Here is a 144,179-nt window from a genome sequence, read left to right on the forward strand (position 1 = left end):
CATTTTTTATTCTATTAATTGTACATTTGTGCGCAAATTGAGGGCGCTATTTGCATACATTTTTTAATTTGAATTAAAGGTAAAGGTAAAGGAGACGATCCTGTATAAACAGTGATCGGAGTGCCCATAGGGGGATCGCTACACCTCCTCTACAGCGAGTCTGTTACCTTCCCAGCATTTACGAATGCCGGTACCCATTTAAACACCTAGGTGGAGAGGAGTAATAGAGATAAAGTGCCTTACTCAAGGTCACAATATGATGGCGGCGCCGGGGCTCGAACCCGCAACCTTCCGATTATAAGTCAGTGCCCGTTCCGCTAGGCCACCGTGCTCCCCTAATTTGAATTAGCCAAATAATATGAGTTGTACCTTACATTTCAAGATCAAAAAGTTGTTTGAAAATTCCCTTGTCATTTGCTGATGTTCCAATACAATTATAAAATGGCTATACCTTGTAAAGATGCAAACAAGATTTAAGAAAAATAGCGCCATCATTGTTCAACTTTTCTTAAAAATTACTCCGTTTTACATGCCATCAAACAACCGTGTAGAACGACCCAAAATGAATTATAAATCTTCATGTTTGCCATGAGAATGGGTCAAAAACTTCACAATAACGTTTTTACAAATTACAACAGTCAAATGTTCTTTTAAAAGTACTTTTATACTCCTGTCTGCACCTGAGACGATACGGATTTTGAAATGTTTGTAAAAGTTCGGCCTGTTCTAGTCATTTTTGTATGTTCTTTCAATTTAAAAGCTTCCAAATAAGCTATCCTGTATCGCTGGTTGGTCAAACTATAAATAATTGGATTCAGAGCAGAATTAATCAAGAAAAGAACTCTTCCCATCCAAACAACAATATCAACATCACTGCCAACGTAAATGGAGAAAACATCGATGGCATTAAGGAAAGCGTATGGTACGTTGCAGAGGAAAAATACCACGCCGTTAGCAATCAACATCCTGGCTACAGCATTCCGAGTCTGAGACGTCTTCTTGGCAATAGTGGAGCGTTTGCCGAGTTGGTAAATAATACGTGAATACATGATGCTACTAGCTGTTACAGCAAATACAAATTGGGTCAAGTCGGTGGCAGCAACAGCAGTCCAACACCAAGAACAAATATATTCACATTCTTGTATAACTGTTACAGACTCATTCGGTAACAGTACACAAACGTTGACTGTAGTTTGTGGTGTCACGAAGCCCGCAAAGATCAGCGCTATCAGCCACGCTCCCACAACCATGAAATACGTTCGAGTTTTACTGTTAACTAACAGATGCCAGATTGGGTGACATATTGCGAGGTACCTTTCAAATCCAACCAGTGTAACTGTCCAAGCGAGGCAGAATAGCAAACATATACAAGAAACTTTGCTACTGAGCAGCCATATTTGGAGGGAAATTTTACATCATATTCTGGCATGTATATATAACCACAAAAGTGTTGAAAGAAGGAAGCAGCAAGCAAGGAACAATCAGCAATAGCTAGATTGGTCAAGTAGATAGTGGTATTGGTTCTCAAATACTGCACACGATAAACCACGAATAGGAAGGTGGTGTTAGTTATTAGACCAATGCCAACAACAATTGGTAGCAATATACAACAAATGACCAAGAAGCCGAGGAATATTCAAAATACGAAGCATCGTAAGAGTTGTTGGCGTTGCAAGCTTCCATCGTCATTCTTTATTGTTTGCACTGTTGCTGCGTCTGAAAGCTTTGCTGCTTCAACCTACTCTGTGCTCAAGGGAAATCACGTGACCAATTAATCTACTTTAATAATGGTCTATGGTCAGTAGGCTAGAGTAGCAAAAAGAAATCATTGATCTACACATAATTATAATGCAGTGATTAATTTTTGATTTAAAGCCATATTATAACATTTGCGGAGGAGAACGCCCTCAAAAAAAAATTTTAATTCAGGTTATTGCACGATTGTAATGTACTTTAGTAAACAAAGATTCTCTGCAAAAATCAAGACTTTAGGTGCTATAGTTTTGTCAAAATCTGAGATTTTGAATAAACCGCCTGAATCAGCGTTTTATTATTACGATGGAAATATTAGTCGAACGCGTATTCGATGTCAACACACCCCTACGTACACCGGCGTGTGCGTGACACACACACACATGCCAGAGGATCGTACCATATTACACCCGCCAGAGTAACATGCATTGGCGCTAGTAGTAAATTCCAATTTTCTTTGCTTTACCTCACTTGTTCGGCTCAAAATTAAAAGGGAACATATCTGACAGTAAAAGCTACCATTTTATGGAAAATAAAATCTATTTTTAAAGAAATGTTATAATATGGCTTTAAGTTATAGCAATGAGGATTGTTGTACATACATTTTAAGTCGCCGGTAACCAGTATTTAAAAAGGTGATGTGACGGGATTCAATTGTATTCAATATCTAGGCTGACTGACAGATCGTTCTACGGTTTCACGATTTAAATAACTATCATCAGCCTGTCTCGAAAAAATTATGCAAGTGAAAAGCGCCGTCTTTGGCAATTAGGAAATACTGTTGTGACATGATGCTTACGTCAACTGCGCAGTCTTAGGTTGCAAATGCCGTTTGTTCTGTTCAATTTGCTTGTTTTAATCTCGAGATATATTTAGTTAACAACAAAGGAGTAAAATTACGAGTGTCTTCGTGAAATCAAAAGAATGCATCGATAACAAAACAATACAAAATTGTTTTTACTGTTTTATCACGATACATGTATAATCCCAGCAAACACAAAACGTTTTCGACATCATTCGCAAAAGGTTATAAAAGGTTGCCAGAGAACGTTTAAATGTCGGGTTATATAAAGGGTATATTAAGAGTATAAAACTTTTTAATAACCTTAAAAACATTTTTTGATAATCTACTATTCAGCAAACGAAAATGTTTTGCAGAAAACGTTTAAATGTCGGGTTATATAAAGGGTATACAAACGTTTTTATAACATTCCAAAAACATTCTTGAAAACTTGATACAAAACATTCTAAACAGAATGTTATTTTGGGAGTTGAAAAAATATTTTGCGAAAAATGTTTGGCCAAAATATTTTCAATAACGTTTTAAAAACGTTTTCATGACCTTTATATAACCCGACATTTAATTAAGGATACGATACATGATTTACCGACAAGTGACTCATTTCGGAATGCGATTATGAATTTTGAAGAAAAAAACGTTTTCACAGGCTTCGTTGGGATTCGAACCAGCGATTCGAACCTTCCTTTGATTACGGGTCTAGTGCTTTACCGCTCGGCCACATGTAATGATAAAAGATAAATCTCATAATGCCATCTTTAGCCTTTTGTTTACTAAAAAAGGACGCGTTTTGTAAAGATAGATTAGCCGTTTAATGCATAAATAGCACGAACGTTTGGGAAAGGTTTCAAACAAATAATAAAGACACTGATGTGATGATGAAATTGCGTAAGTCGGGAAATATCTGCGTCGCAATGTTTTGTTTTGGTTTTAGGAATTTGACCTTAAAATTTACGACTTCAAGACATTATCATTTGAAATCAACAAAAGATATTTCAACAAATATGGTCTCATTCTTTCTCTAGAATGTTTTGCACATGTATGTGAAATAGCTTCAACAATGGTTCGCTGCATAATGGTAAAAACAGTATCGACCTAAAAAAGGGGTCATATAAAGAAATTGGGTCTGGCGTGAATTGCACTACAGTTGTTATTCTTAGGGCTCTTTGACTTCTTCAGATAATTTTTTTAATGATAGAGTGAATCCCCTGGCCCTCTATACTTACGCACAAAAGATCGAGTCCCCTTAAATGTTATTAAAAGGTTTTGAAAAAAAAACATTTTAAGAACATTTCTGTGTTTGCTTGGTTCAAATATTTTTAACATAATGTTATTTAAGTATTGATACAATATTTGGCAAATATGTTTGCAAAAATAGTTTACAATAACATTTTTTGAAAACATTTAAAAATATTGTTGTAGTGTGTTTTCATACAAAACATTTTAAAACGTTAACATGACCTTTATATAACCCGACATTTTAATGCTATTAAAACGTTTTTGCCTAAACCAAAAGCCAAAATATAACTTAAATTAAACGTTTTTGAAACGTTTTTGTGTTTGCTGGGATGATTCACCTTTTCCACTTGAAACAGATTAAAAGATATATAAATATTTCACATTCTGCTGTAAAATTAAATACATGTTCATGTCAATGATTTTATCATGATAAATACATGTACTATTTTCTTTGTCAATCAAGACATGTTAAAAGACAAATAATATTTAACACTCTGTTGTAAAATTGAAATCATGTCAACGAAATATTGCATATCGTATAATATGTTTAAAATTTTACTGAGCAATTTGTTACATAATCATTTCTAGTGATGTGGTCGGCACCGTTTTTTATTGTCGACATGTCGATATAATTCGTATACCGACGTCGACAGTGTGTCGACATAAAAAAAATTCTAAAAAAAAAATATAAAAAAAATTTAGCTAGCAATGCATACTAATTCAATGTGTCCCTGACTGTTCAATAGAAGCAAAGGTAATCAAAATGTACAAGTTCATCCAACTTTGTAAAAAAAAATTGGCATTTTTTTTTTTAGTAGCAGTATTTCTCTGGTTTCCAACCTTGAATAACAAGTCAGTTTGGGCCTATAACTTGCTTTTCTGGCCAAAAATATTTTTTTAAAAAAAAAAATGCCAATTTTTTTTTACAAAGTTGGAAAAAGTTGTACATTTTAATTACTTTTTGTTTCTATTGAACAGCTAGCAATGCATACTAATTCAATGTGTCCCTGACTGTTCAATAGAAGCAAAGGTAATCAAAATGTACAAGTTCATCCAACTTTGTAAAAAAAAATTGGCATTTTTTTTTTTTTTTAGTAGCAGTATTTCTCTGGTTTCCAACCTTGAATAACAAGTCAGTTTGGGCCTATAACTTGCTTTTCTGGCCAAAAATATTTTTTGAAAACTAAAAAAAAAAAATAAGGCATGTCGACCACATCACTAATCATTTCCAATCCTACAAATGAATGTTCTTTTATTAACTGTACTGTACAGATATTTGGGAATAACATTCTGTTCAATTTTCTAAAAAAGTGGCACAAAAGGGTTTGTATACATTTGTGTTTAATGAAGCAGATCTCTGGATTGCCGAAACAAAAATGAATGAAACAAACGGTATTTGATAATAATAATGATGAAAATAATAATGAGAACAATTATAATTGTAATATTGATAATAATAATAATAATAATAATAATAATAATAATAATAATAATAATAATAATAATAATGATAGGAAGTAAATGGAATATCGTATGAAAGAGACGAGGATGCCAGTCTAGAACGCAAAGCGTGAGTTGGGTGTCACCCCATGGTTTACAAAAAATAGCATATAATATAAATATAATTACGAAAGAAAGAAAAAGTACAATATTGGAATAGATATATAATTTCAACAACTCCTCCTATACCTTTGTACAGGAGCCAACCGTTGTTAATCCGTGATGAATCCACACTTTTACTGTAGCGTATACGCGAACGCGAGCGAGACTATGCGTTACGCGAGAGCGCGTAAAATTCGTCATGCCTGGAACTTTGTGCGTATGCAAGCTTACAAGTTGAATTCAGTATTTTTCAGGTAGCGGCTAAACTTTGCCGATTTATTCTGTAGTTTTATTGCTGATATTAACAGAGAAATTATTATGTAGCAGTCAAGTTAACTCAATCGATCAATCTAATTATTTTGTAGCAGTCAGGTTAGCTCAATCGATAAGGCGTTCGACTATGGTGCGAGAGGTTGCGGGTTCGAACCCTGGTGGTGCCTAGTATGCTCTCGTGGAAAAATTGAGTTAGCTTGAAATTCCCCTGGACAAGGAACTCACTGCTAATTTGTCGCGTTGTAACCCGTACGAAACTCGGGGAGCTGATCCTGGTTGCGATGATTATTTGTGGTATGTCTAGGGTGTGCGCTCTTGAAGCAGCAAAGTCCCTGTATTGTTGTTTAATGGTTTATGGAATGATGTGGGCCATAGTGGTCAGTCGGCAACCTGTACAGTGTGTTGAGGCTTGTGGATCAACGTCTAGGCGTTGTGCCTGTGCGTAGCGCACTATAAATCACTGCGCTTTTTTTTTTTTTTTTTTTTATTATCGAAGTTTTTGTTTCAAGACTTAGTGGCAATGATTAACTGACATTTCCTCGTAAAATAATCGTGAATTATACGATCTTTAGCTAAAGCTGCCCTCGCGAAGTAAACCGCATCGTTGTCAAACGGTGATGAACAACGGTGAAACATGATTGAATCCCTAAATACATAATAGTCCAATAAATTCAAAGGAAAACAGATTTTGATCTGACACCAATGTATAATGAAAGACAAAGATAAAAACAGTTTATCGCGTCTGATGTCACTGTCAATTACGATCCTTGATTGGTTTACACAGGTTAATCAGCGCGTAAAAGGAAAACCGATCTATCTGATGCTGATCGGAGAAAAGGAATAGCAGCAAATGGCGAAAAATTACGTACTTTTACAAGGCAAAAAGCAGCTTTTCTAGGCATTGTGGACATGGTGCCTTCGGTTAAGAAAGTTTCCTACTATAAAGACCTAACTTTTGAGATGGTTTGCTTGTCGAAAGGTGCAAAATTACCAATAAGGCGCCCGGTTATAAATCCGCGTTCAGCAAGACATCATCACGACACTTGTAAACAAACCGTGCTCGAATTTGATTGACAGATGACGTCAGACGCGATAAATTGTTTTTATTTTTGTCTTTAATTATAGTGCAGGTTCTAATAATTTTCTTTTGGGTGATGAAAAGAGAATCTAAATTAGAATTATTTTTTATTCTAATAGAAACGGGTGCACTTTTCTGACAATACCATTAGAAACAATTTTTGTTATATGGGATGTGTGGGCCTTCCAGGTGAGATTGCTATCAATATTCCTAAGAACTTTAGTTGTATCAACCTTTTCAATGTTTTTGTTATCACTTTCAATTTTATAATCGAGAGTTTGCTTATTATTATGCTCATTTTAAGAGAGTTTTATCAAAATTTAAAGAACGTTTATTTAGTTTAAATCAATTAGATATTTTATTTAGTTCATTATTAATTAGTTTTCCTAGTTCCGTGGGATCTTTATGGGAAAAAAGAATAGTTTGTGTCGTCCGCAAAAATAATAAAAAGAGAGGAGGGAAAAAAAGGGGGGTCATTAATATAAAGGAGAAATAAAAGTGGCCCAAGAATTGATGCTTGTGGGACTCCACAGACGAGACGACATAATTGTTTTCTACCCAAAAGATAATTTTTGATCCAAGAGTTATCAAGGCCCCTGATACCGTAATCATTGAGTTCATCTAACAAGAAGGCGTCGTTTTAATAGGGTATCAAAATCCTTACTTAGGTCAAGGAATATGACAAGGCAGTCTTGTTTATCATCCAGATCGCTGGTAATTCTGCAGTAAAGATCGTTGATAGCCATGTAAGTGGACCTTTGTGGCATAAAACCATATTGATGAGGGCTTAAAATGTAATTTTTTGTTATAAAGTCTAGGAGCCGATTATACGTGATTTTTGAAATGCATGGCAGAATTGAAAATAGGCCTATAGTTTGATTATCCTTCGATTTAAAGATAGGATTTACTTTAGCAATTTTTAGTTGTGATGGAACAATACCCGTGAGTAAAGACCTATTGAATATGTGAGAGAGTGCCGGGGCAATTTCATTGATTATTGACTTAAGGAAGGGGTATGAACGTTTGGACAGTATTTATTGTGGGACATTAGAGCACATCAGACATATCGAATTGCATTCTGAATACGAAGAATGTCCTTCTGATATCAAATAATTTTGATTTTTTGAAATTCGCAATGTAATACACATTTTATGGCAAATCATTAAAAATTGATATTTTTGATATTTAACAGTACTCGAAGTAAAATTTATAAATCTGATGATTTATACTTAAAGTGTATGTAGGTGGGATGAAAAGCCGATGATCAATTGAAAATTTTGACCTTTCGTATTGAAGATATGGATTTTTTTCCCAAAACACCAAAACAAATTAGGTCTTTTGGGAAAAAAAATCCATATCTTCAATATAAAAGGTCAAAATTTTCAATTGATCGTCGGCTTTTACTCCTAGCTACATACACTTAAAGAATATATCATTAGATTTATAAAATTTACTTCGAGGACTGTTATATATCAAAAATTTGAAAAATATCAAATTTTGATAATTTGTCATAAAAAATTTGTATTATATCGTGAATTTCAAAAATGAAAATTATTTGATATCAGAAAGACATGCTTCGTATTCAGAATGCAATTCGATACGTCTGAGGTGCTCTCATGTCCCACAAAAAATACTGGCGAAACGCCATAAACGCTCATTCTAGATCCCTTACGGTAATGGCTGCATGTTGGCTAATACAAAAAATATACTTCAACATGATCATGATACTCAACATGTCATGAACATAAATATATAGAATAATGAAAGAACAATTAGGAAGTGCAGATGCCTATCAATATAACCCAATAACATGAATTAGTATCAACTGAGCATATCATCAGTAATGTAAGATACTGTCATATATAATTAAGTACAGTAAATATTAATAGGCTGAACAGCTTAAAGGTCCGTAACCCGATCGACAGCATCATCCCCCGATTTTTTTCATTGTTGATGAGGTTTTGGTATCACATAATACATACTATCTTTCTCAGTACTATCCTGAAATTTGACGCTCCAGGTCGATGTATTTCCGGAGAAATCATGAAACACAGCGGCTTTTACAGGCTACCGGTTTGTAAACAATGGAAATACTTTGGATTTCTGGGCCGGGAATTATGAACGAAATAGCTTGAAATATCAGTCTCCTCAACAGCTACCGTACTTTGGTTTCGCGTCATACACATTCTGTGAAAAAAGCGAACCACACTAACTGCTGAGGAGACGCGTCTAGACGGTGTGCCGTATTTAATTATAAAATTTCCACGATGGGGGCAGCGGGCCGATTAGCTCAGTCGGTTAGCGCGCGCTTCATGTTTCTACCCGAGAGGTACCCGGTTCAAAATCCGGTATCGGAATGGTTTTTTTTCCTCTCCATTTTTAACCCAAACTTTTTTATATTCATTTGAAATGTACATATTGCAAGGGGAAATATATTTTGTTTCCTTTTTTCTGAAACGGTACGAAAAAAACAAATATTTTTCGTTCAATACGGGCCGGGCATTGATTGTACAGCATGTCAGCATTAAATTCGTCATACGAACGGAAATGGTTGTTGTTGCTTGCCTACCCAGAATGCAATTCACGTATACCAAGGTATTGGATTGCAAATTTGGCTATTTATTCACATTTACGCTGAAAATGCTCTCGTTTTTTCACAAAGCAGCACAAAGGGGGCGATATTTGATATTATTATGTAATTTTAAAGACAATGAGTATAGGCCTACTTGCACTCTGGATCTAATAATTCACCTAAGTTGAGAAGGAGAAGCACAGGAACAGAGGGCAAAACATCGTACAAGTGGGGCAAATATCAAAGACAGTAGACACCACCTGTATGCAATTCATCAATCATGTGTACAAAACAAATCAAAATAAACTAATTATAATAATGAATTCATAATAGCTTACAACTTACTTCAGATTAAGTATATATGAGGGTGGGGGTGGAGATGTTTCCATGTTACAGGCATCCTGTGCCATGCCAACATGCTTTTATTGTACTTCAACAAACATAAAAGATGGGAATCATTTATACTATGGCAAATGGGTAATGGTGAAAGGTATGGCACCATAATAATACTGATAATGAAATATCAAAAATGAGAACAACATTATGAAAATTTACAAAGGATAATAATAATTTGTATCAACTGAGCATATCATCAGAAATGTAATATATATTTGTCCAATATAAGATATTGCATTACATACTTCTTATATATTTGTCCAATATACAAAATGTTGGGGTCCCCGTTTTTAGGGTCCCCGTTTAATCACGCAATAACATACACTATTTCATGGGAGTATATAAAACGGGGACCCCGAAAAAGGGGACCCAAAAAACGGGGACCCCGAAAACGGGGACCCCTTAAAATCACCCCATAAAGTTACTGTCAAATTTCTAGGGGTCCCCGTTTTTCAACTTTGGGGTCCCCGTTTTACAGATTGACCCAGGGTAATCTGTAAAACGAGGACCCCAAAAACGGGGACCCCCATATTTTAGGACTGATGAGTCTCCAAATGTCGCCAATATATTCCCCATGGATATACTAATATTACAAATATAATTTATGAAAGTAGTAAGCACTTCTTATATATTTGTCCAATATACAAAATGTTGGGGTCCCCGTTTTTAGAGTCCCCGTTTTACAGATTGACCTAGGGTCATCTGTAAAACGGGGACCCCAAAAACGGGGACCCCTTAAAATCAACCGATAAAGCTACTGACAAATTTCTAGGGGTCTCCGTTTTTGGGATCCCCGTTTTGCAGATTGACCCAGGGTAATCTGTAAAACGGGGACCCCTAAAACAGGGACCCCTATTTTTTCTCTTCATTTTAGGACTGATGGGTCTCCAAATCTCGTTAATATATTCACCATCCTCCGATTCACCATGGATACCGGTATCCCAGCAAACACAAAACGTTTTCGACATCATTCGCAAAAGGTTATAAAAGGTTGTCAGAAAACGTTTAAATGTCGGGTTATATAAAGGGTATATTAAGAGTATAAAACGTTTTCATAACCTTAAAAACATTTTTGATAATCTACTGCTCAGCAAACAAAAATGTTTTACAAAAAACGTTTAAATGTCGGGTTATATAAAGGGTATAAAAACGTTTTAATAACATTCCAAAAACATTCTTGAAAACTTGATACAAAACATTCTAAACAGAATGTTATTTTGGGTTTGAAAAAATATTTTGCGAAAAATGTTTGCCCAAAATATTTTCAATAACGTTTTAAAAGCGTTTTCATGACCTTTATATAACCCGACATTTAAATGTTATTAAAAGGTTTTAAAAAAAACATTTTAAGAACATTTCTGTGTTTGCTGGGTTCAAATATTTTAACATAATGTTATTTAAGTATTGACACAATATTTGGCAAAAATGTTTGCAAAAATAGTTTACAATAACATTTTTAAAAACATTTAAAAAATATTGTTTTAGTGTGTTTTCGTACAAAACGTTTTAAAACGTTATCATGACCTTTATATAACCCGACATTTTAATGTTATTAAAACGTTTTTACCTAAACCAAAAGCCAAAATATAACTTATTTAAAACGTTTTTAAAACGTTTTTGTGTTTGCTGGGATACTACTACTATACTACAAATGTGAGTTGGGGATCGGAAGACCATGACGCACCACACATCCAAATTTGTCAGTAACTTTATGGGGTGATTTTAAGGGGTCCCCGTTTTCGGGGTCCCCGTTTTCGGGGTCCCCGTTTTATTTACTCCCCTATTTCATTGTGGCTTTGAAATGCTCAAAACATGTTTACCAATGTGCAGCTCAATGTATATATGCTGTATGTAAATAACGATTTTCCAAGTTCGATTTATTTCAAAACCAATTCCACCGTCTCAGCGCTTGAACACTAATTAAAAATATCTTAGTGTATGCGCATTAATTAAAACTTCCACCTCATACGCAGTATCAATATTTCTCATCATGCTGTACTGATAGAGAAATAGCGAGATATGACTTTTGCTTCAGAGATTAATGGACAATTATTCTCTGCTGTAGGCACGCACGCATTGCCCATATCGATAGTTTCTGAAATTTCTTAGCAAGATGAAGACGTTTAGTATACGCATAAAGCTATGATTGGAATTAATATTTTTGGATAATATTTGTAACAATGGAACAACACCGGGACCTATATGTCTTATTTTGCTGCTTTCGTTTGCTTGGGTAAGTTTATTGTCATTATTATTATCATTATCATTTTATTGTCATTATATTTCTATTATTGTTTTATTATTGATTGTTGCTGTTATTGAATACAGTATAGTATTCAAGTTAAACAGATTTTGTTGCGTATGATTTTAGATTATTTATAACCAGATCAACAAAGTTGTGTAAATTGGGACCTGTAAAATTGTAGACTCTTTTTGAGGTCTCTTGTACATCATATGCAATTTTGACAATTGTATCTTATTATTGTTATGTAATACGCTACTTAAAAGGGCATCCACAACATCATCCCCTCTTTTCTCAACAAATGTTGAGATTTTTATACCATTGGAAACCTCTGGTTATATATTGTTTATGTGCAAAAAAATTCTTGCAGATTGATTCGTTCAGCAAAAATATTGTGAAATTTGAATTACGTTCTGGTACGAAATTAAAATACATTGTCTATATAGCAGTATAATGCACCATAGGATGATTTAAGCACTACCCAACATTCCACGGTGTTAACTTGCCGTTAGCATAGCTGTGTGAGTGAACATGACACCACTACTCGCCCACTGCATAGACGTGCTGCACGTGCATGGTTAATTTGAATTTGGACAGATATATTTACAATAAAAACACATTCAAAATGTTGGTCGATTTCACATTTTATGTTATCTACAGAAGGTGTGAATTATCCTTTGTGCATACATCACCTTTGTTCTGAAATCGACCAAGTAATAATGACACACCCACACAATTTTAGAACAGAATTCAATGGGATTTGAAAAGTAAAGTGGCAGTTGAAACTCTAGTGATAACAATTTTGCAGTGCATGAAGTGGGTTTTGACTCACCACTAATTGCAACAGATTTTTTTTCACTCCTATGAATGTCAGAGATGTACCCTGAACAGCATACAAAAAGTATACTAAAATATACTTGGTGGAAAGGTAGTTTTTGGCGGGAAAAGGTCATACAGGGGTCAAATTTCAAAATCGCTCCAATCATTTTAAAAACTATACCAAATTATTCCTCTAGTCATAAGGATTCATAAAAAAATATAGTTTGCCATACCTGTGACGTACGGTTCTTGAGTTATAATCGAAAAGGTCAAAGGTCAAATGTTGGGTTCAACCGAGGTCAAAAAACTAAAAATTGTCTGATTTTAACCAAAATGGTCTCAAATTGTTAGGCTTGCAAACATAATTCATTTAAAGAATATTTGCACTGTTTAGGTTGTTTAATTACATGCGTAACATCGAAAACTAGGTCGGGGTAAATAGAAGCATCCAAGATATGGAGTGTTTTTAAAGGACGAACACATTGAGACCATTTTTAAGGAGATCACAAATATGACAAACTATACTTTTTTCTGAATCCTTAAGACTAGAGGAATGCTTTGGTATAGTTTTTAAAAAGATTAAAGCAATTTTGAAATTTGACCCCTGTATGACCTTTTCCCGCCAAAAACTACCTTTCCACCAAGTATATTTTAGTATATTTTTGGTACGATGTTCAGTGGACATCTCTAAAATGTATAAAAGTGAAAAAAAATCTGTTGCAATTAGTGGTGAGTGACACCACTAATTTGTTTAGATTGACTGGACTGCAAAAACTCTCAAACGCAAAATCGTAATCAATTGAAATTTTGGGAATAAGTCTTTTTCGTGAATATCTATTGAAAAATGTCATAAAAAGAGTATGCTAGGATCACGAAATGTACTCTTTTAACCTTTTTTGATAGACCTGAAAAATTAACGGTTGAACTAGTTAAGGGGTCTGGAATGAGCGTTTTGAGCGTTTCGACAGTATTTTTTGTGGGACATGAGAGCACATTAGACATATCGAATTGCATTCTGAATACGAAGAATGTCTTTCTGATATCAAATAATTTTAATTTTTGAAATTCACGATATAATACAAATTTTATGACAAATTATTAAAATTTGATATTTTTCACATTTTGATATGTAACAGTCCTCGAAGTAAATTTTATAAATCTAATGATATATTCTTAAAGTGTATGTAGCTGGAAGGAAAAGCCGACGATCAATTGAAAATTTTGACCTTTCATATTGAAGATATGGATTTTTTCCCAAAAGACCTATTTTTTTTTTGTGTGTGTGTTTTGGGGAAAAAATCATATGTTCAATACGAAAGGTCAAAATTTTCAATTGATCATCGGCTTTTCATCCCACCTACATACACTTTAAGTATAAATCATTAGATTTATAAAGTTTACTTCGAGTACTGTTAAATATCAAAAATATCAGTTTTTAATCATTTGCCATAAAATGTGTATTACATTGTGAATTTCAAAAAATCAAAATTATTTGATATCAGAAGGACATTCTTCGTATTCAGAATGCAATTCGATATGTCTGATGTGCTCTAATTTCCCACAATAAATACCGTCCAAACGTTCATACCCCACCCCTTAATAGGCTTTAATATCTGACCACTCATCGATTCATCGGATCATAATTAATTCAAATTGTGTATGATGGTCATGGTAGTGCTGTTTTTAAATTAGTTAATTGTATACGAACTCTGTAACACTATGATGACAACAATACCACGTGCAACGCTAAAATTAATTAAAAACCTGGAAAACCACGAATATGTAGAGAGCTAGAGAAAAATGTTGTTCTTTGTGTTTTACACGCATTTTGGTAGCAAAAATGATTGCATTAAGTAGTCGTAGACGTGACTGTATTGACTGATAGTGTCTTTTAACTAATAAATTAATTCACACTTGATTTATTTTATAAAACTATTTAACATGGTTAAAATTTGCAGCATTTTTTTTTATTTAACATCGTGAGTAATCATTACTTTTTTTGTTATTTACAGATGACGACGTCTGTAGCACAGCCAAGTAAGTAGCCTAAACAAAATACTTGTTTTACTTAAAGGATTATTTCGTGATCCTGTTTTTATTCTGATTTTGCGTTTATGCATGATTACGTGTATTGTACTGCTATAGGTCATTGTTGCATTAGGCCTCGTATCCATAGGCTGTTCCCTTGTGGCGTGTGCCCTTGTCCGTGTTTACTTTTTCCCATGTGACCTGCCACACAGACAACGAACCGTAGCGGCCACTAAACAAAACAAAGGTTCGTTGTCTGTGTGACAGGTCACATGGGAAAAAGTAAACACGGAACAAGGGCACACGCCACAAGGGAACAGCCTATGGATACGAGGCCTTAAATAACGTTCTGGTATGCCCTAATGAAATTTTAAAAAATTTGACTATGTTTTTGCTAAACGAATTAATCTGCAAGAATTTTTGGTACATAAACTTTATGTATCCAGAAGTTTCTAGTGGTATAAAAATCTTTTTATTCGAGAAATGGGGAGGGGAGATGGGGCTGTGGATCACGAAATGCTCCTTTAATAGATCAAGCTGATCGAGTTGTAAAGCTTGACTTTTATTTATTTATTTATTTATTTTTGTTTTGTAATGTAATGTAAATTGAATTTTAAGAAGAATCTTGAGAATATTTTTCACATGAAAATTGTGATTACTTTACAAAAATTACCACCGATCAGAAACAGTTATTTTACCCTCATACATACATTATCTTTGAACCAAAGTCTGGTTCCAGATTCGCATTTGACATTCAATCTTGATATATTTATTGGTAAATTTTATTATTTGTATTATTAATATTATTAATGTCGTATATTATTATTACTATTATCACTTTTATTATTATTATTATTATTATTATTATTATTATTATTATTATTATTATTATTATTATTATTATTATTATATATGATTAACATGTATCCAGTTACAGTAAAAAATGTCAACGTACTGAATTTAAAGGAAAAATAAACGCGTCATTTAGATCCAAATTGCACTTTACTCTGAGCAGAAAGAAATTGATCATCCGCATTCTGCATTCCCTGTAGCAATATTCATTAAAATAATTAAGACTTTAATTAGACATTATCGGCAGTGGTTTGGTTACTTTCCCAATAGTCGTTCAATATTTGTTTCGTTTTCCAAAGAACCTGCGAGCTCCATTGTGTACTTTAAGACGTCATTCACATAGCGAGAGTCGGTAATTTAGAGTAATATTGCAATATATTACGTGTCTGGCACAACGCGTCGATACTTTTAATTATACCACGTCTTAATTATGTCCTTACAGCTAGTAATAATCGGTATAAATGTCGTGATAGGATCGATATATTCCTAACTAAAATCCATAATTGTAATGATTTTTACCTCCAAGCTACACTTTATATATTGGGCAAAACATCGAAGCCATGTGTTTTGTCTTACAAGTGGGAACCTATTTTTATTTTTATTTAGATATCAATAATACAGTCCGGCAATTTGAAAATAAGAAAGGGAAACCAATTAAGAGAAAGCTGTCTTGTTCAAAATCTAAAATTGTGTCAAATAAGCATACATCTGAAATTGAAGGTCTAGTATTTTTGCCACAACAAGTGTTTCAAATATAGGTCATTATTTGGTTTAGTTAAAAGCTGTAACAAAACAAAATACAATCACATTTTTCTTTCAGAGTAAAAACAAAAACAAAAGGGCGTGACGGCATAATATTTTATGTTTTTAAAGATATGACTTCATCTTCCACACAGGCCGTGTGAATTTTCGAATGGAGGCTACCTAGATAGCTGACTCTATTTGAAATTTAAAGGCATATCTTCATAGGGGGTGTATGGAATTCAACTGGAATAGCCCATATCAAGCGAGTTTGTACATAATTTCGTAAAATTCATTGATATAGTTATCGTGCTGCGCGCATCTAGGAAAACAAACGAAAAACGACACATTTATTTTTTTTATAAATTAATTAATTAATTAATTAATTAATTATTTTATTTATTTATTTATTTATTTATTTATTTATTTATTTATTTATTTATTTGTTTTTATTTAATTAATTAATTTATTTATTTATTAGTCAATTCATTAATTAATTAATTAATTATTATTATTTTTTTTTTTTTTGTTAGAGCTCATGATAAACATGCTCATATATATTTCTGAGTGAACGTAAAACACACCCACTGTTTTTCCATAAATAAGAATTGCGGGTGGGTATTAGATACAATAACACTATTTTCTATAACACAATTTGCAATGGGAAAAAATAGGTAATTTCAAGCTCGATTTGCACATACATGGAACTCTCACAGTGAAAAGATGTTTTATAATGGTAGAAATCATGTTATTTCTGTATGTTACTCTGAAATTAGCACATCTTTGGCTATACAGCTTGGTATTATTTCAGTGATTTTTAAGGTGGTACTACATCACTTGATAAATTTTTGACTATTTTTCATTTAATAACACACTGGTAACAAAAGTTATGTATATTATAGGGCAAGAAATCCAGTTACTACACTGGAATTTCAAGACTCAAGACAAGCTGTACGTTATTTATGATAAGAAAAGAGGTACAGCTAGAATGTACCTCATTTCTTAATATATATATAATGAACCACTTGTCTTGAATCACTAACATTTCAGTGAAGTAATTGGATTCCTTGCCCCTATAATATACATAACTTTTGTTACCAATGTGCAGTTATTTTTGAGAAAAATGCAAAATTAGTTACAAAATTTATCAGAGGGTGTAGTACCACCTTAAGCACCTTTTTTCAGATGCCATGCAAGAAAATAGTCCTCCTCTTTTTTCAAACACTACCTTGCTCTAATTAGATTAGTGGTATTTAAGATGTAATGATATCTGAATAGAAATAAACAAGTTTAAAAATACAGATCAGATCTGTAAGATTACGACAACATTCAAGAAAGTATTTGTGACGTGTCATGTCAAAAGGAGACACTTTTGGGCAGGTTATCAATTTTGAGGTTTTTACATATCTTAAATAGAGAGACAATGTGCTCTACAACGCCGTTTTCCCCAATGAAATCGGACATTCCTAAGCGAAGATATTGAGTTTGTAAGTTATGGTATTATAAAATTCAAAATTGAGATATCGTCCTTTAAAAATACTATTGACAATGTTGAGAGTATGAATTACCTTGAAAAATGTCTCAAAAAATACAAGATGCCAGTTATATTCCGGTCTGAAACTATCAGACAATATTTTTAACATTAATAACATCACAAATTCGCAATAAACCCAAATTGTGAAAAAAATCACCCGGGCAGATTTTTGGCTATTTCTCCATTTACGATCCTGCCCAAAAGTGTCTCCTTTTGACATGACACGTCACATTTATCTATTATACGCCAAGAACATAAACAAATTAAAGGCACAAAATTATCCACTTTCTAACTTTGTTCTCGTAGTAGAAAATTATTTATATGAAAGTTTTGTTTTCTTACGTTAAATTCATGAGCAATAGTAATATGGAAATAAATGTATTACTTATGTTACTTACTTATGTTACGTCTAAGGGATTTGACAAAGGGATTTCCCTTTCACGGACGCTTCGCCTCAGTATTAATTTTAAAGTAAATAAAGAGTTATTACAAACTTACTTCGTTTTCTCCTTGATGATAACTGTACTATAAACCAATACCAATCAAGTTTACGTGGTACAAGCATGAATACAAGTAACCATATGTTTTCTAAAAACTTAGATTACACTCTAAATTACAAGGATTTAAAAATGAATCCTTAGGATTGTAATTTGGGACAAATCAATTTCAGATTTAGAATTAATCTTATAGATTTTAATTTTAAATCTTAAAGATTTGATTTAAATTTCTAAGATTTAATTTTAAATCTAATATATGATAGGTCGGGTGTAAATTTCAAACGGAGTCACTAATTTTGGTAACCTCATTTGAAATTCACATTCCATGTGTGGAAGATTAAGGTCACGCCTGTGAGGGGGGGTGTGGATTTCAACGGGAAGAGCCAAATGAACACAAGAAAACTAGATGAAACGAATACTTGAAAATGTAAGAAATATTGCATGTATATAATCACTACTTGCTGCGTTCTTTAAAAAGAGTACTTTTCATTAGTTAATGTTGAAAAAATCAATTGTATTATGTCCCACATAATACACCATTTTAGATCGATCTACATGTAGTGTTTTTAATTAACTGCAAATTAATATATATTCGTGACGCACTTGAAAAGCCTTGTCATGAAATACATTGGAAGTATTGTGTATATGCACACCACTCTTCGCCATACATACATTCTCCCAGCCACATTTCCCTAACATAATATGAAATTTTTAAAAAAAAGGAAATTTATTTCGACAGAGGCGCCGGCGAGGCTCGAACCCACGCTGCACTGAGCCGCTATCATGTAGGCCTATACAGTATCGACATATCACCAGCGCCTTAGACCGCTCGGCCACAAGGTGTCATCGTGAAAATAAACATATAATCGCAACTTCATTATTTCAACATACCACGTGACAAGCAAAGACAGAAAACGTACCATATTTTGGAATTTTATTTGTTTAAAAACATTAATGTGCATTAATAGCGCTCAATTTGATAACTGCGTGTTCTATATACAGAAATCCGACAATAAATGAGCCTATACGTGCAGGCACAATAGTTTTTTCATACATTACATCGAGTTTGACTCGCACGTGGCTACTCGCCGTACATGTCGGTCAGTATGTGGCCTACCATTTTTCTTGTAGCTTCTTGTATACACGTCGATGGTTTCATCATTTATACAATAAATCCACATTAGACCCATAATTTTATTTCAGAAAATAAAAGATTAGATTACCATAAAAACGAAACAGTAATCTTTGGCGGGGTCTAATGTAATTTTTACATGGAACTTTCAACGTTTTTTCTCTCGCCATTCTCGCTCAATTAAAAAAATATTTTGGCGTATATAAAATTGAAATAAAATTCTCTGCCTCATAAACGACATCAAATGTGCCACAATTGGGTATCACGAATCGTTATATATGATGTGCAGTTAATATTCATATTTTCTTTTATACAGAGGAGGCTTCAGTTTTGACAGGAAAAATATTTTATTGAAAACCCTCTCACTCGGTTATTTCAAAAAGGTAACCACGCTTCCCTAGAATGTGCAATAAATTAGCATTAAAATTTTCTTATTTTAACAGCATTCTAGAAACTCTTGGCGTTTGGCGAATAGAGGAGTAGTGTATATGCATGCTCCTGGTGTCGAAAGTTTTCTCGAGGACTGTTATTTTAAAAATCAACAACAAATATCAGATTTTAATAATTTAATTTGCCACAAAATTTGTATGATATTGCGAATTTCAAAAAATCAAAATTATTTAATATCAGAAGAACATTCCTCGTATTTATAATGCAATTTTGGTGTGTCTGATGTGCTCTCAGACCCCACCAAAAATACTGTGCAAAGGTGGTGGACCGATCCCTTAAGGTTTTATTCATAAAGAGATAAATTATCCTACGTTAATAAATATTCTAAAGAAGCAAGGAGCCATCCTAACATGTATGACTTTAAAGGGTAGAAAATAAGGATTTCAAATCTAGAATATCTCAGAAAGATTAACTTCATTCGTCATCTTTATTATGCTTATTTTGTGAGAGCAGTAAACCCTTGAATTTTTTGCTTTATATTTGATGACTTTTGTAGTAAAGGGGTGTAACAAGTATTGGGCTTTAACTTTTAGTTGGACCTCCTCCGTATAGCTTTGTTATGCAAATTCTATTGTTTGTTTGATGGAATATAAAACATGTTATCTTTATATTGTATACCAATTATGTGATTCTCTATTTTCTTTTATCTTTAGCTCCTTCACCACTTGGATGTTATAAAATAGACAAAGGTAACCCAGTATTCCTACACTCTGCTGGTGACTACGACCCCGATGCCTTAACCATATATGCATGTTTATCAGCTTGTACCGCACTAAAGTCTAACTATGCCTCCTTAGAAGGAAGATCATGTCTTTGCTCTCAAAACAAATATGTTGATGCTGACCTTGAACCTGATGACACTAACTGCGCATCTCCTTGTACAGAGATAATACGGAAATTTGTGGCACCTCCGATTACAGGTGAGCAAACCTGACAATGTTTTACGTACATCGTACTGTTGCCTATACATTAATGTTTACAGTGCGATATTATTCACTTGTGAAGTCTGCGGTATGGGCTCTGACTCTGGTTCGAATCCTCGTGTTGTGCCCTTAGACAGTGTACTTCGGTTATATTTATAAATGCGCTTTTATAAATACGCACGTGGCCCATGGGCACGACATACCGAGACCAGCAAGCGTGATCAAATCCTCATGCATTGACCACTATACAGAAAAGGATAGGGAATCTGTAAATATCATCAAATTTAAGTACTAATTGAATTGCAAAATTATTACACATTTGGCAATTCCGAATTTGTAATATGTTATCAAAAACAACATTTTGAAAGTATTACGGAAAAAATATTCAACAACGGAAACCTTTACAATATAATCTCAAAGTTGAACAAAATAGACAATTTTGCTGCACAGCAGTCTCATGTTGTTCCGGCGTTGCATTCAAATGTATAGGAAGATCACTCGCTATGTAGAAGGTCACTTCGAGACTTACTGTCTATAAGCTGAAATGGCAGCGCGGAGGTGGTCACGTGCGTATTTATAAAAGCGTATTTATAAATATAACCGAAGGACACTGACAGACAATTAGTTCTCTCTAGCACCAGGTGTATAAATGGGTACCAGCATAGTGATGGGAAGGTACAACAGGCTCATTGGGTTATTCCATTTGAAGTCCACACCCCCTGTGGAAAATTTAGCTAAAGTCTTCCACAGAGGGAGTATGAGTTTCAAATTGAATAGACAATTGGGCAACTTCCATTTGAAATATTCACTCCAGTTGTGGAAGATAGGTAAAGCCATGATACAGAGGGTGTATAGGTATTCATCCTGACCAATTACATTTGAAAAACCTACTCCCCTTTGGAAGATATTTCCAAAAGCTTCCACAGGGAAGTGACGGTATGTGCCTATAGGCCCCATTTTTTTGAAGTCGAATATATCCGATAACCCCCTTTTTTTAAAAGTCATACCCGATGACCCCCCATTTTTTTGGGTGCAGCTATACCAATAGGCCCCTTTTTTAGAATCGCATCATCAGAATGCCACAAAAATTGACAAAATAATGCAGAAACTTTTCAATGCTTCTATTCTATTTCAGCAAATTTGTATTGTAAATTTGGGAAATCCGGAACAAGAAAAAGAATTTTGCTCCATTTTTTTTCAAAATTTTCTACCCGATAACCCGTTGAAATTTCATACCCAAATTAATGTTATATCCAATAACCCCCTTTTTATTTTATTTTTGTACCCAATAATACTTTTTTTTAAAACAACGTTTTGTACCGATAGGACCCTTCTTCACGACATCGGTAGGCACATACCAGTCACTTCTAAAGTTGATACCCGACAATTCTAAAATTGAGTGCCCCCCTCCCCCCAATAAGACATCCATAAAACTTGTCATTCATAATATTTGTCATTATATAGCATCGTCTACGAGGTATCAACTGTTCCTGCAGCAGTTCAGCTCGCCAACAATGAGACTTCTGTCTCCTACGTAGTTGGCGAAGCTAAGTCAGCCCCAGTTACTACAGAAGGGACCAGTCTTGCGTTTAAGTTCGATTACGGTGATGGTGGTCCTTCAATAGAACAGCAACCGTATACTTATGGCGTACCAGGAGATTATTTTGTGACCGTTATCGCTGAAAATTTGAATGGGGTGAGAAGGAATTTATTGTATATAATTGATGATTACATGATTAGAAATGTTGCCTGTCGAGTAGTCTGAGTAGTAAGGATTTAAATCATCCACCATCTGGCCGTGGGAAAAATGTAACATTGGTTTGGTTTTTTTCACTTCGTTGAAAGAACTATTTGGTTTTAAGTGGGGTTTTATACTTGGACATTGTCTTCCAGTAAGTGTGTGGAATTGACTCATGTGGTATCAAAAAGTCCATTGGTTTTGCTTATCATTAATTCTTGGTTTACAAAACTAACATGCCAGTGCAGCCATTACATTTTATAAAATGTAAAGAGACATTTAAAATATTCGAAATACAGTATTTATTTCAGTAATCGCTCACACCCTCATACCCTACATTATAAGCAAAAAATACCTTGTTTGTATTATGTATGTTATTGGCATTAATACACATACATGGACATAATTATTCATGCGTTGATTTTGAAAAAATGGCAATCGCAGTGAATATGGTGCTTTTTGGTGCGATCAAAACCAAAATTCTGACAAATCTATGATATACAGCCCAGTATGACGTGCTTTAGAAAGGTGGGATAATCTTTCATTAGCAACTTATATTACTTTGAAAAGCTTATTGTTATTTACAGATGGCGTTCGATGCAGCAGTTGTCCGTGCTGAGATGGCAGTGGATAGAGCTGAAATGGACTGTCCATTAGCTGTCGCATTTAACGTGCCTTTCATGTGCACACTTGCGATATACGAGGGCTCCGATATAGAAGCAGCGTTTGATATCAATGCAGGAGACGTGACTCGTTCAGTGTTTCTGGGATGTAAGTAAAATGTCCATCTAAGGCCAAAAAAAGGTTTGTTTTCTGTAGCAGGTCTAAAAAGTCAAATGCGAAATTCGGTTTTTTATCTTTATTTTTTTTAATCCATGCCTTGAAATGAAAAAAACAAAACATTTTTCCTGCAAATTGGAATGGGACTTTACGGTGGGTCTCGCCGACACCCACAAAAAGTCATATTTAAGAATGGTCCCCTTTCAACCTGTAGATTAAAAAAGTATTCAAAAAATGTGTGATGGTCTCTGCAGTAGTTTTTTTACTACGCTTGTTTGTGTAATGTGTAAATGTTTTCTCCAGTAGTGTTTTATATTATTTTTGCGATTTCCTGGGGGGGGGGTCTTGGTTTTTTTCCTTTGTAAGTGAAAAAAATTCTAATGCGCAAAATAAGCCGTCAAAAACGAAATGCGCGCTTCAGGAAACAAACATATTTTTAGTTTAAAAAGTGCAGTAAGGTAAAGGACTTTAAATATAATTTAAATGGGAAATGCGTGCAAATTGCATGGAGAATAATACAAAATATTTAGTAAGTTAGACATAGTCCCTATTGGACAGACAGCATATTGTGTGTTCTCATTCAAAGTGTATGGTGCCTCGTGGACAAAAATTTAAATTGGGTATTGTACTAATAAAGACACACAAAAAAGCGGTAGATGCGATTATCTTCATTTTTCACACAATGTGCATGTGACTATTGAGTCAGCATTTATAGCAATATAAAAGACTGTGAAAACTTCAGTTTTAACATAATATCGATTATTTGCCCTATTGCAATCTTTTTACTCACCCTGTATTTCAGTTGAAAATAAAACAGCTATTACATGGAAAATTTGGTTGAAGTGGGATAGAGAGATATTTTGAGAAACTCTAACTGTAAAATACAACTCTAACTGTAACTGTAACTCTATATAGGCCAGTTTGTAACTTTACTTCTTGAGGTCACATTGGGTTCAATGTGGTGTCATAATGTGCAGGATTAGATTTTAAAATTGTGATTATTTTTCCAAGTGTAAGGATACTTTAATGGCCAGTATATAACCGCACAAAAAACATTTTGTTATAGCATATTTAGTTGGATGCATGCAAAAGTAATAAAAATGTTCTGCCGTATTTTTTACGTAATAGATATTAATAAACTTCGGAGTGCGGGGTAGTCAGCATACCATGCAATACTACTGTACTCGTAGGTTAAAGGGCTTTATCTTCTTCCTATATACGTGCATCCCTCAAATTTGAGTATTGTCGACCGGGCTTAACGTGTACAGTTTAGCTATATGCATGATCCTGGAACCTAGGATTGATTGCAGATATCAGAACCGGGGATGGTCCCCCTTCTCTTTTCGAATAGCTCTGACACTTAACGTGCACAGGGTTTGACTCTTCCTGTACACGGAACCAGTAGCTTTACGTGACTTCCGAAACACGAGACGTCGCAAGTTTACACACTACCTATATCTGGAAGTGTTAAGCAGTGTATGGGGGGGGGGGTGAGGGGCAGAAGAAAATGTACAGTTTTATTCTCTAAAGTAACTGAACATAATTGTAGGATTTCCGACCTTATAGAAACATTTTGGGAGCGGAAGAAAATTCTCAACTTAGGCAAGCCCAAGGCTCGAACCCTCTACGATCGTATTATTCCGGCCGACAGCGCAACGCCTTAACCGCTCGGCCATCTCGCCCTCTAGATATTATCAGGGGATATAACGGAATCATTCCCATTATACATTGCACACAAACTCCATTCTCTACACTAACCCTGTTCTCTCGCCAAAACTGATTCGTTCTCATCGTGTACTCATACACATTGGTTTTTTTAAACACCAACAAGTATAACTGAATTAAAATCAAATTATTTGTTATATTTCCTTAGCACCCACCTTCTCAAGTCCAGGAACATGTGCCCAATCTGACGCCCACCTATCCCTCCAAACGGACCTCGCATCAGACGTTGCCTGGGCCATCCCAGCGGCAGAATTCCTGAACACCGGGAGAGTGATAGCGTTTGAAGTCTTCGTACCAGTTGTTGGTGACGGGCAACTAGATCTTTTAGTAAGTATTCTAATATTTCAAAGGATACGAAATTAAAGGTCGAATTGCATAATCTTGATATATATAGTAACATTCGATAATTTGCCTTACTAGAACACCCTGAAATCTAAAATGTAAAGGTGCAATTGAGAATTGCAAAACAAGTACCGTAAAACATCGTTAATAAGCTTTATGTACCTAAGTAGCTCGGACAAGGACGAAGTTTTTTTTTCCTCGGATGACCCTAGATCATCCACCCAGCTGAAGGCCAAAGGTTTTGGCCACAACGTCGGTGATTCCATCTAACCAAAGTGAGTTTTTCTGGTTGGCAAGATTCAATTTTATACAGTTTGAACATTTCGCAGATTAATGAAAGTATACAGAGTGTTAACGAATTTTAGGTTAGTTTGTTAACATAGAAATTTGTATCAAATTACCCCAAAAATTCGTTCTTCTAGCAACTCGTTAATAGGCACATTAACGATTTTTACGGTATAGGGGCCAATAATTAAGTCACTAGTAAACAAATCAGTCCTATTTGATCAACGTTTAGGTTGAAAAGGCCGGTAGTAAATTTCAAACTTTCAACTTGATACATGTTAACAACTGTCAAGATTTGGCCTCCAATTATTTCAGGCGTAGGCCTAAGTCAGTTTCTGGAAAGCTGGACGGAACAAAATAATCTGATATAACTAATTTTGCATCTGGGTCATATGTGGTGTGATCAAGCAACATCAGTCTGAAGTCGGTCATATTCATTTTTAGTGTTTTACATGATTGTATAAAGCATTTGCAAAGCTACATTTTGCAGAAATCCCCATTGAAATTTAAAATTTAGTTCCAAAGATATGAACAGTAAAAGTAAAAAATTAAAAAATTAAAAAACAATATGCAACAAAGGATATATCTGATAATTAATATATCATATTTCCAAGTGATTTTGCTTGATCACATCACATATATATTGCCCTTGGATGTATGACGAACTGATGAACTGTTCATTTCAAGACAGCGGATGAATTCCTTTAGAACTAATCCTGTTAAATGAATCAAAACCAATTAACGTACGTTTGCACGTGCGAGGCAGTCGAATTCGAAAATCATTATAAAATTATTGACAGGGTTGTAATGTTCTGGTTTTCGTCTCAGATTCTGGCTCCTACATGTACCGGCACGGACGAATGGTGTCCTACTACAAACACGTGCGGTTCGTGTAATTGGACACCCGACAATGGCAACCCTTTGTCATTCCGCACCTGCTCAGCGCCAGACCTCTACTGCATATATTATGGGGAATGTGTCACATCAGCAGTAGACCCGTGTCCAGCCGCACCATCACGTTTGGCCATGATTACCACTGATCCTCCAAGGGTGGACTACGGCGTTGTGGCGTCTGTAACGCGGACCGTGACGGCGGGGTATAATTGGCTAAAACTTGACGATTTAGCTACAGACGCGTTACCTGAAGTACAACCAGGTTATATTGTTGGCTTCAAAACAACACCGACGGGTGCTCAAGTTGGGTATGAATCATTTGCCGCAGGAGACAACCCTGTTGAATTTGAATATGCAGGTGTTGTTACCACAGAAGGCAATTTGTTGACTATAGCCCAGGGTGGCATGGGACAGATCAAGAAGCATCATGTCCGAGCTATAGCATCGCAGCCAGTGATGGATACATTTGAGCACGTATTTAGTATTTATGGTAATATTCGGATTGAAGCCAGCTTGACAAACTCATTGACATTGACTCCTGTTGTACCGTTTGCTACAGTAGGTGTTTTGAGTCCGATTACAGGTAAGATAAAAAAAAGTGCTCGCATTAAACACAACCTTAAAGTCAAGTGATAATATATGGATTCCGAAATTACCAAATATGGGTTCTTTATATGATTCGTCAATTTAAGCAACCCGCTAGATTCTAAGACGTATATGATGCGATCTTACACGTGTAAGATACCATCTTACACGTGTAAGGTTACACGTATAATCTGAAACGTTTTTTGATCCACTTGGCCATCCATACCAAATGCGGTACAGACATACAGACAGTTTTGGGTTATAATAATCTTATATGATCTACGTGGTAAATTTAAGTTATTTAGTTCGTAATTGAAGGTAACGTTTCGGCAACAACATATGGAAAGATAAACATTTTATCTATAGCCCTAACTCCCAAGACCGTTATAGTGTGTTAATACAACAGCCCACAGGGCCATCCAAAGTCGTTCCCTACCAAGGTGATTTGGTTTGCTCTGCCCCATACTTTAATAATTGCGTGACATTCTTCTGGGAGACCGTTCACGCAGTTATGGACCTAACGTTAAAAACTTCCCTGTAGAGGGATTTTCAGAGGCTCGGGGGGGGGGGGAATGACGTGACCTTTGGAGACCATAATTGCTGGATGTATCGAAATATAATTCATTTCTATTCTGTTCATTACATTTTGTAGAATATAATGTCAATTTCAATAGTTGTATAGAGTATAAAATCTTTTAAAATCTCTGCCAATCTTTGTTCTTCTCCAAACCCTTTACAGCCTCACCCCAGACCCGGTCTACGAAACCTCAATTCCCGCGCTGTTCAAGTTCCTTTCTGACGGCTTTCACTGTCCCAGAGATCATTTTATCCATTTGCCTCCTCCATCTGGAATTATCTCCCTATTGTCAATGCTTCTTCCCTCCAGGCCTTTAAATTGGTCATTCATTCCCACCTCTAACCAGTTCGCCGTAATTTATTTTTTGTTTTATTTTATATTATGATTATATCTTGATTATATGTTTTTTCTGGTAATGTTTTGATTTTAATGTAAGGACAATCCTTCCATTTATTGTGTTTTAAATATTAGACATGCCCGGCCTTGTGCTAAATTCAATCAATCAATCAATCAATCAATCAATCAATAAATAAATAAATAAATAAATAAATAAATAAATAAATAAATAAATAAATAAATAAATAAATAAATAAATAAATAAATAAATAAATAAATAAATAAATAAATAAATAAATAAATAAATAAATATACAAATACATTAAAATCGTAGCTCTTGATAATAAAGACATCTTTCTTAATGTAGGTCTGACGGTATCCGTGGATCCGATGGTGATTGCATTCGGTGATTCAGCTACTCTAAGCCTATCCGTAGCATCTGGTAGTCCAGTGAACTATATTATTGACTGGGGCGATGGAAATGAAGAGTCGGTATTACGCCAAGGTAAGGCAGTCAAGTAGTGTATTGGTGTTTCACGATGCTAGTTCGAGCCCCGGCGTAGTCCCTGTTTTGTTGAAATTCCGTCGAGTAAAGAACTAACAGCTTATTGTCTCGGTTATCCGAACGAGAACTTGGGGACCTGATCCTGGCTCCTGGTGACGGCGTATTGTGATGTGTACAGTGTGGGCCAAAAACAACTTTACCCAATTTCAGAGAGTGGTTGCTTGAATTATAGAAGAGCTATTCATGATAATGTTACATATTCTACATGTATATCTGTAACATATGTAACAGTGTGAATTGTGTACCCAAGGCTGAAATGGGTATGTAGGCCTAAATTGCCAACATTTGTGTGGTTAACCAATGGCTGAATCACTCTCTAGGTCTAAAAGACCATTATGAAACACTTACGTACTGTTGACACTCTCCCTTTCTTTTTACATTGAAAGTGCTGAAACATGAATGTATATAGTTCAGTTTTGGGTGATTCGCAGTAGGATCTGTGTTCGCAGCGAGCGATATTTAGTGTCTATGGCGAGTGGGAAATTGCTTGAAATTGAGTTTGGGCGAGCGGTGGCGAGCGAGAGTGATCGCTCGCCTAAAATGGCAAGGCCTGAAGAAAGTTGTGTCACATTGTTGAACCGTTGCTGAGTTTGATGTAGGCCTATATAAATATGTGAGCGACGCTAACGCTAGTACTGTACTGTACAGCCAAGTCAATTCAAAATAAGTTTATTGTACCTGGTTTTCAAGTATTTAAACTGGCGTATAGCATACAGTAAGCATTGACGCAAGGGATCAAAATATGTGAGCGAGTTTTCGTTTTAAACGAAGGATGATTCTGCGAAGGTAGCGAAGGTAAATTGACACATTGAGTCATATGCGCATGCGTCAACCTTGCAATTTCGTCGTCCTTCAGTTTCCAGGACACTACTTGGGGCGAATCTACGTTGTTGTGAAAACGACAACTTGTCGACGACGGTCGTGGTAATTCATTTGCACCGTCGCAGACGAAAACAAAATCTCACTGATGTACATGTACTCAAAGTCAACGACGTGATTTACTCCCTTTGTACACGTCAAGAAAACAGTTTGCATCAATAAATTTGCTACATTTATGTGTCATTGTTTTTCACGTAATAACAGTTGTTTATTTATTTTCTTGTTTCAGATTGCGTCGAATTTGTTGTATATACCGATTGATTTTTAACATGTAGTATTTTCATCTCCTTGTTTACTGTTTCGTTTTGTTAAGGGCTGGGGTATGAACGTTTGGATAGTATTTATTGTGGGACATTAGTGCACATCAAACATATCGAATTGCATTTTGAATACGAAGAATGTCCTTCTGATATCAAATAATTTTGATTTTTTGAAATTCGCAATGTAATACACATTTTATGGCAAATGATTAAAAATTGATATTTTTGATATTTAACAGTACTCGAAGTAAATTTTATAAATCTGATGATTTATACTTAAAGTGTAGGTGGGATGAAAAGCCGACGATCAATTGAAAATTTTGACCTTTCGTATTGAACATATGAATTTTTTCCCAAAACACCAAAACAAATTAGGTCTTTTGGGGAAAAAATCCACATCTTCAATATGAAAGGTCAAAATTTTCAATTGATCGTCGGCTTTTTCTCCCAGCTACATACACTTTAAGAATATATCATTAGATTTATCAAATTTACTTCGAGGACTATTATATATCAAAAATGTGAAAAATATAAAATTTTAATAATTTGTCATAAAATTTGTATTATATCGTGAATTTCAAAAAATGAAAATTATTTGATATCAGAAAGACATTCTTCGTATTCAGAATGCAATTCGATATGTCTGATGTGTTCTAATGTCCCACAAAATACTGTCGAAACGCTCAAAACGCTCATTCTAGATCCCTTAATGTTATTGTCAGTGTTATGTTGGACAATTGGTTTCATTTTACTGTCATCAGATTCATCAAACTTAAGTTTTTATGAGCATTGGTTCCTAAAAAATTAACAAGTATTATGTTGTTTGGCCAAATGAAACATAGCTTAATCCTAATCGTTTAGTTAGTTATAACTGGCAATAAAAACCCAATTTAAATATTTTTGCAACTTGAGGGAAAATGGTTAAAAAAACATGCAATTTTGCATATTTTCCTTACAATTTCAGTCACAGACTTGGAACAAGTCTAAACACTTAAATTTTTGAGTATAGGCTAAGAGTTAGATCGTAAATTTAATATCTGATTTTGACGTACTCAAATGTTGCATTTAGTTTTATGGGGGATGATACTTACTCTTTAACAGATATTTTTTTATAAAATAAATTGTGATTCGTTATTGTGTAATTTTGCCCTAGACCAACCCTAATGCTATAGGAGCCTATGGCATAAATATTATATACCGTTACTAAATTCATACTAATATAATCATAGAATAATACGTGGATCCTGGGTTTCCTACCGGAAGTCAGTTTCACCAAAATTCCTTCCCACAAGGTAATGGGCGTATTGCATAACAATTATAGATATATACAAGCTTATACAATACGCATATTGTATTTCATGGAGGATTTTCGGTTAAACTGAGAGACTCCCAGAACCCACGTATGCCAAGCTTACTTCTTCCCTTCTCCATTCCAGCCACATCGTTCGACGAAGCCGATACCATAACGCACCCATTTAGCACCCAGGAAGGCGATTTAACCATCAATGTCACCGCAACCAATCTGTTGGGTACTGTCAGTGAAGAGACAACTATTACGGTACTGAAACATATTAATAGAGCTGCCTTTAGCGTGACTAGTAATAGCCCGCAGGTGCATCCGTGTTTCCCATGCCTAACCCCAGGTAAGAATCCGGCAATTAAGAATCTAACGTCCATTACAGTATCAATCAATCAATCAGTTCCATTTATTTCCTAGCGCCAAATCAATCACAAAATGTTCAACAGCGCTCATTAGCTCAAAAAATACTTATGATAAGCATCCTGATGTTGGTGGCCCTTCAGGAGCTTCCTGGCCGTTTTTTGGCAATTTTGCTACATGGGATTTTTCTAACTTTTAAAACGATTGTTTTGCACCTGCCCTCTCCCCACCCAATGCCCCTATGACTCCACGCCACTGTTTCTTGGCTCAAGAAGTTAGGTACCACGTGCATGATGATCTAAACTCCCTTTGAGTAACTCGAATTTGTAGCATAATATGAGTGATGTCAACTGGAACTTGTCCATGACGTGCTCGTATATGCAAGTGCGAGAATTTTGTAATCAATGCGTTGTTTCATGGGAAGCCAGTAGAGTTAAATGTAAAATAAATAAATGAAGATATTTATATAGCGCTTTATGCCGTAAACAGCCTCAAAGCGCTTTACATTTATTCCGCCGTCATTAGAATATGTCGGAACCACGTTTGCAGCCTACAAGTGGCGCAGGGTCCATCAGTACAACGACTGTGACTACCCCTAACAGCTTCCCATTGCACCTGGGGGGGGTGAGGCAAGCGAGGCAAAGCGCCTTGCCCAAGGGCGCAACACGGTGGTGGGACGGGGAATCGAACCCACGCACGTCGAGCAAGCTCTCAGATTATGAGTCCAAGGCCGTAACCACTGAGCCACCGTGCCCTCATTTAGGCCTATGGGTTCTGAAGTGATGGTGTCAAACTTTCCTGAAGATCAGTCTTGCTGATGTGCGCTGGACATTTTGAAGAGTGGTCTGCAGTTTCTTGCTTATTCTATTCCCAGTAGTATATAGTAGTAGTAGTAGTAGTATTGGTTTCAAATATTCTTTGCTTGTAATATGTATCTTTGATGTGCTTTTATTTAGGAATAGTGGGAAACATTACGTTCACCGTCACAGTAACAGCTCCCGATTTCGGCACTGATCCATTGATCACCCTTAGTTCTGGTACCCATGACAATTCAACAGATATGCCACTTTATTCCCTTCAATCCGTTGGAGACTTTCACACCGTAGATCATTCTATTCGATTTCCTGGAGTATACGATGTCTACTATGAAATCTACAACCAGATCAGTAAAGAAAATTTCTATTTTGGTGAGGTAAGTAAAATGATCTATAATGCATACATAAAACTTATTTTACGGATGTGCACAGCAAATATTATCAGTATTTAACAAGGGAAAAACTGGATCAGACAAAGAGCACCACTTCCTAAGTAATGTATATGACCCCTTCCTGACAGATAATACACACTCTACGAAGGGTCAAAGCCGGAGTCGACTTCTTAAGTCACGTATACGATCCCCTCCTGAATGATAATACATCTCCAACAGTCAGGATACGTCCAACCGGAAGTGATGATCAATCGTCGTTATTCTGCAGATGCTTATCGTTCATGCAAAACACTAAATCTTGAGTAAAGTTCTGGTTTGTTCAAAAGAAATTTATTTGGTATAGTCAAAATTGTTCCTATTCTGCAGGTCTCCATACAGACCGTAATCCAGGGTTTTGCAATCAAGCCACGCTATCTTCCTGAACAAGCAGCTGCACACAGGAACGGACACGGACCAACCGAAAATCTGTTTCCAGTTCATAGACCCGTTTACTTTGTTTTCGAGGCGCAGAGTGGTAAGTAGGGGTGACATTTGCATGCTATTTATACTCAAAAGTTATCAATGAATTATGATGTTTCGGACTTTTAAGGCCATGCATGGTTTTGGATCACAATAGTTTTCCACATGTCAGAAGCATTTTAAATAAGTGCATATTGGTAGAATATCCTACCTACCATGTGGTTCAGAACTGTTTAGCGTTGAAGTTAATGTTTACAGCTATTGAGACTAATATGATTTATGGTTATTCTCAAAGAAGTGAAACATTGCGGCCCTGATTTGGTAAAACGATCTAACTTGAAATTTGGACATTTTGAGATAAATCCATATCTTGGGTAATGTGAGGGCGCTCTTTCCATTGGTGACATCCTCAAATCACCACCATGCCACCAACTAATGAGATTTTTATATTTTCTAAGACATCAGATCTGTTTAATAATTTATTTTATTCAAAAAGAAAAACGTCAAGTGTTCAAACTTAAAAGCTCTTTTTCTCGAAACAGCGATTTTAATTTCAAGTTAGATCATTTTACCAAATCAGGGCCGATTGATAGGAAAAACCCTCAATCATAGATGTGACTCGCTTGCTTTGTTATTTAACTTATTCAAATAAGCAAGGACCACTTAAAAATACTCTCAAGTTGATATTACTTACCTTGTCAAGTATATAAAGTATTTAATATGAAAATAGTGTCATGAAAGCAACATTTTAGCCCATCCAACAAAGATAATGTTTTGTTGGCTCAACCTAATACGGTTAAGTCAAAGAAACTCCTTTTTTTCTTTTATTAACATTACTATTATTTCTTGAAGTTGCAAAAGTTCTTCGAGGCAGTTGCTGCAAGTCAAACTAAATGAATTAACCCAATTTAACCTTAAATATTCCCATTTTGCCGAAACCAAGTGAATTATACTCACTACAATATTTCGTCCTTCACATCGGAGGACAGGTATTTCCAGTCTTTAAAAAAGAATCGTAGACGTGACTTAGGAAATATGTCCCCAGTGAGTAAAATTCAAATGATTTTGCAAGCAAAATAGAAACATTTATTTTAATCAATAAATCTAATGAATTTATTCAACCATCTTAACCTCTGTTTGTACGCGCAACGCAATTATTAGAGATGTGGTTGCATTTCTCAGCTGTCTTTACTCTAAATTTTGCAACGGTGAATGTAGTTGTGAAAATGGTTGAACCGTTTGCTGCACTCTCTTGATGCTACGTACTTTGAATAAACCTATGTACATGCAGTACTTGTAGTGATATAATTACCATTAAATGGCCATATGTGTCAAAATTTTGTCTTTTGGTAAAGCGTTCGTAATTGTATGCACACAACACAGGGGCACTCACAATAGGCAATTGACTCCTACTGGTAGCGCTGTGTTGTAGATATAGGAGCTGAACAATTAGAAGACAATTTCTTTGCTCTTTATACAAATTACACTATGTATTTTCGGGACAATTATGTGTTAGTGTACTAACACATTGTCCTGAAAGTATGTGTTTGTATTTTCGGGACAATTATGAGTTAGGTCAATATAAATAGCCAGGAAATAACTTTTAACAATAACGAGTCCTTTTTCCAAAAGACAATTGACACCTATGACTGTTTTATTGGATTTACATTGTCATATATACACTGTATGTACACAGGTTTATTCAAAGTACGTAGCATCAAGACAGTGCAACAAACAGTTCAAACATTTGTTCACAACTACATTATCCGTTGCAAAATTTAGAGTGTCCATGGACTTCACTTCTACCAGGAAGGAGCAACACACTGGTAACTAACTTAGCAAGCGAGTGTGCGAATGTTGTCTCATGGCGGAAAAATAATCTAGTTTACAAACACTAATTGCATAAGAAATAAAATCCGCACCCAAAATGATTCTACAGTTGATAATACTATTTTTACGAAATGTAATTGTTTGCATGGCAGGTTCTGGTATAACTATCACTGTCGATGACTATGGTGACGGCACCCCTGCTGGTGATACTGTATCGTGTGAGAGTATAGATGGATGTCAGCTTTCACATAAATACGCCTCGGTAAGGATTCTATTGTCGCCAAAATATCCAACCCAGTTTTATTGTCTAACTACATTTGAAGCTGATCATGCTTGTTGATTAAATGAATGATATTCAAGGTTTTCCCGAAGAATATTGCAGTAGAAATGTTAATTCAGCTAAATACTGCGTGTTTTGTTTGGTTAATGCAGTATTTTCATTTTATGGTTCAGTGAAGAGAATTCCTCAAATAAATGCACTTTACGCTGTCTAGTTATTTTAAATGTGGCAAATGATTTGCCACAATAGCAATGTCTTTTTAACCAGTGGAATTTGCGTAAAAGTTTGATCTTACCAGATCACAAATTTATTTGAGAAGTTTCGATATCGATAATTACAATATGCAAGATATGCGTCTCTTTTTCTTCAAAATAATCTTCAAAACAATGTTTTTATGCACTTTAGGCGGGCACTTACACGATAACAATGACTGCAACTAACGATGTTAGTGATGTTGGCAGTCCTACTTCCGCTTCGGTAACCATTACTATAGAAGACAACATCAAATGCATCACAGTGACCGATGTTAGTATTGGGGTAGCCGCAGGTGAAGAGAAACTGCTCGAAGTAGACATATCCTCAATAGGAACCGACTCATGTCTTGCAGTTGATTACGAAAACAGTGGAATTATTAACGAGTTCTATGGCCACCAACCGACATGTGCAGATCATCCAGACTATGATGCTGCATCCTGGATATCCGCAATTCCAGTCGGTACATTTTCTCTAAGTCACATATATACTGAGAACGGCAGTTACAAGTGTAAGATAACGGGTTTCAACAGAGTTTCCGAGACAATCGTTGAATTCCCGCTTGGAATCACCCCTCTAGATTGCACAGTACCCATTCTTACAATGAGTGACCATCACGCTAACGTTGATTATCCTAAGAAGCTCTTCAAATCTGACCCTGTACAGCTTGAAAGTTTTACACAGTTGATTTGTCCAGTTCTGGCCAACGGAAAACGGTGGAAGATTGAACCTATGGATTGCGATACCAAGGCTATTCTATCGTCGCATTACCTTGATACTCCAGGTAATCCTTATTACAATTCTGATGCCACAAACACCGCAATCCGGATTCCACCGCGTAGCTTATCGATTGGTTGCTATAAGTTTACCTTCGAAATGACAATTGATTCGGATAGTACGGACGGTGTTGTCCTGACGAACAGCATTTCACAGTATTGTGAAGTAGAATCTGCTCCATTAATAATACGGTTGGTTTGTGGTCAAACTACAGGGTCTGTGGTTGGCTATGGGGACACCATCAATATGTATCCACAAGACTGCTCTTCCGATCCGAATCTTCCAGTTGATGCAGACCATGTGAGTATTAATTGGCAACTATACTTTGATCAGCTCGTAATCGGCGGGCCTTATAACAACGCGGATTAATATCAAAATATTTTGTTTTAAGTACTTTTTGTGACATCCCGCTAGAAGCATCACGAATTATAAATTCAAGTTCTATACTTTGTCTACTTCTTCCTTTAGCACACAAAATAAAGAACAAACAGGTCAAGTAATAGCACTTTTAACGTTGGTCTACTTTTCGGCGTAGTGGTAAAAGCCTAACATTTCCCGCCTATTACGAGCTGATCAAACTATAGTGGTTCTTTTTATATGAGCTCTCTTTATTATAGATGTACTTCAAAACCTTAATATACGATTTCGGTCAATTTTTAAATATCATTAGTTACACTCTGTGGAAAGTTTTCTGGTCATGTTAAGGTTAGTCAGTGGTTTATTCATGTGCTTGATTCCAGAAGGGCGTTGTTAAGAACAGAAGCAGCCATGCAAAAAGAATAAACTCCATGCGTATACTTTATTATCATGATAAAATGAATCTTCCCAGCCCTCTATACTGTTCGCAAAAACAGTATGTAGGCCTATCCTTAAACCAGACAAATTAAAGCCATATTATAACATTTCCATAAGAAATAGAATTGTATTTTATTGGTATAAAATATTAGTTTTCACTGTCAGATTATTATGTCCTCTTTTAATTTGGGCCCAAACAGACGAGGCAATACAAAGAAAATCGCTATTTAATACCAGCGCATATGTCGCCAATGCGAGCTACCATTCGAACGTGAGTCGTGTCGGCTTTTTTGATATGTCACGACTGCCCGCACGCCATGTACGTACTGTGCTATGCACATGTACGCGTTCGACTAATATTTCCATCGTAATAATAAGACGACGGTTCCTGCGGTTTATTCAAGTTCTCAAATTTCAACAAAACTACAGCACCTAAAGTCTTGATTTTTGCAGGCTATGTTACTTTCCTAAAGTATATAACAATCGTGTAAAAAACAGAATTTTGAAAAACAAAATATTGGGGCGTCCTCATCGGCAAATGTTATAATATGGCTTTATGTAAAATGAAAGAAAACGCACTTGCTATCTGAGCCGCTTAACTGCGGTTTTCTATAGGAGATTTTTGCTCTGTTGTCCTAAAAACGCAATGAATTTGACTGAATCCAATTCGGTGTAAGTGTGTGTGAGACATGTGTAAACATTAAAAATATGCCAAAAAAATCAGGTTTGAAAAAAATGACTAAACTCATTTTAAAATATCATGCATTATGAATTTAATGTACTTGCCTGTTCTTGAGATAAGCCTATCAGCAAAATATTTAGAAAATCGAATTTAATTTAATTTAAAAAAATTAGAGCAGTTTTGAATTTTGACCCCTGTATAAACTGTGACCTTGGAAATCTTGAATGGTCCAGGGTGACAATTCAACCCCTCCCATCTCATTTTCTACCACCTATAGAATAATAATCAACGAAGAAAAACACTTAAACCAGTATAACCATGTACCCTGATAAAAACAATAGTCCCAATTTGCATCCAGATTATATGCAAAATTTCCTGCTCGTTTTACACTCATCTTAGTGTGCTTCAACTATATTTATAAATACTTATTTATAAATACTCACATGACCACCAACACGCTGCCATAACAGCTTGTAGACAGTAAGTCTCGAAGTGACCTTCTACACAGCGGGTTGTCTTTCTGTACATTTGAATGCAAAGGGGCGAGGCGGTAAAAAACACGAGACTACTGTGCAGCAAATTTGTCTATTTTGTTCAACTTTGTGATTACATTGTAAACGTTTCCGTTGATAAATATCTTTTCCGTCGGCAAATACTTTCAATATGTTGTTTTTGATAACATATTACAAATTCAAAATCCCCCGTGTGTAATAATTTTGCTATTCAGTTAATACTTTAATTTGATGATATTTATCTAAAGAGTTCCTATCCTTTTCTGTAAAGTAGTCAATAGCATGAGGATTTGGTCACGCTGGTCTTGGTATGTCGTGCCCATGGGTCACGTGTGTATTTATAAATACGTATTTGTAAATATATAAGCTTAATGTAGACCTATCTTAACCATTAAAGGTTTTTTATTACATTCTAAAAATCTTTTTTATTTTCAGGGATTTGCCGACGCAACGTTCGAATACTACTGCAAGCGATCCTATGAGACATTACGGATTGGCGATGACATGAATCTGGACCCCACGCCGATACCAATACCAGAGATAGAAGCAAACATCACGGAGGATATGGGAGGATGCTATTCCACAGGTAACACACTCTATAAATGGAAAGCGAGTGAAAATCCATTCCTTTAGAGTGACCTGAGGGACCACTCTGGGGTGGGTCGTTTCAACTACTACTACTACTACAACAACTACTACTACTACTACTACTACAACTACTACTACTACTACCACAACTACTACTACTAGTAGCCTATAACCTAAACCCTTACCGTAAAACCTAACCTTAACCCCTAAACCTAACCCTAAACCCTAACCCTAAACCCTAACAACCCTAAACCCAAACCATAACCCTAACCCTACTTTTTTTACTTTTTACCCCACAATTTCTCTCATTCTTCGAGCCCTGCCCTCTTTCGGGGGCTATAGGTTAAGCTTGTTGGATATCAATATTTCGCGGTTAGTGCTTCTTTGTAACCCTGTGGGGCAAACTAGTTTGATATCCATATTTCGCGGTTAGTGCTTCTTTGTTTAACGGAATAAATTAGCTGTCCATTGATATGCGACACGATATGAACATGTCACAAATAATTTGAAATAAAGATGTTTGAAAAAAGAACTTATGATACGTATTCAGTATTTATTCTCAAAACATGGTTCTCTATTTTCTTGTTGTTTGCTGAAACGCAGGTGCTGGTCGCTTAGACCACTCTGGTGGTTCATACCAGCTACGTACAATAGGAATGAAGGTCAACGTCACCTACGATATTATAGTTAAAGTCTATAAAGGCAATCAGGAAGGAACAGCCAGACAGAGGGTCACTATAAAAGAAGGAACCTATCCTCAACCGACAGTGACGTAAGATGATTTCACGATATTCTAATAAATTATAATAGAGAGGTTGTGCTAATTATTGAGCTATTACATTTGAAGACATGAGCGCAAGAAGACCGTAAGTCCACTTGGCCCCTCAACATGTATACACTAAAGTTACGTATAGTTTCTTAGGGTTTTATAATGTTTAATACATGTTCCAGGGTGAAAACATCATGAAAGGTTGTGGAAGATTTGTTTTGGCCCCTGAACATTTATTAAACATTATCAAACTATAAGAAACTATACGTAACTTTAGTGTATACATGTTCGGGGGCCAAGTGGACTTACGGTCTTCCTGCGCTCAGGACTTTATTTGAAATCCATGCATCCCCTGGAAGACATGATATTAAAAGAGCCTTTGAGAGATATCTTGAGAAAATCAAATAAGAACAGTTGGCTACATTTTGATGGACTGAATACTTAGAGAGCCTACCAAGCAGTAATTTTGCCGACAATATCAGTGACACTCGTATTCAATCCCTGTATAAAAAGTCACTTTACGGCAGTTTGATTGACACATTGCATTGAATTGCATATATGTTAAAACTGGAATTTGACCAAAATTTAGGGCGCAATTTGTGTAAAATCTCACAATGCCCACCCCCTTAATCATCCACACAGGGAATGCGAACATCAAATGGGGTTACCTGAATGTGTGAATCCGCTGTGTGAGAGATAAAAGTACTGCCTTCCATAGGGGTATATAGATTTTAAATAATAAAGCCCATATCATACTATCCCGGTGACGAGACACGTGAAAGTGACGTCACACGCAAATGAAACGGCAACTCTGAAAGCAGGTGTAGCAACGAGGAAACCTGACGTCTCTGAACATGAAAGTTAATGTTCGATACCGGGATGGATGAATGGCTGCATTGTTCTTGTAAAACAAAGGGATTGCATAGATTGGTGACGTCCATTTCATGCTCGCGTCTGCGCGGGAGATAACTAGCACAACCTCCTATATGTCTAAACCTTGGGACCCGGCCTTGGGAACTGTTTCCCTAGACGTAGTGATGGACGGACATACGTTTGGGCAAATCTCACAAACGTTTAACCCCATATTTTGAAAATTGCAAATTACACAAAATACAGCAACGTTTCTGAAAGACAACGGATTTTGTTCTCCCCGTACTATATTGCTATCATACAAAATCAAACACTTTTATACTGACAACATACATAATATGTGACACGTTTACAGCTACTTTAACAATCTGTATTTTCTTTTATCTTTATGTAAAAATCGTATATTTTGATTTTCGTTCGTTATACAAAAACATTTGGTAAGTCAAAAGTTTCTGATTACGGAAAAGCTCAATTGCAATAATTTACTGGTTTTACATTATACGTGTTATACAAAGATATGTATTTTCATTTATCTCTATTCATTTTCTTCGTCATTACATAACATCATGATTGAGTCACGTGTGTCATATATTTGTTTTTCGATCGATCAACAGAGTACCCGAGCTCCAACAATGCCTTACGTCTAACGCTACCCTAACCACTAATTTATTAATAGAAAATTTGTTCATTGATTGGTTAAAAGTGCTTTAAAATGTGATTGTTTATAGTTTGATCATCTCGTAATCGGCGGGCCGTAAAACAGTGAATTAATATTAATCAATTTTGTTTGCAGAATTGTCTTGTGGCATCTCGCCAGAAGCATCACGAATTATTAATTCAAGTCCTATACTTTATTTACTTTCTCTAACACGCACAATATACACCAGACAATTCAATTATGTGACCTTAACGTGGGTCTTATTTTCGGCGTAGTGGTAAAATCCTAACAGTTCCCGCCGATTACGAACTGATCAAACTATATAATACACTCTGCAAAAGTGCTATGATATATGCATAGCGAGATGCATAGTTTCTTATCCGGATTCATTTCGTCGCTGGGCGGGAAAACATATAGGTCCGTATGCACAAAAGAGTTAGACCGGGTCTAAAGTCAGACCTGGTCTAAGTGGAATTTAGTACCAGGAGAAAGGACATTTTCCTTTACATTTTCTTAATTATTTTTTATTATTTTTGAACTTGGCATTTAAATCTTTAAAATTTGCTAGCTACTCCTGGAAGGAAATAAGAGTAAAGAACCATTCCTGATGGAACTAAATTCCACTTAGACCAGGTCTAACTCTAGACCCGGTCTAACTCTTTTGTGCATATGGACCATAGGTTCGTGTGCACAAAACAAGTTAAACCCTGTCTAACTTTAGACTTGGTCTAACTATGGAGATTAGTCTTACGGAGAAGGAACTTTTTGGTATTCACATACCTTTCTCTATATATTATTGTACATCCTGATAAATGCCAAAACATACAGCTTAATATTAGATGGGTCCACTTTAGTTTTCCGACGTCAAAGAGTCAAAGAGAAAAAAGACCTACGAAGTCCATAGTTAGACCAGGTCTGAAATTAGACCAGTGATCGTACGGGCCATAATGTGTATTTGACCTTTGAAATCAAAACGTCCTACACAACAAGAACAAAAATGGCTAAAAGTATTGAGTAACTATGCAACAGCTTAACGAACGTTTAGCAAGACTATTTGGCTAAATTGCGACCAACTTAAGAACACTTTTGTAGTGAGCGTTTACTCAAAGTTAACTGTTGCATAGTTACTCAACGACGATTAAAAATTGTAAGGTAACGTTTGTGTAGTGTATGTGAAAATTGACCTAGTAGCCAAAACAAAACTTAACGTATGCCTTCCCGTGTGTGTGTTCAAAGCTATGCCATAGCCAAGTGTGGCCCAGGACTATTTATATTCCATTTTTATCCAATACATGAACAACGACTGTATGTATTTGAAACAAAGTAATATTTACTAACTTCAACCGGTCCTCTCGGTTAACTGGAGCGCTACTATTTTCGGTTTCCAGTCTGCAGTGTGCGGTCTCCAGTGCCCTTCGGACCAATAGAGTCCATCAGATTCAGATCCCGAATGAAGAGCAGTTATATACAGTTTGATCAGCTCATAATCGGCGGGCCATATAACATCGATGATTAATCTCAATATATTTTATTTGGAGAATTGTCTTGTGACATCTCACTAGAGGTATTACACATTATCATTTAATGTCCTTTGCTTTGTCTACTTTATTTAACACGCAAAATATAAACCAGGCAGGTCAACTTTATCACTCTTAACGTGGGTCTACTTTTCGGCGTAGTGATAAAAGCCTAATAATTCCCTCCGATTACGAGCTGATCAAAGTATATATATAATCCTTCATCAATATATTAATGTTAAACATGCAACATAACTTAAACCTGTATGTCCTTTATATAGACGTAGCGTTGGCCTACACGTAGTCATTGCTAGATGGGCCTTGCTTTGTTTTGTTTGAACACACATGAACGCGGCACACATACGGTTTACACGAGCGGCTCACAAAAATACTTTTAATCAGGATATCTGTTTTATCCAAATTGTGTGCTATACCCTACCTTAAATCATGATACACAATCATTACCCCTATGCTTTATGACAATAAGTGTTGTAACATTATGTTCAGGTTTTGGGAATGACATTTTGCACTGTTTAGTATTTTCAATTCATGATCATACTCATGGCAGTATTTCAATTTTGTGTGCTGTACCCTACCTTAATCATATCATTACTCCATATCCGTTATCACAATACGTGTTCTAATTTTATGTACAAGTTTTGGTAATGACATTTCGCACTGCTTGGGTTATCTGTGTGTTTTGAATCTTTGATATAATTCATGATCATTCAATTTTGTATGTTGTACCCTACGTTATACTTACGATACCTCAATTATCATTTTGTAATCATATTTTGTGTTCTAGTTTTATGTACAAGTTTTGGTGATGGAATTTCACACTGTTATCTGTGAACTTTTATATAATTGATTTAATGTTTTTGACTTATTATACACGAATTAAAATGACCTGTTCTTAAAACTTACGTTCATGCGGGCATGCAAACGTGCAACATATCAGTAGTCTCGGTCCTATATTGCACCATACGCTGGCGAAGTTACGTCATAATCGGATTAACTACCATAACAATAGATGAATACAATTTTTGAATAGATCGCTCTGCACTATACAGCAGGTTGAACTCATCACCTGTCTTAAATCATATAATAGATTGAATACAATGCCGCTCTTTTCAAAGAGACTATAATCTTACAGGTGCAAGTGATTAGCATTCCTTTGACATCTATGGTTCAATGCATCGGTACCGCATGAACGTTGTATAGCGGGGCGATATAGTTAAAATTATATTCATCTATTGCTATGGTGGTGGTTAATCCGATTAACTACGTCACTTCGCCAGCGTATACAGATACACCGCCTTTTGATCGCGGACGCTACTGTCTCCAGAAAGCTAAAGGGACTATTCCCAGCAAATATTTTAAACATGTTATATTTTGGGCTTTGGTTTAGATAACATTAAATGTCGGGTTATATAAAGGTCATGGAAACGGTTTAAAACGTTTTGTATGAAAACACAATACAACAATATTTTAAAATGTTTTAAAAATGTTATTGTAAAATATTTTTTGCAAACAATTATAATTATTATTAGATGGGGTTTTCTAACACAGTTAAGCGATGTTGTTCTATTTTGTTTTTGCAATGTCCAGTTGTACCAGCGGTACTCTGTTTGAGACGGCATACGGGGCCATCGTTTTTAATCCTACCGCAGACATGCGTCTGAAAGCTACCTGCACTGTTGGATGTGAAAGGGGCATGACGTACGACTGGATAATCATGGTGAACAACGGATACAGCAAATACCCACTCCCAGGATGGCAAGCAGACGCAACTGGTAAAATACTTAAAGCCATATTATAACATTTGCTGAGGAGGACGCCCTCACTGATTTTTTAAATTCACTTTTTACACGATTATATTGTACTTTATTAAACCAATATACCCTGCAAAATTCAAGACTCTAGGTGCTGTAGTTTTGTCAAAATCCGAGATTTTGAATAAAGCGCCGGAACCGGCGTCTTATTATTACGATGGAATTATTAGTCGAACGCATACACGATGTTCATAACACGCAGTACACACGGCGTGCAGGACGGTGATCTACACAACAAAGGGTCGTACCATAACATGACCGAAGGAGTGGTACGTATTGGCGACATACGCGCTGGTAGTAAATTCCAATTTACTTTGCTTTGCCGTAGTTGTTCGGCTCAAAAATAAAAGGGGATACATCTGACAGTAAAAACTAACATTTTATGTCAAAGAATTGCTAATCTATTTTGTATGATAATGTTATAATATTGCTTTAAATGTATAGAGTTTTGGAGATAAATCTAAAACTGGAACTTGCTTTTTGCAACTTTGCTTTCCAGCGGGTCAGTTTTCTGATGAAGTCCGGTAGTTCCTGACGCAGACAACTGAACCGCTGGACGCAACCAGCTTACAGGAAACATTCATATTGTCCCACTGCATTAATTTTATTCCTAAGTCTCGATGTTTTGAATGTTAAATAATAGGATGAAAACACCAGATATTTGCACACAATCCCAATGTAAGGTATGATCAACTGTACCACATGTGTACAAAAGCCAGACATACAAGGTCAGAAATCCCATTGGGTTGTGGGAATGTCTTTAAACATCCTCTGGGACGCAACGTAGCAAAGTTGCAAAAAGCAAGTTCCAGTATTAGATTTATTTCCAAAACTCTGTTAAAACTACTGGATGACTAAGAACATTCACTCACAGGTATAATTTTGTAGTGACAAACAAAACGTATTCAGTGTTGGAAACTTCGTGTGTTCACAAAGATAGAAATGATGTCTTTATGCGCATAAAATAACACTGTTCTATGCACGGAAGGATTCGCAAGTAGATTTGCAAGTACATGCATAACCGTTGACCCATGATTTCATCCGATTCCGAGGTTATAAATTTCTCAAACAAATTATTTTCCTATTTCGTTTGTCGAGAGGATTAATTTGAGACAAAACGCGATTGAATCGGTGCATTTTGAAAATTCGGCCTCTGTGTATGAGATATTTGACATTTGCATAATTTACTCTATAACTCCTGAAAAAGCACTCTAGTGCAATATGACAATATACTTTTTATTCCTAACATTGAGAGGAATCGTTTGAGGTATATTACGACATGATAGAACAATTTTACATTTTGGTCCCCTTTATTACCTTCGAATCATAGGGGGTATAGAAAAAATGGAACCAATTCTAGTTTTATCATTTGAGGTGTAAGGATGCCAAAAATCATTGGTTCCACTAATGTAGCAAGACAAAATGCAAACCCAAATATCTCCACAGAGCGCCCTGTACTAAAACCTTCCTACCCTTAACAACATTTAGGCCTAGATATATTTTTTGATTATTTGCGGTTTCTTTTGTATATCTGTTTGCTTAACAATCATTTAAGGACTCGACACTCCAAGCCTATGGATACCAAGATCAACATTTGGTATTGTCCCGAACGCGACATCCTATGAAGTCACCGTACTGATGACGAACGAAGCAGGTTACTCCGGCAAGAGTCACGTTTTTATGGAACCAAACGAGCCACCTAGAGGAGGTTCGTGCAGCATTCCAAGTGGTAAAACATCGATTATTGGTGGGCATTTCATGGATATTGAATGCCGAGACTGGGAGGATGACAATGGAATAGAAAGTTTCAAATATTATGGTAAGTTTGTACATACACTGTCGGTGGTCTCCGATTCCAGAAAATATAGCACTAATTTTTTGGGCATAGAAATAAATCCACGGTCGAGGCATCAAATACATCCTAAGATATATCAAAAGGCATATCTTAAACGACTATTGTAGAAATATTGATGTAAAAAAAGAGCGAGAGAAATAGAAAACTTCCAAAGATTTTGAGACCTGAACATATTCACCTAGAATTGTATAATCACGTGGACGACATCCCGTTTGTAGCCACATTTACGACAAATTTCCATAATTTGCCTTTGAAAAGAAATATACTTTGATATTGTATTATTTGGAAGTCTCTTTTCGTCATATTTTCGGAGAATGGTTTTGGAATATCAGCCGCACCCAAACCAAAATCAAGAATCGGAAACTAGAAATGAAAAACCAAAGTAAATTATCTTTATTTCTCTGTTTACACCAAGCACGTCTTCAAAATACCGTATATGATTTGTAGAATGAACTATTACAAAACATCAAAGTGTTATTTTTCAATAATATATTGATTAAGATAATAAAAATCGAGATTTTTTTTTTGGCTGCTTCGATCAACAATACATCGTGTACCCTTAATTAATCAAAGTTTCTCTATTATCTTAACTTTCAGTAACAAGGCCTGACTACTACATTCCATTAACATTACCTGTCTTGAGGAGGGATGGTGGTGTTGACTATTGTGAACCGCCTGCAGGGACTTTGAGCATCGATTATCGTATGGCCCTTTCGGTACAAATAAGAGACAAACTCGGCGCATTAACAACACACAAAATTAGCGATATAGAGGTAAGCCGTAGGCCATTCCATTAGGTTTCACTGCCTGAACAGAATAAATGTCTCAGCTCCTTTTTCAACCAAATTGACGGTAATAACTCTGTAGTGAGGGATCAACATTTGACCACAACTTGCCTCAGGCAAAACTTACTTCCTGGTAACTAGATACCACACAAGGTCATTTTTATGTAACTCATTGACCCATGTGTATCATATACTGCCTCTAGCTAAAATGACAACCTGGTGATCTGGTCAACTCATTGACACCTACCAATCTCAGGAGGGTATTCATTTTTTGATCGATTCTCTTCAGGTAGTGAAACCTAATGCCAGTTGAATTTCATTCGTCCCCTATAGAAGACATGGCCTTTATCTCCCACACAGGAGGTGTATATTTGAAATGGAGCCATCCATTCTGGTATAACCTCGTTTGAGTGTACATGTAATAAAGAGGAAAAGTTGTTTAAATATTCCATTTCCTTTGTACATTCACTATGGACCACGATGGCCTCATTCTAATGGCATAGTTCAATAACCTCAATTAAACAACCATAGTGCAAAATTTGAGCTCAAGCTACAGAGTATGAGTTTTTGTCCCCAAATTTCCAAAGGTTATTCAATGAATGTGCAAATGTATTGGGGTTAAAGAACTGTGCCCTGATGGGTGAGCATGTTGTGGATCATAGTGATTGATCTTGCTTTCATTTTGAGTTACCTACCTAAAAATAGAAAGATAATAAGAAATACATGCTATGAAAGAGAGGCAGAACTTTTTGAAAGACCTTCTTATTATAACAGATCATTTTTAATCTGGTTACCCCGGCGAGTCTCAAATTGAAATCATCAGTGAAAGGTATAACAGCGGAAAGGATTTTACAAAGGGCTCAACATCAATTAGTAGGGGAACGGATCAGACAGATCTATGCTACGCTAAATAACATCAAACAACAAATCGCGGACATAGATGAACAGTTGTTTACTGAGTTGCCTATGGAGACGTACTCGGAAGTCAAAGAGTGGGTCGCGCATGCGCACAAAACCGAATGGGACAAGTGCAGATCACGTCAACAAACCAAATTTGCTCGCTTGTCATCGAGTGATAAACAAACCAAAACACGGGATAAAAACCGCCCGATTGTTCCAGTTAACCAGCAGGAGCATAAGGAAGTAACAGATAGATGGGTGATTAATAAGTCAGACAAAGAACTTACAGAATCGGAGTTGTCAGTGCTTCAAAAGGGACTCAACTACGCGGTAAGTCCATCTAAAATCCCGGTAGTCGAATTCATCACCGGTGTTGAATCAGCGACCAAATTGATAGGGCACGATTCGGACGAGGCGTCACGTTTGAGACTCGATTGTGTGGACATTCTAGAACATGCGAAGGTCCCTGACAGTAATATTTCCAAAGAGGAAAGAGCAGCGCTTCGTGATCTGAAATCTGACAATAATATCATGATCCTCCCTGCCGACAAGGGGAGGGCTACTGTGGTAATGAACAAGACCTCGTACCAAGACAAAGCCAATGAACTTTTAGCTGATAAGAACACGTATGAACTCATTAAGAAAGACCCCACTGCCAGGTACAAAAACCTCTTGGTGGATCAACTCAAAGTCCTCAAAGACGAGGAGTGGATTGACTTTAAGTTGTACAGACAGCTGTACCCCACCACGGCTGTTGTACCCAAGTTCTATGGCCTTCCTAAGGTCCATAAACCTTCGTGCCCACTTAGACCGATAGTGGCGAGTCGCGGTTCTATTACGTATGACACTGCTAAATTTGTGGCCAACATCCTGTCCCCCCTTGTTGGTAAATCTGAAAGACATCTGCAGAACAGTGAGGACTTAGTCAACAAGATGTCTAAATTCACTCTCGGTCCCGAGGAATGCCTTGTGTCCTTTGATGTCACAGCCCTCTTCACGTGCGTTCCGGTGGATGAAAGTTTAGTGATTGTTAAGGACTTGTTAACAGCGGACACCACCTTAGAGTCCAGAACTGATCTTAGCCCGCAGCAAGTTACTGACCTTCTGAGCACCTGTCTTAAAACCACTTACTTCGTTTACAACGAGAAGTTTTATGTTCAACGCGAGGGTGCGGCGATGGGCTCCCCCGTGAGCCCGATCATTGCGAATCTCTTCATGGAGAACTTTGAAGAGAAGGCTCTTCAATCGTGTGCTAATCCCCCCAAATACTGGGGGCGCTATGTCGATGACATTATGGTGATTATGGACAAAGCTGAGGTAGATACGTTCACTCAACACCTGAACTCTGTGCACCCATCCATCAAATTCACGGTTGAACTTGAAAGCAACAATGCACTCGCGATGCTTGACACCCTCATCACTCGCGCTCCTGACGGTAAGCTGGTCTTCAGTGTCTACCGCAAAAGTACCCACACCGACCAGTACTTAAATTTCTCCAGTCACCAGCCATTGGAACACAAGCTAGGAGTGATTAGAACTCTGACTCACCGCGCTAAAACTTTGTCATCTGACAGCACTCTTCTTGAAAAAGAATTAGATCATGTCAAGAAATCACTGTCCATATGCGGATACACCAAATGGACCTGGACTGCGCCGAGTAGTAGGAAACGGGACCCCAAACCTCGTAGGAGTGACACCCCCACCAAAGGTCACGTCTCGTTATCCTACGTACAAGGTGTGACGGAAGCGATTAACAGAAAAATCAGGAGTGCTGGTGTAACTGTTCATGTCAAACCCTCGAACACCATCAGGAGCATGGTGGTGTCTCCCAAGGACAAAGTAAAGACACTGGACCGTACGGGGTCCATCTATCAAATTCAGTGTAAAGACTGTCCATCACAATTTATAGGTGAGACTGAAAGAGCTCTCGGAAAAAGGGTTTCCGAACATAAAAGAGAGCCCTCGCCGGTTGGAGGACATATGAAAGCTGCCAGACACTCCTTTGACCCTGGTGAGGTCAAGGTGTTGGACAGCGATTCCAGGTGGTTTCAGCGAGGGGTGAAGGAAGCAGTGTACATTGCAGCCTCCGAACCAGACCTCAATAAAGATCAGGGACGCCACCCCCTACCAGCCGCCTACAAGAGGCTACTCGGGTCAAGTGGTTTGGGTTCATTGCCCAGATCACGTGTCCCGAGTAGCGGTACGTCTTCCAGTACTACGCCAACTCAGTGCTGAAGAAGTGACCTCGGATGAGGCACGAAAATTCCACTCGTAAGTGAAATTTTACATTGCTTGTGTGAATCAGTTTTAAATTGTTCTACATTAGATCATTTTTAACTTTCAAGGTACGACCGAATGGAACATTAGATGTATCTGACCCAGCAGTTGTAGAGAAAATCCAGAGGGACATAGCACGTCTAAACGCAGAAGGAAACTCTCGAGACATCAACACAAAACTTCAAACTTTATGTGCTCAGTTGAATGATGTACGCGAGATTGCAGGTAAACTAACATAGTAAAACAGAGGCATAATTGACGGAAATTACATTATAAACATTATTTTTCACCAACTTCGCCGTCGCAAATAATAAAGGAGAAAATAGACCCCACACGGGAATGAGCCCAGGAGAAAGTAATTGTTCCTAATAAGGATAACCTGTGGACTTATTTTAATGTTCAAGTATCTTCATAGTTAAAGGCCCATTCAGTGATTTGCTCATCCGGACGATCGTAAAAATCATCAAATTTCAGATTTTGGAACCTTTGTCATTGTCATAGATGTCCTAACATAGTGCTAGTGGTTCAGCTGAAAGTCGTATTTAAGGTAGCACACAGAATCACTCAAGGTGGGAAATTCTAGACATTGTTTTGTATTGTATCTTTAAAAGTAATGATGATAAGTTTATAAAAGTATACATTTTCAGAAAGAAAATGATGCAAGGAATCCAACTAGCACGGCGGGATCTTGCAAACATTTTGCAAAAATTGCAGTGTTTGAGAAAAGCGCCTAATTTGATTTTCCATGTCAATTTTTTTCGGTCCACCGTAACAACTTACCCTAAATATCCAAACTGACGAAAATTGCATATTTGTGTTCCAAAGACACAAAACTAGATTCGGTTTTCTCAAATTTTTGAATTTTTTCTTCAATTTAAAAATATTGGTCAAAAAAGATCAAAATTTGCCTTTTTTTTCAATTTTGACCAAAATTTTGGAAATTTTAAGGTAAGAACCTAAGTCGGTAGTCGGTACTGTTTGGTTCTACCTCTTTGGTTCTCACCAATCAACATTACGATATTGTCTCCATAATATTTTCAATTTTTCGTTACAGACAGTGAATTAGAAACGTTGGTTAATGATACGGAGGCAGCGACCACAAAGGCACGTATTCCCGTCGTATTTTAATCACTATAATTAAGGACATGTTTATATGTATGTGCTTATGCGTTTGTCCATCAAAAGGCTCTTTCTAAACATAACGAAATATACACGAGAAGAAAGCTTAGATTAATAGAAGTATCCCAGCAAACACAAAAAATGTTCAAAACGTTTTTAATAACATCTCCTTAGTAAATAATAATATGGGGATTAGCCGTAACAACAGAATTGATTTGCAAACTTAATACATTTTACTAAAACTTTAAAATGCTATTTTCTTACAGGCTATAATGATGGAATGGGACAAGGAATTACGTGCTTATGTAAGTTGTAAAAAGTCAACTATAATATTACTTTTATTATTCATTCATTAACATATTAACCGGACAGTCCAGGTCAGTCGTATGTGGCTCAACGTAATACCTACCAATAAGGCCTCGTATCCATAGGCTGTTCCCTTGTGGCGTGTGCCCTTGTTCCGTGTTTACTTTTTCCCATGTGACCTGCCACACAGACAACGAACCTTTGTTTTGCTTAGTGGCCGTATCCATAGGTTGTCTGTGTGGCAGGTCACATGGGAAAAAGTAAACACGGAACAAGGGCACACGCCACAAGGGAACAGCCTATGGATACGAAGCCTTATACACAGTCTTTTTAATGCAGGCATCATTTTCGTTCTTCTTTTCAGAGAAAATAAGTACAGCAAAAAGCGCGGTTGTTTGTTATTGGTGATGGGTTGCTATTGGTTTTTTGGGGGGGAGGGGGACAATAGAATGGGTCCGGGAAGAAGTTGGGCAATACCTTCAAACCGACACACTAGGATTATGGTTAGTGTTTGTGATAACGGATAGGGTAAAAAGTTAGGTTGTCAATCAACTACACTATGTATTCGTGGTTACATGACAGAAAATATGAGCTTTCTTCTGAGAACATTTGCCTACTTCAAGAAAGCTCATATTTTCTCCTTATCCAAATTAACATTAACGCCCATCGTTTCGTTTAGACGGTGTGAACAACAACGTGGTGAATTGTGATAACCACAACCAGAAGTATAATGTACTATCCTATGGAGCATTGTTATTTTTGGTTGTCATATTAAAACCTTGCTTCTCATATCAAAGCCACAAATTTAAATTTGAAACCATATTGTTAGACACCATATGGTAGGCCTTAATTCGCTGTCAAAGTGACGAAATAATCGGATTAACTACCATAGCAATAGGATAAAACAATTTTTGAATGTATCGCGCAGCACTACAAGCAGGTTGTACTCATCACCTGTGTATGTCTGCAATCATAGATTGAATACAATACTGGTCTTTTCAAATATACTTATATTATCTTACAGGTGCGAGTGATCAGCTCGATATGGTTCGATGCAGAGGTACGGCGTGAACGTACCAGTGCAGCGCGGTATATTCAAAAGTTGTTTTACCCTATTGCTATATGGTAGTTAATCCGATTATTACATTACTTCGACTGCAAATAGGGCCTATACGATGGAAAAAATCGTACGATGCCCTTTAAATGTTTCTTAATTTATTACAGTTTATGTTACAAAATGCATACGAATATTTGTTTTGCTCAAATCACTGAATACCTCTTGCATACCTAACTATGTAATATTTTATATTTTATGGTTTTATTGGTATAGATAAGAAGACATCTCATCGATATGACGTGTCAATACTTAAAATTGAATACCATGCAGGACATCCAGATTGCTGCAAATTCACTGAGCGTTTGCACGATGAAAACGGATGAAATATCACAACAAACGCTGGTAAAATGTCTGTTTTGTTGATGCGTATTTGTTTGTTTCATTGTTTTTTTATTCATACCACCGTTATATTGAATCGACATCATAACACCAGGGCCGTGACACTCGTATTCAATCCCTGTATAAAAATTGAAGTCACTTCACGGCAGTTTGAGTGACGGTTGCTAGGGAGTTTGGTACCATCGGAATGTTGATTGACAGTTTTGGGTAGTTTGGTACCCTAAATTTGTCCAAGATGGCGCCCATCGACTGCCAATTATTCGGACCCTTTCCAGCAAAAATACAGCTTATTTAGCCAGTCTCGTCATGGGGTCATCGAAGAGAATATTTTCCTAGCATATTGAGCTAACTCCTCAGCTATTTGGTTTTTCACGATATGATAGTAATGGAAAGATTCGACCAAATGTTCGCCGTTTTTTCGCCATTTAATTTTTTTGAAACGATGACGTAAACATGCATCATCTCTTCCACAGGTGATACACTCCTACACGTACAGGGGTACTATGCCATCACATGCATGAAGGCGCATAGGCTGAATGACTGACTTGATTTGCGCAAACGAGTGGCTTATCCTATATTATATTAGTACTCTAGAATCCTTGATAACACTACAATTGCGAATAGCAGCTTACGCCCTAGTAGATCTGACCTTGAGCGGAAAGGCTGCATGGTGTTATTTTACGTTTTAAGCAATTCTTCTTGATATATTTAGTTCCCAGAGGTTTTCTTTCCTTGCCCTTAAGATGACCAGTTTTTATTATTGTTGAGGTAACTTGTTGCCGAAATTCTTTGTGCTCAGCATCCCAGCAAACACAAAAACGTTTTTAAAATTATATTTTGGCTTTTGGTTTAGGTAAAAACGTTTTAATAACATTAAAATGTCGGGTTATATAAAGGAAATGAAAACGTTTTAAAACGTTTTGCATGAAAACACAATACAACAATAATTCTAAAATGTTTTCAAAAATGTTATTACTCGAATGTAAGTTCATACGTGCTGGTAATAAACAATTTCCAAAAGTTTAAACTGACTTTCAGCACAAAAATTCACTAACCTTGAATTTTTGATGTGTGACACACATCTTCATCAGAAGTCCTAAGATGTTGTGATGGACAGCCATGGACTTGCCCATTTGTTGACCTTTGGCGACTTTTGGTCGAATGAGGGCGTCCATCACAACATCTTATGACTTCTTCTGATGAAGATATGTGTCACACATCGAAAATTCAAGGTTAGTGATTTTTTGTGCTGAAAGTCAGTTTAAACTTTTGGAAAAATGTTATTGTAAACTATTTTTGCAAACATTTTTTGCCAAATATTTTGTCAACACTTAAATAACATTATGTTAAAATATTTGTCCCCAGCAAACACAGAAACGTTCTTAAAATGTTTTCTTCAAAACGTTTTAATAACGTTTAAATGTCGGGTTATATAAAGGTCATAAAAACGTATTTAAAACGTTATTGCAAATATTTTGGGCAAACATTTTTCGCAAAATATTTTTTCAACCCAAAAATAACATTCTGTTTGGAATGTTTTGTATCAGGTTTTCAAAATGTGTTTGGAATGTTATTAAAACGTTTTTATACCCTTTATATAACCCGACATTTAAACGTTTTCTGTAAAACATTTTGTGTTTGCTGGGCAGTAGATTATCAAAAAATGTTTTTCAATGTTATGAAAACATTTTATACCCTTAATATACCCTTTATATAACCCGACATTTAAACTTTTTCTGACAAAATTTTATAACCTTTTGCGAATGATGTCGAAAACGTTTTGTGTTTGCTGGGATTAGCCCAGTTTTACATCTTCCTCATAATTCTAACGCTTAATCTGGTAGTCCGATATTATTATTAGTATCGCTTACTCACAGTAGTCTATTGTATATTTTTCCTTTTTCAGGATTGTACTGCACACTTGATTTCAACATTCATTGATAAGGTCTTTGAATACGGTGAAGATACAGACCAAGAAACCATAGTTGAAGTTCTAAGCACTGTCCTCGATGTCCTAGGAAAATCACAGGAGGTAAGAGTCAACCAATAAATAAACAAAGGCACAGAACATAATCATTGATTTACGTAGAACACGAAGTGGAAGTAAAACGCAAACCAAATATTGTAGTTTTCGTCATCACAAATAAAATGAGGTATATCAGTTTGACCTCTGACATATCGGGAGAATTGCTATAGTTCTTATTCATTCATTGTAATTATGTTATCATTAACAATACTTTAAAGGGAGTCTCCGGCAATCATAACATTATGCCTTGTATGTTAGAAAAAATACTTATCAAGCACGAATCACGTGGTTTTATTTTAAACAAACTCATATTGACCATAAAAACAGTCGGCTTTCAACACGCGATATTCAAAATTCCCGCGCCGAAATTGTCTAAGTGCAATGACGTAATGGTTATTTGTGCTCAATTGTCGTCAGCCTTCATTGTATTACTGGGACGTCATTGCACTCGACAATTTCGGCGCCCGGGAATTTTTAATATCGCGTGTTGAGAGATGAATGTTTTATTCGTTTTATGGTCAATATGAGTTTGTTTTAAATAAAACCACGTGATTCGTGTTTGATAATTATTTTTCTTACATATAAGGCATAATGTTGTGATTGCCAGAGACTTCCTTAAAATAATTAATTTATATAATATTCATATTATTTAAACAATTTTTATTCTATTAAAACATTTTTAATGATATTTTATACGCACAAGAAGGTGATAGGTCAGAGGGCAAAGTGTCCCAAAACTGCAAAAACTGTCCCATAATGCATTGCAAAGTGCCGATTTGGCTTACATGTCGCCTCAAATTTATGATGAATTTGGGTGTTTGTTTGTCTCTAGGGAACTTATCACTTAACCCAAAATCCACTCACAATGAATGATAAAATAGAAGCCGAAGGTGGTGATTACGACGACTTATTGAGAAATATTAATGACGCAAGAGGGGCTGCAGGTTCTAGTGAGTATTAGATTATTCTTTGTTGTTTTTCTTAAACACATATATTTATTTCTCTTGAAATGCTGACTACGATTACTTCACATTGCAGCCTTACAAGGCTGACTTATATCATAAACTATACAAAGTTTGAAAACACCAAATGACAAGAACAGAATATTGCAAAATTACATGTTAATAAGTCTTTCACAAACATTCAACAACTCTTCCTATACCTTTGTACAGGAGCCAACCGTTGTTAATCCGTGATGAGTCTACAGTTTTGTAGCGTATACGCGAACGCAAGGTTACGCGTACGCGTTACCCATGAGCGCGTAAAATTCGTCATGCCTGGAAATATGCGTAAACATGAACTCTCTTATGTTGGCGGTAGCAGCTAAATATTACCGCTTTATTCTTTTATTTTATTGCTGATATTAACAGAGAAATACCGCAATCTTTTTGTAAGGTTGAGTGGCAATGACAAACGGACATTCCGAATAAAAGAACCATTATGAATTAGACATCTTTAGCTTGTTTCGTTGTTGAAAGGGATTCAATCATGTCGGGACAGCTCGGGCAGCTGAAGCTGCCCTCGCGAAGTAAACCACTCAGACGACGCGGACGCATCGTTGTTAATCGGTGATGAACAACGGTGAAACATGATTGAATCCCTAATTTAATAAGACAAACATAGCTATAACACGCACAGAATTATGTTTGTTTCCTGCATGTGCGCCAAAAAATAAAAGATCATAAAGATGCATCTTTTTATCGTATTTTTTGTTTTTAGTTTTTGTCCCAAGGTTTATGGTCAAACTACATCAATCACAAATATGATTCGTCAAAGTAGTTGCGAAGTAGGTTACATTTGGAATTTGTAGAAAAGCTCGAGATTGAAGTTTTAAAAAATGTTATTGATTTCATCGTGTTTCTGTCGACTTTTTGTGATGAAATTCCATACGGAAGATATTTCAATTGTTTTACTTTTGTAATACGGTAAATGGATGAAAACATGTAATTTGGATCAAAGTTTCTTAAAGAGAAAACTGAAATGCGGTCCAGGTAAAAAACTGCAGAGGTACGAAAATTTAAATTACTATTGATACATTATTTAAGATGGTACTACACCCTTTGATAAATTTGTCATTATTTTTGCATTTTTCTCAAAAAATTAAAACACACTGGTAACAAAATGTATGTATAATATACTTTTATAGGGGCAAGGTATGCAGTTACTACACTGGAATTCCAGTGACTCAAGACAAGCGGTACGTTATTTATGGTAAGAAAAGAGGTACCGCTAGAATGTACCCCATTTCTTGCCATATATGAACCACTTGTCTTGAATCACTGAAATCTCAGTGAAGTAATTTAATTCCTTGCCCCTATAATATACATAACTTATGCTACCAGTGTGTAGTTATTTTTTGAGCAAAAATGCAAAATTAGTCACAAGATTTATCAGGGGGTGTAGTACCACCTTAAAGCCATATTATAACATTTTCAAACAAAATAGATTAGCTTTTCTTTGCCATAAAATGTTAGCTTTTACTGTCAGATATATCCCCTTTTATTTTTGAGCTGAACACTTACGGCAAAGCAAAGAAAATTGGAATTTACTACCCGCGCACATGTCGCCAATACGTACCACTCCTTCGGTCATGTTGTGGTACGACCCTTTGTTGTGTATATATCCATCCTGCACGCCGTGTACGTACTGTGTGTTATGAACATCGTGTATGCGTTCGACTAATAATTCCATCGTAATAATAAAGCGCCGAATCCGGCGTTTTATTCAAAATCTCGGATTTTGACAAAACTAAAGCACATAGAGTCTTGATTTTTGCAGGGTATATTGGTTTAATAAAGTACAATTTAATCGTGTAAAAAAAGGAATTTTAAAAGATTTTTCCCATTCAGAACCAACAACAACAACAAAAAGTTGAACCGAATTTTACTAATAAATGTCACTTTTAATCTATTTAACCAGAACAGAAAACAAGTTTTCTTCTTCCCGGTTTATGATGTGTTATAGAAATGGCCACCCGCATGATTCATCGATCATTAGCATTCATGAGTGATCACTGTTTATTACGTCTAAGCGTAAAGATTGGTTACGCATTCATGATATTCTAATTTCTATTGTATTGTATTGTAACATACACGCATCTATTCAATTCTCTGTCACTTCAATGAACATGGTGAATAGAAATGATGACCATAGAGGTCGCGTCCCTGAAGTCATGAATAGATTACGTAGGCCTATTTGGATTGTTCTTAGAACATTAACCCAGGTTTTCTACCCATGGCCCCTAGCTGAAATACAGCAAGATAACGGTAGATTGAAATGTAAACCTGTATTTTAGAAGTAGTTTTCTAGAGCTATTCTCCATGGCTAATTTCTAAAGATGGGCTAGAACCCAGTTATTCACTACTAATAAAAACTGATTAACGGCAAAATTTGACAAATTTGCTGAAAGCAAATATCTCACCGATTTATCCCCTGTTCTGATCGTTGAAGCCGAATACAGAAATTGTGTTAGCCATCGGTCGTTGCCATTATATTCAAGCATAAGAAGCCCCGGAATATCAGCACACACTCTTGATGATCGTCATACAGCGAATTGCACTCGTAACGCCTGACTACCTCAGTATACTTGTATTATCGAGTAATTTACACAAAGCTATTCAGACAACATCTTGATTTAATATCTGTTGCCGTCACAGTTTATTCCATGTGAAGAAAGCTGTATTGTATAAGCTTGCTGATTTAATACGGCCTCTTCGTTGTACAATAGACATGATACATAGAGAAAAAAAATTTTACGTCCGACCCGAATGCTTGACTGATATAGAATGAAAATCGGTACACATGTACCTAACGGCAACCCGGGCGAGGCCTTGCCCGCGAAACTATCACGTGACTTCCTTACGGAAGGCTATTTCCGCCACCGGGAAAATAGTGAAACGTGACTTCACTACGGAAGGCAATTTCAGTCGCGAGATAATTTTAGGTTTCATTCGACAGGCGAATTAAACTGTATTTTGACAAAACTAAAGCACATAGAGTCTTAATTTTTGCAGGGTATATTGGTTTAATAAAGTACAATTTAATCGTGTAAAAAAAGGAATTTTAAAAATTCAGTGAGGGCGTCTTCCACAGCAAATGTTATAATATGGCTTTAAGGCAATGATGCAGGATGACCGTTGAGCAGAGTGAGCAAATAACATGTTACGTATTATATTCTATTTTTCATTCTATTCATTCTAATTTATAGTTACAACTACATGGAAGACCACAACCGCTCTTATAGACGATGAACTTCGGGCCCAAAAAAATCTCAAGGTATTTATAACAAGCATTGTAACTTTGCATAAAGTTTAAGATAATCATTTACAATACATTATGTTTGAATCCTTTTGAATCGACACTTGCGATTTTAATACTTTTCAATAGATCCTGTTATATGTAACAAGCAGTTTATTAACCCGTCATTTTCACAAAATCTGCCTGTCCAAAATTTTTCGTTTCCTAAAAATAACGTTTTATAACCAATTTTGTGTTCGCTGCCCAGCAAACACAAAAACGTTTTTAAAACGTTTTAAATAAGTTATATTTTGGGTTAGGTAAAACATTTTAATAACATTAAAATGTCGGGTTATATAAAAGGTCATGAAATCGTTTTAAAACGTTTTGTATGAAAACACACTACAACAATATTTTAAAAATGTTTTCGAAATGTCATTGTAAACTATTTTTACAAACATTTTTGGCCAAATATTTTGTCAACACTTAAATAACATTATATTAAAATATTTGCACCCAGCAAACACAGAAATTATCTTAAAATGTTTTTTACAAAACGTTTGAATAACATTTAAATGTCGGGTTATATAAAGGTCGTGAAAACATTTTAAAAACGTTATTGTAAATATTTTGGGCAAACATTTTTTGCAAAATATTTTTCAACCACAAAATAACATTCTGTTTAGAATGATTTGTACCAAGTTTTCAAAAATGTTTTTGGAATGTTATTAAAACATTTTATACCATTTATATAACCCGACATTTAAATGTTTTCTGTAAAACATTATTTTGTGTTTGCTGTGCAGTACATTACCAACAAATGTTATTTAATGTTATGATAACGTTTTGTACAATTAATGTACCCTTTATACAACCCGACATTTAAACGTTTTCTGACAACCTTTTATAACCTTTTGCGAATGATGTCGAAAACGTTTTGTGTTTGCTGGGTGGGTACATACGACTGCATGGTCGATGTTTCACAAAGTTTTGTCCATACAAGATGGTCCACAGTAAGCCGAAATCACGTCTTTTTTTAGACTAGCCAAATAGCAGACAGCCAAGCTGAGCAGAGTAGAAGGGCACTACGATATATACTGAAGAACAAAATATCAGAGGAACCTATGACTGAATACAGGTAGGTATTATCTCCAGAATGCCCACAAATACTAAAGATAAATATTTAAATATGTGTTTCATTGAAATTCAAAGGAAAGAAATTTGATGTATATTTAGGTACCGTATGTACAAAATGTATATCTTCAATACCGAAGGTCAAAATTTTCAAATGATGGACGGCTTTTCCTCCCAGCTACATACACTTTACGTACATTGTACATATCATTAGATTTATAAAGTTTACTTCGAGGACTGTTAAATATCAAAAATATATAAAATCTAATTGTTTTTTAAATTTGTATTATATCGCGAATTTAAAAAATAAATCAAAATTTTATATCAAAAGTACCTTCTTCGTATTCAGAATGCATTTTGGTGTGCCTGATGCGCTCTCAGGTCCCACAAAAATACTGCATGCAAACGTTGCTATCTGATTTTAAGGGCAAACAAACATTTTTTTATTTGCCTTATTCTAGATCTGATACTATAACATGCCGTGTAGCCAGGAGTAAGCCTGCTGATGTGCTTAAGCTGATTAGGACTCAAGACGAAGATGGTGGCGCAATTTTACCGGAAGCTAATGTCTTATTTGCAAACTCTGGTTTGGATGAAGGAGAAGAAATTGACATAGAGGTGAGTTGGACAGTTTGGCAATAATGTTCTGGTTCCCGCGTTTATTGAATCTATACAAATACGTAAGTAGGCCTTCAGCAAGATCTAAATGTATACACCATAACATTTTTCATTTATTATTTTATACAGGCCTTTTTATGTTATTTTTGCTAAGTCTCGGTAGGAGTTGTATTATTTGAAGATTTTTGTTGCTGTTGAAAACTCTTGAAAATGTTAACAGCTTGAAAAAAAAAATACAATATAGATCAACTCGTAATCGGCGAGCATAACTTCGCGGATTAATATCAATATACAGACTTGACATTTAATATGGAATATTTTTCGCAAAGTTCCAAGACTGGTCTGGACGGAGTGTGCATAGACCGCACGGGCTAAATATTATTTGGGGTGTGTCGAGAGATGGTGTAATACAATTGTTTGATAGAAAATGTGCTTTCCACATGTTAACATTATAGTGCTCATAATGTAGCGAATGTGCCTAAAATGGCGGATTTAGGGAGGCTAAATTTGAGCTTTGTGGGGGACACACTTTCGGACTTTATGCAACGTGGTTCTGTTATTATCAAATTTATAGGGGTTTGAGGTGATATTTCTTAAACTGCGTCAGCAACTGGCATTCATCGCAGCTGAAATACACTTACAATGTACCAAGTTTTTGAACAGGGGAGGATCTTTAAAATAGGGATCTTAAAAGCTGTACATACTCAGAAAGTTTGAATGCCCCCTGGCGTCAAACGTTATAAACTTACGGTACAAAAACAACTGTGCGGATTCCTGGTTGTCCAATGATCTCACACTGCTTCTTTGTGTACAGTAAGTTTATAACATTTGGCCCCAGGGGATCATTCAAATTTTCTTAGTGCATATCACATTATAGAGCCATATTTTTTAAAGCTCCTCCCACTTTCAAAACTGGTGGATCACAGGTGCATGTCAGTTCTGACGAACACTTATTGGTATTTAGGTTCAATAAAATTGCTTCAAGCCTCAATATATTTAATAATATCAGAATGTTGCAGAAATTTTACCCCCACAAAATTCAAATTCAGTCTCCTTAAATCCGCCATTTTAGGCTAATTTACTACATTATGAGCGCCATAATGTAAACTAATGGAAAACACATTTTATGTAAAACAATTATTTTACACCATCTCCGGACACACCCCAATTAATAGTTAGCCCGTGCGGTTTATGCAGACCTCTACCAGACCAGTCTTGGAATTTAACGAAAAAGTATTCCATATTAAATATCAAGTCTGTATTTTATTTCGAGAACTGTTTACTGTTTTGTGACAACTCGCTAGAAGTATTACAAATTATCATTTAAGTTCTATACTATACTTTATGTAACACACACTATATAGACCAGACAGCCTGAGACAGGTCGATAATATCACTCTTAACGTGGCTCCTACTTTTCGGCGTAGTGGTAAAAGCCTAACAATTCCCGCACAGTGTCAACACCCTGTATTATAATTTTTTCATAGCTCCATACTCCGTTGGTGAAATCAATATTCTATTGTTGACATAGATAAAGAAAGTTTACATATGCATTGTGAAATACACGTGTGATCGAATATTCAATACAAGCACCTGGATTTTAGGTGAATGGGCTATTTGTGTTCCTTTATATAATTGTAATTCTCAAAATTAAATATTACACAATTTTAACTTACGATTTAAAAATCGTTACCCCAAAGATGCAGTAAAAATGTATCCAGAGCCAACAGCAATGGTCGCTAATTAGTGTATTGCATTTCAAGTTAGTCTATTGGAAACAAAACCTTGGGTTTACCTCAAAACAAATCGAATTTCCTTGTAATAGCAACACCATATGGGATACTAGAGCATGCGCAAATCGTATTAATTTGTAGAATAGAACTTGATGGTGTCTCACATGATAGTCGTACTATGCTTAGCCTGAGTCGCTCGGCCTTTCTCGAACAAAATCGCCATGCGTAGCTATTGAAAAACGAGAGGATACGCCGTACTATCACGGCAATTTTTGACACGAAGATATAGGGATGATGACGCTGTGTCCCGCCGATTACGAGAATTACGATTATAGGTCACGTGTTACAAACCTTAAATCTAAACAAATGAGATTGAATCAATGTGTAATTTGTTTGAAAAATAATTTAACCTTTTTTTTAACATGGAATACATTAGTTTTCCAACTAACTATTCAAATTATTGCAGGCCTCATCTACCCGAAAGAATTTTAGGAACTACGATGCATCTAGTAAAGCACTTAGCGATGACACCGAAATGCAGTCAGTAGAACTCTCTAGAGCCGACGGATCTGAGATCGAAGCTCAAAATCTGCAGAAACCTGTTGAGATTAAGATAGCCCGCAAGCAAGGCCAGATACCAGAATTCAAAGAGTTCGATCCTGTTAACAATACGGACAAATTCACCGGCATGTCGTGTCATAGTTTCGACACTAAGTACGATAGAATGGCAATTACTTTGGATTTTATTCCGTTTGCATATGATTGGAGCATACGGTACGAGATTTATTTTAAATATGGAGAGTTCGCAACTCAGAATAGCCATGATTTAAAGTATGACCTCAACAATGAGAGTACTTCGTATGGTACGTATACTTTTGGTCAGATTTTAATTTTGTTATTTTTACCAAATATTATCAAACATTATTACTGTCTGGACGGTTTTCTGAAGGGGGTACTACACCCCTGTGGTAAATTTGTGACTATTTCTTGCATTTTTCTCAAAACATAATAACACACTGGTAATAAAAGTTATGTATATTATTGGGGCAAGGAATCCAATTACTACACTGAAATTTCAGCGACTCAAGACAAGCGGTTCAGTATATATCACAGGAAACTTTCAGGAAATTCTAGTAAAGTAATTGGATTCCTTGCCCCAATAATATACATAACTTTTGTTACTACTGTGTTATTAGTTTTTGAGAAAAATGCAAAAATAGACACAAATTTATCGAGGGGTGTAGTACCCCCTTAAGCCAAAATAATGAGGTTAAATGAAATAAAACCCACTTACTGTCTTGGGCGCTTTACTGATCTATGGAAGATGTATTGTCTTAATTCAGATTTTAATTCATAATTGCTCTGTGCAAAATTGCATGTTGAATTTAGATGATTCCAATTAGGTGTGTGTCTCTACCCGATTGTTCCAGGTGCACTACAACGCTGAAAAAAATGCCAAAATGACTTAATCAAACACACTTAAAATTATCTACTCATTTTTGAATAGAAACTTATCAATACAAGAAACTATTCAAATAGATATTATTTTAATAAGATTGGCTTGTCATTTAAAACGGCGATCTTGTCAATTATTATAGAATATTATAGATTCTTGTCAACATTAAAAACGTATCAAATTTTAGTCAGTTTTCTTGTCAGAGGGGGATTTAACAGGATATTGTCAAAATGAAATGAATAATCTTGTCAAATAACGAATTTGAGATCTTGTCAATATGAATATGTCCTTGTTAAAATAAAACGGAAACTATTCATTTTGATAAGAATCTGGTCAAATTGATCATTTTAATGGGTCAAATTGATAATAAACCTAATCAAAATGAACAGTATGTCTCATCAAAACGAATAGCTACGGGATCAAAAATAAATGAGTATAGAGATTTTTTTTTAAATAACTACCTTACCATGGCCATAGTCATGGTGGTCGGCTTCAAGGTGGTTGGTGATTTAGAATTTTTTACAGAACGGAAAAAATATATACCACCTCTTCTACAAGTCAATCTCTTACACAAAATATGCACCACCTCTTCCACAAGTCAATCTCTTACACAAGACATACCAGCACATTTATGATTGCACATAGAGTATGTGACTGACTTCATTTGCGCAAACGTATGGCTTATCCTATAGTATAATTACTCTAGAATCCTTGGGACGAGGGTATAAAAAAGAAAATGAATTTTCATTCACAGATGCGACCAATGATATGTACAGCTTTTTTGTATCGGATGATTACGTTGCCAATAACACCGGAAAGTATTACTTGTGTGTTCGAGAAGTTACGAAATTCGAGGGTCTAGATTTCGATGTTTATAACGAGACCAATAACTTCACTGGCCCGTACACGATGAGAATCACTCTGTCTGGATGTCGGTATTGGAATAAGGCTCTTGGAGCGTGGACATCAGATGGATTGCAGGTAAAGTACATGCGCGAGTATTGGGGGGGCTTTTGGGGCGCCAGCCCCCCGGGGTAAAAAGCAAGGGGGCGGCCAAAATGAAGGGCGGTGGAAGAAGAAGGGGGCGGCAAAAACGAAGGGGCGGCAAAAAGAATTAGTAAATAAAAAAGGGCGTAAAAATTTGATAAAGCATAAAATTTTTGCTGCTTTTAGGGCGCTAGCGCTTGAAACCCTTTTGTCATGCACGTGATAAATTAAAACATATCAATTTGTAAGCCCTCTTTTAGCAAAGCCATAGTTCATTGAATTTACAACCGTATGGCAAAACAGGCGAAAATAGTAACACAAGATTTGCAATTTAAAAAGAGAATTGGCCATTGCTCATTCTAGTGACTCTAGTGTATGGACAATATAAGTGTGCTTTTTCAGTTAATAACATAAAATTTGAAAAATATTGTAAAGAACACTTGAGGTTTTGACTTTAAAAACCTACATTTGTGCTTGGATAGGTAGTTTTCAACAGATTTTCCACATTCGCCTTGCTATAACATTGAATTATGTTATCTGTTGACCTAGTGACGAAAAGTGTTTTTAGGGGGAAGTATTAGCTTTCGTTAGACATAAAAAAAATCAGATTTTATGAAGGGAACACTTGAGGTTTCGACAAAAACCAATAAAAGAGACCCATTTTTTAGCTAGAAGCTTCACAGCTCCTACATTGATATGCACTCAACCGTGTAGTGAAATCCTTAACTTGGAAGCTCTTGGGATGAAAATATGTGCTCAGGTGTATCGAGGTTGACATTGTGCGCATGATGGTTTATAAGAGAATCGTTTTTGTATAGAAACCTTCCCATATGTAGCGCCATTCACCCTAATGCATTTTGACATGCTTACGAATGAAATATGTCATTGGCATCAGGAACGAGAATTCTCATTTCAAACTTTTGCCTTTTTACCTAGTTTTGGTAGGTTTTTTCGAGGGGGGTGTTTGGGTTTTTGGGGGCGGTTCTTGGTGGGTTTTTTCTCCTGGTATTTTTTTCCTTCATCATTTTCCCGCTTTTTTCATTGGAAATTCATTCTCATGCCTGGGTAAGCATTTCATGAACTTATGAATGCATTTTTTAATGCTATGTCATTTTATTTTTAATATTATCTATTTAATGTTATGAGTTTCCTAATCATGTTATGAGCTGGACTGTTTAGAATATTTCTATTTAAAGTTAAAGTTTATTGATGCATTTGAGTTGGCGAATGGCGATGTTGATGATGTTATTATTGTTGTTAACTTTCGTTGTTATTTTTGATGACGTGGAGGTTCATGTTGCAGTGGTTGTTGATCATCAAGACATGCTCATTATGATCAAGACATGTTTATGTTAATCATGTTTATACTGGTATTGGTGGTGCTGATGATGATGTTAGTGGTACATGCTGATAGTGATGATGGTGTTTTGTTGCTGAGGCGGCTTCAAATCTGGGCCGCTGGTTGACCGTGGGTTGATGGCGGTTGAACCACTTTCAGTTGTTTAAACCGAGTGGAACCAGCGGGCAACTGACGGTTGAGTTTTGAAGCTGTCCTTCAATGCTTGTTCGTTGATGATGTTGCTAGTGTTTTATCATTTCTCGCATTTTCTGTGTTTGTTGAATGTGGTCAGTGATTACATAATGCTCATCAGCTAATACGCATTACATTTAATACCCACAGGTTGATCGCAGAACTGACTTTAAGTTCACTATCTGCCTTAGCACCCATTTGTCATCATTCGCTAGCTCATTTATTGTCCCTCCAACTCCTCTCGACTTCAATTACATCTTTGCTAACGCAGGATTTGCGCAGAATCTCACCATATACATCACTACAATAGTGATCTACGTTCTGTTCTTCTTCGTTATTATCTGGGGGAGGAGAAAAGACAAGAAAGACGTAGTTTTGGTAAGTGTTTCTATATATTATTTTTTAATCGACACGGTTTGTTATAAATCTGGCCCAACATCGAAATTGCCCTTAATTAAGGCATACTGTAAGATTTTTTTAACGATTGTATTTATGATTGTTTTTATCACTATTACGTAATAGCTTGGCGTGACTCCGTTACCGGATAATAACCCTAAAGACAAATATTACTATGAGATGGTCGTCTGTACAGGACAACGACGAGATGCTGGCACAGAATCCAAGGTAATTGCCTATGTGAAAGGTCAATGGCCGGGGTCAAAGGTCAAAGGCACAAAGATCCAGATGATATGTCTGTCTGCTAGGGATTATTGTTATTGTTCCCCATCGAGCAATCTTTCCCATTGTGTTTATTTGTTCTTGTGCAGGATGCGTAGCCACATTACATACAGTAACTAACTACTTTACATATTATTTATACACAAACTTGATTAAAAATAATTCTGTTAAATTTTTATGCTCAAATTATATTCTCAGTTTATTAAAATCATTTAAGAGCGGCAACGTCTCGTTTCTTTGTTTACACATTAATGTCCAAATCACCTGCTCTAAATTGAAAGCAAATGCTTGTAACCAAACACTCTATACAAACATGGAAAAACAGTGGGTTAGAATTTCAAACAGCCTAATCATGAAGCTCCCGTGGCCGAGTGGTTAAGGCACAGGTCTTGTAAACCTGAGGTCCTGGGTTCGAATTCCAGGCGGGATCACTTTTTCTACTTGTCTCCTTTATTATTTGCGACGGCGAACCTGGTGAAAAAGTTTGTTCATTAATCTATACAAAAATACATTTTTGACTCTTAGGTGAGCTTCATATTGTCTGGGGATCAAGACGAGACTGATGTGCGAACACTCGAAGATAACATGCGTCCAGTCTTGAAACGGTCTGCACAGGATAGGTTCCTCCTGGCCACCAGCAGGTAAGAATAACGTAATGAGCCGACCATTATTTGAATAACAATACGTGGCAGAATTGAGTATTGTCGTACCCATCAGTCCTATTATTGGCACTCTCCTGACGTTCATATAATTGAAGACAGAGATAAAGAAAAAACTAAATCGCGTCTGACGTCATCTGTCAATCAAACCCGGGCACGTTTTGTTCTCAAATGTCGTAATGATTACTTGCTGAACGCGGCGATATAACCGGGCGCATTATTGTTTATTTTGCACCTTCAAACATACAAACCATCTCAAAAATTAAGTCTTTGTAGTAGGGAACTTTCTTTCCCGAAGGCACCATGTCAACAATGCCTAGAAAAGTTGTTTTTTGCCTTGTAAAAGTATGTCGTATTTCGGCATTTTCTGCTATTCCTTTTGTCCAATCGGCACCAAATCAGTTTTCCTTTTACGCGTTATCAGAACGGTAAACTGCATATCCGTCTTTACACGCTTTTCAATGGGAAATGAACTTTCCTGCTTGGATGATGTCACGAGAGGTTAGCATTTATTCCGTATTGAAAAGCGTGTAAAGACGGATATGCAGTCGACCGGCCTCTTATTAACCAATCAAGGATCGTAGGGACAGTGACGTCAGACGCGATTTAGTCTTTTTATCTCTGTCTTTCATTATAGGATGGACATTGATATCACGCCCATCTTGCCATCGCTTTCGTTACGTATTACAACCACGTGATACTTTTCATGTGCTCGCTTTTGTTATTTATATAATACATGATATCGATGTTGACACCATCAACGGCAAGAAAGTGCTAATTACATGAATGGTCTAGATATCCATACGTTTAGATATTGAAAATTTGTAACCAACACAAATGCCAAATGCGTTAACAAATAAAACTGCAAACATTTTAGTATTTTGTTGTTATTTCTGACCTTTGCAAATAAAATTGGTGGTCCAATGCTGAGATGAAGATATGTTATATTAGGGGCACTATCTTTGCTATTTTGTGGGATGAGTTATTTTAATATTTTACGGTCTTATAGATCTTAGATGCTATGGAATGAGGTACAGAAAAACCTACTAATCCAATACAATGGTTCAATTTTGAGAGGTAGAGGTGATATGCTTAGGTACTGCCTGGTATATGATTTTTTATTAATACGACCTAAAAATTGACCTGAAACTGTATTTTAGGTGTCTGTATTAGGAATGAAGTACATGGAAACTTTCAGTTTTTTCTTTTTTTGTTTTTGTTTTTTTCAATAAGATTTCATTCTAGCCTAATTACGTTTCCAATCTTTAATTTTCAGACCGCTTGGTACCTTGAATTACATGCGTCTATGGCATGACAATTCTGGCGTCGGACCGAACCAGAGCTGGTACTTGCAGTACATAGCAATTAGAGATCTTCAGACGAGGGAGCGATTTTATTTCATCGTCAATAACTGGTTCTCATTGGTTGAAGGCGATGGCGAGGTACATAATTAGTGAATTTTAATACAGACTATAACCTAGACACAAAGTTTAAATTTTCCATTACGAAACCTTATTCTAGCTTGCCATTGACGACAACAGTATAAGCAGTGGCGGATTTAAGCTGTCAGCAAGTCAGCAGTTGCTGACAAGGCCCCCTGCTATTTTGGCCAAAGGGCCCCCCTGCTTTTTTTTTTTTTTTTTTTTCCTGTAATTTTTTCTGTAAATTTCAAAGGTGCGGTGGGTAGAATAGTAATGAAAAGGTTATAAGCCCATCATGCAAAAGGACATTCTATTCATGCCCGCATCTATGATTCTTAAAAAGTTTAATTTTGCCCGTTTCCCCCAGGAAGAGGTCAAAGGTCAAGGGCCCCTGGACCCAAAATTTAGTATTTGGGAATGCAATTTCTATAGAATCAGGACTACGAATTAGTACACTGATAATCCTAGAGCAATGTATACATTCTCAAAATACAAGTAGGTCATCAAGTATGGGCGCCACGATTGTTAGATATAAGGGTATCATTAAAGTTGACTCTAAAACTACAATATGAATTGTCAATTTTGGCCCAGATATGATAGGCCTATCCGAGATCAAGAGTTTGCGGGGCCCAAATGTCAATACAAAGGACCAGTCGTTTTTCAAAAACTATTCACGGTTACATGAGCTCCAAAGGTGAAATATCATAGGCCCACTTCGCCCTTTGTTTTAATATTTAGCCATGGGGCCAGGGCCAGATTTACCATTGGGTCAGGGCACATGGCCCCCAATTTGGGGCCCCAAAAATTGCCCTGTATATGTTCTTTTTTAGGCCCAAAACTCCATGTTTTAGACCAAATTATGGTAAAATTGCTAAAATTTGCACGCGCTTCGCGCGCACTGGCTCTGTACACAGCAACATTCAGCTTTATTTTGAACTTAAATTGTCAGAAATATATCATTTTTCGCGCGCGAACACCTTTTTGAGGGGGCATAAATTGTCTGAATTTTTTTCGCGCGCTTCGCGCGCAAATGTCTCAAATCAGAATAAATCATGCTCGTCTCCGCCACTGTCGATCTTATAGTAGTATGCCCCTTTATTTATAAATCAAAACTTGGCTTCTTGAGTGTATATGCCTTCCTCACGGTGAGATTGGGGGCCTCCGAATTTTGGCCTGGCCCAAGGCTCCCAAAACAGTAACTCCGCGCTGCATGGGGCAGGGTAGCGAGTCAGTCCCTCTCGCTCAGTCGACAGAAATGTTCTGACAAAATTTACGATTTACATTTTCCTTAATAGACCAAATGAACCCCATTTTGGCTCATTTATAGTATTAAAATGCCAAATTTCCGCGCGCTTCGCTCAGTGAAGCCATTCGGTGAGTAGATCTGCGAGACGTCCCCTTGGAATTTCCTTTTTTTCCATATCGAACTTGAACATGAATCTTAAAAATAAGATTTATAATTCCATCCTTTCTTTAGGCCTATGTAGGCCTAAATCATAAATATGAGTGCTAGGGCAGCTCCTCTGTTGCCTGAAAAAAAACACCAAAAACTCGTTATAGATGGATCAAAATACCGGGAAAAAAACCCTCGATTTGGGTATAGAATAGTGTAAAATTGCAAATTTTCGCAAAATTAACCAAATGATTGATCATTGATCCGAACTAATGATCACTGGTCAAATATTTTTCTTGCCCTCCTCCCGTCAAAAATTCAGGCAGACTCCTGATTTCAACTGTTACTATTGGGCCCCCAGGATATTTTGCTGACAGGGCCCTTTTCCTTAAATCCGCCTCTGTAAACCGGGTTCGTGGGCTAATTTAAACCTACAGCAACTAGTGTCAGACATTCTGAAGATTATTTCGTAAGTCGTTCTTTTCTTTCGGATGTCCCTGAAAGAACTGTATCGTCGGGAACTGATTTTGGGGTATTTTAACGCATTAACCAAACAACTAAATAAATAAATTTTTACAATTGACCCCTCTATTTTTGAAATAAAAGAATTTTACGAAACTACCTCATTTTCAATCCGTGCCACGGAGTCAAATATCTATCAATGACAATAGATGCCTCGTGCGCTGAAGATGCGCCATGATTAGCACTCCGAATAAAGATTGATATTTGAATCTGTCGAAAGGTTTTTAAATGCGGGGATTTCGTAAATTTCATATATTATAAGAACGGTGTGATCAATTGTCAAAATTCAAAAAATATGTTATAGCAGATTTATTCCACAACCACACCAGTTATTCAATTATATTAGGTCGTGGCGTTAAAATACCCAAACAATTAAGTTTTCGACGATACAGTTCTTTCAGGGACACCAAGTTAATTCGGTTTTTATGCTTATTTTTCAGGCTGATCGCTTAATTGCTGTTGCTGGCAAAGAACAAATGCAGAGTTTTGATCATGTATTCTACGGCCATACGCGAAAGAACCTCAACGACGGCCACATCTGGTTTTCCATCTTCGCTCGCCCTGCAGGAAGCCGTTTTACTCGTTGCCAGCGTGCCGCCTGTTGCATGATGCTGTTATGGCTGGAAATGCTTGTGAACATCATGTACTACAAGGTCGTCCCACCGGCCCCTGCATCCAATGCGCTAAGCATTGGGCCATTTAGCCTCTCTCCTGCTCAGGTAAGTTATCAAGGTCATCACGCCGATATCTTTTATCACCATGGTCAACAAGTTATCAAAAATAATAAACCCCTTACAAAACTAGGGGAGCGGTGGTTGTGCTCTATGTACATTGATTAGGGTACTGCGCCTGTATATAGCTGCGTCACTGAATTCAATAGAAATCAAAAGAAATTCTGGAGGAAATATTGAATTTTGAAGACCAAAGGAGCCATCCTAACAATAGCATGTTTGGTATGATTTTAATAGGTATGAAATAAGGAGTAAACCAGGCAAATACATGTCTGTCACTTTTTGCCAAAATATGTTTTTGCGAAACTCCCTCATTTTCAAACCTTTCCATGGATTCAAATATCAACCGATGATCTGTATTCGGAGTGCTAATCACTGCGCATCATCATTGCATGAGGCGTCTAATGTCATTGATAGATATTTGACTTCGCGGAACGGATTGAAAATGAGGTAGTTTCGTAAAATTCTTGTATTTCAAAAACAGAGTGGTCAATTGTAAAAATTCAAAAAGTATATGATACCTGATATATTCCTAAACCATACCAGTTATAGTTATGTTTAATTGTTTCCGACGATACAGTTCTTTCGGGGACACCCAGTATGTTGGTTAGGTTGCCTAACAGGTATGCTTTATCTCTTCACGCAGGTGAGCATTGGAGTGCAGTCTGCTATCATCGTGTTCCCGGTGTCGTTGCTTGTAGTGCAGCTATTCCGTAAAGCACGCCCAAGAAAGAAGCGGGTCTCAAGGATCGAGGCAGCAAAGAAGGAACAACCCAAGCAAATCAGACTTGGCAAGGACCGCAGTAGGGCGTATGTGAAGAAAAACGATGTGCGTCCGGTAATTAATGCATTATTTTCATGTTATTCTTGAACCAACAGCAGATTTTGATCAACAATTTTCTCAAAAGCAAAGACAAATGCTTTCTTACCATTAATACTACATTTTCTTAAATTCTTTTTGAATCTTCCGTAAAAGTAGTATAATAAAGATCCTTCAGAAGAATCGTGAGCAACTGTATAACTGTGGAACCTGTTTAGGAGTGCTTAAACTCACTTGTGTTTTTCCTCTTACATACAAGGTATCTGCCAGTGCCATTCAGATCGAAGAAAGATCGGACTATGCAGGTTCGAGTCCCCGTTCGGAATCCAGATTGATTACCGACCCCGAAGGTGATGAAAGACCAGTGGTAAATACAACATATGATCAACCTCGGCAGAAGAATAAGAAGAAAAAGGCCAGTAAGACATGCCCCTGGTGGACGACCATTATTGCGTGGATTGTAGTTATACTAGTCACTATGATGGCGACTACTTTCACTATCTTCTACGGAATTCAATTTGGGAATGAGACTACGTCGGAATGGTTGGCGTCATTCGTAGTCACGACGATTACTGGCATTCTCTTTACGCAACCAATCAAAGTAGGCTTTATTTTTATTTCTGAAAATATTTCTTCAGTCTAAATCATTTACCCATCTAAACATCTCAAAAAAAGTAACTAACCCCCTTAACTAATGGCCATTATTCAAAAACGGGCTATTGTATATATATTACAAATCTGTAAAATGCGTTGGAAGCAGCATTTATTTCTGCACATTTTGACACCTCATTTGACATGTTTGATACAATAGCCCAGAAAACAATAAAACACCGGTCAATTTAATGTGGTGATGTCCAGATTTGAAAGTTGCACTTACAGCAATACAAAAACACTCAGATATCATTACACAGATTTCCTTCCATTATACTGAATACAAATCAATAGAATTTACTACAACTTTTAAATCTTGGGTTACATTGATTTAAATGTACACTGTGACGTCAATATTTAGACAATTGCTACAAATGAGGTGTCAAAATGCGCAGAAATAAATTTTGCTTCCCATGCATTTTACAGATTTGTAATATAATTGCCCGTTTTTGAATAATGGTCATTATTTAAGGGGGTTAGTTACTTTTTTTTAGATGTTTAGATACGTTTTACTGTTATGAGTGTGATGATACTAATGTTTAATAAAGGCGGGTGTCATGAATCAAACAAAACTTTTGATAATATCAGCTGTAAATTCAGCATGTGAAAAGATACCTTAAACATATCATGCAGCCTAAATGGCACAATTTAAAGCCAACCAATGTGTTAGTATAATTTAAAAGCAACTACGTAATTTGAGGGGCAATAATTCATAACATTTAAGTTTTAGCCGCCATATTGTAACGAAGGTACGTGAAGGTTACCTGTTCGGGCCAACACATCTGTTCGGGCCAAAATTAAACGGAGACATACATGACAGTGAAAACTAATATAACATTTTGTGGAAAAGAAATATTATGCTCTTTGACTAACTAACCTAATACATTCAATCTTTCTTATGCCATTCTAATGTGCAAACAGTTAGTTGTAGAAAAAGAGCGGACGGATATGGGTAATTTTATCCCTGAGATTCCGGGCCTGAAAGTAGGCATACCACCAAAACAAAATGAAAATTGACCCACATCAATAAAAAATCTGACTGAGTAAATAAAAAATATCCCACAACGATGTTTACTTTAAAATAAAAAAGCAGAATACTTAGTATATTGCAACATATTTTTACAGTGTAGCTAACTAACCCTACTAAGTATGTGTAATAAACAAACTTTTAAATGAGTGTTCTCTCTGCTAATCTACAAAGCTACATCGATCTACCGCGGAGCTAATCGAGGTTTTATACTCCGCAGAGATGAGCAATTGATTTTTGACAACTGAATTGCCCTTTCCTGAATTGCCGGGGAATCGCTCAGTACTGGCGATTGGAGTATAACCCAGCATTACAGTCAATCCCGCGCAGTAAACTAATATGCATTTAATACATTCGATGAATAACACAATTAGATCATTCACTTTTGCCCATAAACTTTAATTACGCTGACAACGTCGTGAATGATTCCTTTATTTTTCAAAATGTAAAGAGATAAAAGAATATTGCACTATGTTGTCAAGGTGTGAAAGCTTAATACTAATTGTACTGTTAGGAGTTAGGTTTCGTATTACATTCGGTTCGGTAGTTATAATTACTAAGTCTGGTTATCACTCTGTGCTAGGTTATTGCAATGGCTATATTCATAGCACTCGTCATCAAGACACCAAATGCAGATGAAGATGATGACATGGAAGACGACGAAGAGGACTTTGAGCTTGGAAAGGATGAGGAATGGTTACATGGCATGTCAGGTAAACCGAGTTACTTCAATTTTAACCAAAGTAATGGCTCTCGACTGGAAATCGTGAGCGCGCTGGTATGTCAGGTGAACCGAGTTACTTGAGTTTTAAACAAAGTAATGGCTCTCGACTGGAAATCGTGAGCGCGATGGTACGTCAGGTGAACCGAGTTACTTGAGTTTAACCAAAGTAATGGCTCGCGACTGGAAATCGTAAGCGCAATACACCACCGGTTTTTAATTTTTAATTATTATTATCAATTTTATTACCATGAATAGGCCTTCACTAAAAAAGCACATAAGTATATAATTTTCAAATATTTTGGTTATCCATTTATATAATTATATTCTCTGTCACGTAATTGACCTTTTCGATAAATCCCATAAGCCTCTTCGAGTATACCCGAGATGTCGTCATTTGACGTCACGTCGACTTGCAATGCGCAGTAACGATGTTCACTAAACGATGTGCGCATCGGCCTGACGCATACTGTACTGACGTCAAATGACGACATCGCAGGTGTCTCGCAAAGGCTTATGGGATTTACCGAAAAGGTCAATTCTGTATTTGCGATCCTCGCATTGTCTTACGCCATGTATAGGGAGACCCATTTAGACCACATTCTTAATTTAATATCCAGCGAACACAAACACGTTTTTAAAACGTTTTAAACGGGTTATATTTTGGGCTTTGGTTTAGCATGTTTAGATAAAAATGTTTTAATAACATTAAATGTCGGGTTATATAAAGGTCAATAAAACGTTTTAAAACGTCTTGTATGAAAACACACTACGACAATATTTTAATGTTTTAAATATTTTTAAATGTTTTAAAATGTTATTGTAAAATATTCTTTGCAAACATTTTTTGCCAAATATTTTGTCAACATTTAATATTTGCAGTAGGTTATTAACAAATATTTTTGAATGTTATGAAAACATTTTATATCCTTTATATATCCTTTATATAACCCGACATTTAAACGTTTTCTGGCAACCTTTTCTAACCATTTGTGAATGATGTCCAAAACGTGTACGTTTGCTGGGTTATATCAGACATAACTCTTTATTGGTTCCTAAATGGGAGTATTACAAATAAGGTTTTTTCCATTTTTTTTTTAAATAGGACTTTCCACTGATTTTTCTATACACGCTTACATGTCGAGTGTACGGAAATTTCTGATACACTACCCTTACTTTAGTTGTCTTGATTTTGATGCAATTAAATTAACTCCACCGTTGCCTAGTTTAATACTTTACTCTTTCATATCCATCTATGTGATTCCACATCCTCCACAGATGCCCCAGTGAGACGCAAGATCGCATACATACCGCCAGACCCAGACCGCATTGCACGCATACGTGAAAAGCGTATTAAAGAACTTGCAATGTACGCCATCATTCGTGAGATCATCCTGTACATTATATTCTTGTGGATCTTAATGATGATTAGTTATGGCACCCAAGATCCATATGCAAATGTCATGAAGGAACAATACGCGAATACATTGGTTGGAGGAGATGGATCTCGCACTTTCGATAAGGTATGGTAATGCAGATATAGTTCGCTCAGAAACTATCCGAACACATCCGAAATCATAATTTAAACAAGTCTCATCCTGCACATTATGACACTGTATTTAACCCAATGCGACCTCTAGAAACAAAGTTGTCAGTGGTATAGATTTTTTGACAAATCAAAAAAATCCTTGAAGTATAGTGAATGCAGCACCTTTTGGCAACAAAATAAGTTTATGGTACAAATGCGAGAGAGCGCGAAACATTTTGGCATATTGAAGCTAAACTGGTGAAGTATGATGCAAAAGTGGACTAAAATCGCGCGAAGCACACAAAATTGGCACTTTTAAGGGCTGGGGTATGAGCGACCTTGAAGTTCCGGTATCTGGAGAGGGGAAGCAATGAGTTACCCCAAATCACAGCGGCAGGTAGTGACTGGGCCGCCGAGTGCTAATATATATTTATTTTGGAAGGTTCGTGTTTGTTTTAAATTTTGGGGCGTTTTTCCAAAATTTGATATTTTTGGTCATATTTAAAAAAAGCGACATGCCAAAGACAACTCTTTGGGCACATAGTTTGTTATTGTTATTGCAGTTCTTTTCCACATACCTACGTTAACATTCGATTGGGTGATTTACTAATATTATATATTTTATGACTGCAATTTGGCGTTTTCAATGCGTTTTACACGTATCATGAAATTAACGCAAATATCTAGTCACGCTGCTTTTAGAATTTTTACCTGATCGTCGGCTTTTGCAGGCAACAGAATGCAGATTGGCTCACGATAGATGTCGTATTCCTCTCTGTGGTTCACTCATTGATAAAATGAGTTTGCATTCCTTGTAACAACACACACATTGCCGTCTGGAAACCGGGTCTGGTACTGATTTTGGGACAGCCAATAGACTTCAGCGCCGTATCAAATCTCATAAAAACCACACGACTGACGACTACGTGTTTATGTTTCCCGCACGAAAGCTTGTGTCTACATCTATTACTATACTTCTTTGGAAACGTTGACCTTTGACCATTCTTTGTATAACGCCCTGATATGACCTTGATATGTTCGCTTGATTGGGTACGTTATAGCATCCATTTCATTGAGGTGTTAGGACTTGGTCAGTATATAATACTTGCAGGGATACAATAGTTTAACATGGTGTGTGAGCATGGTGAAAGACTCATTATTGATTAGGCGCGGACATATTACATGATGCAGTCATGTCTACAGTAGAATTCATCTCGACCTTTGCAGGACTTAACCCCATTAAAAGCTATTAAACCAAGATAACACTCATTGAAACAGCTCAACTGATTAAATCGGATCTTCTCTGGTTGTGCACAAGTGACTGTTTTCATGTGCGATATCGCAATAAAGCTGGTATTCATAGCTTCAGTTGGGTAACCGATTATAAAGGAAACGAAAGGAAACAATGTTATGTGTGGCTTTGTTCACGAAATCAGACAATGGCGTGCTTTTGTAAACCAGCATTCTTGAAAATGAGCAACATAATGATTTTTGACTTAACACGGTTTGGAAATAATTTCTTCATATTTTTGGTGTTATCTGTCGTTTACATGTCCTTCCTAAAACACAAAAGTACGACCCTCTCCAAACACCTAAATTAGCTAAAAATTTAGGACATGTTACAAAACTATATTGTCTAGAATTTTAGAAGAGTACTTTTAATATTGGCCGGTTATTTTTCACACAGCGACGATAACTAGGCAATGTACTATTACCTACAACATTAACTAAAACACCAAAGTACGAATATTTCCAAACATCTAAATTAGCTAAAAATTTAGGACATGTTAAAAACTATATTTTCTAGAACTTTAGAAGAGTACTTTTAATATTGGCCGGTTATTTTTCACACAGCGACGTTAACTAGTCATATCCCCATACTGTTAACGTAGGGCTATTTGTAAAGGTCACGCGTCAATGGGAAAGAGCACTGTGTATTGTGTATAGGAAAACGGACAGTAACTGCAGTATGAAAGGCACAGGTCCTTTGCGTGTATAGCAGAAAATTATAATAGAATGTGTGAATAGAATGTTTGGAATTTTGCAACTAAAATACTAACTGCATTCTGCATTATGTATTTATTTATTTATTTAGGCCTATGCCTATTTATTTATTTACTGACTTATTTATTTATTTTATTTATTTGGTATATTAGTTAGTAGGCCTAGTTAGTAATATTCCATGATAGGCCTACGTCGGTTTATTATTGATTGTTGATAACTTGACAACTTGATTGATTGATCGATTGATAGTCATTTCACATTATATTCCTAGTTTATAGGCCAATTTGAATAGCATCGTACATTAGATAAATAGACCTATCAGTATTGATTTATTCTATTCAGCAATATCAAGGATTACTATCAAACTTCTCATAGCTGATTGTCAGTTGGCTCAGTGGTAACGAAGTAGGTTTTACAACACCGAGGTCCCGGGTTCGATTCCCACCTCTGCCTATTTTTTGCAAGGCTGAGAAAAACATGAAATTTCTGGACTGCAAACTGATTTGGCGCGCGATCTGAGCTGGTCCTTTTCTGGTGGCTGTGTCTGTTACAGGCACACTCCCTCTGCATCCAAACCAGGTTCACGCTCATAACACCTCCCTTAAGGCTAAAATGGTCAAATATGAGGTTACTATAATACATACAGGTGTCAATATTGGGTGGATGAGTGTATATGGACCACTCCCCCCCTATAAAATTGTAAAAGTGACACTTTGGCCTATGCAAGGAAAACAGTTTCTAATATAGAGCCTGCGATGACTTTGCACAGCCGTTGAAGACAATAACAGTGATTAGATGATGACGACCTGTCAACCAGGCCGAAAATGGTGTACTACTGCAAGTCAACAACCAATCAAGACGCGCCTTTGTCCTGACGCGTATTAACGTCAGACGCAAACTAGTCATTTTAATTCGGTCTTAGATTGATTATAGTAAGGTATGAATTACTATATGTTCCATCGCAGTAGCGTAGCCAGGGGGGTCGGTTCATGTAAGGCCGTCGGTAAACTGAAGACGTTGAGTGCAAAAACAAATTGGGTTAACAATAGACTATTTTATACCCAGGGTGACAGAAAAAAGGGGAGAATTATTTAAAAAAATTGAATGAAATTGAATTTTACATAAAAATAGTGTGTTTTTATGTTAGTACCGCCTTTTTATTTTATTTTTTTTTTTTTTTTTTTGTTTTGTTTTGGGTTTTTTTGCTCTTCACTTTTTCAAACCATGCAAACAAAATTTGGGTCAAGATCACAACTTCCGACGGCAAAAAATATTTCCGTCGGTACATTTACAAGTTGTGCCCCTCGGTTCCAAAATCCTGGCTACGCCACTGTTCCATCGTTGGCACCTGGACTGCACTTAAAGCTAAACTACTCACATAAAGAAAGTCCGCACTTATGTAACCCATCCTACACCAAAACCTTATCTTGTTATGACGATTTGAATGATAAGGTCGTGTGTTACAATGCATTACTGGTGAATACTAGGGCACGATGCGATCGATATGACCTAGCGGTTGTTTCGGGCTATGTCAATGGTCGCGTTCTGCATTCACCTCTACAGGTCCGCGTGGTCCGTTTTTAATTTGCAACTTACAAATAAACACCTCAAATAAAGAAAGTCCGCAGTCATGTAACCCGTCCTACACCAAAACCTGATCTTGTTATGACAATGTGATTGAAAAGGTCGTGTGCAGAATCTTGTTAGCTGCAATTTGATACCAAATTTGCTACCGAAAACTCTAAATTCAGAGAGATTGATACCAGTATATGAAATTTGGTGCATTTTCAAAAGTTGCAAATTAAAAACGAATCACGCGGACTGTAAAGGTGAATGGCAGAGCGCGACCATTGACATAGCCCGAAACAACGGCTGGGTCATATCGATCGCATCGTGCCCTAGTATTCATCAGTAAAGCACTGTAGCAATCCATGCGTTTTAAATTAACAATTGAATAAAGCGCGCACTTGGGATAGTCGACAGGGGCCATCGTGGGCAAGCAAGCTTGACCATATTGCCACGCTAAGCAATTTCGACCGCGTGCTTCGTTTTGATTTGCAACTTTTGAAAATGCACCAAATGCCATAAACTGGTATCAATCTTTGTCACTTTTGAGTGTTTGGTAGCAAATTTGGTATCAAATTGGGGCTAACAAGATTCTGCACACGACCGTATCAATCTAATTGTCATAACAAGATCAGGTTCTGGTGTAGGACGGGTTACATGACTGCGGACTTTCTTTATTTGAGCAGTTTATCAGTGTTTGGTAGCAAATTTGGTATCAAATTGGAGCTAACAAGATTTTACACACGACCTTATCAATCAAATTGTCATAACAAGATCATGTTTTGGTGTAGGACGGACTTGAAATCCCCTGACTCTCTCCACTGACCAAATGGACAGATTTGGGAGTTGTTTTTGCTGTTATCTGTCATTTACATATCAGGGAGGTACGACCATTTGCAGATGCCCCACCTACTCAGTTTTTAGCCTACATGTAATGTATACATTTTTCTTGATTGACAGCAAGTACAAAAAATATCCGTCAAGTGGTTTAGTTTTAATGCCATTCGGAAGAGAGCGGTCCACAAAATGAGTGATAGTCACTAAAAGTTGCATTCGATTTACACAGGGAATTTTGCAGGCATATTTCCAAACATCTAAATTAGCTAAAAATTTAGGAATTATAAAAAAACACCTATATTTTCTAGAATTTCAGAGAGTACAAAAAATATTGGCCGGTTAGTTTTCACATAGGCAATGCCCTATACCTCTAACATACACTGTTTGTCACGGTTGTTTGATGTATATAGAATTGGCTTCATTATTAAGAAAATGCAAACTATAGATGGCGCTATTTATCATAAATCATATTTCGTAATTTGCAAGGGGTAGGTAATCAATACTGCCATTTAAACAGGTGGAATAGGTGAAACAAGCAACAAAGAAATTTGGTAAACATATTTCATCAAAAAATTAATGGAATTATTATTATTAAAACCCTGAAAGAGTAATTTCCAGTATCTAAATAGCGCCACCAATCTTGTCATAAATAGATACATTTTATATCCGAAAAAGCTTTAAAAATGCTGTGAAAGTGAATAATGTTGTAAATAAGGGGAAATTAAAGTTGAAAATGACTCAAAAGCATCTGTATACATTAATATTGACCGCTTTAAGCTGTTTAAGCCTAAAAATTGGGTTGTGCATGATGTTTTGTCTAAAAAACTAATAAATGATCACATCAAACAACCGTGTTGTAGAGATCACACGTCAATGGTGAGAGCACTCTGTATTGTGTATAGGAAAATGGACAGTAACTGCAGTATGTAGTTTAGTTGTCACTATTTTGATATTGTTTCTATCTTACCGATCTATTACAGATTGTAACAATTGAACAGTATTGGGCATGGGTACACACTGGATTGGTACCGAGCCTTTATGCCGGCAAATGGTATAATGGTGATGACCCGGAATATATGGACAACTTCTTCGGAGATCGAAATTCGTTTATTGTTGGTTATCCTGTGATGCGACAAGTTCGAGTGCGCCCAGGTATGTGACCATAGCATGCCCCTTAGAGTTGGTTCAAACCTTCACGTAGGCTAGACCCCACGTGCACCACGAAACTGCTGTTTCAGGAATTTTGAATTTCCGATTTTGTATACGAGTTTGTTGTTGATGGGATCATTATTTTATTATCTAACAAATTATATTCGAATGAATGTTAATGAAAACATGGTATAATGTTCAATTTTAGACATGGACAATAACAACAGCTATCACACTAATATACATATATTTTTCTGCTTTTGTGGTAATTTTTGTGATAAAGGATTTTTGAAACTTTCATTGCCATTTTTGAAGTCTTTTGTTTGCTTTTTATTTGTTTTATATGTTCTCCTGTTCTAATACCATTATACAAGTGTCTCCCCTTGTAAAAATGCAAACAAGATTTAAGACAAATAGCGCCATCATTGTTCAACTTTACTTAGTAATGACTACAGTTTTACATGCCATCCAACATCCGTGCATGATGAATTCGTCCTACTCATTCCCATCTATATTACTACTATCTTCTGCTAGATCTTTGCAATATCCATGAACAATTCGAACGAGCAGACTACATCAGTGAATGCAACGTTGGTTACTCAATGTCTGACGAAGACGAAGGATCTTATGAAGCGGGTTGGATTCCCACCAACCTCACTGACGGTCTCCGTAAAGAGTACACCTACACTACGTGGGACGTACTCGATGGCTATCCGTTTTTCGGCAGGCATGCTGTTTACATAGGCGGGGGATATGTGTCAGAATTGAATAATCCGGATACGATTGCAGATCAAATGCAACAGCTTGAAAAAGAAGCATGGATAGACAGGTATATAATTGGGCTATTCCAGTTGATACATAATCCATCTGTGGAAAACATGACCTTAATCTTCCATGCAGGGAGTGTGAATTTAAAATGGGGTTGCCTAAATGGGTGACTCCATTTGAAATCTGTGTCGGAGATTAAGGTCATATCTTCCATCACAACTATAATAGCCCAAAGCAGGGGTACGCTTTACTCATTGTGGTAATGTAGGCATAGGAAGCACTGGAATATAATTGATCTTACCGTACCGTATTGTTACGAAATAAACAGAAGCAGTCCATTTGTTCGAAGGGTCGTTAGTCCAAAAATGGATAAAGTGAGGATTAAGAAATTTTAGGTTAGATTAGATTACAGTTAGGGTTAACATTACGGAAAGGCTTATGCTATAGGGTCAGAGTTAGGATTAGACGAGTCAGAGTTAGGATAGGGCTAGGGTTAGAGTTTGCTTTAGAGTTTGGATTAGGGCTTAGGTACCACATCAAATTTGGTCCTATAGCACTATCTGTGCCCGACGAGGTACCAATGACTCTCTCTGTCATACCCTGGTAATGTAATAAATAGTATCGAGTATGGTGACATCCCGCTATCTCTAAGGTCCGCTATCTCTAAGGTTCGCTATCTCTAAGGTTCGCTATCACTAACGTGTAAAGTCTATGGAGATCAGAATCCCGCTATCTCTAATAGTGAAAAGGGTTCGCTATACCTAAAAAAAGGTCCGCTACTTCTAAGGTTCGATATCACTAATTTAGAATAAGGTTCGCTAGTTCTAAGGTTCGATATCACTAATTATAAATAAGGTTCGCTATCACTAATTTAAAATAAGGTTCGCTATCACTAATTTTGAATAAGGTCCGCTATCACTAATTTATTGAAGGTTCGCTATCTCTAAGGTTCGTTATCACTAATTCCAATAAGAGTCCGCTATACCTAAGGTTCGCTATCACTAATTTTGTTTCAGGTTCGCTATCCCTAATTAATTAAGGTTCGCTATCTCTAAGGTTCGTTATCACTAATTTCGATTAAGGTTCGCTATACCTAAGGTTCGTTATCACTAATCTTAAATAAGGTCCACTATCTCTAATTTTAAATAAGGTCCGCTATCTCTAATTTCAAATAAGGTCCGCTATCTCTAATTTTAAATAAGGACCGCTATAGCGAACCTTATTTGAAATTAGAGATAGCGAACCTTATTTAAAATTAGAGATAGCGAACCTTATTTAAAATTAGAGATAGCGAACCTTATTTGAAATTAGTGATAGCGAACCTTAGAGGTAGCGAACCTTAGAGATGGCGAACCTTAGAGATAGCGGACCTTATTTAAAATTAGAGATAGCGAACCTTAGGGATACCGGGGTTGTTAAAATTAGAGATAGCGGACCTTATTTTAAATTAGTGATAGCGAACCTTAGAGATAGAGAACCTTCAATAAATTAGTGATAGCGGACCTTATTTAAAATTAGAGATAGCGAACCTTATTTAAAATTAGTGATATCGAACCTTAGAAATACGGAACCTTTTTCAAAATTAGTGATATCGAACCTTAGGTATAGCGAACCTTTTTCGTAATTAGTGATAACGAACCTTAGAGATAGCGAACCTTAGAGATAGCGAACCTTAGAGATAGCGAACCGTAAACTCGAGTATAACAATTAACATTTGCACAGTGTTATTGTTTTCCATTTTCATTTTAGAAAAATAAAAGCACTTTGTAAATGTTCAGGGTACGATAGAAAGAACCATCGGTATCTATCGGGACACCGATAGTACTATAGGACCAAATTAGATGTTGTGCCTCAGGTTGTAGGTTAAGGATTAGGGTTTATAATACTTTTATTGGGACTAATGACCCTTCTATCGACCTGTAACCCTTCCTAGTACTAGCATTGTGACCCCACCACACCCACCCCACCCCATACACGCACACCCACAAAGAGAAGTATTCCCTCAAAATAAGTACGAAAATCAAGTAGACATCTGCATATGCTGCCATGTATACTCCAGTCAGTCTATCTAAGCTAAAACCACTAATTGCTCACTTAGAGAATAAAAGATAGGAGTTACAGTGCAAAATGTGCATAAAGGTTGTATTCATATGTACCTCAAGTTGGTGTTACATGTTTCTCATTTTGCTAGTGCCAGTCAAACACATTTTAAACCAGTAATTAATCCTATTGTTGAAGAGGATAATAAGCTTCTACTTATGTATAAAATTCGTAAATAGCTCTAGTCTTTGTTTGCTTTGGCTAAATCTTGTTCAAGTGGTGGGTAAACCAACAATTAACAATGAGTGGACATTCCTTAACCTCGTTGACTTGGGGATGATCTGAAATAACCTCCAATTACGACCATTACCCCCCCCCCCCCCCTGTTGCGTGTCAGACAAGGGGCCGTATGTACAAGATAGTAAGATAAATGAATAATATTACACGAGATACCATCCCTGGTATATAGTTAAATGTTGACAGTCATATGGGAATCTTAAACTAGACTAGGGGCACTTTTGTTGCAATGAGTTATTAGGCATAGCCTTTTTTCGGTGTGGTGAGAAATAATCTTAAGCAATAAGGTACGACACGTGTAACGTAACGCAAATAATCCAGCATTGCATTTTAATTTTTTCCACATATATTTCTTCGTGCAGATACACCAGAGCTGTCTTCGTCGAGTTTTCTACGTACAACGCTCAAGTCAACTTGTTTGCAGTAGTAAACCTCGTTGTTGAGTTCCTACCATCAGGAGGCGGGTTCCCTTATCCAAGGGTAGATATCGTACGATTACTGACTTACTATGAAGGTTTTGCCCTGGTCCAAATCTGCTGTGAAGCCGGGTTCTTGATCTTCATAGTCTTCTTCATCGTTAAAGAAATCAAAGCCATACTAAAACAAAAGCGCGAATATCCCAAAGTCTTCTGGAATCTTGCCGAATGGGTTATCATAGCCTTTTCGATAGGCTTAATTATTGTTTATTTCTACCGATTTTACACCACCAAAACCTTAATTAGCGCTTTCAAGAAGAATGGCGGAAGAGGTTATGTGAAGCTTCAGTACGTGGCTTACTGGAATGAGTTGCTCGGATGCATGATTGGCTGGGTTGTCTTCATGTCAACATTAAAATTCATCAAGCTTCTGCGATTCAACAAACGTATCGGAGTCCTGTCCGGTACAATTCGTCATGCAGCCAATGATCTCATCTGGTTCGGTATGTTCTTCGCTATCGTATTCTTAGCATACTCGGTTGCGTTCTACCTAATCTTGGGAACACAAGTCTTCAACTACTCTGACTTTACGTACACCATGGAGTCTCTCATCACTGCAATCTTAGGCAAGTTTGCTTTCTATGAACTAGTTGAAGCTGATAGGATTCTCGGACCGCTGTTATTCTTCGCCTTCATGTGTACAATTACATTCATCCTGATTAACATGTTCCTGACCATCATAACTGAAGCATTCCAGATTGTCAAACATGATGTATCACAACAATCGAATGATTACGAGATGGTTGACTTCATGATGACTCGCTTCAAAGCTTTTATTGGTATACAACAAGCAGCAGCCACATTGAATCCTAAGGACCATGAGGAACAGGCCAGGAAGAATGCCGCTAAGGATGACATGGAGATATTCACAGATAAGGTAGACCAGCTTCTTAATCACATTGCCAAAGTGTATTTCGACCAGGATAATTTCGATAATATCATCAAGAGCATGGGGCAGGGAAAACAGCCTGCCAAGCCCAAAAATATCACACCAATTACAGCCTAGTATCAGAATAATGTCAAATAACATTGGTGTAACCTAACATATCAACAATTGACTTAAATCAAAACGTATAAATAATTGACAGCGTCTTATAACGTTTGACAGCGCCTTTTAACGTTCGACAGCGTCTTGTAACGTTCGCCAGTGTCTTGTAACGTTCGACAGTGTCTTGTAACGTTCGACAGCGTCTTGTAACGTTCGTCAGCGTCTTGTAACGTTCTACAGCGTCTTTGACAATGTTTTATTAATAACTATTAACAATCTTGGTAATGCGTGCAGCACGTTCGATTATTAAAGTTAACTACGTTCGTATAGTACAATAGTATTGCAATTGAAAACTTGAACCGAAGCTCCGGATACGTTTTAATGTCAGTTGAAAATTACTCATCGATGATGCTGATAGAATGCCGAGTATCTCTAGTAGAAATCAATGATTTTGTTTCGAATTCGACCAATGACAAACTTGGTTTAATAATATTATTATTAGTAGTAAGTGCTTCGATACATTCAACACCATTGGCGAGTGTTGATATACGGTATAACAATATTTTTCAGATCAAATATCATTTTAGCATAAGGCAAAATATAGTATGTCTTAGACTTGTCGTACCTGTTCATTTTAATAAATTTGACAATTTATTTTTCCCAATTTTTTCATTTTGTTGGAAGAATTGTGTGATTAACACTTTAAATTAGTGAAGATATTTCAATATCTCAATCATAAAGTTTGAGTAGGGGAGGGGGAACCAGATTCCACATTGGATTTCAAAAATCTTCACAAGTTCTGAGACATTTTTTTTTTGGCCTAATTCCGTTTGTCATTTTTGCAGTTGTTTCGTACAACTTAAGGAAACGTAGTTCAAATAGAACAATAAGTTTGATTGAAACTCTATGTTAGACTATGAAACAAAAAAATGCTACAAATGTAAAGCAAATTGTCCCGTAGTTTCACATTGCAGAGCTATTGTTTGATTATACCTTGCAAAATTAATATGCATAATCCCAGCAAACACAAAACGTTTTTGTTTTTGGTAAAACAATAAGTTTGATTGAAACTCTATACTAGACTATGAAAAAAAATGCTACAACTCCAGCCCAAATGTAAAACAAAAAAATTTGTCCCGTAGTTTCACATTGCAGAGCTATTGTTTGATTACCTTGCAAAATGAATATGCATAATCCCAGCAAACACAAAACGTTTTTGTTTTTGGTAAAAATAAAGGTTATGAAAACGTGTTTAAATCGTTTTGTATAAAAACATACTATAACAACATTTTTAACATGTTGAAAAAAAATGTTATTGTAAAATATATTTTGGCAAATATTCGGTCAACACATTAAGATAGAATATTTTGCAGTAGGTTTTCAAAAAGTGTTTTTGAATGTTATGAAAACGTTTTATACCTTTTATATAACCCAGCATTTAAACGTTTTCAGGCAACCCTTTTGCGAATAATGTCGAAAACGTTTTTTGTTTGCTGGGAGGGGCGTAAATGATCAAGTGCCAAAGCCTCCATGGATATATTATCGTTACTTAAAAAACAGCTAAGAAATAATTTTTACGACTCGTATGGTAATAAATCCTATCATATTTTATACTACAGAGTAATATTGATTAAATATAAATATATATTTATCCTTAAAACAAATTCTAATTTTAATTCCAAAGTTAGTCACCTGAAAAATTATACTTGTTATATATTTATCCTTATATTATTTTCTGGAAGAATGAATTTCACATTTTTTGAAAAAAAGTATCCTTTTGAAAAGGAGATAAGACAAACTGACACGATATTTTTGCCGGGAACCAGTCGAAGTAAATATCAGAAAATTATGTTCTTGCAAACGAAGTAATGAATTTGTAAGAAAATACTCCACCGTTACTATTTGACTTATAATATAGGTTAATAATAATTATTTTGTTAATACTCTAAATTGGACAAATGGGAACAAATAAATTCACGCAGTAGTAGCAATAACTCGTGTTTATATGTGCTTTATTGTAGTTAAGAGCCTAACTTCAAAACGTTTAACGTGTAATGTCTCCCACAGAGTCTATCATGTGTCATATTTCCGTTTCATACTATAAAATTGTATCTTGCCAAGATAATTGTAAAAAGTTGACCTGACAGTTTCGACCATCTTGGGCAATGGCCATCTCATACAATACATCTCATCTTGTCAAAACTAATTACATTTTTCTGACCTGATAGTTTCGGTCATCTTGGGCGATGGCCTCACCAACAGAGGGCGCACTAGCACCTAGAAGTGGAGAAGGCATGTAATTCGGGAGCCCGCCGTATCAGAGAAGCAATCTGGATAAGGAAGAGAGCACCGAACACCAACAGAGACAATGGGGCAAATTGCATTAGTCACGTATACGATCCACTTCTGGGCGCTGGTGCACCCTCTGTTGGTATGGCCATCGCCCAAGATGATCGAAACTATCAGGTCAGAAAAATGTAATTAGTTTTGACAAGATGAGATGTATTGTATGAGTTTCTGGTCGTTACTCAAACACGGATACGGCACGGACACGGACCAAACGCCACGGACACAGACACAGACCACACGTCACGGACACGGACACAGACCTTTTATTTTCCGACACTCTCATGGATCATCTGATAGGCCGCCATCTTTGATGCATGGAAATATTTTTGTTATAGCGCCATCGCTTGACTTTGTTTTTTGCTCTATGATAGCGCCGCCACACGTAACCATCATTGATGCATATCATTATTTTTGTTATAGCGCCATCGCTTAACTTTGTTTTTGACAAAATGGATATCACGGCAAAGGTAAGAGTGTTACGGGACGAAATTTCCCACTCATTTTGGATTTTGCTTGCGATCTATTAGAATCAGGGAAAGAGTCCAGCACAATACCGTTTAGGCCCGTGGCAGGGGATATTTATCTATATAAACCGGGAAGTGAAATACAAAAAGATGATTGGAGAGCAGACGGGTACAGCTGGGTAAATGCATGGATTCGAAGCCAACCAAAAAGAAACCCGAAGATAAAAAACAAGGCATTTTTATACAAGGGAAGGAAGGGAGGATGGTGTGGAAATTACCAATAAAGGTTTTCTTAGGGAAGCATACTGGAAGCTGAAAGGAAAGGATAATCTCTATGAATCCATTACTGGGGGACGAGTCCGATACAGACCAAACTTAAAATACGGCCAATGCCGTCAGCCTCTAGAAGAACTTCCGTTTCATTTTAAATTGGTTTCGTACGTTCATCACTATCGACATCCTTTGGCTGCGGAGCAGGCGACCACGCGATTTCTCCATGCACAGCAATCTTTGGCAAGTGTTGCGATCTGATGTGATTGAATGAATTATCACCCATACACACATTCAATAGGCCTATATTTTATATAAGAGGTACGTGGACGTCACATACCTCTTTTACCATGAGTTGGTATGTAGTGAGCATTATCTTCCAGCAGGCTCCTACGGAAGACGAAGGATGTGCCCCAGGATAAACAACCAGGCTGGATTTTGTCAAGTGCCCAGTAGATCCACATTCTTAGAAAGATCGTGGTTGTTTTCGAATATTCATAGACTTTAAGCACAGGTCCTGGAAAAAGCATTATGATTCCATCAACAGAAAGATTATGTTCTTAGTGCTGGCGACATGAAATAACAGAAGCATGGTCAACGCCATAAGCGCGCTATAAAGCAACTCGAAAAGTGCGGTAATGGTAGATGGCAACATATCCGATCCTTTCGATGTCTTCACCGGAGTTCTGCAGGGTGATGTTCTGGCTCCATTCCTTTTTATAATGCTTGTAGACTTTCTACTAAAGAAGGCCCCTTCCAATCTTAACTAGGATCTACATGGTCTCGGATTCCATTTAGTAGGATCTGGATGTAAACTTTGGCTGTAATAAACAGGAGAGATATTCCCCGGTAGTTGGTCATGAGACCTAATGTCTCCCTTCTTGGGTCGAGGACAGTGACATATAGTGTCCATTGGCTGGGCGGTGTTAGAGTGCTATTATACACTTCGGTGCAAAAGCCATTGCATCGCCGCCATTACGGAGTGCTTCAGATGTAATTGCGCAGTCACGACCTGAAATTTGGTGTATGGCTGTCAGTGTCTCTCAACGAGTGTTACTTTTTTTAGCAAAGATTGTGAATAAGGATGTTAAGGGCTCACTAAGGGGCAAACATAAAGTACAGGTAACTGGAGAAGGGAAGCCACGAAGCCGCTAAGTGCGAACGTGTATTATTTTATTTTGTTATTATATATTGAGAGGAAATTGCGCTACTTTGACCACACTGTAAGAAAGGATGGCGGAGTTGAGAAGCAGGGAGCCGTGGAAGGCCATCGTGGAAGGGAACGTCTATCAACATCTTTAACAAACGATGTGAAGAATATTTCATCACACGGAGTGAATGGTGCAACACGTTTGGCTTTTGATAGAAGTAGATGGTTTGTGCTCTTGTGAACATCACAGCAGCGCAATCCTGCGCCATCTGTCTCAGAGAGAGGATTTATTTATTTCCCTCAAGTTATACCGAATTTAATGGAAAAATAGAGCATTTCAAAAGTGACAAATGTGGGTATTTCCTCCTTCACGGTGATTTTAACGGGCTCATTATAGCGTGACAGATGAACACTCACTCAACGGGCTCATTATAGCGTGACAGATGAACACTCATTCGCCATGTTCATTATTGACCGTGTGCATAATTAGCGTGTTTCGAGAGGAAAGTCAATATAAATTTTATCAATTTTGAAATACTTTCTTATTTATGCAAATTGGAAGAAACTAAAATGGCATCGTCTGGAATGAGGTATCAAAATTCGCTGCAGAAGTGATGTGATAATCGGATTAACTACATAGCAATAGTGTAAAACAATTTTTGAATATATCTCCCTGCACTACAAGCAGGTTGTACTCATCTTCTGTGTATGTTATGTCTACAATCATAGATTGAATACAATACCGCTCTTTTTAAAGATACTAATCTTACAGGTGCGAGTAATCAGCATGATATGAATATTCTATAGAATTACGATCCAGGTCTTTATCCCTGCTCTTTTACATCTATGTTTCAATGCAGAGGTACCGCGTAAACATACTAGTGCAGCGCGATATATTCAAAAATTGTTTTAACCAATTGCTATGATAGTTAATCCGATTATTACATCACTTCTACGGCGAATACCCAGAACGATACTTTTTGTGCGCTTATATATTTTGTGACTGCATTTTGGCGGTTTTAAGCTCACCGTGTAATTAACGCTGATATCTGGACATGCTTTTAAATCTATGTCTGATGGTCGGCTATTGCAAACAACAGAATGCAGATTGGATCGGCATAAATATCATATTCCTATGGGTAGGTCTTTTTAAGATATAATTACTTTAAAATGAGTGTAACAACATCAAACTTTACGAGGGTGGGTCAGTATGTAATAAGAGTTGACTTGTGACGTCATATGTGGATTGTTTTTTTCAAACAACACATATAAAAATTAGATCACGCACATAATTACGTAACATCATTAGTATAAAGTCAATAGACTACGGACACTGCCAAATCACGCAAAAAGGCGGGCCTTTTAAATTACAGCAAAGGCACGTATTTAAAATGTCCGAGAACTGCACAAGTACAAGGTGAATATGACTAGTTTTAAGGTCCGTTCATACTCACCACCGCATTTGCGATGCGTTGCTTTGCGATGCCGATATATCGATTACTTTTTGCCGCAACTCGTCGCATTTCCAAGTTAAAATGTATTTAACTTCATTGCGATATCGCAATGCAGTATTTGCAGTACGATGCAGTGCGGCAACGCACCGCATCGCAACGCATCGCAAATGCGGTGGTAGTATGAACGGACCTTTAGGCAGGAAAAACCCTCAATAAAATATGAGCCTTGTCATTAAACTTGGGAGGAAATGGGACGTCTGGGAACTTCAACAACTTTAGGGCTTAAAAGTTAAATACAAAAGAAAACAACTGACACCAATTCATATTTTCACTATGGAATAACTTTTATATTTTATTAAGCCACCACTGATTCAGTTGGATACACTTGTATTATCTACCGTTACAATTATTTGGCTCTTCCAGTTGAAATACATACACCCATTGGAGTGCAAATTTCAAATGGAGTCACTCCATTTAAACTCTATATCCCCTGTGTGAGAGATTGTCTTCCATAAGGTGTATGGATTTCAAGTAACTGGAATAGCTCATTAAATTACAGTACTTTTATTAAGCTTGGGCACACTGACAGAATTCTTTGCACTGACTGACATAATAAATTGAAAGAGCGAAAAACAAGGACTTATCGCATATAGGCTGTCTCCTTTCCTCATTTTTATTTATAATAATTAAAAACATTCACAAACGATATTTTTAAGTGAAATCAAGACAAGTTTTTGTCTTTCCTTGAGACACTGTAGGCTTAAGAAAACAGTACGGTAACATTTTACTATGCAACATTTCCTGCTCGCTAAGCTCGCATTAGACCAAATTTCAAATTGCTTGACACGTGCAAGGGGGGTGCGAGGATATTTTGGCATGACGAGTGAGGGCAAGAAATTTCTGGCATGCCGAGAGGAGGGGCAAGCAAGTGGCAGGCCATTTTTATATTTGCCCACCCGGGGGGATTGATAATTATTGCACAACCCCTTACTCGGCATGCACGGTTGATTCTATGCGGGTCACCGTGCGCAGGCAGCGCAGTGATGATGTTAGTATCGATGTGCGCAAAGGATTCTGGGAATAATCAAACAAAAAGTTGAATTGAACAAGAAACCTCTCCCATCTATAATCTGTGACAGAATTAAAAAGACTAGTTTGCGTGTGACATCACCTGTCAATCAAACTCAGAACGATTTGTTTACGAGTTGTCGAGATGATTTAATCATCTGAAGGCTGCGGTAAAAAAAAAAGCGTGCCTTATGGTTAACTTTGCATCTTCAAACAAATAAACCGTCTCAAATCAAATGTTAGGTTTCATCAACAGGAACATTTCTTCACTTTCGCTATTTTCTTCGATTTCTTTTCTCCGATGAAGCACCAGATAAATCAAGCTTCCTTTTACGCGCTACTAAATTTGTGGATTTTAATTGACAGTGATGTCAGACGCAAATAATCTTTTTAATTCTGTTTTAGATTATATCTCTAATAGCCTTATAGGGACAACTTCTACACATAATTTACCCTTTTTGACAAAACCGTTCCATTTCGTGATCATGATCTTAAAGTTTTTAATTAACCCTTAGGGTACATCGTAGCAAAAATTATTACACGCAATTCAGATATGAGAATTTTCCGAAGAAAAAAGTCAAGATTATATCCGCCATCTTGGTATATTACGCATGAATTGCAAATAATGTACCTCCGGCATTTATCGGCAAGGGCCCAAAATTGAACGCTATTTTTTTGTCTTTAAACTTGTGCACCATCTTAGCACAACACGTTAGACCCGGGCGTTAGACGCAGAATGTGAAAGCAAAGGTCAGCGGGCGCATAACGAAATATCCGAAGGTATACTATTTTCACTCCATGATACGCAAAATTAATGCTTTGGTTTTACCTCGATGGAATTGTCAGACTTTCAGCTGATATCAGATCGTGTCCTCCTTACATGTGTAAAATAGAGGACAGGACAGTAATATTCATATATTTAGCCATTTTATTAACATTTTAATCATTATGTATTCTCATCTCTGAATCAATGTTATACATCATGTGATTGTAAGTCGAGTCTACCTTTTCGTTTTACCAGTTTTAAAGTAATAATTGACCTTACACATTAGTTTTTGCATATCAATGTGAGTTTTAAATCATTGGTAGAATTTAAAATGAGCAAAAGTAACTATTAATTCCATCAATGCTAATGTTAAAGCAATGAAATGTTTTATCCAAAGTAAAAAACTATCTACGTTATACTGTGTACGTATATCTAATTATGCGTTAAAAAACACCTGGAGCTTTAGACAATGGAACCAAATTAGTTCGATCTTTCGAATCATCGATGCTTGGTCGGTCCTTATTATCTTGCGAAATTAATTAATTAATTAACTATTGTTAATTGTGATAAAATATGAATCTTTGCATGTAATGGTATTGACCAATACAAATCTACCATTTAATTCTGATTAATTAGTTGGTAGTTTATTGATAACAAGCATCGAAGCAGCATCGACGGTCGATCGATCCAACGATCGAACAAATTTGGTTCTGGTGGCTTTATATATAGCTGTCTACAAGTTGTGCAAGTAGTCACCGGCAATCCAGGATGCGTCGTAACCTTTGATCTTCTTGAGAAGTTCATTGGCATAGTACAGCCCAGTCTGCATGGGGTTCATCTCAAAGCGGTGTTGATATGGAGTTTGTTCCTTGTCGTGGAGGACAAAGAAAATGTTCCCATTATTTAGCCCGTACTGAAAAAAAGAATTTAATAAACAAAAATAATTAAAAGCGTCTTTGTGGTATGACATTAGCGGGGGCACCTTTGTTTCCAATGGACATTTTATTGTGAAATGTCATTGTACAAGGAATACATAAAAAAAAAATTCCACATTCCCCCGAATGAAAAGTATTTAATTATCTTTGTAATCACTCCAAAAGCATTTTGTGTGAATTTGACATCTAGAGACTATTAAATTTTTACAAGCCTTTTTATTTTACATGTAAAGCCTATGGGGGTGACGATCAGAAATGGGCGGCAATATTAAAAAACCCTAATTTTGGGCCATTTTAGACACTAAAATGCCCATAAAAAAGAATAGCCTCTAGTCCGGATGTAAAATTCACACACAATGCTACCTGAGTGAGTACAAACATAATTAAATACATTTCATTCGGGGGCTATAGCAAAAACAAAAAATGTCCTATACCTTAATGGTTATAAAACAAAGGTGGGGGGGGGGGTATTTCGCAAAAAAAATTAAGAGAACATTGCCTTATTTTGATAGATTAGATACTCAAAGACCAGTAAGTAATTGTATCTAATTTACATATATACTAATAATGCTAATCAGCATCCGAAATAGTTAAGCTTAATTCCGCGACTTTCATGCACAAATTCATATACATTGAGTACATGCTAAAACCTGGACTCTGACCAAAATGGAGGGCGCAATATTTGTGAAATCTCATAATGCCCATTAAAATGCTCGCAGCTGCTGAAGCTGTTACTTCAGAGGTGTAATTTATTTTGCACACACCTTGAATTCCAGTTTTGGTTTTTGAGCTTTTTAAAATTTGAATACAGAGCTGTCACGGCATATCAGCCCAGGTGCACGAGAACAAGAAGAATTATTATGATAAATAATGATAAATACATGTGGTAAGACAAAGAGCATTTAAAAAAGGAGAGCGAAAGAGAAAACGAAGAGGCCTCAAAAGGATACGCAACCACACGATGCGGAAATGGATGCGTAGGAAGGAAGGGAAGGATGAAGAAATTATGAGAAGTGTAACACCAAACAAAGGAGAAAAAAGAGACAACGAGAAGGCGAAGCACACAAAAAGCAAAGCGATGAAAATGTGAGGACTTACAGGAAAGAGGGATGTATACATATAAACATCTCACAAAAAGGAACTACCCCCCCCCCTTAAATAACGACCATTATTCAAAAACGGGCGATTACAAATCTGTAAAATGCGTTGGAAGCGGAATTTATTTCACATTGCACATTTTGACACCTCATTTGTAGCAATATTGACGTCACAACGTACATTTAAATCAATGTAACCCAAGATTTAAAAGTTGCAGTAAATTGTATTGATTTTGTATTCAGTATAATGAAAGGAAATCTGTGTAATGATATCTGAGTGGTTTTTTTATTGTATGTAAGTGCAAATTTCAAATCTGGACCTCACTACATTAAATTGACCGGTGTTGTATTGTTTTCTGGGCTATCGTATCAAATGAGGTGTCAAAATGCGCAGAAATTTTACAGATTTGTAATACAATAGCCCCTTTTTGAATAATGGCCATGGTTACTTTTTTTGAGATGTTTATTATACATGTACATAGAAGTATACATTATAGAAAAGAAACACGCACAAGAATAACATCATGCAGTAAAGATTATTTACAGTCATATTAATTTTACATTCATAATATGCCGTAAAATTTATTAATAAGCATACGCCTATTAACAAGTTGCTCGGACAAAAACTAATTTTAGGGTAGTTTTTTTTAATTTACCAGTATCTGTAACACAGATATTTGTAAATTACAGATATTTGTAAATTAAAAGAAAAAATGCAAAAGTTGAACAAACTACCCTAAAAATTCGTTCTTGTCCGGGCAACACGTTAATATGCACATGCTTATTAACGAATAATAACGGTATAAGTCTGTGTCAAAATTCTTACTTGAAGTTTATTGGTGAGCGTGAGAGGTTTGGGAATATCCCAATCGGATTGGACGAAGACAACTACGATGCCGCTTCCATCTATCTTGTAGTGACACTCTTTGTAAGTTTGAGATCGGTCACCACCAATTCCTAACACAGATCCCTGTTTCCAGTGGACAGTCTTGGTAGCAACTACGCTATCAAACTCAACTTTTTTCCCTAAAAAGGTGCTGGATATGCTAGCCATGTTTCTTGATGTGAGTTCTGAATAACATAATTTATGAAAGAAAACAAAGCATACGTTATCACGTGGGCTATTCCTGTTGAAATCCATACACCCCTATGGAAGACATGGCCTTAATCTTCCACAGAGGGGGTGTAGATTTCGGTACAGCTTTTACTCAATCAGTTGACCCATTTGAAATTCCCTGTGTGGAAGATAAAGGTCATGTCTTTCATAGGGGGTGCATGGATTTAACTGTAATAGGGCATTACTATCATTGATTTATGATGATATTATAGTAGGTAGTTCTGATGCAATTAATGTTGGCCTATAGCTAAAAGATATTTGAAACAATCAAAGTCGAGCATGTCGGGCGAAGTATTATATTTCCTGATGCTTGCAAAAGTTTTGGATCTTGAAAGAGGGGGACAAAACAGTTTTGTGTCTATCGAAAGGGGGTTCACGCTTGCGCTCATATTGGTATACTAAGCTTTCCAATTATTTTAAGCATCTTTCCAAAGAAGGGAAGAGGCTTACGCAATGCACAACATAGAAACATTCAAACATTACAAACTAGCGCACGAGATCAATTTAATGCATCGTAATTCTTAACCATATACATGGGAAAGAGAATCGCACACTAGCACAATTAAATATGAAATTACCGATGGTATGCACAGGCAGATAAACCAGAGAAAAAAACTCTGGATATACCTGCCTGTGCAGAGACTTGAACCCCAGACCTTTCACTTGCTCGGCGAACGCTCTAACCACTGACACAGGCTGTCCCTGATAAACAGGGCTCAAGTCTGGTACTTATGGATAGTAAGGGAAAACAGTACAAACAACACACAACATACCAAAGTACGAGATCATTAATGATTGACAACAGTGAAAGTTAGAAGCCGTAACTGAGAAATAATAGATTTCAGTTAGCGCCAGAAAGACATAACTCGGTACTAATGAATATCTTAAATTCCACTATTCTTAATAAATAACATTTGTTATAATGAATAGGATACAACTTTCGGTTATAAGACCAAATTTGAATTAAATCAGACACTTATATTGTGAGTTGTCAATAGATTTAGTTCGCAAAAATATTAAAAACTTTTTTCTCTTTTGGCATTTCTTGAGTAAAGGCTTTCTGACTCTCAACCCTCGATGTACATGTAAAGCTAAGTACATACACTGTAAGTACTTGTATTGTTGGTTGCAGAAATTGCAGAGATCAGAAATGTTCAACCTTACGAAATTCAAATTCACATTACTGATATCTTTGTCACGTTGGCATATATCTCTACACATACAAACATCATTATTATAATGATAAACGCTGTCCTATGCGAAATTCATTTTAAAAAGGGACAGCATTTTGTGGATACATGTACCAAGTATAAATTAGTTGCCTTTACCTGGCAAAAAAGACAACAAAATCAATTGCAGAACAAGGGCCATAGTGGGGGTCAAAAAGTTTTGAGAAATTGAGAAAGATGATTCCCCCCCTACACACACACCCCCACATACAAAAAATATTAATGAACGCTCCCTTTTATATTAGGAAATAATCAAGCGAACAATAACAACCTTAATAGGTGAATTCTTATTAGACGAAAGGCAACAATAATTTATGCATATGGTAGATTAAAGTTTGAAATCCAACAGTATCATATTATAGGATAAAGACGCAAGTTACATTTGGCAAAGAGCAATTACCAGTATGACTATTATATACATGCATGTGGAAATTACTGTTAATAGTCATTAAAATAATGTAATAATAAAGAATGTCAAGCTCATACTCACCTGAAATTAAAGTAGATTGAGGATGTTTTCCTGTTTGTCCAGAACTGGTGAAGTTAAGAACACTTGTGTAAAGCAAATGATTGCTTGCTGCTCGTTTACACAGCACCTATATAGGGTAGGTAGCCCTGTCCCGATTTCGCTAAAGCTGTTGATTGGTTGATCACAATAGCGTCCAAGAACCATTCTTACTCTTGATTGGTTGCATTTGGATCTCCCGTGAACAGGTGGACACATCAGTAGCATACTAGTAATAGGAAATTGTCATGATCAGATGCCGATTTCACTCTAAAGCTGTTGATTGGTTGAGCACCGTCACGGTAGCGCCCCGGAACTCATACTTACGGTTGAATAGTTGCATTTGCACGTCAGCAGCCTACTAGTAATAAGAAACTTTCCATGACGCGATCTAGATTCAGGAATTTCATTTTCATTTAGCAGGAAATGCCAACTTTTGCTTTTGTAGTTCACCAACCTTGTGGTTAAGAGGCTAGGAAATAATTCCTAATATCTCATACCCTCGTTTGTATGCCTTTATCTAATCCTGCCCCACATGACCATGATGACAAGGATTAATAGCCCATTTAATCTTGCAGTGACTCTGTTTAGTGTAGGAAATTTTTAGCCTTTAAAAAAAAAACATGTTTGCAATTGGCTTATAGCCATCACTTGCTGACAATACACATATCTGATTGGTTAATAAAAGCTAGGCAGGTCATAATGGTCAGTACAATTTGTTTACTTAGTGATAAAGCCTATCATCAGTCGAAAACTATGCAGCAAGCTACAATAGGCGATTTACTTCAGAATAAATAACTACATTGCACAAAATTAATTCCATTCTCTATAGTTAACTGAATGTTATATAAACATGTATAATATATTTTCTGTAACAAATTAATAATTGGTGTTCATAAAAGCAGGGATCATGATGCAGTCATGTCTACAGTAGAATTCACCACGACCTTTGCAGGACTTAAAAAGCTATTAAACCAAGATAACACTCATTGAAAACAGCTCAACTAATTAAATCAGATCTTTTCTGGTTAAATCCACACAACACATGTTTCTGTTTTACCTGTGCAATGAGCAATGAGCAATGAGCTGGTATTATAGTTTCAGTTGGGTGAACGATTATAAAGCGAACGCAAGGTAACAATACTTTGGTGGCTTTTGTTGACGAAATGAGACAATAGTGTGCTTATTGTTAACCACCGTTTTGAAAATGAGAAGCATAATGGTTTGCAGACTTAACACGGTTTGGAAATAATTTCTTCATATTTTTGGTGTTATCTGTCGTTTACATATCCTTCCTAAAACACAAAAGTGCGAATATTTCCAAACACCTAAATTAGCTAAAAATTTAGGACATGTTACAAAACTATATTTTCTAGAATTTCAGAGAATACTTTAAATATTGGCCGGCTATTTTTCACACAGTGACGTTAACTAGGCAATTGCCTATACTTCTAACATACACTACTTGTAGAGGGCACGCGTCAATTGTGAGAGCTCTGTGTATAGAGGCCCTGCATGAAATTATCGATTGGCTCCAAACAAAGGATTTGAGCCGGTGTCCTTCACCGTAGTTATGGCGGAGTGCAGTCCATTCAATCAAATGTTGTCATCAACCTATTTGATCGTAGTGCAGGGTTATGTGTGTGAGACGAACTGTCACGGTAGATTGCAATCATGCTTTTGTTGAATGCATTTGAGTAGTCCGCCGTATTTACGGGATGATACGTCACATGCAAGGCCTCTATTGTGTATAGGAAAGCGGACAGTAACTGCAGTATGTATGAGACAAACATCCCTGACAAAAGCTAACGAGACCACAATGGACGTGTAATTTGTTTACTTTAGTGATAAAGCATCTAGCATCTGTATAAAAAATATATTCAACAAATTTGAGATATAGCCAACATGCAATATAGTGGACATTTTGATACAAACCGCGAAATATGGATATCCAACGAACTTAAACTATAAGGTGACTATTGCTTTTTTGCCCCAGTATCAACAAAACACATCAAGGCCGCAGGGTTAGGGTGAGGGCAAAGAATGGAACAGTAACCTTAATGCAACATTGACTAAATTTAACCATTTTAAAAAACCCTTTTACTAATTTAAACATATGTTAATAATAAGAATGAGGATGGGGTGTCTTCTTCTTCTACTACTTCTTCTTCTTACCTTGCCTTGACTAAGTGAACACCATAGGATAAGTTAGGGGAAAAAGTTCACTTTGGTGACCACTCTCTGGCTAGTAAGGTTTGACGATTGATTCAACTTCTATGGACCATTTAGAAAAAAATAGCCACCATGTCCCTCGCGAAAATCCGGCATTTTTCGCTAGAGGCCAAAATCCAAAATGGCCGCCGCCACCATTTTGAAAATCTAAGTTTTGAACCAGAGCACTTATAATCATGCACAAAGACACTTTTTCGGATATGTCGAGTACAAGGATTCCGATTCTGACATTAGTTTGACATTACGGCATCATTTTCACCCAGAAATCCAAGATGGTGGCCGGCACCATCTTGAAAAATTTAGTTTTGAACAAGAGGACCTAAAATCGTGTACAAAGACACTTTTGTGGATAAGTCGACCACAAGGATTTCAAATTTGACATTACTTTGACATTACGAACTCATATTTACCCAGAAATCCAAGATGGTGGCCGCCGGCGCCATCTTGAAAAAAAAAAGTTTTGAACCAGATTACCTAAAATCGTGTACAAAGACACTTTTTCCGGTAAGTCGACCTCAAGAAATCCGAATCTGACATTAATTTGACGTTACAAAATAATTTTTGCCCAGATATCCAAGATGGCCCCAATTTGGTAGAGCGTAAATGTGATTTTTGAATGAGAGTAGAAGCATAAGTGTGTCATTTCCGCCTTATCTGGGGTTCATGTCTCTTATATGGGGTTTAAACTGCCTTATCTTGGGTTTACATCCCTTATCTAGGGATAAGGCGCCTTATCTGTGGTTTAGACGGCCTTATCCTTTGTTTACGTTCCTTACCTGTGGCTAAGATGCCTTAACCTTAGCATATCGCAGTCTAAACCCAGATAAGGCATATAAACGGTATGTAATGCGCCGTAACCCCAGATAAGCGACGTAGACCCCAGATAAAGCAGTCTAAACCCCAAATAAGGCGCCTTAACCCTAAATAAGGAACATAAACCCCAGAAAAGGCATCTAAACCCCACATAAGGTGCCTTAACTCTAGAAAGGGTTGTTAACCCCAGATAAGGGTCGTAACCCTCAGATAAGGCATCTAAACCCAAGATAAGGCGCCTTAACCCCAGATAAGAGACGTAAACTCAGATATGGCAGTCTAAACCCCAGATAAGGCGCCGTCTGGGGTTTACTTCTCTTATCTTAGGTTTATGTTCCTTATTTAGGGTTAAGGCGCCTTATTTGGGGTTGGGACTGGTTTATCTGAGGTGTAGGCCTACGTCCCTTATCTGGGGTTACGGCGCCTTATCGGGGGTTTAGACTGCCATATCTGAGTTTACGTCTCTTATCTGGGGTTAAGGCGCCTTATCTTGGGTTTAGATGTCTTATCTGAGGTTTACGACCCTTATCTGGGGGTTAACGACCCTTATGTATAGTTAAGGCACCTTATGTGGGGTTTAGATGCCTTATCTTAGGGTTATGTTCCTCAATTAGGGTTAAAGCGCCTTATTTGGGGTTTGGACTGCTTTGTCGGCGGTCTACGTCCCTTATCTGGGGTTACGGCGCATTATCTGGGGTTTAGATGCCTTATCTGGGTTTAGACTGCGATATGCTAAGGTTAAGGCATCTTAGCCACAGGTAAGGAACGTAAACCCAGGATAAGGCCGTCTAAACCACAGGTAAGGCGCCTTATCCCTAGATAAGGGATGTAAACCCAAGATAAGGCAGTTTAAACCCCATATAAGGGACATGAACCCCAGATAAGGCGGAAATGACACACTTATGCTTCTGCTCTCATTCAAAAATCACATTTACGCTCTACCAAATGGGGGCTATCTTGGATTTCTGGGCAAAAATTATTTTGTAACGTCAAATTAATGTCAGATTCGGATTTCTTGAGGTCGACTTACCGGAAAAAGTGTCTTTGTACACGATTTTAGGTAATCTGGTTCAAAACTTTTTTTTTTTTTCAAGATATGCGGCGGCCACCATCTTGGATTTCTGGGTAAATATGAGTTCGTAATGTCAAAGTAATGTCAAATTTGAAATCCTTGTGGTCGACTTATCCAAAAAAGTGTCTTTGTACACGATTTTAGGTCCTCTTGTTCAAAACTAAATTTTTCAAGATGGTGCCGGCCACCATCTTGGATTTCTGGGTGAAAATGATGCCGTAATGTCAAACTAATGTCAGAATTGGAATCCTTGTACTCAACATATCCGAAAAAGTGTCTTTGTGCATGATTATAGGTGCTCTGGTTCAAAACTTAGATTTTCAAAATGGTGGCGGCGGCCATTTTGGATTTTGGCCTCTAGTGAAAAATGCCGGGATTTTCGCGAGGGACATGGTGGCTATTTTTTTTCTAAATGGTCCATAGAAGTTGAATCAATCGTCAAACCTTACTAGCCAGAGAGTGGTCACCAAAGTGAACTTTTTCCCCTAACTAGATAGTTTTTAAAGCGATTTATAAAGGTGCTTATCTTCTTACTAAGCTAAATATTTTCATAACTTTTGCACTACATTCAATTATAAACAGATTCAATACTGTCGCACATAATTTTGAGGGTAGAAAATAAAAATGAAATTAGAATGAACATATTTACGTAAGTGGTACGTGAAAAAGTATTTTTATCTGGAGACAATGAAACACGTCATTGTGATATCAGGTTTGACGAGATCCCTATACTTAAATATGAATACAATACAGGACAATTACGGAGCCTCATGGGTGACATGTAACAAATATTTTTTTGAAAATTATCCGAGATAACCTGATTATCCCGGGATAATCAGGTTATCTCAGGATAATTATCCGAGATAATCATGTTATCCGGGATAATCAGATTATCCGGGATAATTATCCCGAGATAATCATGTTAACCCGGGATAGTCAGGTTATCCGGGATAATTATCCGAGATAATCATGTTATCCCGGATAATCAGGTTATCTCGGATAATTATCCCGAGATAATCAGGTTATCCCGGGATAATCAGGTTATCCGGGATAATTATCGAGATAATCAGGTTATCCGGGATAATCAGGTTATCTCGGGATAATTATCCGAGATAATCGTGTTATCGGGATAATCAGATTATCCCGGGATAATTATCATGAGATAATCATGTTAACCCGGGATAGTCAGGTTATCCCGGGATAATTATCCCGAGATAATCATGTTATCCCGGGATAATCAGGTTATCTCGGGATAATTATCCCGAGATAATCAGGTTATCCCGGGATAATCAGGTTATCCCGGGATAATTATCCCGAGATAATCAGGTTATCCCGGGATAATCAGAATCCCGGGATAATTATCCCGAGATAATCATGTTATCCCGGGATAATCAGATTATCCCGGGATAATTATCCCGAGATAATCATGTTATCCCGGGATAACATGTTTATCTCGGGATAATTGTACATGCACAATCTCTTTAACACAGCAATGTTGCTCACGCAAATAGCGTCTGTTTTCTAATAGACGTCCATATCATAGGATGTACGGCGATGGAGTGTACATCTGGGTAGGTGACGGACTGTGCCACTGGCGCACAGTCAGGGCGCACACCACCAATTCAGCGTCCCATTGAAACAAACGGGAAAACACGCCTTTTCTTTGCGCGATTTTAGACCTTTTCGGCAACAAATTGACTATAAAAGTACTACCAATCGATTGCAAATCAATGAAAATTTAATATTTGTGTCAATCGCGGATAGTCTTGTGATTAATTATCGAGATATGGGCGTTAAAACAGCACCATGACCATTTTCGATCTCTTCTATACCCTGAAAACCCGTTTCTGGACATTTTCTGGCTATCTTCTGTAGATAGGAAATCAATATAGCTATCTTCGGTGGAAAGCAGATATAGCTATTTTCAGTAGATAGCAGATTAATATAGTTATTTTCAGTAGATAGCATTTTGATATCTCCAGTAGATTACAGATGAATATAACTATCTTCAGTAGATAGCAGATAAATAGCTATCTTCAGTAGATAGCAGATCAATGTAACTATCTTCAGTAGATAGCAGATCAATATAGCTATCTTCTGTAGATAGCAGATGAATATAACTATCTTCAGTAGATAGAAAATCAATATAACTATCGTCAGTAGATAGCAAATTAATATAGTTATCTTCAGTAGATAGCAGGTTAATATATAGCTATCTTCAGTAGATAGCAGATCAATATAGATATCTCCAGTATACTGTAGATGAATATAGCTATCTTCAGTAGGTAGCAGAACAATATAGCTTTTTTCAGTAGTAACCGATTAATATAGCTATCTTCTGTAGATAGCAGATCAATATAGCTATCATCAGTAGATAGCAGATCAATATAGCTATCTTCTGTAATTAGCAGATCAATATAGCTATCTTCAGTAGGTAGCAAAACAATATAGCTATTTTCAGTAGTAACCGATTAATATAGCTATCTTCTGTAGATAGCAGATCAATATAGCTATCATCAGTAGATATCAGATCAATATAGCTATTGTCAGTAGATAGCAGATCAATATAATTATCGTAGGCAGATCGATATATCTATCTTTTGTAGCAGATCAAATAGCTATTTTCAATAGATAGCAGATCAATATCGCTATCTTCAGTAGAACGCAGGTTAATATATAGCAATCTTCAGTAGATAGCAGATCAATATAGCTACTTTCTGTAGATAGCAGATCAATATAGCTATCTTCAGTAGATAGCAGATCAATATAGCAATCTTCAGTAGATAGCAGATCAATATAGTAATCTTCAGTAGATAGCAGATCAATATAGCTATATTCTGTAGATAGCAGATCAATGTAGCTATTTTCAGTAGATAGCCGATTAATATAGATATCTTCTGTAGATAGCATATCAATATAGCTATCATCAGTAGATAGCAGATCAATATAATTATCGTCAGTAGATAGCAGATCGATATAGCTATCTTTTGTAGATAGCAGATCAATATAGCTATTTTCAATAGATAGCAGATCAATATCGCTATCTTCAGTAGAAAGCAGATCAATATAGCTATCTTCTCTAGATAGCAGATCAATAAAGCTATCTTCAGAAGATAGCAGATCAATATAGCTATCATCTTAGATAGCAGATTATTATAGCTATCTTCAGTAGATAGCAGATTAATATAGCTATATTCAGTAGATAGCCGATTAATATAGCTATCTTCTGTAGATAGCAGATCAATATAGCAATCTTCAGTAGATAGCAGATCAATATAGCTATCTTCTCTAGATAGCAGATCAATAAAGCTATCTTCAGAAGATAGCAGATCAATATAGCTATCATCTTAGATAACAGATTATTATAGCTATCTTCAGTAGATAGCAGATTAATATAGCTATATTCAGTAGATAGCCGATTAATATAGCTATCTTCTGTAGATAGCAGATCAATATAGTTATCTTCAATAGATAGCAGATCAATATAGCTATCTTCAGTAGATAGCAGATCAATGTAGCTATCTCCAGTAGATTGCAGATGCATATAACTATCATCAGTAGATAGCATATCAATATAGCTATCTCCAGTAGATAGCAGATCAATATAGCTATCTTCTGTAGATAGCAGATCAATAAAGCTATCTCAGAAGATAGCAGATCAATATAGCTATCATCTTAGATAGCAGATTAATATAGCTATATTCAGCAGATAGCCGATTAATATAGCTATCTTCTATAATAGCAGATCAATATAGTTATCTTCAATAGATAGCAGATCAATATAGCTATCTTCTGTAGATAGCAAATGAATATAACAATCTTCAGTACATAGCAGATCAATATAGCTGTTGTCAGTAGATAGCAGATCAATATAACTATCGTCAGTAGATTGCAGGTGAATATAACTATCTTCAGTAGATAGCAGATCGATAAAGTAATCATCTGAAGATATCTACTGAAGACTGCTATATCGATCTGCTATCTATCGACAATGGTTATATTGATCTATCTACTGACAACAGCTAATATTTCCCTTCTATCTACTGAAGATAGCTATATTGATCTACTATCTACTGAAGATTGCTATATATTAACCTGCTTTCTACTGAAGATAGCGATATTAATCTGCAATCTTTGAAAATAGCTATATTGATCTGCTATCTACTGGAGAAAGCTATATTGTTCTGTTATCTACAAAAGATAGCTATATTAATCGGCTATCTACTGAAAATAGATATATTGATCTACTATCTACTGAGGATTGCTATATTGATCTGCTATCTACAGAAGATAGCTATATATTGACCTGCTTTCTACTGAAGATAGTGATTATAATCTGATATATATTTTCATCTACAATCTATTAGAGATAGCTATATTGATCTGCTATCTACTGAAGATAACTATATTAATCTGCTATCTACTGACGATAGTTATATCGATCTGCTATCTACTTATCTTAGATAGCAGATTATTATAGCTATCTTCAGTAGATAGCAGATTAATATAGCTATATTCAGTAGATAGCCGATTAATATAGCTATCTTCTGTAGATAGCAGATCAATATAGCAATCTTCAGTAGATAGCAGATCAATATAGCTATCTTCTCTAGATAGCAGATCAATAAAGCTATCTTCAGAAGATAGCAGATCAATATAGCTATCATCTTAGATAACAGATTATTATAGCTATCTTCAGTAGATAGCAGATTAATATAGCTATATTCAGTAGATAGCCGATTAATATAGCTATCTTCTGTAGATAGCAGATCAATATAGTTATCTTCAATAGATAGCAGATCAATATAGCTATCTTCAGTAGATAGCAGATCAATGTAGCTATCTCCAGTAGATTGCAGATGCATATAACTATCATCAGTAGATAGCAGATCAATATAGCTATCTTCTGTAATTAGCAGATCAATATAGCTATCTTCAGTAGGTAGCAGAACAATATAGCTATTTTCAGTAGTAACCGATTAATATAGCTATCTTCTGTAGATAGCAGATCAATATAGCAATCTTCAGTAGATAGCAGATCAATATAGCAATCTTCAGTAGATAGCAGATCAATATAGCTATATTCTGTAGATAGCAGATCAATATAGCTATCTTCAGTAGATAGCAGATCAATATAGCTATTTTCAGTAGATAGCCGATTAATATAGATATCTTCTGTAGATAGCATATCAATATAGCTATCTCCAGTAGATAGCAGATCAATATAGCTATCTTCTGTAGATAGCAGATCAATAAAGCTATCTCAGAAGATAGCAGATCAATATAGCTATCATCTTAGATAGCAGATTAATATAGCTATATTCAGCAGATAGCCGATTAATATAGCTATCTTCTATAATAGCAGATCAATATAGTTATCTTCAATAGATAGCAGATCAATATAGCTATCTTCTGTAGATAGCAAATGAATATAACAATCTTCAGTACATAGCAGATCAATATAGCTGTTGTCAGTAGATAGCAGATCAATATAACTATCGTCAGTAGATTGCAGGTGAATATAACTATCTTCAGTAGATAGCAGATCGATAAAGTAATCATCTGAAGATATCTACTGAAGACTGCTATATCGATCTGCTATCTATCGACAATGGTTATATTGATCTATCTACTGACAACAGCTAATATTTCCCTTCTATCTACTGAAGATAGCTATATTGATCTACTATCTACTGAAGATTGCTATATATTAACCTGCTTTCTACTGAAGATAGCGATATTAATCTGCAATCTTTGAAAATAGCTATATTGATCTGCTATCTACTGGAGAAAGCTATATTGTTCTGTTATCTACAAAAGATAGCTATATTAATCGGCTATCTACTGAAAATAGATATATTGATCTACTATCTACTGAGGATTGCTATATTGATCTGCTATCTACAGAAGATAGCTATATATTGACCTGCTTTCTACTGAAGATAGTGATTATAATCTGATATATATTTTCATCTACAATCTATTAGAGATAGCTATATTGATCTGCTATCTACTGAAGATAACTATATTAATCTGCTATCTACTGACGATAGTTATATCGATCTGCTATCTACTGAAGATAGATATATTCATATGCAGTCAATTGGAGATAGCTGTATTGATCTGTTCTCTACTGAAGATAGCTATTGATCTGCTATCTACTGAAGATAGTTATATTCATCTGTAATCTACTGGAGATAGCTATATTGATCTGTTATCTACTAGAGATAGCTATATATTAAAATGCTATCTACTAACTATATTAATCTGCTATCTACTGAATATAGCTATATCTGCTTTACACTGAAGATAGCTATATTGATCTGCTATCTACCGACGATAGTTATATCGATCTGCTATCTACTGACAACATCTATATTGATCTGCTATCTACGGAAGATAGCTATATTGATCTGCTATCTAATGAAAATATCTATATTGATATGCTATCTACAGAAGATAGCTATATTGATCTCCTATCTACAGAGGATAGCTATATCGATCTGCTATATACTGGAGATAGCTATATTGATCTGCTATCTACAGAAGATAGCTGTATTGATCTGCTATCCACTGAAGATAGCTATATTGATCTGCTATGATCTACTGACGATAGTTAGGCTCCTATATTGATCTGCTATCTACAGAGGATAGCTGTATTGATCTGCTATCTACTGAATATAGCTATATATTAACCTGATATCTGCTGAAAATAGCGATATTAATCTGCTATCTACTAAAAATAGCTATAGTGATCTGCTATCTACTGGAGATAGTTATATTGATCTGCTAACTATCGACAGTAGATATCAGATCAATATAGCTATCGTCAGTTGATATCAGATTAATATAGCTATCTTCAGTAGATAGCAGATCAATATATACTTATCTTCAGTAGTTAGCAGATCAGTATAACTATATCCAGTAGATAGGAGATGAATATAGCTATCTTCAGTAGATAGCAGATTAATGTAGCTATATTCCGTAGATAGCATATTTTCAGATTAATATAGCTTTCTTCAGTAGAAAGCAGATATAACTATTTTCAGTAGATATCATATTAATATAGCTATCTTCAGTTGATAGCAGGTTAATATATAGCTATTTTTAGTAGATAGCAGATTAATATCGCTATTTTCAACAGATAGCAGGTTAATATATAGCGATCTTCTGTAGATAAAATATCTACTGGAGATAGCTTCATTGATCTGCTATCCACTGAAGATAGCTATATTGATCTGCTATCTACTGACGATAGTTAAGCTCCTATATTGATCTGCTATCTACAGAGGATAGCTGTATTGATCTACTATCTACTGGAGATAGCTATATTGATCTGCTATCTACTGAAGATAGCTACCGTATATATTAACCTGCTATCTGCTGAAAGTAGCGATATTAATCTGCTATCTACTAAAAATAGCTATAGTGATCTGCTATCTACTGGAGATAGTTATATTGATCTGCTAACTATCGACAGTAAATAGCAGATCAATAAAGCTATCTTCAGTTGATATCGGATTAATATAGCTATCTTCAGTAGATAGCAGATCAATATATACATATCTTCAGTAGTAAGCAGATCAATATAACTATATCCAGTAGATAGCAGATCCATATAGCTATCTTCAGTCGATAGCAGAGCAATATATAGATAGCATATTTTTAGATTAATATAGCTTTCTTCAGTAGAAAGCAGATATAGCTATTTTCAGTATATATATCAGATTAATATAGCTATCTTCAGTTGATAGCAGGTTAATATATAGCTATCTTCAGTAGATAGCAGATCACTATAGCTATTTTTAGTAGATAGCAGATTAATATCACTATTTTTAGCAGATAGCAGTTTAATATATAGCTATTCAGTAGATAGCAGATCAATATAGCTATATCCAGTAGATAACAGATCAATACAGCTATCCTCTGTAGATAGCAGATCAATATAGGGGCCTAACTATCGTCAATAGATAGCAGATCAATATAGCTATCTTTAGTGGATAGCAGATCAATATAGCTATCTCCAGTAGATATGTTATCTACTGAAGATAGCTATATATTAAGCTGCTATCTGCTGAAAATAGATATAGTGATCTGCTATCTACTGAAGATAGCTTTTTTCATCTGCAATCTACTGGTGATAGCTATATTGATCTGATATCTACTGAAGATACTAATATTCATCTGCAACCTACTGGAGATAGCTACATTGATCTGCTATCTAGGCCTACTGAAGATAGCTATATATTAACCTGCTATCAACTGAAGATAGCTATATTAATCTGATATCTACTGAAAATAGCTATATCTGCTTTCTACTGAAGAAATCTATATTAATCTGAAGATATGTTATCTACGGATCATAGCTAGGCCTATATTGCTCTGCTGTCTACTTTTAAGATAGCTATATTGATCTGCTATCTACTGGAGATCGCTATATTGATCTGCTATCTACTGAAGATAGCTGTAGGTATATTAACCTGGTATCTAGGTCTACTGAAAATAGCTATAGGCCTATTAATCTGCTATCTACTGAAAATAGCTATATTAATCTGCTATCTACTGGAGATAGCTAGGCCCTATATTGATCTGCTATCTACAGAAGATACCGTAGCTAGGCCTAGATGTCGATCTGCTATCTATATAGGCCTACTGACGATATAGTTAGACCCTATTGATCTGCTATCTCTATTGAAGATAGCTAGGCCTATGCCTATATTGATCTGCTATCTACAGGACGATAGCTATAGCCTATATTAAACTGCTTTCTACTGAAGATATTGATATTAATCTGCTACCGGGTATTAGGCCTAATGGGGAAGGGTTTTGTCCCTTAAGCTGAAATAACGAGATAATCCCACTGGCTATTTTGGCCATTTAAATTGCTCTGGTTGGCCTACAACAAGACCTACAAACACAATAAATGTGGCTGATTCCATTTATGTATTACAAATATGCCAAAAATAACCCAATTTTATATTTAAGCCTATAGGCTAGGCCTAAGATCATAGGGCCTACACTATGGCTGTGATCAAACTTGTGAATAAGCGTGCTTGTTCAAATGGTGTTCGAATCAATGCAGGGAATTCAGAACCATAATTTAGACAAGTTTTAAAGTCTTGGTATAAAAATGTGGTGAAACGTCATGCAAAAGTGTAAAAAGCAAAAGTCAGAAGTGTAACGGCACTCCAGCCGGCAGCCTGCGGGGGCAACTACCGGGCCGGTCCCCGTACGAAGCCAATGCATCATGTGTATGCTCGCTCGACTACTCTCGCGTTAAACTCGGGTGCTGAGGTCTGAAATGACCCTGCAGTCCATTATGCTTCGTAACTTTACATTTAATTGTCCAGTCCTGCGTTTCAAGTTATGGTTGAAATAAAAACCCTTATTAAAGCTTATTTTTAATTTCCAGGTTTCAAAATCAAAAATGGAGACCATAATCGACCAGTTTGGTGGGCAATTTCGCGCGAAATTTGGAGCAAAATTTTGTAATATTTTTCGGCGTGATTCGTGTGAGGAAAACTGTCGATTTTATCTTTATTTGAGCCAATCAAGCCAAATCATTCGGCACATATATAATTTAGTTTTCACTTTTCATGAATATGTTATTGGTTTTATCCGACTGTACTTCTGATGAAAATAAAAGGCTGTATTTTGTGACTATTGTCATTCAATTTCGGCAATGTTTACGTCCGAAATGTCATTTCCTGGATGGTTGCGCACCATAGTCCTGGCCCTAGCTAGAACCCGGCCTACACCGGATAGGGTAGAGATTTTGACACTTGATTTGGGTTATTGGACCTTTGAGGTTAAAGAATCACGGAGGTGCTTTTGCGAAAGCGGCTGCGAATTCGAGAAATCCAAGCTGGCCGCCGGCGGCCATTTTGAAAATTTTAAATTTTAGTTTTCACTCAATATTCATGTGTAATACATCATTCTATAGGTTTTTGCATACAAGGAATCAATTTCTGACATTATTTTTATGATTGAAGGTCAGTATAACATGTTTACATTCAAAATGGCCGCCGAATGGTTGCCAAAAGATGGGGTTTTCATTAAAATGTATTTAGAATTCAATATTTTAACTTATTTGATGTTAAAAATAACCATGGGTTGCTGATATTATGGTCAGTTGTCTATGTCATTTCTATCATCTCCTGGATAGGTTTAAAAATCCAAATGGCTGCCAAAATGGCCGCCAAAATCGTCTTTTTTCATTAAAATGTGTTACAGGAGTATTATGAAGTACCAGATTTACAATGAAATGGTGCCAAACATTGTGTTCTTTTGTATTCAAAGTATCTCTTTGGTAAAGGGGTAACAATATGACATCAGCATCAATTAATATGATCTCATGGGCATGTAAACATTCAAAATGGCCGCCAAAATGGCTGCAAAAACATGATTTTTTCATTAAAATGATATTTAAAACAGCATTTTAATAGATGTTGAGTTAAATATTTTCATTGAACGCTGATATAATGTTAAAGGAGTATTTCTATCCAAATTTCTTCCTGCTCATGTGTTTTACATTCATGAAAGAAACCTAAACCCAAATTTTCATGCAAATCGGACATTCAGTTGGCGAATTATGGGCTATAACATATATTTCAATGGTCCATAGGATTGTGTGTGATACTTTCGTTGTCGACAGAATGAAATTCAAAATCTAACATTTCGGCCCGTTTCTCTAGATATAAATTATAAATTTGCAAGATTCCTTTTGCACATGATCATTATGCACCTAGTAAGGGAGACCGGGGCAGGTTGGCCCCCTTTTTCCCCACTTATCTGGAGAGCTCAGTTTGTGGGTTAGGAGGCTCTCAATTTGATACTTGAGAGCTGTTTACTCTAGGTAAATGCTAACAAATTTATATGGCTCTGTGACTTATACAAAAGTTATAGTAGTTGTAGGAGAGAGCGAAAAGAAAATTAACCAGGCCGGGGCAGGTTGGCCCACCAAACGGGGCAGGCTGGCCTCTATGCACAACCGTGTGTTATTGCCATATTTCTTTCCAATAAAACATTCTAAAGTTACAACTGCGGTAAGATATCACCTATCATAGTTCCAAGATAATCAAAAATAAAATTCATTTTGCGCCATCATGGGTCATTCTTGAGGAAATAGCTAAAATCAAGGAAATAACGTTAACCAATCATCTTATAAAACCCATAACGAAAAACTGAAAGGCTGTGGATAACAATTGTAATTGACTTTTTTGTTCATTATTAACTATTCTGAGTGATGAATTACTTTTTATGTACAAATTCCCAATTATAAAGAAATATGATATTGAAATATTGCTATTTCCAGTCAAAAAGTGCTCAAATAGGACAACAATATAGATTTTTTTGTACTATACTCCGCCTTTGAACAATTTTATCCATGGAACTGACTAGTGTTGGTGTGTAAATTGTATTTTGCTTCATTTGACACAAAATGGGTGAAAATGGAGAAAGTATGCATAACTCTTGCCCATAAACACAATGGGGGCAACCTGCCCCAGCACAAGTGGGCCAACCTGCCCCATAGTCTATTTTTTGTTTTCCATCAAATTCCGCAAAACAGAAACAGGATGGAAAGCTTTCAACTATATGGCATTTTAAGCAAGACCCATACCTTCCAGCAACTTACAATTTACATAATGTATTATGTGCAACAATAGTGCTTTCTTTCCTTTCTTTTTTCTCCAAAATGACCATGCAAGTAGTTTTTAAATTGATAATATTATGTCTCAACAACATGTAATTTATCTGATTTTTTAAGGAAATGGTGCCACATGAGTGCTTTCTTCGAGATCCAAAAATATCTTTGTGGCAGAAGGGTAACGTAAAATATGTCATTCAAAATTATCCCATGGGTAAGTTCAAAGAAATAAAAGTGACTCCCAAAATGGCCACCAAAATATTATTTTTTCATCAAAATCTGTTACAGCGACACTAGGTATCTGGTTTTCAAGGGGATGGTGCCATAAAAGGAGAGTATTTTCCCACATAATCATTATAGCATAGCAGTAATAGGAAAACAGCATGGACTTATGGGTAATTGGGCATGTTTAAAATTCAACTTGGCCACCAAAATAATATTTTGATGTTGGTGTAACAGTCATTTAAAAGAGTATATTATATTCTTTTAAATGACTGTTACACCAACTTTCAAGATACCAGTTTTTACAGGAGATGTCATTTTTGCAGCTTCATGGCATATGGTTAACATTCTGTCGTAAAATGATTCTGCCGGCATGCTCATACCAACGGGACCCCTTATATACTAGGTGCATAATGATCATGTGCAAGAGGAATCTTGCAAATATATTCCCTTTCCAGAGAAACCGGCCAACATGTTCGATTTTGAATTTTATTCTGTCGCCAACGAAAGTATAACACACAATCCTATGGACCATTGAAATATACGGTATGTTATAGTCCATAATTCGCCAACGGAATGTCCGATTTGCATGAAATTTGGGATTTAAGATTCTTTTATGAATGTAAAAACACATGAGCAGGAAGAAATTGGGATAGAAATATCCCTTTAACATTATATCAGCGTTCCATGGAAATATTTAACACAACATCTATTAAAATGCTGTTTTAAATACCATTTTAATGAAAAAATCATGTTTTGCAGCCATTTTGGCGGCCATTTTGAATGTTTACATGCCCATATGAGATAATATTAATTGATGCCGATGTCATATTGTTACCCCTTTACCAGAGGGATACTTTGAATACAAAAAAGAACACAATGTTTGGCACCATTTCATTGTAAATCTGGTACTTTATAATACTCCTGTAACACATTTTAATGAAAAAAGACTATTTTGGCGGCCATTTTGGCAGCCATTTTGATTTTTAAACATATCCAGGAGATGATAGAAATGACATAGACAACTGACCATAATATCAGCAACCCATGGTTATTTTTAACATCAAATAAGTTAAAATATTGAATTCTAAATACATTTTAATGAAAACCCCATCTTTTGGCAACCATTCGGCGGCCATTTTGAATGTAAACATGTTATACTGACCTTCAATCATAAAAATAATGTCAGAAATTGATTCCTTGTATGCAAAAACCTATAGAATGATGTATTACACATGAATATTGAGTGAAAACTAAAATTTAAAATGTTCAAAATGACGCCGGCGGCCATCTTGAACTCTCGAATTCGCAGCCGCTTTCGCAAAAGCACCTCCGTGATTCTTTAACCTCAAAGGTCCAATAACCCAAATCAAGTGTCAAAATCTCTACCCTATCCGGTGTAGGCCGGGTTCTAGCTAGGGCCTGGACTACCACGTAGCCAGTGGCAATAGAAGTTCATGTATACAATTGTACACAATATGTACGACGGGGTTATACAGTCTCCTACCCAGATGTACACTCCATCGCCGTACATCCTGTACGGACGTCTAGTACATAATTGACGCTATTTGCGTAACATTGCTGTGTTAAAGAGACTGTGACATGTACAATTATCCCGAGATAAACATGTTATCCCGGGATAATTGTACATGTTAAAGAGATTGCACATGTACAATTATCCCGAGATAAACATGTTATCCCGGGATAGTCAGGTTATCTCGGGATAATTATCCCGGGATAATCTGATTATCCGGGATAACCTGATTATCTCGGGATAATTATCCGCGATAATCATGTTATATTATCTCGGGATAATTATCCCGGGATAACCTGATTATCCCGGGATAACCTGATTATCTCGGGATAATTATCCCGGGATAACCTGATTATCCCGGGATAACATGATTATCTCGGGATAATTATCCCAAGATAACCTGACTATCCCGGGATAACCTGATTATCTCGGGATAATTATCCCGAGATAACCTGACTATCCCGGGATAACATGATTATCTCGGGATAATTATCCCGGGATAACCTGATTATCCCGGGATAACATGATTATCTCGGGATAATTATCCCGAGATAACCTGACTATCCCGGGATAACATGATTATCTCGGGATAATTATCTCGGGATAACCTGATTATCCCGGGATAACATGATTATCTCGGGATAATTATCCATGATTATCTCGGGATAACATGATTATCTCGGGATAATTATCCCGAGATAACCTGATTATCCCGGGATAATATGATTATCTCGGGATAATTATCCGAGATAACCTGATTATCCGGGATAACATGATTATCTGGATAATTATCCGAGATAACCTGATTATCTCGGGATAATTTTCAAAAAAAATATTTGTTACATGTCACCCATGATGCTCCGTAGACAATAGATAGGATACGAATTATTGAAAAGAACCTTTTGCACAAACCAGTGCTCAAAATAAATGTTTGGAAATGCGGTTTTTTTTAAATACAAAATGAAAGTTCAGAAACGGGACCATTAAAAGTGTTCAACTTTGGGGCTTCTTTACGTTTGTAACTTTTTTAATTAGATTAGATATACAGGAAAATCTAAATATTCCTGGGATATTACTTTTTTTCTAATATTCTGTTAGGCTTTCGATATCTTTAGATAGAAATTATCTTAATTTAATTCCTTCAATTTCACTTGAATGCGCACCAACTAAAATTCCTGAAGAATCTCAAAAAGGAAAAATTACTTTTCAATGCTACCTACGGTTTTGAAGTTAGGTGGCTTAAAGGTCGGAGGTTGATTTGTAGGCTCCAAAATTAAAGTTGCTCCGTTTTTCTTTAAGATTGGAACAAATTAAGGGATTCAGAAAAAGAATAGTTTGCACAATGTACAATGTAAGATTATAAAGCTAGATAAAAACCAGACATCGGGGTGGATGAGAGACGCATTCCAAGAAAACTCTACTTCTGGAATCCCACCCATGGAAAGAGAAACTTGGACGCCCTAGGACAACTTGGAAGAATGTTATTCACAGTCAGGCAGCAGGTGCAGAAATGCATGCAATTTTGGAATATTCTTAATTTCATGATAGTTGACCTTGGGACTGAGTGGACCTTCAAATCCTTGAAAGTACTTATTAAAAAGACGTTTATTTAATCAATAATTGACAGTTGAACTATGATAATCCAACAAAACCTGGAACAAGTCGCCGAGCATGTTTTTAAGTTATAGGCCTGTAAAGATGACATTCCCATAAAAAAATCAAATTTTGGAATATTCTTAATTTCATGATAGTTGACCTTGGGACTGAGTGGACTTTCAAATCCTTGAAAGTACTTATTAAAAAGATGTTTATTTAATCAATAATTGCCAGTTGAACTATGATAATCCCTATTCAATCCTGTGTAAATCAGGGAACTAATTAGCCCATTCGCCACTTGCACGGTTCCGCCATTATGCACTATATGCGGGGAGAGCCTCGAACTGGCAGCATCCATGAAAGGAAGAATTACGTAACCTTACACAGAATGTTATGACTGGTTCAATTCCCATTCATGTATGCTGCCAGTTCGAGGCTCTCCCCGCACATAGTGCATAATGGCGGAACCGTGCAAGTGGCGAATTACTCAGATTAGCAGTTCAGAAAAATATCAACCCAGTTAAAAATGAATTCGTCTATTTCGGAATATTTTCACGTTTTTTACCCTGGTTGCTAAGGAAAAAGCGTGATTCACGTCTTTTTTCCCAGATATTTCACGCTGTGATTCAGAAAATAACACTGGTCATTGTATTTCGATGACGGAAAGTTTGTGAAACTTGCTGTGAATCACTGAAGTAAATCCGACAATAAAAGAACGTGAACTGATATAATTCACGTCTGGAAACACACCCCATTCAAGAACAATAAGGTAGCAGAACACTCAATCGAGTAGGAATCGCACCGTGATAAAATCGTGAATCACGGTGTGAATCATGGGCCAATCAAAAACGTCAATCAAATATAAAAGAATCAAATCACCGCTTGCTTGCATTTGCAAAGTTTTTAAAACAAAATGTTGTTTGCTGTCATCTTATGCTTTATTTCAATGCTGGTATTGCAGTAACTTTAAAATGTCTGATTGTATTTGATTGGTTTTGTATGTTCAGTATACCTAATTGCAAGAGGCTCGGTGTTTTCTTTTTGAAAGTACATAAACATCTCAAAAAAAGTAACTAACCCCCCTTAAATAATGGCCATTATTCAAAAACGGGGGATTGTATTACAAATCTGTAAAATGCGTTGGAAGCAGAATTTATTTCTGCACATTTTGACACCTCATTTGCAGCAATTGACTAAATATTGACGTCACAGCGTAGATTTAAATCAATGTAACCCAAGATTTGAAAGTTGCAGTAAATTGTATTGATTTTGTATTCAGTGTAATGGAAGGAAATCTGTGTAATGATATCTGAGTGTTTTTGTATTGTAAAATTTGTATGTAAGTGCAACTTTCAAATCTGAACCTCAGTACATTAAATTGACCGGTGATTTATTGTTTTCTGGGCTATCATATCAAATGAGGTGTCAAAATGCGCAGAAATAAATTCTGCTTCCAACGCATTTTACAGATTTGTAATACAAAAGCCCCTTTTGAATAATGATCATTATTTAAGGGGGGTTTGTTTTTTTTTTTTTAGATGTTTATTTTAGGCTATAGAGAAACTAACACCATCATAACCAGCGACATGTGGAACATCGGATCTCAGCAACATGTACTTTATAGAATCTACAGGGCTAGCTACTAAATTGTGTAAGGAATCGTGGCTTTCTTACAGTAATGAATATTGAACTTATGACTTTTGGTTAAATTAAATCAGACGCGTCATCATTTGACAGAGATAAGAAGCACAGTGTTAGTGTTGGTAGGGCCTAACATGGTTCTGCGCTTGACATTTGGAATTATCATGTAGGCCTAATATGATCATGGAGACACGATGTAAAAAAGAAATCGTTATTTAAGCCATGCAGGTGTGCTATGGAAGTTTAAAAGTTTACTTCAAATTTTGAAGCCATATCCTCCTAACCACCACAAGTGTTGTGAATCACGGTGTGATCAGCGTAATTTGCGAAATAGAAAATCAATCATAAGGAACCGTTCATAAACACTTTTTAGGGGGACCCTGATGCAAAAAGGGGCCCTGAAAATTGTTGACCCTCCTAAGGGGAGGGAAAATTGAGTTTATATGCTTTTCTATGGGGTTGACCCATAAGTTTCATGTCAAAAAGGGGGCCCCTGAAATTTTTGATGTCTGTAAAGGGGACCCTTGCATCAGGCCCCTAACAAGTGTTTGTGAACGGTCCCTAACTGGTCTCTTAACTATAGCGTAGCCTGATTGACTGACACGTGAATTCCGGCAACTGATAATAGATCACTTAAGATCAGGGAAACACGGTGTGATTTGTGACTAAAATCACGGTATAGGCCTAATCATTACTGAAAAACACTAATACTACATGCAAATACCTATTGTTCATCCATCCACAAAATCAGATGAGAGAGTGAAATATTTTCAGTCAAAAGAGATCAGTTTTGAATCAATTCCGTGTTTACCATGGTCAAGTAAAGGAAGCAATTACGTTGGAGAGGGGCATTAATACAGAACCTGCTCTGGGGAGCGAAACATTGAAGGGTGTTGGTGTAGGAGGTGGTATCCTCCTCCCGTGCAATGGAAGCTTGTGAAATGCATACATCATGAATTATAAAATTATGAATTTTACCTTAAAATAGAAACAAATAAAATGGCTAAAATCTGAAAGAGAAAAATCTGACAAAAAATTAAAGAAAACATCGGACAGGCAGGAGCTCGCCATTTTCGACCCAAAATTCACCCCGATCATGGGCTAAAATAGTGTAAAATACAAAATTTATGCGCGCTACGTGCTTACAGTGTCTCAATAAAGCCCTTTTCTACGGTGTCCCATCGATGCCAAAAAAAAAAAATCCAAAATCCAAAAAAAACAATTTAAAAAAAAAAAAATATATTAAAAAAAAAACGGAAGACTACCCATACATTGAAACATATGTTAAACTTTCATCGATTTGCAATCGACTGGTTATCCTTAAATTTCTCAGAAAGCGCCGAAAAGGCCTCAAATTTACACAAAAAAAAAAAAAAAAAAAAAAAAAAAAAAAAAATTCAAAAAAAAAAAATTCAAAAAAAAAAAAACAATTTAAAAAAAAAAATATATTAAAAAAAAAAAAACGGAAGACTACCCATACATTGAAACATATGTTAAACTTTCATCGATTTGCAATCGACTGGTTATCCTTAAATTTCTCAGAAAGCGCCGAAAAGGCCTCAAAACGAGCAAATAAAACTGGTGTTTTTACACGTATTTCAATGGGGAAATTATTTAGTGGTGTGCGCCCTTCGAAGGGCCTAGGAGTAAAACCGTGCTTTTCAGAGATTCAGCCAAAATTGAAATGGCTTTTGATTAAATTGCAGTTTTTTCGATTTAAATAGATAGTTTATATGTTAGTGAATATTTAGGGAGTTAGATTCTTTTAGTTAGATTCTTTTACATTGTTTTACCTTGCAACAAAAATAAACATAGCGAGACTCATTTATTTGGTAAAATGATCTATCTTGAGATAGGTTGTTTTGCCGTATTATCATTATGTGTTCTGGCGCTCTCTAGAGGGTCTAAGCTAATGCGGTAAAATGATCTAACTTTTAGATAGGTCATTTTACCATATTAAATAGACGGAAAGTGACAAAAAAGTGTCAAGATAGGTTCTGCTATCTTCAAAATGGAGCATGGTGGTGATTTGAGGATGTCACCAATGGAAAGAGCACCCTCACATTATCCAAGATATGGATTTATCTCAAAATGTCCAAATTTCAAGTTAGATCGTTTTACCAAATCAGGGCCGCGTGTGTTTCTATGTGACGCTGAATTGGTTGTGTGCGCCCTGACGGGCGCACACCACCAAATCACTCCGCGAGCGATGTAATGTGGATGAGTTCCGGTAACATCGAAATCTTTTTAGAGGTACTTTGGGTCTTTCTGTGGACTTGTAAGGAAAAGGAGAAGCATGTTATAGCTTAAATAAAACATTGAGACCTATACATGAACTTGGATCGCCCCAAAAGGTGCAAAACACAATTTTTGAATAAAGTAGGCCCGCGGATTGAAAAATGGCCAGAAACGGGTTTTCAGGGTATAGAAGGGGTCGAAAATGGTCATGGTGCTGTTTAAGCGCCCATATCTCGAAAATTAATCACAAGACTACCCGTACATTGAAACATATATTAAATTTTCATCGATTTGCAATCGATTGGTAGTACTTTTAAAGTCAATTTGTTGCCGAAAAGGCCTAAAATCGCGCACGGAAAAGGTGTGTTTTCACGTGTGTTTCAATGGGACGCTGTATTGGTGGTGTGCGCCCTGACTGTGCGTAGCGGGGCACACCACTAAATCAATGCGCCATTTGTGTAACCCTAATGAGTTCCGGTAAAAAACAGAAACTTTTTGAGGTATTTTGGGCTGGTCTGTAGACTTATTAATCAGAAAGAGTGGCGAATTATAGCTTAAATAAAAGTGTAAAGCCTATACATAAATTTGAGTCGCCAAAAAGTCGCATTTTATAATTATTGAGAAAATAGGTCCGCGAATTAAAAAATGGCAGAATCGGGTTTGCAGTCTTGAGAGCATGTCAAAAACAGTGAGGGCGCTGTTCGCGGCCTCCTAGCGGGAAAACGAGATGGAAGAACCCCCATACATAGAAACATATGTTAAACTTTCATCGATTTGCAATCGACTGGTCATCATAAAATATTTTAAAACGAGCCCAAAAGGCCTCAAAATGAGCAAAGAAAACCGGTGTTTTTACACGTGTTTCAATGGGAAGATTATTTAGTGGTGTGCGCCCTTCGAAGGGCCTAGGCGTAAAATCGTGCTCTTGAGAGATTCAGCCAAAATTGAAGTTGGCTTTCGATTAAATTGCGGTTTTTGGTTTATATAGATAGTTTTTATGTTAGTGAATATATTTAATGCGTTTTAGATGCAAGTCGCGCTAAGTTTATTCTCTCAGAGGCCTTCAAAGTTAAAGAAACTGTCAAAAATTGTGAGAAAACTAATATTTCTCAGATTTGAAGCAAAATTGTCTTAAGGTGACAAATCGGCACAAGTCTTTAAACCTCTCAAATCTTAATTATTTTATAGGGGGTGATTGTTGTAAAATCATTAATATATAGACCTTTGCTATTATGAAACCTAATTTCTTTTCATTTTAAAGCGGTTTTTAGCAGATAAACGGTCTAAAACTATATGTTGAGAATTGGTATTTAATACAAATCTAGGAAATAAGCACAAATGGTCAAAATGTTGAAAATGTGCAAATTTTGGCATGCACCATGTATCTTTGATAGGACATTTCTCTTGATGTGGATGTCACAGAGCACTCAAATCTTGAGTGTTTTACTCAAAACATTTTATATTTCAAGAAAAATATTAAAAAAATCGATTTTATGAACATCATTTATTCCTTGAAGGGGGCACACCACTAAATCAATGCGCCATTTGTGTAACCCTAATGAGTTCCGGTAAAAAACAGAAACTTTTTGAGGTATTTTGGGCTGGTCTGTAGACTTATTAATCAGAAAGAGTGGCGAATTATAGCTTAAATAAAAGTGTAAAGCCTATACATAAATTTGAGTCGCCAAAAAAGTCGCATTTTTATAATTATTGAGAAAATAGGTCCGAAAAAAAAAAAATGGCAGAATCGGGTTTGCAGTCTTGAGAGCATGTCAAAAACAGTGAGGGCGCTGTTCGCGGCCTCCTAGCGGGAAAACGAGATGGAAGAACCCCCATACATAGAAACATATGTTAAACTTTCATCGATTTGCAATCGACTGGTCATCATAAAATATTTTAAAACGAGCCCAAAAGGCCTCAAAATGAGCAAAGAAAACCGGTGTTTTTACACGTGTTTCAATGGGAAGATTATTTAGTGGTGTGCGCCCTAGCCAGTGGCACAGTCCGTCGTATAAACAGTCTCCTACCCAGATGTACACTTCATCGCCGTACATCCTATGATATGGACGTCTATTACAAAATTGACGCTATTTGCGTGAGCAACATTGCTGTGTTAAAGAGATTGTGCATGTACAATTATCCCGAGATAAACATGTTATCCCGGGATAACATAATTATCTCGGGATAATTATCCCGGGATAATCTGATTATCCCGGGATAACATGATTATCTCGGGATAATTATCCCGGGATAACCTGATTATCCCGAGATAACATGATTATCTCGGGATAATTATCCCGGGATAATCTGACTATCCCTGGATAACATGATTATCTCGGGATAATTATCCCGGGATAAACTGATTATCCCGGGATAACCTGATTATCTCGGGATAATTATCCCGAGATAACCTGATTATCCCGGGATAACCTGATTATCTCGGGATAATTATCCGAGATCCCGGGATAACCTGATTATCTCCCGGGATAACCTGATTATCCCGGGATAACCTGATTATCTCGGGATAATTATCCCGGGATAACCTGATTATCCCGGGATAACCTGATTATCTCGGGATAATTATCCCGAGATAACCTGATTATCTCGGGATAATTTTTAAAAAAAATATTTGTTACATGTCACCCATGAGGCTCCGTAAATTCTTGACCGTTTGCAAGTGCATTACCATCTCGGTATATTCCTTGATCTCCCGTATGAATTTGGCGACATTTGGATCGAAACTGGCACTACTATGCTTCCGTAGAATTTGTTATTTTTTTTTTTTGAAAATTTAATTTTTTTTTTTGAAAATATTTTTTTTTTCTTGAATTAATTTTTTTTTGAAAATTTGTTTTTTTGTCTTTTGAAATTTCTTCTTTTTTTTTTTTTTTTTTTTTTTTTTTTTTTTTTTTTTTTTTTTTTTTTTTTTTTATTTTTTTTTTTTTTTTTTTTGATTTTTTTTTTTTTGGCATCGATGGGACACCGTACTTTTCACTCCGATCATGGACAAAAATGGTGTAAGATGTACAAGTTTGAGCGCTACGCGCACATAGTCCCAATGTAGGCTTTTTTTGAAGCCTGAAGACTTAACATGCACAGTCTTTCTAACTGAATAACACCGGCATTAAGGGGGTACTACACCCCTGCCCAATTTGGTGCCTATTTTTGCATTTTTCTGAAAAATTATAGAGCATTGGTGACAAGTAAGATATATATATTATAGGGCAAGGACTACAACTGCTACACTGGAAATTTTATTTCATCACAGACAACAGTTGTGGAGTTACAGTCAAAAATGAGGGAAAACCAATATTTGATCAATAAATCAATAACTACTTGCCTTGAGTTGCTGAATTTTCAGTGCAGTAGTTGTAGTCCTTGCCCTGTAATATACATATCTTACTTGTCACCAATGCGCTATAATTTTGAGAAAACGCAAAAATAAGCAAAAAATTGGCTAGGGGTGTAGTACCCCCTTAAGGATAACACCCCCCGTTAATACCTGGTCAAAATGATACAACCGGGAGATTTTCTATCGTGGCTTGCAAAATCATTCGAGTCCATCCACGGGTACATTCGCGAGTTAATTTTGACAAAACTGGCAGTCGGAATTGAAACATGGTGCAATCAAAACCAAAATTCTGACAAAACTATGATATATGGTTTACGGTGATGAGCGTTAGAAAGTTAGAAGGAAAAATCCTTCAGTAGCGAACCATACTTTGAAAAGCTAAAATGTTAATCCAAAAACAAGCTCGCGCAGGCCAAGTTGAAGCCGAGAAAATCGAAAATTGTGCTAAGTGACTGAATTTCACGCCTAAGTTTAACACTAGGATTTGAAAGAATATATATATAGTATCAAGCATTATAGTTTTTCATGACATTTACTGAAAAAAAATTTTGCTTTTTATTTAGCCGAGAAAATTAATTTTACAATGAGAAGGAGCAACTCAAAATAATCTCATTTCAATACCAAATTCAATCGTTTGTATTGCCTCCTTAAGGGAAGGTATGAACGTTTGGACAGTATTTATTGTGGGACATTAGAGCACATCAGACATATCGAATTGCATTCTGAATACAAAGAATGTCCTTCTGATATCAAATAATTTTGATTTTTGAAATTCGCAATGTAATACACATTTTATGGCAAATGATTAAAATTGATATTTTTGATATTTAACAGTACTGAAGTAAACTTTATAAATCTGATGATTTATACTTAAAGTGTATGTAGGTGAGATGAAAGGAGGCCGACGATCAATTGAAAATGTTGACCTTTCGTATTGAAGATATGGATTTTTTTCCCAAAGCATAAAAAAAATTGGGAAAAAATCTTCAATATGAATGGTCACAATTTTCAATTGATCGTCGGCTTTTCCTCCCAGCTACATACACTTTAAGAATATATCATTATATTTATAAAATTTACTTCGAGGACTGTAATATATCAAAAATGTGAAAAATATCAAATTTTAATAATTTGTCATATATAAAATTTATATTATATTGTGAATTTCAAAAATGAAAATTATTTGATATCAGAAAGACATTCTTCGTATTCAGAATGCAATTCGATATGTCTGATGTTCTCTCATGTCCGACAAAAAATACTGTCGAAACGCTCAAAACGCAGATCCCTTAAATGACTGAGTGAGCCTTGTATAGTTTATGTATAGGCCTATTTAGAATACGTAAATAATAATAAACAAAAACAAACCGCGATTAATATAGCTATAATTAGTATGTCAAAAGTGAATGTGCAATGTGGTGTTATCAGTGAAAAATTGTGTTTATATAGATATGTGTTGAATGTGTACATTTTCCCCAAAAGACCTAGTTTTTAGTGTTTTGGAGGGGAAATCTATAATCTTCAATACGAAACCTCAACATTTTCATATAATGGACGGCTTTTCATCTCAGCTACATACACTTTAAGTACATATCATTAGATTTATACAATTTACTTCGAGGACTCTTAAATTTCAAAATATTAATTTTTAACAATTTGCCATAAAATGTGTATTATATCGTAAATTTAAAAAAAAATCAAAATTATTTGATATCAGAACGCCACTCTTCGTATTCAAAACGCATTCGATATGTCTGATGTGCTCTCTGGTCTCGCAAAAATATATGAAAGCGTCGCTATCCGATCCCTTAACATTGCTCTAAAATCTGAGGCCCGGCGCGCTGCACACTTTTTAATGGTCATAGAATATTCGATGCAACATGTCTTCGTTATTCAATCTGGTATGTTTAACTTCACGCGAATGGTTGTTGACGTAAAATCGATAATTTACTTAAGTACTTCCACCAGATATATTCTACCGGATATACCTCACATATAACTGAATTTTTCATCAACAAGGCCTATTCTGCGTCGAATATTTGGAATCTGCATGGCACCGTATCATGCTTATTCTGAAAAATTTAGTTTTCAGCCGTGCTTGATCGAGCGGAATAATGACATGGTGTTATGGATCCCATTGTATTAATAAGAGGGATAAAGAAACCTGGGAATTTGGTGATGATAAGCTGCCTCAGTATATTTGTTGATTTATATCTGGGATTTATGTCTTATCTAAAAAATGGCAGAACATGTTAATTTTTCATAATTTTGAAAATGTCCATAAACTACATATTGATGAGCTACGACACACCATGGACACATATGGGCGGCCATGAGGGCCAAAAGGGTCTCAAAACCACACCATGGTTTCAAAAGTACAATAAGGTCTCAAAAACACAGAAAGCTCTCAGAAACAAACACACAGTAATGTCTCAATAGCACAATACGGTCTCAAAAACAGAGAAAGGTCTCAGAAACAAACACACAACAATGTCTCAATAGTATAATAAGGTCTCAGGAAAGGTCTCAAATACAGAGAAAGGTCTCAAAAACAGAGAAAGGTCTCAAATACAGAGAAAGGTCTCAAATACAGAGAAAGGTCTCAAAAACAGAGAAAGGTCTCAAATACAGAGATAATATCCATGATATAGTCATCAAAAACCAAAAAAAAAAAAAAAAAAGAAAGAAAAACGCATTTACATCATGTCAAACAGATATACAGAAAAGTTGAACCACATCACTACGAAAAAATACCATACGATTAAATGCATGATAAAGCTCAACATGTACATGTACAAATGCACACTCGTAGATATGTACAACTCCAAATATACATATCAATGATGATATGACCTATGCGACTTTCTTGACCCATTTAACTCTGATATTAGAACTGATATTAGAACAAACTAGATATGCTTTTTACCAGAAGTCCATAAAACACCTCCATTATATACTAATTATTAGTCATAATGGACCTACATCCAAAATCTCCACATGTTATATGACTATTTCTTTAAACTTCAAAACAATCTATAGGCCTATGTGAATGATACTTCTGACATGACATTAAATAATAGTTGTCACAGCTATATACTGAAATATTATTCAATCTGAAGCAATAGGTATAGCATGCAAAGCCTATGAAAACTCCAGCTTAATAACATTTGTTAACAAACCACCAACTGAACAATTTAGAAATCTTTTAAGTCTTGTTCTTGAATACAAAACCTTTTTTTCAAAAAAAAATGGGATGGTCATGGGATCCACTCTCAGTGCAACTTTATCCAATCTTACATTATATACCAACTTAAACATTCTCAACTACAGGAGATACTATACTAAAGAACAGAAGAAGAACTGAAGACAGACATTGACTACCTTTCCGTTCACAAACACTTGTTAGGGGACCTATAATATTTTAAGGGGCCCCTTTTGGCCATGAAAAATGTATGTCAACCCCATAGAAAATATAGTGTAAACTCATGTTCTGCGAGAACATATTTTGGTGATTTTTAATGAGCCTCTACAGCCTAGATCAGAATAAAATATTTAGGACCCACTTTTGCATCACCCCCCGTTACAACTATACGCCCTACTATGAAAACTAAAACAAGTACTGAAAATGACCAAACACAAATATAATAACCATAGTGGGACATGGCCCTAGTGGGACATGGACCTAATGGGACATGGCCTAAGTGGGACATGGCCTAAGTGGGACATGACCCTAGTGGGAATGACATAAGTGGGACATGGCTAAATGGGACATGGACTAAGTGGGACATGGCCCAAGTGGGACATGGACTAAGTGAGATTGGACTAACTGGGTCTGGACAAAGTGGGATTTGGACCAAATGGGATTGGACTAAGTGGGATTGGACCAAATGGGATTGGACCAAGTGGGAATTGCCCGGTGCATTATAACAAATGATAGGGCAAGCTACTATACGTCTGGAGTGTATTATGGATTATACTCTTCACCAATAACATTCATAGGGCATACAATTTGTATTTTTTTAGAATTGGGCCAAGCCAAAAGCATGCACAGAATTAGATTCAAATACCGCGCCGAATTGTTGTAATTGGTTGAGGGACAGCTGGGATCACTGAGTTAATACACTAAGAATAAATATGCCAAATAGAAACACTGTCTGCATTTTATGAACTGAATTATATTGAACAAATGTTTTTGGTGAGGAGTATAATTAATTTACTATTCATCCATTTACTATCCAAAATCACCATACCTACAAATCAGTATAATGAGACCTTCCAAAGTAATGGTAACCAACTTCTACCGGATTATTTTTAAATTGTTGAGAAAAACCTTCCAATTTCAATAGAATTTCTGATAAAAATCCCGTTAGGTCTCAGTCTTTCATGACATTCTTTGAAAGTGGATATTTTTTCAAATAAGTAACAAAAACTGGGTGTCTGAAATTGGACAGACAGTAGGCTTGTTGGTGCCCTAAGAGACAAAAAGCAAGGACACAGCCTGATGGCATGGCCTGATAATAGGACAACTTGATAATTAATTAATTATTCAAAAGTGGAAGAATCTGTTTATTGAATAGTATTGAAAAAACGAGTGAAATTTACCTTCATTATTGTCATATTATTAATGTCGGCAGTTTCGCGTATAATGTCGGCAGTTTCGCGTGCTACAGGCGCAATTTGTTCAGCATAATTCATAGGAGCAGAATTAGCTGGGCTGAGGGGAGATACCAGGACAAAATTAACCAAAAGCTGTTATGTACATCTTTCTTTGGCCTGGTTTTAGGCCACAATAGTAATAATAATTGTCCTCATTTGGCTCATTTGAGCATTAAAATTGCACATTGTTGCATTTGTCCCGGTAAAGCAATTATTAGTAGCGGCATGATTTGATAATTTTGTCCTCTCTCCAACCTGGCTGGTCCGCTATATGCCTCCAATGTTTGATAGATGTCTACGTGAGGTCACATATGTGTCTTCAAAATGAATGACCCCCCCCTTAGTACGACCCTAGAGAGAATAAAAGTTACAATTCCATATTCAATTAATTTTGTGAAAAGTGTTCAAACCCTTATTTTGCATCATTACCATGTTTAGGCCTACTTGGCAAGTCTAAGCTCGGGAGTTTCGCATTCATGCTATGTGCTTAGAGAAAGTATTGGGATTGAACTATGTTTCATCTGGCAAAACAAGATAATATTTTTGGAATAAGTTCACATAATTTGTTGCCGGTCTTTATTGCAGATATGCCTTTATTGCACTCCCTGTATTTCATGAAAGACCTTGATGTCAATTCCCATGGTTTTCAAGCTTCCCCTGTACTTTCTCTGTCATCCTACACACTTCTTGTTTGTGGCAACTTTACTTCCAGATCCGGGTTTAAGCTCCTGAAACGCCTGATTTGTTCCGCAACCAGGAAACAAATGACACCAACGCTTTCCTCCCTCTAGTATTCTCTATTCAAAACTTGACAAACATGGGAATAGGTATTCATGGTCACTCATGTTTCGTGAATTGTGAAATAAATATCACCAACCCATGGCACCCTAGACCCTCCCTCGGGTCCGTGGAGAACGACTGGTATTACATAGCATTAAAAATCAACCCACAGCGCTCAATGGACTTTTGCGTTCACTTATAATACGAGTATATTTCTATATTGCTGCATGGTTGACTGTGGTGGGTGTAATTAGTGGCGTCGATTTGTGGATGAAGAGGAATGGGTTTTTGGAATTGAAGAAAATAAGGGGGGGGGAGTTGGCATTTTTTTTCATAAGGCATTACGTAATTATTTATTGTTACATTATCCAGAGATGGAACCGAACCGAGACTGGGGGCCAGTCTAATGGCACCCATGCACTGTCCTCATTCATTTTGATATTTCTGTGTTTATTCTACCCGCTTTCTTTACTCAACTTTCATTTTATTATGATGTAATTAGGGCCTAAATGCAGACCGTCGCATATTTATGCGTAAAAACTAATGCAACCCGTATTCGTAACTTACACGCAACAGTGATGCTTTCTGTAGACACTCGTATACAGGATAGCTTAGCAACCATGCACTATTTTTTGGATCCTGGATATCTATTTTATGTTGTTATAATTGTTTAATTTTACATTGCTAAGATTGAAAAAATAATACGCAGTGTAACTCGGTGTATTATTAGCATCACAAGAATGCAATTTTCAAAAGCATTACCAACCTTTGAGTTTTTATCACAAAAAGTTTTCCAACTCCGTAATTTATTATATTTCTACACAAATATACGACAGTAGATATTTGTTTGTATCATTCATCCGGGTCACTCATAAAACTTAATTTACAACTTTATTTTATCACTGTCAACTAAACACCCAGTTTTGAATAGAAATAACTCATATTTCAACAACTTAATCATAAATAAACTTCTCGTGCCCATTTCTATGTATTCTTCTCCCGTGCGTTATATTTTACAAACTACCCTTCATAGCCCAAATTACTAAAGCTGCACATGAAACAATGCATTGTCTGAAATTTGCATGCTAAACAATTTCAGATAATACTTGCACAGGAGCCTCAAAGGAGGGAGGGGTAGAAACTGAGACGAAAATACCTAAAATAGCTCTACGATCTCGTGCGATTATCTTGACTATTGCACTCTGCTCAGTGAATTATCCTTATTGTATGGGCGTAGCCATAGGCGGAGAGCCATACTTTAATTTTGTTTTGCAATATTTGTTCGCACGTTTAAGGGGTTATCTAGCCACTGTGTAGATTGAAAGTTGCAGGGTATATAGTATGTAAGCGAATGAAGAAGTAGATAGATTTTCTATAATAATATGTGTTCAGGAGAAGAGATATTTAACAAAAACAAAAACACCCAAGTCCGTCAAATGCACGAATAAGAATACGTGTATAAGATAGGCCTATACACCATTGTGCATGATTGTGGAATTGCCGCAGCTGATTAGAGTCGTTCATTTCGTGCGGTACCTGATTAGAGTCGTTCATTTCGTGCAGTAAATAGCGGGCAATGGGTGTATTTTTTGTTTGCTTTTGTGTTGCTTTTTGAAACGCTCATTTGTTTGCACAGACCTAGTCTCCTACACATCCAATTTATGTCGGGCGATCCGAACAAACATCGTGATAGTTACATACAGTCTGGCCTGAGGCACAGACTATCAAGTGTTTGTTTACCAGTGACCTTCAATAAAATCGATACTGTAGTACAAACATGCTATATACAGGGTGTCCCTGAAAGAACTGTATCGTCGGAAACTTAATTGTTTGGGTATTTTAACGACACAACTAAACAAAACTAAATACTTGGTGCGGTTGAGCAATAAATCGGCTATCACATACTTTTGACAATTTGACAAAAAGACAAAAGATTTTACTAATCTTAAAAGATTAGAAATTTAATAAGACTAGCGGGACACCCGCGCTACGCGCGGGTCCCCGCTAGGGGAGTAAATGGGAGCGTTCACTAAAACGGGAGGAATTACTGAACAGGTAGAATCATTGAAAAGGTAAATTTCATTTATCTGAGTCCGACCCTCGTTAAGCCAAGTTTCCATTTTAGCTTCTTTCTTTCTTTTTAGTTTCTTCTACATGGGCCAATTTTGTTCCATTTTTTAAAAACATTTTGCTGCTAAGCTTGCAAATTTCCGTTAGCATGTTTTTTATTTACTCAATCCCGTTCCCATTATTTTCTAAATCTGTCCTCTCTTACACTTCCCTGTTGACTTCATTTTTTATTTGCTGCTTAGCTTGTGATTTCCCGTTTTCATGTTATTTATTTAGTTCTGTCCTCAGTTTAATATTTTTTATTTAAATCATCTAATTTTATATTAGATTTTATTATTCTTTCCTTCTTTAGCCTATTTTATTCCCGTTTTCATTTTCTATAGGCTAACCCACATACTCGTAGGCCTACCTGTTTGTCCTCATTTTGTTTTCTTTTTTAATTACAGTAGGCCTACCTCTTCATGTTGTTTGTACTTTTTAACACACATCTTTTCCCCGTATTTATTACGCCTCGGTCGTTCACCCAGACAAACAAGAACCTAGACCTATGACTTTGGTTTGCGTAGTGAAGTCAATACTGCTTAGCAACGATTTTGACAAGGACGCAACCCGGACGCAAACAAGCAGACATGTTCGCGTCTACAGAACATGTTGCGTTTGACGCGAGCGATAACGGCGCAGCAATCACGCAAACGATCGCGTTTTTCGTTCCAGACATGAACGCTTATTTCTCCGCGTCCGACCACCCGACCAAAATCACCTTGGATACGTGGCTTCACCTACTGCCATGGTTAGGGATGGGCAGTTACAGATCTAGGTGGTATGTCTATGGTCGTTCACCCGTATTATCATTCATTGCGCGACTCTGCGTCGTTTACGCGCGACATGGCGTAGTGCTGCGTTACCCGCGCGCTATCGCTGCGCTACGTGAGCGCAGCATTAGATACGCCCGTACGACGCGCACGGGCTAGCTTGACAACTGACTCCCTTTTTTGTTTACCCAGCATAGCAACGTACCACATTTTCACTGATTTTGAGGCCAATTCTTGACCGTTTTCAACCAAATAAAGTTTAAACACGTTCCCGTATATTCATCGATCTCCCGTATGAATTTGGCGACATTTGGATCGAAACTGACGGAGCCTTTATAGCATACATAGATAGATAGATACATAGATAGATACATACAACATTCCCCTATTTATAGTAAGATTATTCCTTCTTTCTGTATAATCATGTCCACTGGTCTTTGGCTCGCAAGTCGCGTGGCTCTGCGCCGTTTACGCCCGCATTGGCGTAGTGCGCATTACGCACGCGGCGCTGACGCGCTGCCTGCCAGCTGCAGTTTTTCATAACAAAAACCCCGTTTTTACCCATATTTTCACTGTTTTTGCAGCCAATTCTTGACCGATTTCAACCAAATAAAGTCCAGTCCATTTCCCGTATATTCCTCGATCTCCCGTATGAATTTGGCGACATTTGGATCGAAACTGACGGAGCCTTTTATATATGCCACATACACACATACATACATACAACATTCCCCTATTTATAGTAAGATGGCATAATCACTGCGCATCATAATTTTACTTCATTTACTGTATAACCATTTTACTGTATAAACATACATCTTTTGATTCATTATGACACCAGATTTTTTTTTCTTTTTTGAGAAACAAAACTCCTTCCAAACTTTACATAGAGCAAAAAATTTACAAGATAATTTTTTTTATTTTGGCATAACAATTTAAGGAATTTTGTTTTTGTTTGTTAACGTTTGTTTTCATACGCAATCACTCGGGCACACCCTTTCCAACGAAAACTGAAAACTTTAATTTCAACATTTAATTGTGAGCATGGAGAAAGGAAATCATAGCTTCCCTCCCGTTCCTCCCCATTTCCCCTTCTGTTTTTCTTCTCTTTTTTTCATTTTGCTTTTCACCTTTCCACATTTTTTCTTCTCAGACAACCCTTGTTTACCAAAACTAATACATTTTATTTTATTTATGACGACACAGCTTTCTGTCATCCCTGTCTAGCCCCGCTCCAAAGGTCTGACCTGGTTGGTTAAACCGGCGCAGGCCAGATGTCAGAACTGCAAATAAAATGCAGCAAGGTAGAGGTTATAATATCGTGCACATAGCTTCCTATACCTTGCTGTGTATAGTGAACAGAGCACGTGTATTTTGCTCACAGGCAATTGATACAAACCGAAGGTGTCAATAAATGGGACAGTATGAATGGATCATTTTCGAAGTTAAAGTTGTGATGAAGTTTGGAAGTCAACATGTGCGATGATGCCATAGGGTCTACAAAGGTATTAACAACATGGGGTATCGCCTAAACTTGGTCAGTTGTATTTGTAGTTGATGTTCTTACAGAGCTGAATAGATTTCGGAGTCATCCAAGGTCACACAGAGTTCATCTGAGGTCAAATTACTAAAAACTGTCATATGGGCACGAAACTTGGTGGGTATAGTCAACATTTAGAGTCAAGTCAAGGGGTCATCTGAGGTCAAATTAAAAACTGTCATAACAGCATGAAATTTGGTGAGTACAGTCAACATTAAGAGTCAAATTTTTGAAAGGTCATTTTGGGGGTAATCCAAGGTCACTCATGGGTCATCTGAGGTCAAATTACTCAAATCTGTCGTATGGGCATGAAACTTGGTGGGTACAGTCAACATTGCTAGAAAACTGTCTAAACATACTAAATCTTCCAACACACGGCTCGGGTTGTTTTGGTGAAGCAATACCAACACCTGTTGTGAACTCGACATCACGGGGGGATTTTCCATATCCCAACCCGTGCTCTGGGCATCTTGTAAAACATAAACATTACACAGCTATTGCATTTCCATATTATTTCCTTCTTTAATCACCCCACACTCCCATCCACCATCCAGGCTTCGCCCATACAGGGTTCTGAAAAGAAACTCACATTTAAACACAACCACTACCATACCATCACCCAACAACCTTACACACCAACCGCGTATGCCGAAAACCGCGCAACCCGAGAACCGCTCTAGTTCTAATTGGCAATGGCTGCGTGGGAGGTGCAGGATGGGATATTGTTTTCAACATGGGAAATTGATGATAATAGGCCTAGGTCTGTCATACTACGGACGGACTGGGTTAACGAACATCACCTTATTATATATAATAAAAATTCCCTTTAAAGGGAAAGCCAGCCTCAATGTAGAAGAGGTCTTGTAATTAGTTTTGGTCAATGTGAAAGGCATTTTTAGGATCACGCTTACATCTACATGACAGTCCACCAAACCATCAACGATGAGAACATGCACACTGAAACAGCAGAAAACATTTATTCCTAATCTCATGTCATTTCTTTTAATTCATTACATGTTCTCCAATTTGTTCTGGTCTGTTTGTTTTGTTATTGTTGTTGTTGTTGTTGGGTTTTTTTGTCTTTTCAGCTTTTTACCCACGATATCTCAATTTCCAATTTTGTAATACCAGAACTTACGAACTCAATATCTTCGCTTAGGAATGTCCGATTTCACTGCTTTCGATATATACACTGCCGGTTTGAGTTAACTTACATGTACATTTTATTTTAAAATAACTTAATTAATTCGCAATGTATAGTTTAAGCCTACTATATTATAATAGATAGTGGCCAGCACATTTATAAAGGACTGGTTACTCACTACAATCTTCACTCTTAAACTGTGTTTTTCTGAATGTGCTGATCATGTTGATTGCTAGTCGGAAACTCCTGCGAAGCTATGGACATGGCATCTTACATACTCCATTCTATAACAGTCTGCCTAGTGCCTTGTGTGTTTTCTCTTCAATCATTTTGTTGAATGTAATTTTATGAATCAAATAGTTATGTGTCATTTTATTTATAATAAAGAAGTTATTAAATTAATAAAGTAAGACAATTTATTTATCTATAAGTGCATGTCAAATGGGGTACATTGTTCAATACTATATGCATAAATTATGCCCATATTATAGCTAGGCCCTAAAAACTTTATTTTGCATCGGATTTTTCCCGTTGAAAAGACAAAACTGATGTTTATGATAGCAACCATTTCATCAATAACATTTTGAGTCATTTTTATCCATAAAACGACACAGGATATGATAGATAACTACTTTCACATCAATATGGTCCATATGATCACAGATTGTTGAGAATCTGTGATATGATCCGGGATATGATGAAGATTTTGATTCTATAGATCTGTTATCAACATGATATCACGCTGTTCAGTGGTCAAGGAGTAAGGACCCCCGGTCAAGGACACTGATATGACATCACCTATGATGTCAGATTTTCTTCTGCTGACCATATGATGCTATATATATTAACTATTATTGTTACATTTAGGCCTTTAAACTTTTAAAGTCATAATTAATTAGTTCAAACATAACTTTGGTAATACTCACTCGTTTTCGTTCGTTGAAACTGCAAAACATACTTACTTTTCCTTACAAATCGAATTAAAATATTCAAAAAAAATTCAACCACAAAAAGTTTTAAACAAAAGTCATTCCAATACCAATAAAAAATAATCTCTTGAGCAAACTGACCCCATCCCAGAAATAGGTACCAGCCCGATGGGCTGGCGAAAATATTTAAGCCGGTGGAAAAATCACCACTCCGGCAGGAGATTCGGTGGGATTTGTGGTCCGATTTCCGTCTCTCCATGCGTTGTGGCCGCTAATAATCCTGCAGGCGTCTTATATCCGATCGTTCAACGTCCGACAAATGACCGGATTTGGGGGTCCGATTCTCGTTCGTCTCTCTATGCGTTGTGGTCGCTAATAATCCTTTAGGCGTCTTATATCCGATCGTTCAACGTCCGACAAATGACCGGATTTCGGCTCCGATCCCCATTCGTCTCTCTATGCGTTGTGGCCGCTAATAATCCTACAGGCGTCATATCCGATCGTTCAACGTCCGATAAATGACCGGCGAATCCGTCCCATGTGGCACCAGTGGACCCTATCTGAAAAGTGGGGGAAGAGAGGGTGTTTGAGAGGGTTTGAGACCCCTCAGAGGCAGTGGCGTAGTAAGTACATTTCAGAGGGTGGACAAAGTGGGGAAAGACAACTTTTAAGGGGAAAAACTTACATATCAGGGCAACCAGCGTCCGGGGGGCAATAGAGGTAAGAAACCTTTGGACAATGAAGGCCCAATTGAAACCATTTGTGGATCAATTTTAGCACTATTATTGGATACTATTTTAGTTTGAAAAAGCCGCAAATTGGTGAAACGAAAGCCTAATTGAAGAAATTGAAAAGTTTTCACCATTATTGTATAATAATAAACAATTGTTTTAAACATAACACGTGGATGTCCAAAACAGAAGCAAAAAGACAGACTTGTCCATTTTTCAAAATGAAGGTCCAATTGAAGCCATTTGCACGGGGACTGTATTTAGTTTTAAAAATGGAAAATTTGGAAAATGGTTTTTTGGTGCATCATTTTTACACTATTATTGCCTTAAACAATAAACAAAGAAGGCCCGAATTGAATTTGCAAAATTTAAAACGTTACACTGGTCCACTGACACTTAGATATAAGACTACAGACTCGTAATTTCAGGTAAAGCATGCATGGATTGATATGTTAAAGTCAGGAATAGACCTAAGTCCGTCTTAAATACTGACTTTAGTGACAAAATGTCACGGGCCCTGCATATGGACTGGCCGGCAGTAATTTGGGCCAAGGAACCACATTTAAGCACTGCCTATAATAATCACAGGCCTATACTTAGGCTAATACTATCCTGGGCCTACTCAATAACGTACAATTTAACCTTTTCCATGTTTTCTCTTCTTTTTTCTTTATTGTCAATCACTAAAACTGGTAGGAATTTGATATCGCGTCCTCTACCCTTCAGAAAGTGCCCCTCCCTCAATACTACTTACATGCATGGGCCTACTAAATTACGTGCAATTTAACTTTTTCTCTTCTCTTCTCTCTTCAATTTTACTCACTTTCTTTTCTTTTTTCTCTCCTTTCCCCCTTCTTTCTACTTGTCAGTCACTAAAGTAGGCCTACTGGGGGAATTTGATATTGCGTCCCACACCCTTCAGAATAACGACCCTTCGGAATAACGACCCTTCGGAATAATGACCCTTCGGAGCAATGACCCTTCGGAATAGTGAACCTTCGGAGTAATGACCCTTCGGAATAATGAGCCTTGTTGTAAATTCGGAGTAGGCCTAATGACCCTTCGGAATAACGGTCCTTCGGAATAACGACATGACCCCATATATACAGGACAGTACGAACACACATCGGACAACTTCCGAATATGTATATTCGGCACACTCCGTTTCAAGTTTTGTGCGTGCACAAAACTTGAAACGGAGTGTCGACGGACTAAACAAACACCACCTAACACGAAACGCATTTGGCGGATAATAGCAGGACATGTGAAGAACATGAAACGAACATTGACGAACACTAACGGATTTGCTAAAATACCATCCGTTTCTTGTACGGAAGACCGATCCGGTGTAGTGTGACACTAAGACGGTCTGGGTCAACGTACATCACCGAATACAAAAATATGCTATCCGGTGGCGAAATCACCAGTTAGGAAGAATATTTGGGGGTGAAGGCCTCACAGCAACGAACACGGGTCGAGTGCAACGAACAAAGAACGAACATGAACGAAAGGAGAGCGAACAAACTCCGGCAATATGCAGCACCGTACGAACACACATCAGATAAATACCGAACATGTGTATTCGGTACACTCCGTTTCAAGTTTTGAGCATGCACAAAACTTGCCGACGGACTTAACGAACATCACCTAACACGAAACGCATTTGGCGGATGATAGCAGGACATAAAAAGAACATAAAACGATCATTGACGAACAACAACGGATTTACTAAAATACCATCCGTTTCTTGTACGGAAGACCTATTCGGTGTAGTGTGACAGGCGCATAAGGATAATTCACTGAGCAAAGAGCATTAGTTATGATAATCGCACTTGACCACGGAGTTATTGCATTTAGCTCGAGAGCCTAAGACAGCTAATACAATAACTCCATGGTCAAGTGCGATTATCCCTAAGTGGGACATGGCCTAAGTGGGACATGGACCTAATGGGACATGGCCTAAGTGGGACATGGCCATAGTGGGAATGACCTAAGTGGGACATGGCTAAGTGGGACATGGACTAAGTGGGACATGGCCCAAGTGGGACATGGACTAAGTGAGATTGGACTAACTGGGTCTGGACAAAGTGGGATTTGGACCAAATGGGATTGGACTAAGTGGGATTGGACCAAATGGGATTGGACCAAGTGGGAATTGCCCACGTGGGCCCAACTCGTTTTCTGAACGATTTAGTTTTTTTGAGCATAACGTTGAGCCCAAACTAGTAGAGAAACCATGTAAAGTTTTTCGGTTAGCCAAGATGCTACTGATTCCACTGCATATGAGATTGTTGCCATGATCTCTTATTTTCGCAAAATTCTTATACTTCGGGAACGGTGTGATCTATTGTCAAAATTCAAAAGGCATGCCTATAATATGAGAGCTTATTTTCCTCAACCACGCCAGTTATTTAGTTATGTTTAGTTGTATTTATATGATCGAGAAAGCAATGGATTTGCACATACTCTCACTGAATGCCCAAATTAAAAAAAATGAATACTCTCACCCGCCATCATCATATCTTATTAAAACTTTTTATACCCTTTATCGATTAGTTACCTGGGGAACTCGACATTTGAAGTGACAGATACCGGGGGGCATTCGAATATGAAAGAGACGTACCTGTGCCCACCAGCGTATGAAACTAGAGGTCTATCAGTGCAGAAATTTTCAGAAAAAGGGGGTCATTCGGTGTTGGCAATGTTAAAAACGGGGTGATTGTGTATGGGTGCGCCCAAAATTTCAAATCATTAACAATCAAAAATAGCTTTTTACCCAATTTTACAGTACAAAATAGACAAAACTCATTAATTTTTTCAAAATGCGCCGAAATTTAAATATTGAAGACCAACTATTATTGTTCAAAAAGGAGGTTATTCAGTGTAGGCTACTGAAAGAACGGGGTCATTGGGTGTAGGATTTGCCAAAAATAACGGGGTCATTTCATGGGCACATGACGTATGTCAATATATGGGAGTACCCCCCCCCCCCCCGGAACGATATGTACATGTATCTCAAGAGGCCCTAAGTTTTCTTAAGTCGAATATACCTGATGACCCCCCCTTCCCCACACACACACACTTTTAGGTTAGGCTACCCAATGACCTCCTTTTTCTTAGAATTTCATAATCAAATAACCATAAAAAATAATGCAGAAATTCTCTTATTTCAACAAATGGTATTGTAAAATGTGCAAATTTAAAAGAAAAAAATGCTAATTTATTTGCGATACTCTTCTACTTGATGACCATACCCAATGACAACGCAATATTAACGCATCGGGAACTTGCTGCGATGTTCCTTCATTTTGAGGGAGCACCAGCACACACATTATATCTACTTTCCCCCATATCCATGTGGGCAATTAGTGTGTTTCCTTGTACCAAAAGACCAACTAGATCACACCACTACATCAAATTCAACCATATCGGGGTGGGGGGGGGGGGGGGGGTGGCATGGGTTTGAGTATCCACTGACAAAAATATAAGAAAATTGCCCTCTGAAAAAAATGATGAAAAATTTGGGAAGGCAAATGAAAAGAAAAGGGTCAAGGAGCCCCTTTCCCACCAAAATGCAACCGATCATATTTTTGTCTTTTCTCCCAACATTGTTATTTTCAGACACACCCAACTATTTTGGGGTTTTGCCTCAAAACTGGGGTGGGGAAAACTGGGGGTGGGGCAAGAAAAATGCCCCGTTGCTCACCCCCCCGTAGCGCCGCCACTGCAGAGAAGGCTTGAGATAAAATTGGACTCGACTGTAATCGACGCTCAATAATTAGTTACCTGGGGAACTCAACATTTGAAGTGACAGATACCGGGGGGGGCACTCGAATATGAAAGTGACGTACCTGTGCCCACCAGGGTATGAAACTAGGAGTATATCAGTGTAGAAATTTTCAGAAAAAGGGGGTCATTCGGTGTTGGCAATGTCAAAAATGGAGTGATTTTGTATCGGAGCGCCCAAAATTTCACATCAGTAACAATCAAAACTAGTTTTTACCCAATTCTACAGTACAAAATAGACAAAACTGATTTATTTTTTCAAAATGCGCCGAAATTTCAATTTTGAGAACTAACAATTAGTGTTCAAAAAGGGGGTTATTCAGTGTAGTCTACTGAAAAAACGGGGTCATTGGGTGTAGGATTTCCAAAAATAACGGGGTCATTCCATAGGCACATGACGTATGTCAATATATGGGAGTGCCCCACCCCGGGGAGACAGATATGTACATGTATCTCAAGAGGCCCCAAGTTTTCGGAAGTCGAATATACCCGATGACACCCCCCACACACACACCCCCACCCCACACACTTTTAGGTTTGGCTACCCAATGACCTCCTTTTTCTCAGAATTTCATAATCAAATAACTATAAAAAATAATTCAGAAATTCTCTTATTTTAGCAAATTGTATTGTAAAATGTGCAAATTAAAAAAAAAAATGCTAATTTATTTCCGATATTTTCTACTTGATGACCATGCCCAATGACAACGCATATTAACGCATCGGGCATATGCCGGGAGGTCCCTTGTTTTTGAGGGAGCACCAGTGCACACATTATGTGTACGTGCCCCCATATCCATGTGCGCAATTAGTGTGTTTCTTTGTACCAAAAGACCAACTAGATCACACCACTCCATCAAATTCAACCACATCAGGGGGGGTGGGGGTCATGGGGTTGAGTATCCACTGACAAAAATAAAGAGAAAATTGCCCTCTGAAAAAAATGATGAAAAAATTGGGAAGGCAAATGAAAAGAAAAGGGTCAAGGAGCCCATTTCCCACCAAAATGCAACCCATCATCTTTTTGTCTTTTCTCCCAACATTTTTATTTTCAGACAACCCACAACTATTTTGGGGTTTTGCCTCAAAACTGGGGGTGGGGGAAACTGGGGGAGGGGCAAGAAAAATGCCCCCGTTGCCCACCTCCCCCCGTAGCGCCGCCACTGCAGAGAAGGCTTGAGATAAAATTGGACTCGACTGTAATCGAGCTCAATAATTAGTTACCTAGGGAACTCAACATTTGAAGTGACAGATACCGGGGGGGGGGCACTCGAACATGAAAGTAACGTACCTGTGCCCACCAGCGTATGAAACTAGGGGTCCGATCAGTGTAGAAATTTTCAGAGAAAAAGGGGGTCATTCGGTGTTGGCAATGTCAAAAATGGAGTGATTTTGTATCGGAGCGCCCAAAATTTCACATCAGTAACAATCAAAAATAGCTTTTTACCCAATTCTACAGTACAAAATAGACAAAACTCATTTTTTTTTTCAAAATGCGCCGGAATTCTAATTTTGAGGACTAACAATTATTGTTCAAAAAGGGGGTTAATCAGAGTAGGCTACTGAAAAAACGGGGTCATTGGGTGTAGATTTCCAAAAATAACGGGGTCATTCCATGGGCACATGACGTATACATGTCAATATATGGGAGTGCCCCCCCCCGGGGACAGATATGTACATGTATCTCAAGAGGCCCCGAGTT

General features: G+C 36.6%; 3 protein-coding genes and 1 non-coding gene across 5 annotated transcripts; 3 read left to right on the forward strand and 1 right to left on the reverse strand.

Moving 5' to 3' along the window:
• The first annotated feature begins 11,819 nt into the window (after nt 1–11,819).
• LOC140164737 (uncharacterized) lies at nt 11,820–22,511 on the forward strand. Its single transcript, XM_072188093.1, has 4 exons — nt 11,820–11,944; nt 14,785–14,809; nt 20,660–20,926; nt 22,394–22,511. The coding sequence occupies exons 2-4, from the start codon at nt 14,785–14,787 to the stop codon at nt 22,465–22,467; spliced, it is 366 nt and encodes a 121-aa protein (XP_072044194.1). The 5' UTR covers nt 11,820–11,944; the 3' UTR covers nt 22,468–22,511.
• LOC140164736 (polycystin-1-like) lies at nt 22,508–88,212 on the forward strand. 2 transcript variants are annotated; one of them, XM_072188090.1, is made up of 38 exons: nt 22,508–22,625; nt 23,255–23,438; nt 25,321–25,499; nt 26,628–27,276; nt 28,559–28,696; nt 31,332–31,538; nt 32,512–32,747; nt 33,129–33,276; nt 35,204–35,313; nt 35,737–36,660; nt 38,785–38,935; nt 39,541–39,709; nt 44,360–44,544; nt 46,139–46,402; nt 47,036–47,211; nt 50,469–50,625; nt 51,455–51,504; nt 51,786–51,824; nt 53,156–53,284; nt 55,188–55,313; nt 56,140–56,257; nt 59,515–59,582; nt 60,584–60,681; nt 61,139–61,295; nt 63,495–63,891; nt 65,239–65,465; nt 67,153–67,380; nt 67,525–67,626; nt 68,206–68,321; nt 69,616–69,781; nt 72,116–72,394; nt 73,053–73,244; nt 73,486–73,827; nt 75,488–75,617; nt 76,904–77,148; nt 82,541–82,712; nt 83,244–83,538; nt 86,177–88,212. In XM_072188090.1, the coding sequence occupies exons 2-38, from the start codon at nt 23,255–23,257 to the stop codon at nt 87,294–87,296; spliced, it is 8,673 nt and encodes a 2,890-aa protein (XP_072044191.1). In that variant the 5' UTR covers nt 22,508–22,625; the 3' UTR covers nt 87,297–88,212. The 2 variants fall into 2 exon arrangements, with proteins under 2 accessions (XP_072044191.1, XP_072044193.1); XM_072188092.1 differs by having other exon boundaries at nt 73,053–73,235.
• On the forward strand, nt 68,038–68,111 carry Trnat-ugu (transfer RNA threonine (anticodon UGU)). The gene has a single exon. It is a non-coding gene; the product is annotated as a tRNA-Thr (tRNA).
• Nucleotides 88,213–93,868: 5,656 nt separating the features above from the next.
• Nucleotides 93,869–99,815, reverse strand: LOC140164738 (uncharacterized). The gene is made up of 3 exons (XM_072188094.1): nt 99,668–99,815; nt 97,658–97,902; nt 93,869–95,712 (listed from the first exon to the last, which is right to left on the reverse strand). The coding sequence occupies exons 2-3, from the start codon at nt 97,883–97,885 to the stop codon at nt 95,533–95,535; spliced, it is 408 nt and encodes a 135-aa protein (XP_072044195.1). The 5' UTR covers nt 97,886–97,902; nt 99,668–99,815; the 3' UTR covers nt 93,869–95,532.
• Nucleotides 99,816–144,179: the final 44,364 nt, after the last annotated feature.

Source organism: Amphiura filiformis, chromosome 11, assembly GCF_039555335.1.
Source record: "Amphiura filiformis chromosome 11, Afil_fr2py, whole genome shotgun sequence".
Lineage (NCBI taxonomy): Eukaryota > Metazoa > Echinodermata > Ophiuroidea > Amphilepidida > Amphiuridae > Amphiura > Amphiura filiformis.

What these genes read in the sequence shown, in the direction of transcription:
- LOC140164736 (XM_072188090.1), top strand. Translation starts at nt 23,255, where the DNA reads ATGGCGTTCGATGCAGCAGTTGTCCGTGCTGAGATGGCAGTGGATAGA. An exon ending in CGGAGGCAGCGACCACAAAG is followed by an intron (nt 51,505 to 51,785) that starts GCACGTATTCCC and finishes ATTTTCTTACAG; the next exon opens with GCTATAATGATGGAATGGGA. An exon ending in TTCCTCCTGGCCACCAGCAG is followed by an intron (nt 68,322 to 69,615) that starts GTAAGAATAACG and finishes TTTAATTTTCAG; the next exon opens with ACCGCTTGGTACCTTGAATT.
- LOC140164738 (XM_072188094.1), bottom strand. Translation starts at nt 97,885, where the DNA reads ATGGCTAGCATATCCAGCACCTTTTTAGGGAAAAAAGTTGAGTTTGAT. An exon ending in CGCTCACCAATAAACTTCAA is followed by an intron (nt 95,713 to 97,657) that starts GTAAGAATTTTG and finishes TCTTTTTTTCAG; the next exon opens with TACGGGCTAAATAATGGGAA.
- LOC140164737 (XM_072188093.1), top strand. Translation starts at nt 14,785, where the DNA reads ATGACGACGTCTGTAGCACAGCCAA. An exon ending in GACGTCTGTAGCACAGCCAA is followed by an intron (nt 14,810 to 20,659) that starts GTAAGTAGCCTA and finishes TTTTATCTTTAG; the next exon opens with CTCCTTCACCACTTGGATGT. An exon ending in TGTGGCACCTCCGATTACAG is followed by an intron (nt 20,927 to 22,393) that starts GTGAGCAAACCT and finishes GTCATTATATAG; the next exon opens with CATCGTCTACGAGGTATCAA.